Source organism: Acomys minous (genome assembly GCF_964271855.1).
Source record: "Acomys minous genome assembly, chromosome: 12".
Lineage (NCBI taxonomy): Eukaryota > Metazoa > Chordata > Mammalia > Rodentia > Muridae > Acomys > Acomys minous.
Genome location: NC_140493.1, coordinates 1,852,370 through 1,990,071, shown reverse-complemented (window position 1 = coordinate 1,990,071; position 137,702 = coordinate 1,852,370). Strand labels below are relative to the sequence as shown.

Sequence of the window (137,702 nt, the reverse complement as noted above, 5' to 3'; positions counted from 1 at the left end):
GTATGTTGGCAAACACATGACACAACCTATGTGTGGTCAGACGACAATTTTCAAGAGTTGGTTCTCTCCCTTGACTGTGGGACCCAGGGATCAAATTCAGGTCAGGTCATCAGCTTTGCACACCAGGTGCTTTTTACTCGCAGAGCCATGTTGTCGGCCCATCGCTCACCTTCTTGACTGCCTCGCACTCTGCATTAGGGCATGGATGCACAGGATGTTTGCAGTGTGCCTTGCCCTCTCTCTTCCCACAGCCCTGCCCCTACTGTGTGAGGTGTCTTTGGTCTCGCTGTCTGCTTGCTTTGTGCCGTGATTTTGAAGGGTGGGCGAGGGAGTGATGGTGAGGTGTTTACACTTCACACAGGATAAGGAAACAGATAAGAAACAGCTACCTTACAGGCAGGCGGATGCAGCCTGGTATGTGGGAAGCAGAGAGCCAGGCGCCGTGGTCTCTCTCGACAGGTGTCCTTTGGGAGGCCCATGGTGCCTGCCTGATGTTCTCACCTTCCTGGAATGGCAGCTTGGCATTCAGAGGGCTGGTCTCTGCCCTGGGAGCCATCTCTTACCTGGGGCTCTGACCAAGGGCTGGGCCTCTCTCCTTGTTTCCACAGGGAGCCTGTGAATCACAGCCCTCACCGGCATGGGCCAAGCAGGGCATAGGTGCTCACTCTGTGCCGGCATACCTAAGTCTCAGCTCGGTTGGCACACGCTTGCTTTTGCCCGCAGAAAGAATAAACATCTCTGTGTCATTGCTTCCCTATGTGTGACAATCTGTCTCCCAGAGGAAGGGACAGGCTGGCTTGTTTCCTGAGCACTTCGAGGAAACTGCAGACCCTTCTGTAGCTCAAAGGTTGCCTCGGGCAGCAGGGCCCTGGCGCCCAGCATGGGACCAGCCTGCAGGAGGGAATGCAAGCCGATGTCTTGGCACTTTCCCTCTGAGCTGCCTGTGGTTGGCATCTTCTGGGCCACTCTTCTTTCTCACTTGTTCTCCGGGTGCCCCGATTTGTGTTACCACAGCCTTCTTGTTTCCTACCCACGAACACCTCTTCTCTGAGGTAGCGGTCTCACTCACTCGCACTGGGGCCTGGACTGAGGCAGGTACATGTTGGACTTCTCTTCCCCCTCTCTCTCCTCTTCTGTGACTTTTCACCTGCGTGGAGACCTTTCCCTGAGCAGACGATGAGCAGCCGGCCTCCCCAACACACAGCTCACGATCCCCTTTTATTTGTGTTTGTTTTTATTTTTGTTGTGTTGGAGAGCTTGTGCATGCTAAGCTTGCCCCCTATAACATCTCAAAACATACTGACTCTTTTTGTAAAATAGTATTCTTATTTATTCCTTGAAATTTTCATTCACGTATGCAATGTGCTTTGGTCATTCCCGCCCCTTACGCCATAGCCCTCTCCTACCTGCTTTCTTTTGACTGGAGAACAGATTTTATTCTGAAAATAGATCTTAGTAACAACAAAATACCAAAAGATGGTCATTCTAAGAGAAGAAAAGTGTAACGGCAATTTGCTTCATGTTTCTGTCTGGAGCTTCTACCTACTCTTAACACTTTCCTCTTTGCTTTCTACCAAGGAAGTTCTTTTGGTAATTAATTAATTAATTTGTTATTTATCCATCTGCATGTGTGTAATGTGTATGCTTGCCCACAAATGTGTGTGCAAGTGCATGTGTGTATGTGCATGTGGAGGTCAGAGGTCAACCTTGGATGTTGTTCCTTGGGACCCACCCATCTTATTCTTTCAGATTTTTTCCCCACTAGGACATGGCACTACTGGTTAGGCTAGGCCACTGGCCAGCAAGCTCCAGGGTCCACTTGTCCCTACTTCCCCTGTGCTGGGATTTCAAACGGGAACATCTATTATCAGTCTTCCTTATGTGAGCTCTGGGGATTGAACTCAGGTCTTCAAACTTGTGTGACAACATACTGCATTATCTCCCAGGGCCCTGATATGACTTTCTAAGAGCTAACCTCTAAGAAGCCTCAGGTAAGCCAGGGGCAGGGGCGGGGGTGCCCCCCCCCCCGTGCTAACTCCTTTCTACCTGTCCCACAGAACACCTCCACTTTCTCCTGTGGGCCTTCTACACGCATGCCGCGGGACCCTGCGATTTACCTCATGCCTGCCCGTTTGTCTTAGGCAGATCCGCCATCATCCCCAGCAGAACCCAAGGCCCTTGGCGGAGTGCCAATCCATCAATAGTGGACTGGCAAAACAGCAATGCCTTAGGGAGAAGGACAGGAAGGCAAGGAGACAGGCCTCCCAAGGGTTGAGGAGGTGGGGTGTACCCGAGAGCTTTGGCTTTGGATCGGGCCAGGGCAGAGGAGAAACTTGAGCAGAGGGCCACTGAACAGAGGAGATGTCCTTCCGTGAGCAGGCCATTTCTGGGGCACCAGCGGACCCAAGCCACAGCCACCTATCGCCTCTCTCAGCAGCACCTATCGTGTGCTAACTGCCCACTGTTATAGTCATGGGAGGCAGAGCTTGGGGTAAAGTAGACAGAACCCCAAGATGCGGGAGCGTGGAGGGGTGGGGGCGGCGGGACGCTGCTGCTGACAGAGCCTCCCAGTGCGCATGCTCTGCGGGGCTGAGTCCGGAGAAAGTAACTCTGTTGAGGAGGCGCGATGGACATCCAGACTCGAAACATTTTCCATACCTCCTCAGTATTTGTTTTGTCTATTAGGCGACACCAGCCCACCTCTAAAGGGCTCAGACTTCATGCTTCGTCCCCTTTGCGCCCGCCTGAGCTCACCGGTGCTAAGTGCTCTCTCACTAGCTGTGTCGGTTGACCTCTGTGATCAGACGAAGCACAAGACTTGAGCCACGTGCCTATGCGTAGCGAACCCATTTATTGTCTGCTCCTTCCCACGGGCCTTTCATGAGGCTTGGGTGATGGGCAGGCAGAGCCCTCGAGATCCTCCCGGCAGTTTTAGTAGCAGAAGGGCGCACTCTTTCCATATGATTTTGCACTTTTAAGAAGCAAGACGCCCCTTCCTCTGTGAAAAAGCATCAGATGCACCCGGAGAAGGCTCCGACGGGAAGTTCTGCAGACACACGCACATCTTAACGTTCACACAACAACAATCTACACAGGAACATGTGGCTGATGTGTGGTACTTTGTGGGGTCCCGGTTCTTCCACCCTTCTCCACCCTTTCAGGCCCCTAACACTAGATATGAGAGAGAGAGAGAGAGAGAGAGAGAGAGAGAGAGAGAGAGAGAGAGAGAGAGAGAGAGAGAGAAAAGAGAGAGAGGAAGGGGAGTGATGTTATCCTTAAACTACCTCCTGCTGATGAGGGGAGTCGAGTTCCGTGGGCCCACAAAGATATCTATCTACGCTTTTCTTCTTTGCATGGCACAGTCACCTGCTGTGAAGAAGCCTTTATAGATCCTCACCTGCAACTGAAACGAAAACATATTCCCATTTCCCATGATCCGTGTTTTTAAAGAAGGCAAAATCCTCACTATAGCACCATGCTGGCCCCCACACACGCAGCAGCAAAGAGAGGTAAAACAAAGGCACAGAATTGGTCTTTTAGAGCGTGGAGAAGCTGTGCAGACGGGAGAAGCTATGCAGACAGGAGAAGCTGTGCAGATGGGAGAAGCTGTGCAGACAGGAGAAGCTGTGCAGATGGGAGAAGCTGTGCAGACAGGAGAAGCTGTGCAGACAGGAGAAGCTGTGCAGATGGGAGAAGCTGTGCAGACAGGAGAAGCTGTGCAGAAGGGAGAAGTTGTGCAAACGGGGAGTCTTGGGGTCCCAGAGGAGACAAACCTGTTGCTAATCGTCCAGCCACTCAGCAGCTAGGCTACTTCTTTTTTCTTTCTGCTGTCCCTCATAGGCCCAACCCTCCCTTAGGCTGCAGGTCACAGAGGAACAGAGTCTCTGTAGTCTGACACACAGTTAGATCCCTTCCGGGGAGCAGGTGTAGACGAGATTTGAGGTGCACCTTGGCCCTTCACCTCCAACCACTTCACTGGGTTCCCCCCCCCCCCCCAGAACAGGGCTGTCTCATCCGTTAAAGCCTCTCTGGCTCCTGTCAAGAGGCTGTGGGAAGGAAATGGTGGGGGGGGGGGAGTGAAACACAAGTGAGATGCTGCTCGTAGCTGGCCTTGAGGGTGGAAGCCCGGAAATCCTGTGAATGAGCAAGGTGTATGTTACCTAGAAACCGGCTGTGTTGAGCGCTGGCATGGAGACACAGCCTGTAGGCTCAGTCCAGGCAGGCTGGGTGATACCTCTGTATTGAGGGACGCTGTTGACACAATTTCATTGGCTTGCCACTGGTGTGAAGGCGGCTGGGCCTGGTGTGTGTGTGTGTGTGTGTGTGTGTGTGTGTGTGTGTGTGTGACAGCTGCGGAGGAAGATCTGAGAACAGTCACCCCATTGCCTGGCTGGGCTCTGTCAGGAACTTGTTGCTGATCGGATCCCGTTGCTTTCTCTGCTCCCCTGATCCCATCTCCTTTGCAGACACCTTCAGATCCTTCCAACACGCTGCGATGTTGTTCATTTAGTCTCTTAAGAAATAACGGAGGCCTGTGGAGTACTGAGTCCTGGGAGCAACGGGAAGCACAGTCATCCCAGACCACAGCCGTAGGACGTCACTTCAGGGTTAGGCCCAGGATGTGCAAGGGAGCTCTGAGATCCCTGGACCGGTGCTGTCTCTTGGAAGCCCCATGCTTTATGAGTGAAGAGTTGAGTCCCAATGCCCTGTAGGACAGTGAGAGTCAAACAGGACCCAGGACTGTTGTCTTCGGTCCCCCAGCATTGCACTTTTCCCTGCGTTGTTACACTGTGTGCCAGGATGGAAAGTTATTTTTTTCCCTCTGTGGTTCCCATTCTCTGTGGCTTACTGGGATACGAGGAAGACTGAAGGGCCACATAAAAACCAATAGTCACATGTGATGGTGTACATAGAAAATAACAGTCACATACAGTGCTGTTGACACAGTTAGACAGCATCATATTTAGGCAGTGACTATTTTGGCCGGTTTCTAAATGGGCCTTGAGGATGTCATGTGAGCCCCGCTCTCGCTGGTGGCTCCGCATGTCACATATTGGGCACATGCAAGAGAAAGACATGAATTGGTGTCTGAACGTAGGAGAAAATCTTAGGGGAGGCTCGGCTAGCTTAGACTAAACAAAGGTAGAACCACAGAGTTAACTGCTCAAGACCCTGAGGATGGGGCCGTGTCTATTGGCGGGATGTTTACCCACTCTCCCTTTCTGCGTCACGCCTGTGTGGATGGAGTATGGCCTACCTGAGTGGCTCTGGATGTGGCGCTGTGTTTCCCATGTTCTCCAGGAAAGCTGGGCTCACAAAACACTCAGAATTGTGCTGAGAATCACTGCCGCTTTGGATCGCCCGATACCCAGGGGAGCCGCCAGCACCAAACCGGGACTTGTTACCCTGAAGGCTGTGGGGACAATGGGCAACCTGAGAGCTGTTAAGCTGGGCACGCTTGACTGAAGGTGCCCGGGGGAGGGGAACCACTCTCTGCTCAGCTCTTAGAGGGTATGAACCCCAAAGCCTGGATGCAGAGGGACAGATTCGGCCCGGGACTCTCACTACAACAGAACTAGTGTCTTTGAAGAGGATTTCAGCTGAGAGCCTTTTTAGTCAGTCAGTTGGGGTGCAACTGATTGACATGCCACTGGGCCCAGAAGGGAGGGGAACACATCCACTGAGCAGAGCAGGCTACCTCTGGGCCACTTGGACACTGGTCTTCTCTGCCTTCACGGGAAAGGGTGACATGGCAGGTGGGCTATGGGCGAGGCTCCCGTGCTGTCTGTGTGACTGACTCCTGCCTGCGCATACTCTGGTGGTGCTCTCACGAGGCCCAGAGACAAATTCCTCTGGAAGGAAACAGTTGAGAGTGCCTCTCTTTCACCCCGGGCGAGCACCACCTTATTAAGCAAGAGTTGGGCAACCTCGAGTGAGCTCAGACTCCTGAGAGATGACAAGCGGGTTGGGAAACAGGCATGAGAGGAAGCTGGGAGGTCGTGCTGACAGAGCCCAGTGTGTTTCTTTGTTGTTGCTATGGCAACCAACCAGGGACTACCTTAAGGATGTGTTCCTTGAAGTATCAGAGGGTTTCTTCTGTGCTCTTGCACTGCACGGGGAAAAACTCTCTCCGGAGAAGCCGTAGAGACTTTCAGAACGACCGAGAGAGCGTGAGTCTGTTAAAGTCAGCGCACGCTCAGTGATGTGCTGACCTCTCTTTAAATTGTTCTCCGATGCCCGGAGAATTCACTGCCATTCATAGTTTGACCTACCTTGCTGTGCCACAGGCAGCCTTGAATTGTGCCTATGAGTGACTGCTGGGCTGATACGTACTCAAATATACAGAAAGCCAGATAATGAGATTTTTTTAAAAAAAATTATCTCTGGAGGCAAAGTAACACAGCAACAAGAGCTGGTGACAGACATGTTTTACTCCTCATCTCCAAAGAGCAAAGAAGGGTCAGAGCAGGGGGCCGTGGTTTGGGAGGCACAAAAGAACTCTTGGAAGATGACAGAAAAAAATAAAGCTTGGCTAGAGTCCAGAGCTGAGAGAAGAGAGAAAGCGCGCCAATCCGTCTTCCTCCCACTGCAGGCTGGGATTTACCAAGCTGTAGAGTGAGTGTTTCTTAGCCTTTGCCCTAGCTGTGTAGGTGTACTGCATGTCACCAGCTGATGTCATCACCCAGCACGGCCTTCTCAGATGAGGAGCCTGCTCCTTACTTCCTCCCTTAGCATCCTGGGGCAGCTGTATCTCCACCAGAGGGCAAGCAAGGCATGGAAGGCTGAAGAGGAAAGGGACTGGCCAGGCCCTCCACTGGTCAGAGCAGGAGGGGACAGAGCAGTGCGTGGCAGCGAGACCAAGCCTCCCCTGTAGAGAAAAATGCCAGCAAAGATTCCCTAGACCTCAGCTCTGGGGTCCTGTCTGCCAACTTGTCAGGGTCCTTATCTGAGGCTGGGTTTCCCTCCACCACCTCTGATCTTTAATTGAGTACAAGATCAAGGCACAGAAATATATATATATATATATATATATATATATATATATATATATACATATATATATATATACATACATACATACATACATACACACACATATATATATATGTATACAATGGACTACCTTGGAGGAAAAATGATGTGGAAAGAGCTGTTTGTGTGTTACTACACAGAAGCGATGCTGGCAAGCCTAGGGATGCACAACAGCGGTGGCAGGAAAAACTCCTGGAAAGCACCGTAAGCAAACAAGGACTTGAGGTGCCACTGTGTGAGGTCAGAGGGGTAACCGGAGCCGACAAGATGCAGGAGTGGCGTGGGGTTGGCAGATCACAGAACTGGTGCTCCGCCGAGACTTGGAGTGACCCCTTCTTATGTAGTAGAAGCTGTCGCCCAGCTCCCACTCCTGAGAATTAACCGCCGTTCATATTTTGACCTATTGGCTTTTGTCCTTTCTCTTTGCTTTGTGCTTTCACTTTGCTAGGAACTTTTAACAACCCACAAGTGGAGTAAACACAATGTACTTTAACACAACCCACAACTCAGTTACTACCAAAATGGGCCACCAGACCCAGCTGGTGCTGCTCTCTCCCTCCTGCAAGGTCAGGAGACATTGAGAAAGAAAGAGAGAGAGAGAGAGAGAGAGAGAGAGAGAGAGAGAGAGAGAGAGAGAGAGAGAGAGAGAGAATATTCGTGTATGTGTCTTGTGTGTGTGCATGTGTGTGTCTGTTTGTGTGTGTGTATGTGTGAGTATGCATGTATGTGCATTCGTGTGTGTGTGTGTGTGTGTGTGTGTGTGTGTGTGTGTGTGTGACCAGTGAGGGGTAGGGTTTCAGATATGATGGATGGTCTTGGTTGCCAGTTTGACTGGATTGGTAAAACACACCTGTTCTATGCTTGTGAGTGTATTTCTAGAAGAGTGTCATGTGACAGGGTGACAGGGAGAGAGAGACTCCGACTGAATGGAGGCAGCACCAAGGGGGAGAATATTGGAGGAAGACAACGCTTGCCAGGGACTTTGCAGCCGTCAGATACCAGTGTCTCCAGCTTTTCATTTCTTTTTTCCTTTTCTTTTTGAGACAGGTTTTCTCAAAACATGACAAGGTTTCTCTGTGTCACCCTGGCTGGCCTTGAACTCACAGCGGTCAGTCTTTCAGTGTGGCCCCAATAGTGGCAACTCTCTAGGGAACCTCCAGCTGTTCAGTGCGAGATTGGAACTGCTAAGGGTTTTTCATCTTGCATTTGGTGTTACCACATTTTCTGCCTCAGTGGTGTATAGGAAGCCATTGGTAAGCCACCCAGATCTTAAGGTGCAAACTGACCTAATACTCCCCCTTGTAATTTATGTACGTTTCTCACTGACTCTCTAGGAAACCCTGACTAACACAGCAGGAAAAGGTCTGAGGTTGCTCCTGACTGATTGTCTACCCTTTTGGTAGAAGCCCAGAGCAGCAGCCCAGCCTTGCCACCGCTGTCTGCAGGCCAGCACGCACAGGATGTGCCCTTCTAATGAACAGGCATGTTTTTAATATGATGATGTTGCATGCAACACTTGAGGCATAGTAAATGCTTCTGTTGTTTATCTAGAGTTCAAACTTAATTGGACATCCTCTCTTTTGCCTGACACCCCTTCTCGTAGGTGACAGAGGCGTTGAGACCTGTCCTAAGCATCGCCCACCATCATCATATGGTCAGTTGGATGAACACAGCTCAAAGCTGCTCCCTCGAGGCAAAGGTCTTTGGTAAGCACAGAGCTAAGATGCTCTGGCCTCTTCCCAATAGCTTCTGTTCTGCAAAGCCAGTGCCGGATTCCCTGAGGTGGGGAATCCCACGGGACGCCTCAGCACTACAGGGACCAAATCACTGAAATGTGAGGGTCAAAAAGAAAAAAAAAATAAACTGAACTGAACCTGTTTTTAGTATGTAGTTTCTGCCCAGAAATTACATTGAAGAAAAACTTTGAAGGCAGAGGGCCGAGCTAGCAGTGACCATATTCCTAGGGATCCCTGAAGCACTAAATGAACTTGTCTGGGAAGTTTAGGAAGAGCGTCGGGCCAGCAGAGGGCAGGGCCTGATTGTCCAAAGACAAAGGGCATGATCCACCAAACCTGGCTTCTTATAACTTTCTAATATATGCATTGCAAAACTTAAGAAAGGAGCCAGGCATTGTGGCTCACACAGCCCTCAGCAGGCAGAGGCTCTGCAAACTGGAAACCAGCCTGGTCTACACAGTGAGTTCCAGGACAATCAGGGCTATACAGTGAGACCTTGCCTCAAAAACTAACTCAGGAAAAAACACACACACACACACACACACACACACACACACACACACACACACACATATTAAAAAATGTTCCAGGTGAGGTGGCCTTACACTGGCTTGAGATAACTGGTATTTTAATGTGGGCCTTTGAAATCTGACTCTATTCCTTTTCATTTTGACTTCATTTGCCCCTTCCCTCCCTCCCTCCTTCCCTCCCTCCCTCCCTCCCTCCTTCCCTCCCTTCCTCCTTCCTCCATTCCCTTCCTTCATCCCCACCTCACTTTCTTGCACGGAAGTTGTGTAAGTCTGCTTACAAAATCAGCGGGTTAGTTTAAAAATACAGCTGGCACCCTGAGGTGGCATCTTATCTGAGGTGGCATCTTAGCTTGCTTTGGGATCGTTTTAGATACACAAAGATGTGGCGACAGCACAGAGAGATGCTACGTAGGGGAACCTAGCTACTGTTAACATCCTTCACACCGACAAGCTCACTCCTCGCCGTCAGGGAACAAATGTAAATACACCACACGGCTTCATTTCCCAACTTCTTGGTCCTTGTTGGATGCAGGACATCCTGGCACACTTTCATGACATTCCCTTAGTCTTCTCTTGACTGAGTTTGTCAGGACGCCACGCTTTGGTGGCCTTGAAAGTTTGGGGGGGCAGTGGCCCTGTGTTCTATCGAGTCTTTTAGTTGTTTTTCGACATTTTTTTTTCCCCCTGATGATTTCTTCCGCAGGGGTTTGGCTCTCTCTGATCACGTGACAGCTCAGTAGGTCAGGTCACTGTGGGTGGATCCTGGAATCACCTGGGTGAGGCAGCTCCCCAACGTCTGCGCTGAAGCGTGTACCCCTTCACCTCCCTCCCACACCTCACCTTTGGCTCACGCCCGGGGAGGAGCTGCACTCTGCCCCACTGATGCAGGAGTACTTACATAAACGGTTTGTAATCCCCTCTATGTAAAAGTTGCCTGTCTGTGTCTCTGATTTACTTCTTTGCTCTTTTCTTTGTAGCTGTGTAAGCTCACGGGCTTTGTACTTTGGGCCATAATCAATCTATTTATTTGACAAGTGGCTTAAATCATTCTAGCTCAGTCACTGGTGGGGGGGGGCAGTTCACTGTGGGTGGGTTTGTTTTAGGGCCTGGCTGGTGCTATCATACTAAATGACTAAAGAAATAAATTTCTGAGCACTTCCTTGCTTTCTCCTGGCCAGATGCTCTAGGGTCCTCCCTAAAGTCGGTCGTTTCTCTGAGAGGCCTTCCTTCCTGGTTGTTTCAGTCACCATTTGTCAGAAGGACAAGCCAGTAGGGCGTCTGTGCACAAAGATGTCACTTTAAAGAACTGACTTGCCTAATTACAGAGGAGCCCCCACCCCACCCCCCCAAAACCCCAAAGAACCAAAAATCCCTCAAGTCTACAGAACTGAAATGTCAGTTTGAGTCTGAAGGCTAGACACTTCTGCATAGCCAGGTAGACCTGGAATCCCAGTTTAAAGGCCACGGGTAAGCAAGCTCTCTCTCCCTCAGAGGCAGGTCGGCTTTTACTGTACCCCAGCTTTCTGCTGATGGGATGAAGGCCACTTACAGTGTGGGAGCAGTCAGCTTTACTCAGCCTACTTCTCCAAAGGTAAACCTCACCTTAAAACATCCTCTGAGAAATGTCCAGAATAATATTTGATCGAATACCTGTGCGCTCTGTGGCGCATTAACATTGTCAGTGAAACTCAAAGTGGCAGTAGGGCGCATGTAGCACCCAGAGCAAAGACCTAGATACTAGATGTGCTTGGTGCTATTAGAGTGTCACACCCTGTCAGGTAACAGAAGGGAAAGCCATATGAATGCACACCATAGACATACATATACTGCACTATATGCCATATGTACACATACGTGTTTATCCGTGCTGTTCATTTGTTTTCGCAGTGATGGAGATGGAAGCCAGGGCTTCCTGTGTGCTAAGCCAGCTCGCCATCACACGAGCTGCACCCACCACTCTGTATCTCGTGATCATTCTGGGCCTTTCCCTTGCTTAGGTGCAGAGGGTGATGAGACATGCCAGGTTGTCGGCTCCCCATTTGTTCACACCTGCTATTTCACAATCTACATTATAACGATTAATGTGACATGCCACCTTGAGTGAGGCACAGGTGCCCAGATGTACGGGCGTGCCCCAGAACCTGTGTGCCTTTGAGATTAACGTTGCAATGATACAGTGAAGCAAGCTGCCCTTAATAGCTCTCGTCAAATCAGTTAAAGGGATTAACAGAGCAAAGAGGCTGAGTCAGAAGGCATTCCCTGCGCCTGACTGTCACAGACCGGGCCATTGCTTTAGCCCATCAACGCAAACATTGCCTGTCCTGGGTCTCCATCTTGGTGGGTTGTAACTTGTCAGCCTCTAGAACTACACCAACCAAATATTTAATAATGAATTTACCCCTCTTTCCCCTCCCAGTCCTCCCCCCCCCCCCCCCGATAGGACAGATCAGCGTGTTTCTCTGTTGCATACTGACTGGTACACATGGACAGTGTGTTCAGTGTTCCTAAGCCCTGTCCTTGTGGGGTCAGTAGTACCCAGCAGAACACAGTCCTCACACAAAGCCTGTCAGGCGGCCCTTTGCCCTCCTTCCCCCTCATACACTGCAGTAAAAGTTGACTATTTCATCTCACCGCAGGGGCTCTGGATAGAGATAGATCAGTCAGGGAAGAGCTCTTTGTACATCCTTGATGGGCTTGAGTCTGGTCCCCAGCATCTGCGGACAAGCCAGGCCCTGCAGAACGAGCTTAAACCCAGACCTGAGGTAGGAGGCTCCCTAGAACTTTCCAGCAAGCCAGCCCAGCTGAATCAGTTAAGAGACTCTGATAAATACAGCTTTAATTCCATGATGCTCACAATGTATTTTGATCCCATTCACCCCCCCCCGCCCTCAACTCCTCCTCCAACAAGATCCCACCTCCTGACCGCACACAGCCTCTCTCTCCCCCTTCACTCCTCTCACCCACAAAATATAATCTGTGCTTCTTCCCATATACAGGTGGGCATCGGACCCTCCGTTGGAGTGTGACTGGCCTATCAGGGGTCATATCCTTAAAGAAAACTGACTCTCTATCTCAAACTTATAAATCATTGAGGGGAGGGGCTTCTGGGGAAACAGTACTTCTCACACAGGCACAAGGCTTCATGTTCAGGTCTCCGCACAGCTGTCAATGGCTCCTCAGCTGTAGACGGGGGGGGGGGGGGGGGGGGGGGGGGGGAGGGGGGGCCGTAATGCTAGTGAATTTCTCTTGCCTCAAGATGGGATGCTGCCTGCCTCGGTGTCCCACAGATCTTCTGCCAGCAGCCTCAGCTGCCGTGAGCTCACGAGTACAGCACTCCTGTCATGTCCAAGAAGATACCACTTTATTTTGTTTCTCCCTGAATACTGGCTCTTACAGTCTTCCTGCCCCCCCCCCATTCTGCAATGGCCCCCTGAGCCTTGGAGGGAGAGAGTGGCCCCTTTATGGTTGCACACGCCACAGGTACTTATACCCTACATTTGGATTAGTCTTGAGTCTTGTTGGACGTTCCAGCTTTAGTGAAACATAGATGCCCAGATATTCGGGTATGTCTGTTGATTGTGTTTCTTTGAGATTAACTCTGCAATGATAGTGATGCAAACTGCCCTCAATATATGTCCTTCTCCCTGGTGACATACTGTTCCCAGTAAGAACAAATGAGCAAACCAATACCACGTCCAGTTTGTGTTGTCTATACACTCACTACAGCGGGGTCAGACTCTTAGTGCCCTGCCCCTTAAGTTGAACTGAGTGATGTCACTCCTCCCCCAACCCCAGAAGACATCAATTGTGGAGAGCTGACTACAGCATCCTTACCACACTTTTTAAGAGTTTAAGAGTTCTGTTCAATGGCTTCCTGTTTGGCCTATGACTTTAGGGGGTACGTGGCGGGGCTCAGATAGGGACAGGGTTGTCACAGAAGCCTTCCATGTTCCTCTTTCCCCACTACGCATCTTCAGTCATTGACAACACTGCAAAAGTAGCATCATTACTCTTTACAGGCAGCAGGAGCACGAATCATGGACTTCCACACAGGCTCTGGTGACAGCACAGACCAAGAACGTGGCATCCAGCTGCAGTAGGACCTCAGATTGAGACACGGCCCTCAGCGGCAGCACGGGTCACTTGCGTCAGCCTGGTCTTCACCACTGTACCGTCTCCAGGTCCACCTCTCTCCACAGTGTGCACGCCCTGCTGTCTCCCTGTCTTTCCCATCCTCACCAGCACATATTTGTTCATGGTAGTGGCTCCTCCACTGGTTGGCCCTTGTGTTTTAGCCAGGCCAGTCTCTGCATTCCATTTTTTAAAAGTGGGTTATTTGTTTTCTTGATATCTAGTTTCTTGAGTTCCTTATATAGTTTGAATATTAGCCCTCTGTCAGATGTATAGTTGATAAAAACTTTTTTCTCATGTGGTGGGCTGCTGTGTCCTCTGCTGTGCAGAGGCTTCTTGGCTTTGCGGGGTTGCCTTCATAAACTGTTGGTCTTGGTGCCTGTGCTGATGGTGTCCGGCTTAGAAGGTCTTTTCCTGTGACAGTGAGTTCTTTTTTTTTTTTTTTAATTTTTTTTATTATTAATTTATTCTTGTTACATCTCAATGGTTATCCCCTCCCTTGTATCCTCCCATTCTTCCCTCCCTCCCATTTTCCCCTTACTCCCCTCCCCTATGACTGTTCCTGAGGGGGATTACCTCCCCCTCTATATGTTCATAGGGTATCAAGTCTCCTCTTGGTAACCTGCTGTCCTTCCTCTGAGTGCCATCAGGTCTCCCCCTCCAGGGGACATGGTCAAAGGTGAGGCACCAGAGTATGTGAGAAAGTAATATCCCACTCTCCACTCTACTGTGGAGAGTGTTCCGTCCATTGGCTAGATCTGGGTAGGGGTTTAAGGTTTACCGCCTGTATTGCTCAACCATGTTCATAGCAGCCTTATTCATAATAGCCAGAACATGGAAACAGCCGAAGTGTCCCTCAATAGAAGAATGGATAAAGAAACTGTGGTACATATACACTATGGAATACTATTCAGCTATTAAAAACAAGGACTTCCCGAAATTTGTGGATAAATGGATTGAGCTAGAAATGATCATAATGAGTGAGTTAACCCAGAAGCAGAAAGACTCAAATGGTATATACTCACTTATATCTGCATATTAGCCCAAGGGGCATGTCCCACGAAAGCCTTCACTTACCAGGAAACTGAGACAGAGGGGAGGACATTCTAGTGGGATTCTAGATGAGAGAAGCATGGGAGAAAGGCAAAGCAGAAGGACCCAGAGGGTCCTAGAAGCCTACAAGTAGAACATTATGATAGGCAGATTTGGGCCCAGGGGTCCCGCTCAAGCTAAGGCACCAGCCAAGGACAATACAGTGAGTTCAAGGCCATTCCTCACCTTCTCCTCTGCTGGCTTCAGTGTTTCTGGTTTTATGTTGAGGTCTTTGATCAGTTTGGAGTTGAATTTTTAGCAGGGTGAGAAGTATGGAGTTATTTGGATTCTTTTATACGCAACCATCCAGTTTGACCAGCACCATTTGTTGAAGGTGCTGACTTTTCCCGGCCCCCCACCCCCACCTCCGCCTCCAGTGTGTATTTCTGGCTTCCTTATAAAAATTCAGGCCAGTAGGTGTGCAGATAAAAGTCTATGTCTTCAATTCAATTCAGTTGACCAATGTGTCTGGCTTTGTGCCAATACTGTGCTTAAAAAAAAAAAAAAACCCAAATAGCTCTGTAGTCAATTTGAGGTCAGGGTTGTCGATACCTACAGCAGCTCTTTTATTTTTCAGGTTTGCTGTAGCTATTCCGGGTTTTCTGTGTTTCCATATGAATTTGAAAATTGTCCTTTTAAGATCTGTGAACAATTGCGTTGGGACTTTGATAGGGATTGCATTGAATCTGGGATTGTGTTTGGTAGGATGGCCATTTTTACTATATTAATCCTACTGATCCATGGGCATGGGAGATCCTTCCGTATTTTGATGCCTTCTTCAATTTCTTTCCTCAGCATCTGAAAAAAAATTTTTTTAATCATAGCAGTCTTTCTCCCCCCCCACCAATAAGGAGATATAGGAACTGTCTCTGGAAACACACGTGTGGGGGGGAGGGGGAGAGGGAGAGAGAGAGAGAGCAAGCGCGCTCGTGTGCACATGGAGGGTCTGTCCATTTATATGGCCCAGGGCAGGCCACACCCCCATGGCAGGTAAACAATGACATCATAGGTAGGCAGACTGTAGCAGAATCCTAACACTCTTATCTTTTCCTATATTTAAAAATGAGGAATGTTGCATTGTTTTTATATAAGGCAAGTTAAAGTATATAAATGTAGGTAACGGAGAAAAGAGATAGAAAAAAAAAGCAATAACAAAAAAAGTTCAAATTATACGGTGAAGAGGAAGGAAAAGTTCTGCCCTGAAAGTTCAAGGTAGAGGGCAGGCTATGTCAGCCATGTCCTACAGCAGCTAGGGACCGAGAAATGTTGGGGGAACCTAGAGGACACTATTTCAGCCTTTTGTAAAGGGATAAGGGGGGAAGTAATCATCTTAACTACTTCCTGCTGACAGTAGGGTGGTGATAGGGGATTTAAAAGGCTGAAATGTTGGCCAGGTTCCAGAAGAACAGGCTGTTACCTTTGCTGTCCAGGGTCTGAGAACATCTGTAGCTGGGAAGGACAATGCAGGTCCAGCTGACATGGTTTCTGAGGTTGGATGGGAGCACTTGTGATGTCCCAGATGTAGGAGGTCTGGCAGGATACAATTAGCCGGTATGTGAGGAGGCCAGAATTGGCATTCAGGAGTGACTCTGTAAGTGGGCCGGCAAGCGGGTCTGTGATGGAAAGAGAGGATTTTAGTGGTTTTTATTGGGTAATCTGGTAAGGATCACCCCTTCTCACCACCAGAAGTGCCTCCCTGATGTTGGGCGCCAAATGTAAAAAGCTGAGCGGTGGAGGTTAGAGGTAGCTGCGGAGCTGTTCAGAGGGACAAAAATCACACCACGTAACAGATCCACTCAAGAGGTTTAATAGGGAGATACAGGAACCATCTCTGGAGACACATGTGGAGGGGTAGAGAGGGAGAGAGAGAGAGAGAGAGAGAGAGAGAGAGAGAGAGAGAGAGAGAGAGAGAGAGAGAGAGAGAGAGAAAGAGAGAGAGAGAAGTAGTAAAAGGAACCGCCATAGCAGCCTTTCATTTGCTTGGTTAGAGTCACCCCAAGACAGTTTGTATCGTTGGAGGCTGTTGTGAAAGGTGGCCATTTCCCGGGCTTCTTTCTCAGTCGGTTTGTCATTCGTATATAGGAAGGATACTGACTTTTGCGAGTTAATCTTGATTCCAACTTCTTGCTGAAAGCGTTTATCAGCTGTGGGAGTTTCCAGGTGGACGTTTTAGTGTCGCTTACGTACACTGTCACACCATCTGCAGCTGAAGGCACTTTAACTTCCCCCTGCTGATCTCTTCAGATGTGCTGTTGCTCTAGCTAAGACTTCAAGTACTGTATCGAACAGAGGTGTGGAGAGAGCGGACAGCCTTGTCCTGGTCTTGTTTTAGGGGAAATGCCTTGAGGTTCTGTACATTTAAGTTGATGTTGGCTATGGGCTTACTGTAAATACTGCCTCTACTGTATTGAGGTATGTTCCCTGTGGTCATAATAGCTCCAGGACTTTTTTCTTGAAGGGGTGTTGGATTTCGTCAAAGGCCTCTCTCTCCTGCATCTAATGAGATGGCCGTGTGGTTTTTATCTTTCAGTTTGCTTGTATGGTAGATTATATTTATCAGTTTATGTATGTTGAACCATCCCTGCACCTCTGTGATGAAACCTACTTGATCCCGGTGGATGGTCTTTTCTGATGTGTTCTTGGATTTGGTTTGTAAGCGTTCTGTTGAGAAAACTTTGCACCTATGTTTATAAGGGAGATTGGTCTGTGATTCTGTCCTTTGTTGGCTTTTTATGTGGTTTGGGGCATCAGGGTTATTGTGGCCTTGTCGACAAGTTGGGCAAGGCTACTTCTGCTTCTGTTTTGTAGAATAATTTGAGGAGTATTGCTGTTAATTCTTTTTGAAATTCTGTTTTAATTTGGCTCAAAAGCCATCGTGGCCTGGGTTTTTTTTCCCACTGACGTTTAATGACTGTTTCTCTTTCACTGGGGTTTACAGACTGGTTAAATGGCTGGTAAGATCCTTTACATATATCCTTGGATTCTCTGGATTCTCATGGTGACTTTTATTTCTTCATGTCAGCCTTTTCACTGTTAATTTTGTTAATCTGAATATTCACTCTCTGTCTTTGGATTTAAAGAAGGTCTTGTTACTTGTATTGATTTTCTCAAAGAATCATTGAGATGTCATTGTTTCTATGTATTATCTGTTTGCTTTTATTTTATTGACTTCAGCTCTGAGTTTGCTTACTTCCTGACATCTCCTCCTTTTAAGTGTGACTTCTTTCTGTTGTTCCAGAGCGCTGAGGTATGGTCTTAAGCCACTGTTACTCTGAGATCTCTCCAGCTCTGCCATATATGCAGTCGGTGCTGTGAACTTGCCTTCCTTGTGCCCCGTAAGTTTGAGTATACTGTGTATTCTCTTTCATTAAATTCTAGAATGTTTCAAATTTCTTTCTTCACCATTTTTTTTTATTCAGTAGCGTTTACTCAGTTTAGTTTCCAGCGAGTTTGTAAGAGTTCTGTTCAGATTTGCTTTGGGTCTACTTTGGAGAAAGTTGTCTGAGTGCTTAGAGAATTATCTTTTGTGTTTGGGTGGGAAGTCTGTAGATTTCTGATGGTTTCACTTGGTTTATAACATCAGTCACGCCAAGCACTTTTCTGTTTGGGTTTTGTCTGGACGGCCTGTCTGCCAGTGAGAGTCAGGTAATGAGGTTTCCCTCTCTGTGTGGCAGTCTCAATATGTGGCTGAAGCTGTAATGGTGTCTTTGACTAACTTGCCTGCCCTCATGTTCAATGCACAGATGTTAAGTGTTTCAGTGGCCTTTTTGGTAGATTTTCCTTTGAAACCGCAGAATCTTAAATCAAACTGGCTCACGGCCCTGATAGAGTCTTTAGTTTTCCCTCTGAAACCTCACAAGCCGGGCCTCCATCTTCTGCACTACTCTCAACATTCTTAGCTTCCAAGTTCCCACATGACACCCCACTGAGGTCTCAGCCCTCACTGGCTTTTCTAGACCAAGGTTCCAAAGCCTTTCCACAACCCTCCCCGAAACAGGATCAGGTCTGTCACAGCAACACCCCACTACACTGGTGCCAACATATGTCTTGGTGAGAGTTTCTATGGCTGCAGTGAAACACCGTGGCCAGAAAGCAAGTTGGGAGGAAAGGGTTTATTTGGCTCACACTCCCATAGTGCTGTCCATCATTGAAGGAAGTCAGGGAAGGATCCTGGAGGGAGGAGCTGGTACATGGACGGGTGATGCTTATTGGCTTGCTCCCATTGGCTTGCGCAGCCTGCCTTCTTATAAAATCAAGGACTCCGAGCCCAGACCAGGAAACACACCACTCACAATGCATGGGCCCTCCTCCATTGGTCAGTAATTCAGAAAATGCCTTGCAGCTGGATCCCGTGGAGGCATTTCATAGGAAACATCATTCCCTCCCTTGCCCCGCCCCTGCCCCAATGACTGTGGCCTGTGTCAAGATGACATACAAAACCCGCCACTTCACCAGGACAGGAGGGCAGGACTGAAAGATCACTCCTGGCCAACTCTATGCAAACCCATATTCATTGAATATTCATGTGTGGGGCAGTGGGAGCTCTGTTTATGGTATAAAAAAGGAAAGAATAATTTCATAAAGTCTTTATATACCCCAAAATAAAAATAAGAACATCAGGTTTTGAGTACGTCTTGGCTTTGTTCCTTGGGCCAGCTTGAGTGACTCCAGTGTGCCCCAGTTATGGTGCCACTTGTGGTCCACACGGCCTCGTGTGAATACCCTGCTGTGGTTTTGCTGTTTCTTTAGGGGACATATTCAGAAGTGCAGTTTCAGGTCAGAAGGAAGCAGTGTTCACTGCTCTGCCCTGCCTGCCAGGCACCTTTCCTGGTCAGGAGGGCAACTGTAAATCTACAACAAATGCTTTGTTCCCTTGTCAAAAGCTCTTGCTAGGACATGCAAGTACATGATTCTTTACCCGAACCCTGTGAGAGAGCTCTGACCCGCTGGCGACCACACTGGAGGGACCTCAGCACTAACTCCTGCTCAGGGCTGCTAACACCAGGTATACACTGCCAGTTTGCAGGTTCTTGTCCTCACTGACAGGAAGTCATTCTAGTGAGTAGGAAGGGACATCTGTTAACAATCATTAAATAAACACAGTGAAACACTTAGGAAACAGGTACCTGAAAAAACATTTATATGAAAATGAAGGAAGCATAGGATTCCCAAAGATTTACCATTGTGAGAAGGCAGAATCAGGCAAGGGTTGGGAGTGCGGGAATCTGGGAGAGGGTGGAGGGAAAAGGATGAAGTCTATTTAAAATAAATCATAATGAATAAATAAAAAATTGAACATAAATGTAAACAACAGAATTCTAACAAATCCAGACATGCCCAGTGAGGGGAGAGAGGAATAGGAAGGCTCTAAAAGACCCTTGTCCAGCAAGGCCGCAGGGCCTCATGGGAAACAATTGGCAAGAAGAAAACACACATGGGCAAAGTCATTACGTTATAAACCTGCTTTATTTAGCAACTTGGAGGAAGCAGAGAGCAAAGAGGACATCGTCACCTGAGCACAGACTGTGCATCACAGGACAGGTGCTGTCACCGTGCCTGCCAGGGAGGCTCATGACAAGGCACTGTGGCATCTCTAAGGCCACTGCAGAGTAAAGGGGACTTCCTCAGTTCACTTCCTGAGTAGGACCTGGACAATGATGACCTGAAGGAAAGGGACAATGACACCCTTTCTGAGGCAGCCTAGGGACAGAGCTGGAGAGGCCGTAGCCTGGTGACTGCTTTATTTACTAGTTTAGGTTGGTGCCTTATACCCATGATCTCTCCAAGAGTTTTAACATGTATAGGTGTTGGATTTTGTGAAATGATTTTTGGGCATCTAAGGAAATGATTGTGTGTGTGTGTGTGTGTGTGTGTGTGTGTGTGTGTGTGTGTGTGTGTGTGTGTTTGTGTGTCTGTTCCTTCTATTTGTTTATATGGTGGGTTACATTGACGGATTTCTGCATATTGACCTAGCCCTGCCTGTCTTGCTTGAAGCCCACCTGTTCATGTTGGATGACATATTGGGGTGTTCTTGGGTTCGGCTTATGAGCATTTCCTTGAATGCTTTTGCGTCATTGTTCATCAGGGTCTTGGGGAAGCTGGCAACTCTCAGTAGGAGGTCTCTGTGGCTGAGGAGCCCCAGGGTGCTAACATCTAGGAGGAGGAAGCTGTAGCTGTTTACACACTGCTCACTCGCTCACACTTGGACTCACAGGAAAGCTTTGTCATCCCTTTAACATGGCCTATAAGATAACAGCTTTATCACTTTCCTATGGGTCCCAGGCCTGTGGTCCTCAACATGGCGGTACCCATGTCAACAATACACACGGACTCAGGGCTTCAATCACTCAGAGGTCCCTCTTCTCCCATCAAGACAAAATAAACCTTTTCCTTCCTGAGTTGCTTTTGAGTTAGGGAACGCAGGGAATTTTCCCACAGAAACCTTACTCACTTAGCTGATGTTCACTGAGTAGTTTTTTGGGAATTAATGAAACACAGAGTATATGCTTCACTGAATAAATGTTACACATTAGATATTAGCTATCACACAGACATATTATATATCAAGTACAGAACACAGATAGTGAGGTTAGCATTTTGTTTTGCTTTGTTTTGTTTGTTTTATTGAGACAGCATCTCTCTGTGTAGCCAAGCTATCCTGGACTCGATTTGTAGACCAGGCTGGCCTCAAACTCACAGTGATCCACCTGCCTCTGCCTCCTGAGTGCTGGGATTAAAGGCACGTATGCCACCATACCTGGCAAGGTTGGCGTGTCAGCCCTGCTCTGTTTCTAACCTGAAAACCTGAGCCATTGCTCTGTTGATCGGCCTCTTTGACAGCTCCCGGGCAATTTTATAGGCTTCCAGCCCTAGTGTCTCCAGCCTTTGCTAAATGTATGCGTCACTCCCTTTTCTGTTCCTCCTTTTTAATCCATATTGCAGTTCTTCACTGTGGGTCTTTATGTCATCATGAGATTTTCTTTGCTTGTCCCCTGACATTGCTGTCTTTCCTTCAGCTTGAGGAGGATTTTGAGGGACTCGCGGGTTTCCTGCGCAGACTGCCAGGTCTTATGAGATTAAACATCGCTGTAGTTTGCACTGATAACTATGTCTGCCTTTATACCTTTCTGTTAAATCCTGGTTGTTGTTAAACTTGCAGCACTCGGTTAGGAAGTGTGGAGAGATGGTCGCATCTGCTTTGTCCTCACCCAAGGGAGGAAGGACCCAGTCTCCCAAGTGTGATGAGGCTCTAGGCAGTGTGACATATTCTTTACCCAGCTGAGGACATTGTCTGGCATTTGTCCCCTATGGTGCCTTTTAAAGACGAGTGGGCACTGGGCTGATTTTACACTCTTTTCTCATGAATGATCTTCATTACTCATTTTTCATTTTGCTGTTCGCTATGGGGAAGGCACTGGTTATCCTGAATGTTGATCCAGCTTTCCCTGACTGCATTGATGTGATTTGTTTTTTGCAGTGTGATGGTTTATTTTATTAGTGATTTCTGGTTAAAATGCAAACAAGTGGATTTCACTTTGGTATTTTCATGCATGTAACACTGGATTCTATCCTTTCCAAATGACCCTACACTCCTCCTCCTCCTCCTCCTCCTCCTCCTTTATCTCTTATGTAAACAGCCCTCCCTTCTGCTGCCTGACACACTTACTCCAATATCCTCATGTCTCCTCTCCCTTTCCATGGTGGACCCTCTAACAGGGAGACAACGCCTTCAACAGGCTTCAGTGTTTACCAAACAGGAAGATCAGCGCCTGCTATGGGTTATTCTGTCATGTTGTGGTCGGTGGGATGCCATAGTCCCCTGACACACTGCAGGCTCTCGCCCTGCCTCTTGGCTAGAATCCAGACCTTGATAGTGAGACCATAAGGTGACACTGCATAGATTCATCAAACACTGCAGAATGAAGCTCATGTTGACCTGGAAATCCTGTCTCTACAGGATAGCTTCCATGGTGCTAGAATGCTCTATGACTCCAACAGGGGAAAAAGTCTTTACAATCTTACCCTGCTGTGCACCCTGTGGGCTACAGTAGTGACTGGGCTGGCACACTGGGGCAGGAGTGGCAGGAGAATTAGGGAAATAACCATCCACTTTGTGATGGCATGCAAGGCCCACTCCACAAGAGAGGACTCAGTCCTGGGACTTACACAGCTCACAAGTGACTGCCTCAGTCTTAGGCTCTAAGGCAGAAACAGATGCAATTCTTCTGCTAAACAGTTAGTAATAAGGAATCCATTACTTTCTTACCTTTATATCAACAGGTTACTGCATGTCGCAAACCTGCTCGGAGATGCTTCTGTTTATGGTAGATAACGATTAACACAGGCACCCAAAACTGCTCATCCTGCAGAGAAGGGGAGACTGAGAGATGCTGAGCTCTAAATGAGCATCCATATCACATGTCGTCCAATGCAGAGGGCTCAGGGACCACAGCAGAGCAGGGAGGGGGTTAGTCAGAGCCATAAGTTGTGGGTATCAGCATCGAAAAAGTATGTGCTGGGCTTGCCAAGCCTACTGCACACATGACACAACAGTGGCCAGACTGCATGCATGGGTGGATCCAGTAATAACCCAGCAGGGACTGGAGAAGAGTTCACGAAATCCTGTGCTAATGGGAAGTTTCTGGAAAATAAAGTCTACTAGGGGAAAGGGAGCAATCTTTGTTTGAGTATGTGGCCCCAGAAAGAGGACATGTTCCAGGAGATTGTCTTACACCCTACACTTAGAGGCGGCACAAAGTGGAATCATTGGGTTAAGAAAAAAAAGGGAAGAGCCAGCACATAATTCTGGAAGGAGCAATGGGCTGGGGCTAGAAGTAGGACAGAGGGGGCTTTTGACAAAGTCACACTCCATGCTCATATAAAAGTCCCAAAATGAAAAAAAGAAAGAAATGTCTGCATGCATGTATGAACGTGCAGTGCATGTGCATCTATGGCATTTGCACATGTATGAATGTGTGGTCATATGTCTTGTGGGTATGGGTGTATGAGTGTGTGTGTGTTTGTTTGTGTGTGTGTGTGTGTGTGTGTGTGTGTGTGTGTGTGTGTACATGGTGGTTGTTGCTTCTTCATCATTTTCCCTTTATTGATTGAGGCGGTTTCAGTCACTGAGCCCAGAGCACACATGTTGGGCTATTTTTTCTTGGCAACTTGACCCATATGTGCCCTGTCTCTACTTCTAGAGGCCTAAAATTACATGTGGCCACAACGCCCACCCATCTTTTCATGAGGTCTGCACCCTAACTGCCAGTGCTGATGCTCAGGCAGCTGATTTTCCCAGGGACCCTTCCCTATGCCGTCATTGTGGTATTCTTGTATCTCAGTTTTAGAGTCAGCGTACTTTATTATCAGAATTTATATTAAGTTATTTTTAAATGGTGTGGTTCTGGTGTTCTCTGATATTGTGCCTGTCAGTGATCCTCTTTTTTGTTGCCTCCTATATGTGCCTGTGTGTCGTGGTGGGGCTTGAAGTACAGACATTGGTCTTCATACGTCTTGCTGTGGAGTTCTCAGCCAAGTGGAGAGGAGCCATGGTGTTTGGAGAGCAGGGCACCTTGAAACTGATAAATGCTGCCATGCCCGGTGGGGAGAGTGCGGAAGAAGGAGGCTCTAAAAGGCCCTTGTCCAGCAAAGCCACAGGGACTCATGGGAAACAATTGGCAACAAGAAAACACACATGGGCAAAGTCAGTACATTATAAACCTGCTTTATTTAGCAACTTGGAGGAAGCAAAGAGCAAAGAGGACATCGTCACCTGAGCACAGACTGTGCATCACAGGACAGGTGCTGTCACCGTGCCTGCCAGGGAGGCTCATGACAAGGCACTGTGGCATCTCTAAGGCCACTGCAGAGTAAAGGGGACTTCCTCAGTTCACTTCCTGAGTAGAACCTGGACAATGATGACCTGAAGGAAAGGGACAATGACACCCTTTCTGAGGCAGCCTAGGGACAGAGCTGGAGAGGCCGCAGCCTGGTGACCTCCACACAGCCTGAAGCAGCAGATGTGAGTGAGTGTGGATGTGAAGCCAGAGGTGCAGAAGAGGAGGGGCAGTGGGGACCCCTGGGGAAGAGAGAGAGGAGCAAGAAGGCCTCAGCCTCCTCAGCCCCAGGCAGAGAGCAGAGGGGGGAGGTCAGCGAGGACAGCACCTGAGCACAGGGCTCTGCAGCCAGGGGCTCCAGGCTCAGGCACAGCTCTGGGGTCAGGGACTTCAGTGCCTGTAGCTCTTCCTGCTGGAGGAGGTGGTGGTGTATTTGATGGAGGAGGAGCTGCCACCAGAGGACACAATGCCACCTGCGATGCCTCTGCCGCTGCCAGCACTGAAGCCACCTCCAAGGCCTTGGCCACTGCTGTAGGAGTAGCTGCTGCCTCCTCCCAGGCCTAAGCTGCTGCTGGCACCTGCTGCACTGCCATAGCCGCTGGACACGGTGGACTGCACCACAGCTGGAAAGGACGGGAGAAGAGACACAGACATGTGAGCTCACGCTGTCAGGCTGAGGCAGCCCGAGGGCAGGGGAAGGGGAGGTGGGCACGCAGAGGACTTACAGATGTTGACTGGTCCAACGCCTTCACCATTCAACCTAGGAGAGAAACACAGAGGGTAAGAACTTGGGGGCCATTGCCTCAGTCCCCGTGAGACCCTCAGGCAGCTGACAGGTTACAGGCAATCCCCAGGCAAGGAGTCTCTGAAGGGAGCCACTGTGGCCACAGCTAGTGATCCCCGCCCCCAGTGCCTCCTGTGCTCAGTGCCTGGCAGCATGGGGGTGTCCTCCAGGATGGAGTCACCCACCTGCACTCCTCCCCTTCCAGCAGCGTCTTGTAGGTGGCGATCTCCACATCCAGGGCCAGCTTGACATTCATCAGCTCCTGGTATTCCCTCAGCAGCCTGGCCATGTCCTGCTTGGCCTTCTGCAGGGCATCCTCCAGACCCTCCAGCTTGCCCCTGGCATCCTTGAGGGCCATCTCCCCACGCTGCTCAGCCTCAGCGATGGCAGCCTGCAGGGTGGCAATCTGGGCAGACAGAGCAAGGGAAAAGCCTTGGTGTGTGGATCCCTCCAGAGCTGAGCTCCTTGTCCCCATGGTCCTTAGTGGTAGAGGACGGGAAACGATGCCTGTCATCCTCTGTGTCTCTGTCTGTCCTACCTGCTTCTTAACGTGGTCGATCTCTGATTTCAGCCTCTGGATCACGCGGTTCATCTCAGCGATCTCCTGCTTGGTGATGCGAAGGTCATCCCCGTGTCTGCCAGCTGTCGCCTGCAGTTCCTCGTACTGAAGGGCAACGGGAGAGACAACATGGATGTGAGTTTGTACAGACAGAAACAGAGCCACTTCTGAGTGCCATGCACTGTCATGGATGTGATGGCTTTACCTCCAGAGACGTTTGAGGAGAGCATAGGTTACATGGCTCTGACAGGAGCTGAAAATGGCCTCTATTATCTCATGAGGACCAGAGGAAATAGTTCAGCTCAAGCAAAGAGAGCACAGACTTCATTCATGGCAACTTTGCATCTACCTCTGGGTTCTTTTGCTCCTAGACTAGATCATAACTCTATAACGTGTTCTGTATATAGTGCTCTGTCTGCACGTGTGCCTGCACTCCAGGACACAAAGTCCCAATATCAATGGCTGAGAGGCACCATATGGGTGCTGGGAATTGATCTTGGAGAAGCAGCCAATACTCTTAACCATTCGGCCATGGCTCCATTAATCTCTCCTCGCATTGTTTCTATAGTACCAGTGCACAACACACTTGCTGTGAGAGCACCCCAAACATTTTTTGTCACCTCTAACCTCCAGTGAAATCAGACCCATGCAGTTCAGGGTGGGTCCCAGACATCTTCTTCCGGCTCCAAGTCAATACTCACTTTAGTCTGGTACCAGGACTCAGCCTCGGCCCGGCTTCTCTGAGCGATGTCCTCGTACTGAGCCTTGACCTCGGCGATGATGCTGTCCAGGTCCAGGCTGCGGTTGTTGTCCATGGAGAGGACCACAGATGTGTCTGAGATGTGTGTCTGCATCTGAGACAGCTCCTAAGGAGCAGAGAGGGCCGAGCTCATTTTTGGTTGTGTGCATGGCAGACAGTCCCAGCACTTTGCATGGGAGAAAATCAAGGGAATTTGGGATGCGGAAGCAAGAAGGAGAGAGTGGAGCTTACTGCCTCGTAGAAAGCTCTCAGGAAGTTGATCTCATCTGCCAGACTGTGTGCCTTGGCTTGCAGCTCAGCCCTGTTCATGTAGGCAGCATCAACATCCTGGGGAAACCATCAACATGGAGTCACGGTCACTCTCTTGCCCAGACCATTCTCCTCTGTCACCCTGACCACCATGGCCTGCAGCAGACATGCAAGGCCACGTCTCCATGAGCAGAGAACCCATCTCTGTGATTAGCAGCTCACCTTCTTCAGGGTCACAAATTTATTCTCTGCTGATGTGCGCTTGTTGATTTCATCTTCGTATCTGCAAGAGGAACGGCATGACACCTTGGAGCTGTGGCTGGGTGGGTGGTAGCCCAGGCAGCCTGTGGCCCAACCCTAAGTGCTATAGATGCCATTGGGCCAAATCAGGCTCAAAGGGGATATTTGTTCTGTTAAATAATTCATCCCTTTCCTGTCCTCTCACTTCCTTTAACCCTCCTTGGCCCTGGCCTTCTGCTCTGAGCTAAGTCATGACATGTTCATCCTCATGAGTAAAGTGTCTTAACTCATGGCCGTCCATGTCTCTAGGTGGGCTTCCATGTTTATGAAATAGGCACCTGGGTTTTTCGTTCGTCACAACTCACTTGTTCTTGTAGTCATCCACTGTGTCCTGCATGTTCCTCAGCTCGGCGTCCATGCGGCCCCTCTCCCCGAGTATAGCGTCCTGCTGCCTGCGCAGGTTGTTGATGTACTGCTCAAACAGTGGCTCCAGGTTCTGCCTCACAGTCTTGGTCCCCTGCTCCTGCAGCAGGGTCCACTTGGTGTCCAGGACCTTGTTCTGCTGCTCCAGGAACCGCACCTGGAGGGGCCGAGCGTGAGAAGCAATTTGAGATTCTCTCTTCGGTGCCTCCTTCCGGAGTTTGCCTTTCCTCTCAGGCTGTCCACCCCAACCCATTCTGTGTCCTCGGCCTGGGTCTGAGAGCGACAAGCCATCTAAGCTCCCCACATCATCCCACAGGGAGGGCTGAGCGCTCATGCAGGGCACAGCCAGTCAACAGTGGCTTGCTCTAGTGTGGTGCAGTGTAGCATGGCTGCCATAGCCCCCCATGGGCACTGTAGAGTCTTTTGCCTCAGGACCATCCTGTGACTTGAGCCCTGAGCTCATCTCTAATCACTGGGTTCAGACATCACCTCACGGGGAAGGGACTCTGACCCTGATTTCCTGCTGCCAGTCTAATTAAAGAAGGGCACACAGGGAGCTGGAGAGATGGCTCAGAGGTTAAGAGCACTGACTGCTCTTCCAAAGGCCATGAGTTCAACTCCCAGCAACTACATGGTAGCTCACAACCATCTCTTCTGGCCTGCAGGCAGAATGCTGTATACATAATAAATAAATAAATCTTAAAAAAAGAAAAAAGAAATAAAAAGAGGGACACGCAGACTCGACTGAATCTACTAGGAAGATGGCAACACTTGCACAAAGCCTGAAGCCTTTCCCTCCTCCTGTGTCTGGCACTGGCACAGACACACAGAAAGAACAGGGCTCACCTTGTCGATGAAGGAGGCGAACTTGTTGTTGAGGGTCTTGATCTGCTCCCGCTCCTCAGTCCTCACCCGCTGGATGGTGGGGTCGATTTGCAGGTTCAGAGGGGTGAGGAGGTTCTGATTGACGGTGACCTCTTGGATGCCTCCAGGGGGGCACACGGGGAAGCCGGCTCCCCCATAACCACCACCAAAGCCAGCTCCAGCACCAAAGCCAAAACCACTGCTGGCTCCTCCTCCAAAGCGAAAGCTTCCTCCAACTTGGCTGCCATAGCCTCCCCCAGTGCCACAGCTGCCACCTCCGATGGAGATCCTCTTGGAGCTCCCCACACCATAGAGGCTCCTGCTGCCAAAGCCTGCTCCTCCACACAGGGCACCAGAGCCACCGCTGCCCCGGGAGTGGCACACAGACACGCTGCTGAAGCCAGAGCGGTTGAGCCCGGGGATCTTGGCTGAGCTGGCACTGAAGCCACGGTGGCTGGTTTGACTCCGGATGGTGGTTTTGGTAGACATGGTTCCTGCGGATGAGAAGGCTGGAAAGCTGAGAGACTGCAGGGCAAAGCTGAGCAGATGATGTGGCGAGCTTTGGGCAGTGGCTTATATAGGGTACAGATGGGCTGGGCTTGGTCCTGAAGGTGAGTGGGAAGGGCAGAGCTTTACAGACAGTGAGCTAACACCTAGATTAATCAAAAATGTTGCAAAATCCTGAGGTTGCAGTTTTGGCTTCCTTTAGTCATGGAAACGGTCCTGCCTCTACTTTTTCTTAATCTGACTACAGTAAGTAGTTTGCTTATTCACTGTATCTCAGATTAGTCACTGACTCTGACAAAGGTTTGGCTTGTCCCTCTGAGTGTGCTGAGATGCCTCTGTTCCCTGCCTTCCCTTCTGTCCTGTGGAGAGAGTGGAGGCCAACTGTCATCCTATGCCACAGGAAGGTCCTTTCTGACCTTCCTTGATTAGATGTGGAATATAGCCTGATGTCCTTAGACCCCTCTCTCCCCGGTAGAAGAGTTTCTCCTATTTGCAGCACACCTGTGTGACCAGCTGTAAGACAAGGCTCTTTGCTTTCATGTTGCCGACAAGTCACTCAGCAACAGCATCATATCTGACAGCACATCTCACTGGACAGCTGTATTCTCCAGTACATAATTTAATCTCACACGTTAAAACAGGCAGCTTTATACACATGCAGAAAGTGACCTTATGTGGTAAGGTGGGCACAAGCGAGCGCGCGCGCGCACACACACACACACACACACACACACACACACACACACACACACCTGTTTGCATTAAGGACAGTGCTCAGTGACACATGTTGTTCTCGCCGATGACTTGAGTGTAGCTCTCAGCACCCATGTGCTGGGTCACAGGCATCCATGACTCCAGTTCCACAGAATCTCATGTCTTCTTCTGGCTTCTGAGGGCATCAGGCACACATGTGGTGCACACCCTTACCACAGTGAAAATACTCCTGTACATAAAATAGGAACAACTAAATGTAGCAGAAATGATGCGCTTCCCAATATCCTACTTAGCATTATTTATTTTAACATTTTGATTGTTTGAATCTGTAAATACATTTCATCCTGTTTTGTTTGAGTCATAGACCCTAAACATTTTAGTGTAATTTTTAATTCTCCTGTAGTATTTTTTTCTCCTAGTTCCTTAAAAAATGTGTGTGTGAATGTGTCTGCATGAACAACATGACCCACTGTGTGGCTGGTTCCCTTGGGGGCTGAAGAGTGAGTCACATGCCCAGGAGCCCGGGTTACTAGAAAGTGTGAGCGTTGAGGCAGCAGGAGGGTGCTGGGAATTGAGCCCCAGTCCTTCAGGAGAGCAGACAGTGCTCTTAGCCACCGAACCATCTCTCTGGCCTGTTTTCTACTCTAATAACTCATGTGTTAAGGAATCCAGATCAACTGTTCTTCTTAATGCTTCAGCTGCTGTTTTCCCAGTGGATGGCGGCCAGTGACTCCATGTGGGGTCAGTATGTGGACCAAGTCTTCTGTAACCAGGAAGTATTTGCAGTATCAATCTTACTGAGCCATGCCCAAGACTTGCAAGGATGGTCACAGCTTAGAGCTCCAGCAGTACTTTTATTACTTAAGATAGTTATGGATTTCCTGATCTCTCTCTCTGTCTCTGTTTCTCTGTCTCTCTCTGTCGCTCTGTCTCTGTCTCTCTGTGTCTCTGTCTCTGTTTGGGTCTCTTTCTCTATCTCTCTCTGTCTCTCTGTCTCTGTTTCTGTCTTTCTGTCTCTGTTTCTCTCTCTCTCTCTCTCTCTCTCTCTCTCTCTCCATAATTTAATCCTCCTTGAAGTCTTCATCTATAACGCCTGGTTACACAGTGAATCCTTGGAAGTCCATCCACTCCTTACCCAGAGCATCCTTCTGTCCCTGAGGACAAAGAGTATAAACTCCAGGAGCTGTGTTGTACACTGAGGTTCTGGAGACAGAGTAAGATCCTTAGCTGTGGCCAAGTCCTGGGCGGCTCTTCCCGCAGCAATGCATCGATTCTGCAAGACTTAGCTGAGGGTTTCCTCTCTGCGGGTTATTTCCTGGCTTACAGGAGGTATGATGCTTGTACTTGTGGGGCATCAGTCTAGGTACCCTATTTCACTCCCTAAGAAATTGCCTTGGATATCTCTCTTGGAGCTGCACTTATAGGTCCAGTGGCAACGCTTGGCACATCTCCTGCAAACCTATGGGAACATAGGCTGTATTTCTGCCTGAGATTTAGGAAAACCATGTCCCTGTTAGATGCCTTGTTCAGAATTTTATTGCAAATGACCATATTCTCCACAGTTAAATCACAGGGAAGTATAAGATCTGAGACTTTTAGTGGTTTGGTCAGTCTCTGGTAATAACCGTACCGCCTGCAATTGCAGCACCATGCATTCAGATAGCGGAGACCTGTAGCTATAGCATGGCTGGCTGTCCAGCATGGCGCATGTGAGAACCAGTATCAGTCACATCCCTTTTCCATTCATGCTTTTAGTGGTTTAATAACTTTTTCATATTTGGTATCCGTGTTTTTGCATGCCAAGGTCTCTACCAACACCTGTCTTGCATCGCAGTCTGATAACAGCTTTGTTCACCATCAGCAGGCATGGCTGTAGGACTATTACAAGGCTGATGGTGATGCTGTGGCCCCGGGATGCCCCTCCCTCTCTGCTGCTGCAGTTGGTTCAAGATTCACCCTTCCTTTCAACATGGGCTGACTCAGCTTTTTCAGCCATCCTCAGGCCCCACCGCCCTCTGGCACAGTTTCTTTCTCTCTCTCCCACTGAAGGAATGAGGTGCTTGCCCGCTCAGTCACAAGGATGAGCCCTTTGCCCCCCTGTCCAGTGTGGCTTGCCTTCCAACAGTTCCATCTCCGCCCGAAGCCCCTGCAACTGCACTGACCACTCTGCAACCTTTTCAGAAAGAGAGAGGACAGGGAAGCCTGGTGTTTTCCCCTTTAGCAGTGTTTGTTTCTTCGGTGCCTCCATTTCCACCCACAATCTTGTCAACCTCTGAGCCATTGTCCCAGAATACACACAGAAGAAAAAGGGAAAGCCAGAAAATCTCCTCTGGGAACAACATGGAATGTGTCACAGCTGTAGTAAACACAGTGATTTTCTGCTGGCATCTTGAAAACAAAAATGCATTTCTTCATCCTCTGCCATTTCCTCCGTGCCACTTGAAATCGAATTTCAGTTTTGGGGGACACTGAGCTGTCTATAGGCTGCACCTTGGCAGGGGGCCTAGGTCTCTGTATGCCTGGTCCTTGGTTGGTACATCAGTTTCTGCAGGCCCTCAGAGGCACAGATTTTTTTGTCTCCATTTTGCTTCCTGTGCTCATGACCCCTCGGGGATCCCTCACTCCTCCATCAGCTCCCTGCACTGTGCTGACAGTTTGGCTGTGAGTCCTGCATCTGATTTGACGCCCTGCTGGGCAGAGTCTTTCAGAGGGCAAGTATGTGAGGCTCCCGTCCTGTTCCCTCTCTTCAGCGTTTTCCTGTGTCTGTTCATTTTGCCCTCCTGAATGGGAATTAAACATCCTTCCCAGGATCCTCCTTGTCACTTGACTTCTTAGGTCTATGTAGTGTAGTGTGGCCATCCTGTATTATGTGGCTGACAGTGCTCTTGGAGTGAGTCTATGCCATGGGCATCTTTCCGGGTCTTGGTTATCTCACTCAGGATGATCTTTTCCAGATCCCCACATTTGCTGCCCAATTTCATGATGTCCTTCTTTTTAACAGCAGAATGGTAGTTTATTCTGTATATGTTCCACAGTTTCCTTTTCCATTCTTCAGTGCAGGGACATCTTGGTTATCCCCTGTTTCTGGCTGAATAAAGCTGCTATGAACACATTTGAGCAAATGTCCTTGCTGTATGGTGGAGCATCTTTCCGGCTAAATATATACACGCCCGGGAGGAGCATAGCTGGGTCTTGAGGTAGAGCTGTTCCGAATTTCCTGAGAAAGTACCAGATTGCTATCCAAAGTGGTTGTACAAGTTTGCACTCCCACCAGCAATGGAAGAATGTCCCCTTTCCCCACATCCTCGCCAGCATGTGCTGTCACTTGAGTTTTTGATCTTAGTCATTCTGATAGGTGTAAGATGGAATCTCAGAATCATTTGGATTTGCATTTCCCTGATGACTGAGGACATTTTGTTTTTCTCCAAGTGCTTCTTTGCCATTCGAGATTCCTCTGTTGAGAATTCTCTGTTTGATTCTTTAGCCCATTTTAAAGTTGGATTATTTGATTTGTTGGTGTTTAATTCCCTGAGTTCTCTATATATTTTGTATATCAGCCCCCTGTTGGATGCAGGGTAGGTGAGACCTTTTCCCAGGCTGTAGGCGATTGTTTCGTTCTTTTGCGTGTCCTTTGCTTTACAGAATCTTTTCACTTTCATGAGATCCCAGGTATTAGTGTTGATCTTAGAGCCTGGGCTGTGGGTGTTCTGTTCAGGAAGTTGTTTCCTGTGCTGATGAGTTCAAGGCTCTTCCCTACTTTTTCTTCGTCTAGATTTGCTGTGTCTGGTTGTATTTGATGTCTTTGACCCCATGGATGTTGGTTTTGTGCAAGGTGATAAATACGGATCTATTTGCACTGTTGTGCATGCAGACATGCAGTTAGACCAGCACCATTTGTTGCAGATGCTCTCTTTTTTTCATTGTGTGGTTTTGGCTCCTTTGTCAACATCAAGTATCCAGAGTTGTATGGGTTTATTTCTGGGTCTTTGATTCATTCGCTATCATGGACCCACCTGTCTGTGTCTGTGTCAGTACCACACAGTTTTTATTACTGTTGTTCTACAGTACAGCTAGAGATGAGTCCTGGTGATAATGCTAGAAGGCCTTTTATTGTACAGGATTGTTTTTAGCTAGTCTGTGTTGTTTTGTTTTGTTTTCCCCTATGAAGTTGAGAATTGTCCTTTGAAGGTCTGTAGAGAATTTTGTTTGTATTTTGACCATAATTACATTGAATTTTTAGATGGCTTTTGGTTAGATGGCCATTTTTAAAAAATATTTATTTATTATGTATATAATATTCCTCCTGATTGTACACCTGTGTGCCAGAAGAGGGCACCATATCTCATAGTTGGTTGTGAGCCACCACGTGGTTGCTGGGAACTGAACTCAGGACTTCTGGAAGAGCAGTCGGTGTTCTTAACCTCTGAGCCATCTCTCAAGCCCCCAAGATGGCCATTTTTACCTTGTTAATCTTACTGATCTATGAGCATGGGAGATGTTTCCATGTTCTGAAACCTTCAATTTCTGTCTTTAGGGACTTGATTTTTTTTTTTTCATAAAGGTTTTTCTCTAGCTTGGTTAGAGTTACACCAGGATACTTTATGGTTTTTGTAGCTACTCTGAAGCATGTTGTTTCCCTAATTTCCCTCTCAGCCCATTTGTCTTTTGTATACAGGAGGGCTACTGTTTATTTTTTTAAAGTTAATTTAGAACGCAGCCACTTTGCTAAAGGTGCTTGTCAGCTGTAGGAGTTCCCTGGTAGAAATTTTGGGGTCACCTCTATATACTATCATATCTTTGATGAATAGTGATAGTTTGATATTTTTCCTTTCCAATTTGTATCTCCTCGACCTCCTTCCGTTTTCTCATTGCCCTACCTGGGGCTTCAGGTGCTGTGTTGAAGAAACACAGAGAGAGTGAGCATCCTTGTGTAGCCCTGATTTCAGTCGGATCCTTTACGGTCATCTCCACTTGGACTGATACAGGCTTCAGCCTGGCTGTATATTGCCTTTACAAGTTTAGGTTGGTGCCTTATACCCATGATCTCTCCAAGACTATTATTAACATGTATAGGTGTTGGATTTTGTGAAATGAATTTTGGGCATCTAAGGAAATGATTGTGTGTGTGTGTGTGTGTGTGTGTGTGTGTGTGTGTGTGTGTGTGTGTGTGTGTTCCTTCTATTTGTTTATATGGTGGGTTACATTGATGGATTTCTGCATATTGACCTAGCCCTGCGTGTCTCGCTTGAAGCCCTCCTGTTCATGTTGGATGACATATTGGTGTGTTCTTGGGTTCGGATTATGAGCATTTCCTTGAATGCTTTTGCGTCAATGTTCATCAGGGTCTTGGGGAAGCTGGCGACTCTCAGTAGGAGGTCTGTGTGGCTGAGGAGCCCCAGGGTGCTAATATCTGGGAGGAGGAAGCTGTAGCTGTTTACACACTGCTCACTCCCTCACACTTGGACTCACAGGAAAACTCTGCCATCCCTCTGACCAAGCCTATATGGTAAACAGCTTTATCACTTTCCTATGGGTCCCAGGCCTGTGGTCCTCAACATGGCGGTACCCATGTCAACAATACACAATGACTCAGGGGTTCAGTCACTCAGAGGTCCCTCCTCTCCCATCAAGACAAAATAAACCTTTTCCTTCCTGAGTTGTTTTTGAGTTAGGGAACGCAGGGAATTTTCCCACAGAAACCTTACTCACTTAGCTGATATTCACTGAGTAGTTTTTTGGGAATTAATGAAACACAGAGTATATGCTTCACTGAATAAATGTTACACATTAGATATTAGCTATCACACAGACATATTATATATCAAAGTACAGAACACAGATAGTGAGGTTAGCATTTTGTTTTGCTTTGTTTTGTTTGTTTTATTGAGACAGCATCTCTCTGTGTAGCCTTGGCTATCCTGGACTCGATTTGTAGACCAGGCTGGCCTCAAACTCACAGTGATCCACCATCCTCTGCCTCCTGAGTGCTGGGATTAAAGGCACGTATGCCACCATACCTGGCAAGGTTGGCATCTCAGCCCTGCTCTGTTTCTAACCTGAAAACCTGAGCCATTGCACTATTGATAGGCCTCTTTGACAGCTCCCGGGCAATTTTATAGGCTTCCAGCCCCAGTGTCTCCAGCTTTTGCTAAATGTATGCGTCACTCCCTTTTCTGTTCCTCCTTTTTAATCCATATTGCAGTTCTCCACTGTGGGTCTTTAGGTCATCATGAGATTTTCTTTGCTTGTCCCCTGACATTGCTGTCTTTCCTTCAGCTTGAGGAGGATTTTGAGGGACTCGCAGGGTTTCCTGCAGAGACTGCCATGTCTTATGAGATTAAATATCGCTGTAGTTTGCACTGATAACTTTGTCTGCCTTTATACCTTTCTGTGAAATCCTGGTTGTTGTTAAACTTGCAGCACACGGTTAGGAAATGTGGAGAGATGGTCGCATCTGCTTTGTCCTCACCCAAGGGAGGAAGGACCCAGTCTCCCAAGTGTGATGAGGCTCTAGGCAGTGTGACATATTCTTTACCCAGCTGAGCACATTGTCTGGCATTTATCCCCTACGGTGCCTTTTAAAGACGAGTGTGCACTGGGCTGATTTTACACCCTTTTCTCATGAATGATCTTCATTACTCATTTTCCCTTTTGCTGTTCGCTATGGAAAAGGCACTGGTTATCCTGAATGTCGATCCAGCTTTCCCTGACTGCATTGATGTGATTTGCTTTTTGCAGTGCGATGGTTTATCTTATTAGTGATTTCTGGTTAAAATGCAAAGAAGTGAATTTCACTTTGGTATTTTCATGCATGTAACACTGGATTCTATCCTTTCCAAATGACCCTACACTCCTCCTCCTCCTCCTTTATCTCTTATGTAAACAGCCCTCCCTTCTGCTGCCTGACACACTTACTCCAATATCCTCATGTCCCCTCTCCCTTTCCATGGTGGACCCTCTAACAGGGAGACAACGCCTTCAACAGGCTTCAGTGTTTACGAAACAGGAAGATCAGTGCCAGCTATAGGTTATTCTGTCATGTTGTGGTCGGTGGGATGCCATAGTCCCCTGACATGCTGTAGGCTCTCGCCCTGCCTCTTGGCTAGCATCCAGACCTTGATAGTGAGACCGTAAGGAGACACTGCCTAGAGTCATCAAACACTGCAGAACCAGGCTCATGTGGACCTGGAAATCCTGTCTCTACAGGATAGCTTCCATGGTGCTAGAGTGCGCTACTGACTCCAGCAGGGGAAAAACTCTTTACAATCTTACCCTGCTGTGGACCCTGTGGGCTACAGTAGTGACTGGGCAGGAGTGGCAGGAGAGTTAAGGAAATAACCATCCACTTTGTGATGGCATGCAAGGCCCACTCCACAAGAGAGGACTCAGTCCTGGGACTTAGAAGTGACTGCCTCAGTCTTAGGCCCTAAGGCAGAAACAGATGCAATTCTTCTGCAAAACAGTTAGTAATAAGGAATCCGTTACTTTCTTACCTTTATATCAACAGGTTACTGCATGTCGCAAGCCTGCTCAGAGATGCTTCTGTTTATGGTAGATAACGATTAACACAGGCACCCGAAGCTGCTCATCCTGCAGAGAAGAAAAGACTGAGAGATGCTGAGCTCTAAATGAGCATCCATATCACATGTCGTCCAATGCAGAGGGCTCAGGGACCACAGCAGAGCAAGGAGGGGGTTAGTCAGAGCCATAAGTTGTGGATATCAGCATCGAAAAAGTATGTGCTGGGCTTGCCAAGCCTACTGCACACATGACACAACAGTGGCAAGACTGCATGCATGGGACTTGCACAGGATGGAGCCAGTCAGAACCCAGCAGGGACTGGAGAGGAGTTCAGGAAATCCAGTGCTAATGGGAAGTTTCTGGAAAATGAAGGCTACTAGGGGAAAGGGAGCAATCTTTGGTTGAGTATGTGGCCCCAGAAAGAGGCCATGTTCCAGGAGATTGTCTTCCCCCCTACACTTAGAGGAGGCACAAAGTGGAATCATTGGGTTACAAAAAAAAAAAAAAAAAAAAAAGGAAGAGCCAGCACATAATTCTGGAAGGGGCAATGGACTGGGGCTAGAAGTAGGACAGAGGTGAAGGGAGTGAGGGGGCATTTGACAAAGTCACACTCCATGCTCATATAAAAGTCCCAAATTAAAAAAAAAATAAAAGAAATGTCTGCATGCGTGTATGAACGTGCAGTCCATGTGCATCTATGGCATTTCCACATGTATGAATATGTGGTCATATGTCTTGTGGGTATGGGTGTATGAGTGTGTGTGTGTGTGTGTGTGTGTGTGTGTGTGTGTGTGTGTGTGTGTACATGGTGCTTGTTGCTTCTTCATCATTTTCCCTTTATTGATTGAGGCGGTTTCAGTCACTGAGCCCAGAGCACACATGTTGGGCTATTTTTTCTTGGCAACTTGACCCATATGTGCCCTGTCTCTACTTCTAGAGGCCTGGAATTACATGTGGCCACCACGCCCACACATCTTTTCATGAGGTCTGCACCCTAAATGCCAGTGCTGATGCTCAGGCAGCTGATTTTCCCAGGGACCCATCCCTATGCCCTCATTGTGGTATTCCTGTATCTCAGTTTTAGAGTCAGCGTACTTTATTATCGGAATGTATATTAAGTTATTTTTAAATGGTGTGGTTCTGGTGTTCTCTGATATTGTGCCTGTCAGTGATCCTCTTTTCTGTTGCCTCCTATATGTGCCTGTGTGTCGTGGTGGGGCTTGAACTACAGACATCGGTCTTCATACGTCTTGCTGCGGAGTTCTCAGCCAAGAGGAGAGGAGCCATGGTGTTTGGAGAGCAGGACACCTTGAAACTGACAAATGCAGCCATGCCCAGTGGGGAGAGTGAGGAAGAAGGAGGCTCTAAAAGGCCCTTGTCCAGCAAAGCCGCAGGGCCTCATGGGAAACAATTGGCAACAAGAAAACACACATGGGCAAAGTCATTACGTTATAAACCTGCTTTATTTAGCAACTTGGCCGGAGCAAAGAGCAAAGAGGACATTGTCACCTCAGCACAGACTGTGCATCACAGGACAGGTGCTGTCACCGTGCCTGCCAGAGAGGCTCACGACAAGGCACTGTCGCATCTCTAAGGCCACTGCAGAGTAAAGGGGACTTCCTCAGTTCACTTTCTGAGTAGAACCTGGACAACGATGACCTTAAGGAAAGGGACAATGACAGCCTTTCTGAGGCAGCCTAGGGACAGAGCTGGAGAGGCCGCAGCCTGGTGACCTCCACACAGCCTGAAGCAGCAGATGTGAGTGAGTGTGGATGTGAAGCCAGAGGTGCAGAAGAGGAGGGGCAGTGGGGACCCCTGGGGAAGAGAGAGAGGAGCAAGAAGGCCTCAGCCTCCTCAGCCCCAGGCAGAGAGCAGAGGGGGGAGGCCAGCGAGGACAGCACCTGAGCACAGGGCTCTGCAGCCAGGGGCTCCAGGCTCAGGCACAGCTCTGGGGTCAGGGACTTCAGTGCCTGTAGCTCTTCCTGCTGGAGGAGGTGGTGGTGTATTTGATGGAGGAGGAGCTGCCACCAGAGGACACAATGCCACCTGCGATGCCTCTGCCGCTGCCAGCACTGAAGCCACCTCCAAGGCCTTGGCCACTGCTGTAGGAGTAGCTGCTGCCTCCTCCCAGGCCTAAGCTGCTGCTGGCACCTCCTGCACTGCCATAGCCGCTGGACACGGTGGACTGCACCACAGCTGGAAAGGACGGGAGAAGAGACACAGACATGTGAGCTCACGCTGTCAGGCTGAGGCAGCCCGAGGGCAGGGGAAGGGGAGGTGGGCACGCAGAGGACTTACAGATGTTGACTGGTCCAACACCTTCACCATTCAACCTAGGAGAGAAACAAAGAAGGTAAGAACTTGGGGGCCATTGCCTCAGTCGCTGTGAGACCTTCAATCACCTGACAGGTCACAGGCAATCCCCAGGCAATGAGGCTCTGAAGGGAGCCACTGTGGCCTTAGCTACTGCCCCACCCCCATCTTGTGGTCAATGCCTGACACCATGGGGGTGTCCTCCAGGATGGAGTCACCCACCTGCACTCCTCTCCTTCCAGCAGCGTCCTGTAGGTGGCGATCTCCACATCCAGGGCCAGCTTGACATTCATGAGCTCCTGGTATTCCCTCAGCAGCCTGGCCATGTCCTGCTTGGCCTTCTGCAGGGCATCCTCCAGACCCTCCAGCTTGCCCCTGGCATCCTTGAGGGCCAGCTCCCCACGCTGCTCAGCCTCAGCGATGGCAGCCTGCAGGTTGGCAATCTGGGCAGACAGAGCAAGGGAAAAGCCTTGGTGTGTGGATCTGTCGAGACCTGAGCCCCTTGTCCTTAGTGGTAGAGGACGGGAAACGTTGCCTGTCATCCTCTGTGTCTCTGTCTGTCCTACCTGCTTCTTAACGTGGTCGATCTCTGATCTCAGCCTCTGGATCACGCGGTTCATCTCAGCGATCTCCTGCTTGGTGATTCGAAGGTCATCCCCGTGTCTGCCAGCTGTCACCTGCAGTTCCTCGTACTGAAGGCCAACGGGAGAGACGACATGGATGTGAGTTTGTACAGACAGAAACAGAGCCACTTCTGAGTGCCATGCACTGTCATGGATGTGATGGCTTTACCTCCAGAGACGTTTGAGGAGAGCATAGGTTCCATGGCTCTGACAGGAGCTGAAAATGGCCTCTATTATCTCATGAGGACCAGAGGAAATAGTTCAGCTCAAGCAAAGAGAGCACAGACTTCATTCATGGCAACTTTGCATCTACCTCTGGGTTCTTTTGCTCCTAGACTAGATCATAACTCTATAATGTGTTCTGTATATAGTGCTCTGTCTGCAAGTGTGCCTGCACTCCAGGACACAAAGTCCCAATATCAATGGCTGAGAGGCACCTTATGGGTGCTGGGAATTGATCTTGGAAAAGCAGCCAATACTCTTAACCATTCAGCCATGGCTCCATTAAACCCTCCTCCCCTTGTTTCTATAGTACCAGTGCACAACACACTTGCTGTGAGAGCACCCCAAATCTCTTTTGTCACCTCTAACCTCCAGTGAAATGAGACACGTGCAGTTCAGGGTGGGTCCCAGACATCTCCTTCCGGCTCCAAGTCAATACTCACTTTAGTCTGGTACCAGGACTCAGCCTCGGCCCGGCTTCTCTGAGCGATGTCCTCGTACTGAGCCTTGACCTCGTCGATAATGCTGTTCAGGTCCAGGCTGCGGTTGTTGTCCATGGAGAGGACCACAGATGTGTCTGAGATGTGTGTCTGCATCTGAGACAGCTCCTAAGGAGCAGAGAGAGCCAAGTTCATCTTTGGTTGTGTGCATTGCAGACAGTCCCAGCACTTTGCACAGGAGAAAATCAAGGGATTTTGAGATCAGGAGGCAAGAAGGAGAGAGAGGGGGCTTACCGCCTCGTAGAAAGCTCTCAGGAAGTTGATCTCATCTGCCAGACTGTCTGCCTTGGCTTGCAGCTCAGCCTTGTTCATGTAGGCAGCATCAACATCCTGGGGAAACCATCAACATGGAGTCACGGTTACTCTCTTGCCCAGACCATTCTCCTCTGTCACCCTGACCACCATGGCCTGCACAGACATGCAAGGCCACGTCTCCATGAGCAGAGAACCCATCTCTGTGATTAGCAGCTCACCTTCTTCAGGGTCACAAATTCATTCTCTGCTGATGTGCGCTTGTTGATTTCATCTTCGTATCTGCAAGAGCAACAGAGAGACACCTTGGAGCTGTGGCTGGGTGGGTGGCATCCCAGGCAGCCTGTGGCCCAGCCCTAAGTGCTATAGATGCCATAGGGCCAAATCAGGCTCAAAGGGGATATTTGTTCTGTTAAATAATTCATCCCTTTCCTGTCCTCTCACTTCCTTTAACCCTCCTTGGCCCTGGCCTTCTGCTCTGAGCTTAAGTCATGACATGTTCATCCTCATGACTAAAGTGTCTTAACTCATGGCCGTCCATGTCTCTAGGTGGGCTTCCATGTTTATGAATTAGGCACCTGGGTTCTTCCTTCGTCACAACTCACTTGTTCTTGTAGTCATCCACTGTGTCCTGCATGTTCCTCAGCTCGGCGTCCATGCGGCCCCTCTCCCCGAGTATAGCGTCCAGCTGCCTGCGCAGGTTGTTGATGTACTGCTCGAACATTGGCTCCAGGTTCTGCCTCACGGTCTTGGTCCCCTGCTCCTGCAGCAGGGTCCACTTGGTGTCCAGGACCTTGTTCTGCTGCTCCAGGAACCGCACCTGGAGGGGCCGAGCGTGAGAAGCAATTTGAGTTTCTCTCTTTGGTGCCCCCTTCCGGAGTTTGCCTTTCCTCTCAGGCTGTCCACCCCAACCCATTCTGTGTCCTTGGCCTGGGTCTGAGAGCGACAAGCCATCTAAGCTCCCCACATCATCCCACAGGGAGGGCTGAGCGCTCATGCAGGGCACAGCCAGCCAACAATTGCTTGCTGGAGTGTGGTGTAGTGTAGCATGGCTGCCATAGCCCCCCATGGGCACTGTAGAGTCTTTTGCCTCAGGACCATCCTGTGACTTGTGCCCTGAGTTCATCTCCACCTACTGGGATCAGACATCACCTCACAGGGAAAGAACTCTGACCCAGATTTCCTGCTGCCAGTCTAACTAAAGAAGGGCACACAGGGAGCTGGAGAGATGGCTCAGAGGTTAAGAGCACTGACTGCTCTTCCAAAGGCCATGAGTTCAATTCCCAGCAACTACATGGTGGCTCACAACCATCTCTTCTGGCCTGCAGACAGAATGCTGTATATATAATAAATAAATAAATCTTAAGAAAAAGAAAAAAAGAAAAAAAAAAGAGGGACAGGCCGACTGGACTGGGAATCTACTAGGAAGATGGCAACACTTGCACAAAGCTTGAAGCCTTTCCCTCCTCCTGTGTCTGGCACTGGCACAGACACACAGAAAGGAGCAGGGCTCACCTTGTCGATGAAGGAGGCGAACTTGTTGTTGAGGGTCTTGATCTGCTCCCGCTCCTCAGTCCTCACCCGCTGGATGGTGGGGTCGATTCGCAGGTTCAGAGGGGTGAGGAGGTTCTGATTGACGGTGACCTCTTGGATGCCTCCAGGGGGGCACACGGGGAAGCCGGCTCCCCCATAACCACCACCAAAGCCAGCTCCAGCACCAAAGCCAAAACCACTGCTGGCTCCTCCTCCAAAGCGAAAGCTTCCTCCAACTTGGCTGCCATAGCCTCCCCCAATGCCACAGCTGCCGGCTCCCATGGAGATCTTCTTGGAGCTCCCCACACCATAGAGGCTCCTGCTGCCAAAGCCTGCTCCTCCACACAGGGCACCAGAGCCACCGCTGCCCCGGGAGCGGCACACAGACATGCTGCTGAAGCCAGAGCGGTTGAGCCCGGGGATCTTGGCTGAGCTGGCACTGAAGCCACGGTGGCTGGTTTGACTCCGGATGGTGGTTTTGGTGGACATGGTTCCTGCGGATGAGAAGGCTGGAAAGCTGAGAGACTGCAGGGCAAAGCTGAGCAGATGATGTGCCGAGCTTTAGGGAGCGGCTTATATAGGGTACAGATGGGCTGGGCTTGGTCCTGAAGGTGAGTGGGAAGGCAGAGCTTTACAGACAGTGAGCTAACACCTAGATTAATCAAAAATGTTGCAAAATCCTGAGGTTGCAGTTTTGGCTTCCTTTAGTCAAGGAAACGGTCCTGCCTCTACTTTTTCTTAATCTGACTACAGTAAGTAGTTTGCTTATTCACTGTATCTCAGAGTTACTCTGACTCTGACAAAGGTTTAGCTTGTCCCTCTGAGTGTGCTGAGAGGCCTCTGTTCCCTGCCTGCCCTTCTGTCCTGTGGAGAGAGTGGAGGCCAACTGTCATCCTATGCCACAGGAAGGTCCTTTCTGACCTTCCTTGATTAGATGTGGAATATAGCCTGATGTCCTTAGACCCCTCTCTCCCCGGTAGAAGAGTCTCTCCTATTTGCAGCACACCTGTGTGACCAGCTGTAAGACAAGGCTCTTTGCTTTCATGTTGCCGACAAGTCACTCAGCAACAGCATCATATCTGACAGCACATCATACTGGACAGCTGTTTTCCCCAGTACATAATTTAATCTCACACGTAAAAACAGGCAGCTTTATACACATCCAGAAAGTGAACTTATGTGGTAACGTGTGCATGCGCACGCACGGGCACTCGCTCTTGCGCGCACACACAAACACACACACACACACACACACACACACACACACACACACACACTCGAGCGCACATTACGCACATGCACACACACACACACATGCACACACACACACACACGCCCGCGCGTGCACATGCACACTTGCGTGCGCACATACACACACACACACACCTGTTTGCATTAAGGACAGTGCTCAGTGACACATGTTGTTCTCGCCGATGATTTGAGTGTAGCTCTCAGCACCCACGTGCTGGGTCACAGACATCCATGTCTCCAGTTCCACAGAATCTCACGTCTTCTTCTGGATTCTGAGGGAACCAGGCACACATGTGGTGCACACCATTACCATAGTGAAAACACTCCTGTACATAAAATAGGAACAACTAAATGTAGCAGAAATAATGCGCTTCCCAATATCCTACTTAGCATTATTTATTTTAACGTTTTGATTGTTTGAATCTGTAAATACATTTCATCCTGTTTTGTTTGAGTCATAGACCCTAAACATTTTAGTGTAATTTTTAATTCTCCTGTAGTATTTTTTTCTCCTAGTTCCTTAAAAAGTGTGTGTGAATGTGTCTGCATGAACAACATGACCCACTGTGTGGCTGGTTCCCTTGGGGGCTGAAGAGTGAGTCACATGCCCAGGAGCCGGGGTTACTAGAAAGTGTGAGCACTGAGGCTACAGCAGGATGCTGGGGATTGAGCCCCAGTCTTTTAGGAGAGCAGACAGTGCTCTTAGCCACCGAACCATCTCTCTGTCCTTTTTTCTACTCTAATAACTCATGTGTTAAGGAATCCAGATCAACTGTTCTTCTTAATGCTTCAGCTGCTGTTTTCCCAGTGGATGGAGGCCAGTGACTCCATGTGGGGTCAGTGTGTGGACCAAGTCTTCTGTAACCAGGAAGTGTTTGCAGTATCAATCTTACTGAGCCATGCCCAAGACTTGCAGGGATGGTCACAGCTTAGAGCGCCAGCAGTACTTTTATTACTTAAGATAGTTATAGCTTTCCTGTTCTCTCTCTGTGTCTCTGTGTCTCTGTCTCTGTCTCTCTATCTCTCTGTCTTGTTCCTCTCTCTCTGTCTCTCTGTCTCTCTCTCTCCATAATTTAATTCCTCCTTGAAGTCTTCATCTATAACGCCTGGATACACAGTGAATCCTTGGACGTCCATCCACTCCTTACCCAGAGCATCCTTCTGTCCCTGAGGACAAAGAGTATAAACTCCCGGAGCTGTGTTGTACACTAGGTTTTGGAGACAGAGTAAGATCCTTAGCTGTGGCCAAGTCCTGGGCGGCTCTTCCCGCAGCAATGCATCGATTCTGCAAGACTTAGCTGAGGTCTCCTCTCTGCGGATTATTTCCTGGCTTACAGGAGGTATGATGCTTGTACTTGTGGGGCGTCAGTCTAGGTACCCCATTTCACTCCCTAAGAAATTGCCTTGGATATCTCTCTGGGAGCTGCACTTATAGGTTCAGTGGCAACGCTTGGCACATCTCCTGCAAACCCATGGGGACCTAGGCTGTATTTCTGCTTGAGATTTAGGAAAACCATGTCCCTGTTAGATGCCTTGTTCAGAATTTTATTGCAAATGACCATATTCTCCACAGTTAAATCACAGGGCAGTATAAGATCTGAGACTTTTAGTGGTTTGCTCAGTCTCTAGTAATAACCGTACCTGCTGCAATTGCAGCACCATGCGTTTTGATACCGGAGACCTGTAGCTATAGCATGGCTGACTGCCCAGCATGGCACATGTGAGAGCCAGTATCAGTCACATCCCTTGTCCATTCATGCTTTTAATGGTTTAATAACCTTTTTATACTTCATACCCGTGTTTTCACCAGTCAAGGTCTCTACCCACACCTGTCTTGCATCGCAGTCTGATAACAGCTTTGTTCACCATCAGCAGGCATGGCTGTAGGACTATTACAAGGCTGATGGTGATGCTGTGGCCCCGGGATGCCCCTCCCTCTCTGCTGCTGCAGTTGGTTCAAGATTCACCCTTCCTTTCAACATGGGCTGACTCAGCTTTTTCAGCCATCCTCAGGCCCCACCGCCCTCTGGCAAAGTTCCTTCCTCTCTCCCCCACTGCAGGAATGTGGCACTGTCCTGCTCAGTCACAAGGATGAGCCCTTTTGTCTCCCTGTCCAGTGTGGCTTGCCTTCCAACAGTTCCATCTCAGCCCGAAGCCCCTGCAACTGCACTGACCACTCTGCAACCTTTTCAGAAAGAGAGAGGACAGGGAAGCCTGGTGTTTCCCCGTTTTAGCAATGTCTGTTCCTTGTGCCTACATTTCCACACACAATCTTGTCAACCTCTGAGCCATCGTCCCAGAATCTACATAGAAGAAAAAGGGAAAGCCAGAAAATCTCCTCTGGGCACAACATGGAAGGTGTCCCAGCTGTAGTAAACAGAGTAAGTTTTTGCTGGCATCTTGAAAACAAAAGTGCATTCCTTCATCCTCTGCCATTTCCTCTGTGCCACTTGAAATCAAATTTCAGTTTTGGGGGACACTGAGCTGTCTATAGGCTGCACCTTGGCAGGGGGCCTAGGTCCTCTTTATGCCTGGTCCTTGGTTGGTGCATCAGTTTCTGCAGGCCCTAACAGGCACAGATTTTTTTGTCTCCATTTTGCTTCCTGTGCTCATGACTCCTCGGGGATCCCCTCACTCCTCCATCAGCTCCCTGCACTGTGCTGACAGTTTGGCTGTGAGTCCTGCATCTGATTGGACGCCCTGCTGGGCAGAGTCTTTCAGAGGGCAAGTATGTTAGGCTCCCGTCCTGTTCCCTCTCTTCAGCGTTTTCCTGTGTCTGTTCATTTTGCCCTCCTGAATGGGAATTAAACATCCTTCCCAGGATCTTCCTTGTCACTTGGCTTCTTAGGTCTAATTATTGTAGAGTGGCCATCCTGTATTATGTGGCTGACAGTGCTCCTGGAGTGGGTCTATGCCATGGGCATCTTTCCGGGTCTTGGTTATGTCACTCAGGATGATCTTTTCCAGATCCACACATTTGCTGCCCAATTTCATGATGTCCTTCTTTTTTTTTTAACAGCAGAATGGTAGTTTATTGTGTATATGTTCCACAGTTTTTTTTTTCCATTCTTCAGTGCAGGGACATCTTGGTTATCCCCAGTTTCTGGCTGAATGAAGCTGCTATGAACACAGTTGAGCAAATGTCTTTGTTGTATGGTGGAGCATCTTTCCGGTTATTTATATGCCCTGGAGGAGCAAAGCTGGGTCTTGAGGTAGAGCTGTTCCGAATTTCCTGAGAAAGTACCAGATTGCTGTCCAAAGTGGTTGTACAAGTTTGCACTCCCACCAGCAATGGAAGAGTGTCCCCTTTCCCCACATCCTCGCCAGCACGTGCTGTCACTTGAGTTTTTTATCTTAGTCATTCTGATGGGTGTAAGATGGGATGTCAGACACATTTGGATTAGCATTTTCCTGATGACTAAGGACATTTTGTTTTTCTCTAAGTGCTTCTCTGCCATTCGAGATTCCTCTGTTGAGAATTCTCTGTTTGGTTCTGTAGCCCATTTTAAAATTGGATTATTTGATTTGTTGGTGTTTAATTCCGCGAGTACTCTATATATTTTGTATATTAGCCCCCTGTTGGATGCAGGGTAGGTGAGACCTTTTCCCAGGCTGTAGGCGATTGTTTCGTTCTTTTGCGTGTCCTTTGCTTTACAGAATCTTTTCTGTTTCATGAGATCCCAGGTATTAGTGTTCATCCTAGAGCCTGGGCTGTGGGTGTTCTGTTCAGGAAGTTGTTTCCTGTGCTGATGAGTTCAAGGCTCTTCCCTACTTTTTCTTCATCTAGATTTGCTGTGTCTGGTTGTATTTGATGTCTTTGACCCCATGGATGTTAGTTTTGTGCAAGGTGAAAAATATGAATCTATTTGCACTGTTGTGCATGCAGACATGCAGTTAGACCAGCACCATTTGTTGCAGATGCTCTCTTTTTTTCATTGTGTGGTTTTGTCTCCTTTGTCAACATCAAGTATCCAGAGTTGTGTGGGTTTATTTCTGGGTCTTTCATTCATTCGCTATCATGGACCCACCTGCCTGTGTCTGTGTCAGTACCACACAGTTTTTATTACTGTTGCTCTACAGTATAGCTTGAGATGAGTCCTGGTGATAACGCTAGAAGGCCTTTTATTGTACAGGATTGTTTTTAGCTCGTCTGTGGTTCCCCGACCCCCCACCCATGAAAATGAGAATTGTTCGTTGAAGGTCTGTAAAGAATTTTGTTTGTATTTTGATCGTAATTACATTGAGTCTTTAGATGTAGCCATTTTTTAAAAAATATTTATTATGTATAGAATATTCCTCCTGAATGTACATCTGTGTGCCAGAAGAGGGCACCATATCTCATAGATGGTTGTGAGTCACCATGTGGATGCTGGGAATTGAACTCAGGACCTCTGGAAGAATAGTCAGTGTTCTTAACCTCCGAGCCATCTCTCAAGCCCCCAAGATGGCCATTTTTACTTTGTTAATCTTACCGATCCATGAGCATGGGAGATGTTTCCATGTTCTGAAACCTTCAATTTCTGTCTTTAGGGACTTGATTTTTTTTTTCATAAAGGTATTTCTCTTTCTTGGTTATAGTTACACCAGGATACTTTATGGTTTTTGTAGCTACTCTGAAGGATGTTGTTTCCCTAATTTCCTTCTCAGCCCATTTATCTTTTGTATACAGGAGGGCTACTGTTTATTTTTTTAAAGTTAATTTAGAACGCAGCCACTTTGCTAAAGGTGCTTGTCAGCTGTAGGAGTTCCCTGGTAGAAATTTTGGGGTCACCTCTATATACTATCATATCTTTGATGAATAGTGATAGTTTGATATTTTTCCTTTCCAATTTGTATCTCCTCGACCTCCTTCCGTTTTCTCATTGCCCTACCTGGGGCTTCAGGTGCTGTGTTGAAGAAACACAGAGAGAGTGAGCATCCTTGTGTAGCCCTGATTTCAGTCAGATCCTTTACGGTCATTTCCACTTGGACTGATACAGGCTGCAGCCTGGCTGTATATTGCCTTTACTAGTTTAGGTTGGTGCCTTATACCCATGATCTCTCCAAGAGTTTTAACATGTATAGGTGTTGGATTTTGTGAAATGATTTTTGGGCATCTAAGGAAATGATTGTGTGTGTGTGTGTGTGTGTGTGTGTGTGTGTGTGTGTGTGTGTGTGTGTGTGTTCCTTCTATTTGTTTATATGGTGGGTTACATTGACGGATTTCTGCATATTGACCTAGCCCTGCCTGTCTTGCTTGAAGCCCACCTGTTCATGTTGGATGACATATTGGTGTGTTCTTGGGTTCAGTTTATGAGCATTTCCTTGAATGCTTTTGCATCAATGTTCATCAGGGTCTTGGGGAAGCTGGCGACTCTCAGTAGGAGGTCTGTGTGGCTGAGGAGCCCCAGGGTGCTAACATCTGGGAGGAGGAAGCTGTAGCTGTTTACACACTGTTCACTTGCTCACACTTGGACTCACAGGAAAGCTTTGTCATCCCTTTAACCTGGCCTATATGGTAAACAGTTTTATCACTTTTCCATGGATCCCAGGCCTGTGGTCCTCAACATGGCGGTACCCATGTCAACAATACACACAGACTCAGGGCTTCCGTCACTCAGAGGTCCCTCTTCTCCCATCAAGACAAAATAAACCTTTTCCTTCCTGAGTTGCTTTTGAGTTAGGGAATGCAGGGAATTTTTCCACAGAAACCTTACTCACTTAGCTGATGTTCACTGAGTAGTTTTTGGGAATTATTGAAACACAGAGTATATGCTTCACTGAATAAATGTTACACATTAGATATTAGCTATCACACAGACATATTATATATCAAGTACAGAACACAGAGAGTGAGGTTAGCATTTTGTTTTGCTTTGCTTTGTTTGTTTTATTGAGACAGCATCTCTCTGTGTAGCCAAGCTATCCTGGACTCAATTTGTAGACCAGGCTGGCCTCAAACTCACAGTGATCCACCTGCCTCTGCCTCCTGAGTGCTGGGATTGAAGGCACGTATGCCACCATACCTGGCAAGGTTGGCGTGTCAGTCCTGCTCTGTTTCTAACCTGAAAACCTGAGCCATTGCTCTGTTGATCGGCCTCTTTGACAGCTCCCAGGGAATTTTATAGGCTTCCAGCCCTAGTGTCTCCAGCTTTAGCTAAATGTATGCGTCACTCCCTTTTCTGTTCCTCCTTTTTAATCCATATTGCAGTTCTCCACTGTGAGTCTTTAGGTCATCATGAGATTTTCTTTGCTTGTCCCCTGACATTATTGTCTTCCCTTCGGCTTGAGGAGGATTTTCAGGGACTTGCGGGGTTTCCTGCGCAGACTGCCAGGTCTTATGAGATTAAACATTGTTTAGTTTGCACTGATAACTATGTCTGCCTTTATACCTTTCTGTTAAATCCTGGTTGTTGTTAAACTTGCAACACATGGTTAGGAAATGTGGAGAGATGGTCGCATGTGCTTTGTCCTCACCCAAGGGAGGAAGGACTCAGTCTCCCAAGTGTGATGAGGCTCTAGGCAGTGTGACATATTCTTTACCCAGCTGAGGACATTGTCTGGCATTTGTCCCCTACGGTGCCTTTTAAAAACAAGTGGGCACTGGGCTGATTTTACACCTTTTTCTCATGAATTATCTTTTTTTCTTTCTTTCTTTTCTTTTCTTTTTTTTTTTTTTTTTTTTTTTTTTTTTGGTTTTTCAAGAGAGGGTTTCTCTGTGTAGCCTTGGCCATCCTAGACTCCCTTTGTAGACCACGCTGGCCTCGAACTCACAGCGATCCACCTGCCTCTGTCTCCTGAGTGCTGGGATTAAAGGCGTGCCCCACCACACCCAATGTCTCATGAATTATCTTCATTACCCGTTTTTTCCTTTTGCTGTTCGCTATGGAAAAGGCACTGGTTATCCTGAATGTCGATCCAGCTTTCCCTGACTGCATTGATGTGATTTGCTTTTTGCAGTGCAATGGTTTATCTTATTAGTGATTTCTGGTTAAAATGCAAAGAAGTGAATTTCACTTTGGTATTTTCATGCATGTAACACTGGATTCTATCCTCTCCAAATGACCCTACACTCCTCCTCCTCCTCCTCCTCCTCCTCCTCCTCCTTTATCTCTTAGGTAAACAGCCCTCCCTTCTGCTGCCTGACACACTTACTCCAATATCCTCATGTCCCCTCTCCCTTTCCATGGTGGACCTTCTAACAGGGAGACAACGCCTTCAACAGGCTTCAGTGTTTACCAAACAGGAAGATCAGCGCTAGCTATGGGTTATTCTGTCATGTTGTGGTTGGTGGGATGCCATAGTCCCCTGACACATTGCAGGTTCTCGCCCTGCCTCTTGGCTAGCATCCAGACCTTGATAGTGAGACCATAAGAAGACACTGCATAGAGTCATCAAACACTGCAGAACCAGGCTCATGTGGACCTGGAAATCCTGTCTCTACAGGATAGCTTCCATGGTGCTATAGTACGCTACTGACTCCAGCAGGGGAAAAACTCTTTACAATCTTACCCTGCTGTGGACCCTGTGGGCTACAGTAGTGACTGGGCAGGAGTGGCAGGAGAGTTAAGGAAAAAACCATCCACTTTGTGATGGCATGCAAGGCCCACTCCACAAGAGAGGACTCAGTCCTGGGACTTACACAGCTCACAAGTGACTGCCTCAGTCTTAGGCCCTAAGGCAGAAACAGATGCAATTCTGCTAAACAGTTTGTAATATGAAATCCATTACTTTCTTACCATTATACCAACAGGTTACTGCATGTCCCAAGCCTGCTCAGAGATGCTTCTGTTTATGGTAGATAACGATTAACACAGATACCCGAAACTGCTCATCCTGCAGAGAAGGAGAGACTGAGAGATGCTGAGCTCTAAATGAGCATCCATATAACATGTCGTCCAATGCAGAGGGCTCAGGGACCACAGCAGAGCAGAGAGGGGGTTAGTCAGAGCCATAAGTTGTGGGTATCAGCATCGAAAAAGTATGTGCTGGGCTTGCCAAGCCTACTGCACACATCACACAACAGTGGCCAGTCTGCATGCGTGGGAATTGCACAGGATGGAGCCAGTCAGAACCCAGCAGGGACTGGAGAGGAGTTCAGGAAATCCTGTGCTAATGGGAAGTTTCTGGAAAATGAAGGCTACTAGGGGAAAGGGAGCAATCTTTGTTTGAGTATGTGGCCCCAGAAAGAGGCCATGTTCCAGGAGATTGTCTTCCCCCCTACACTTAGAGGAGGCACAAAGGGGAATCATTGGGTTACAAAAAAAAAAAAAAAAGGAAGAGCCAGCACATAATTCTGGAAGGGGCAATGGGCTGGGGCTAGAAGTAGGACAGAGGTGAAGGGAGTGAGGGGGCATTTGACAAAGTCACACTCCATGCTCATATAAAAGTCCCAAATTAAAAAAAAGAAAGAAATGTCTGCATGCATGTATGATCGTGCAGTGCATGTGCATGTACGGCATTTCCACATGTATGAATATGTGGTCATATGTCTTGTGGGTATGGGTTTATGAGTGTGTGTGTGTGTGTGTGTGTGTGTGTGTGTGTGTGTGTGTGTGTGTGTTTGTGTGTGTGTGTGTGTGTGTGTGTGTGTGTGTGTGTGTGTGTGTGTGTGTGTACATGGTGGTTGTTGCTTCTTCATCATTTTCCCTTTATTGATTGAGGCGGTTTCAGTCACTGAGCCCAGAGCACACATGTTGGGCTATTTTTTTCTTGGCAACTTGACCCATATGTGCCCTGTCTCTCCTTCTAGAGGCCTGGAATTACATGTGGCCACCACGCCCACACATCTTTTCATGAGGTCTGCACCCTAAATGCCAGTGCTGATGCTCAGGCAGGTAATTTTCCCAGGGACCCTTCCCTATGCCCTCATTGTGGTATTCCTGTATCTCAGTTTTAGAGTCAGCATACTTTATTATCAGAATTTATATTAAGTTATTTTTAAATGGTGTGGTTCTGATGTTCTCTGATATTGTGCCTGTCAGTGATCCTCTTTTCTGTTGCCTCCTATATGTGCCTGTGTGTCGTGGTGGGGCTTGAACTACAGACATCGGTCTTCATACGTCTTGCGGCAGAGTTCTCAGCCAAGAGGAGAGGAGCCATGGTGTTTGGAGAGCAGGGCACCTTGAAACTGACAAATGCAGCCATGCCCAGTGGGGAGAGTGAGGAAGAAGGAGGCTCTAAAAGGCCCTTGTCCAGCAAAGCCGCAGGGCCTCATGGGAAACAATTGGCAACAAGAAAACACACATGGGCAAAGTCAGTACATTATAAACCTGCCTTATTTAGCAACTTGGAGGAAGCAGAGAGCAAAGAGGATATCGTCACCTGAGCACAGACTGTGCATCACAGGACAGGTGCTGTCACTGTGCCTGCCAGGGAGGCTCAGGACAAGGCACTGTGGCATCTCTAAGGCCACTGCAGAGTAAAGGGGACTTCCTCAGTTCACTTCCTGAGTAGAACCTGGACAACGATGGCCTGAAGGAAAGGGACCATGACAGCCTTTCTGAGGCAGCCTAGGGACAGAGCTGGAGAGGCCGCAGCCTGGTGACATCCACACAGCCTGAAGCAGCAGATGTGAGTGAGTGTGGATGTGAAGCCAGAGGTGCAGAAGAGGAGGGGCAGTGGGGACCCCTGGGGAAGAGAGAGAGGAGCAAGAAGGCCTCAGCCTCCTCAGCCCCAGGCAGAGAGCAGAGGGGGGAGGTCAGCGAGGACAGCACCTGAGCACAGGGCTCTGCAGCCAGGGGCTCCAGGCTCAGGCACAGCTCTGGGGTCAGGGACTTCAGTGCCTGTAGCTCTTCCTGCTGGAGGAGGTGGTGGTGTATTTGATGGAGGAGGAGCTGCCACCAGAGGACACAACGCCACCTGCGATGCCTCTGCCGCTGCCAGCACTGAAGCCACCTCCAAGGCCATGGCCACTGCTGTAGGAGTAGCTGCTGCCTCCTCCCAGGCCTAAGCTGCTGCTGGCACCTGCTGCACTGCCATAGCCGCTGGACACGGTGGACTGCACCACAGCTGGAAAGGACGGGAGAAGAGACACAGACATGTGAGCTCACGCTGTCAGGCTGAGGCAGCCCGAGGGCAGGGGAAGGGGAGGTGGGCACGCAGAGGACTTACAGATGTTGACTGGTCCAACGCCTTCACCATTCAACCTAGGAGAGAAACACAGAGGGTAAGAACTTGGGGGCCATTGCCTCAGTCCCCGTGAGACCCTCAGGCAGCTGACAGGTTACAGGCAATCCCCAGGCAAGGAGTCTCTGAAGGGAGCCACTGTGGCCACAGCTAGTGATCCCCCCACCCAGTGCCTCCTGTGCTCAGTGCCTGGCAGCATGGGGGTGTCCTCCAGGATGGAGTCACCCACCTGCACTCCTCTCCTTCCAGCAGCTTCCTGTAGGTGGCGATCTCCACATCCAGGGCCAGCTTGACATTCATGAGCTCCTGGTATTCCTTCAGCAGCCTGGCCATGTCCTGCTTGGCCTTCTGCAGGGCGTCCTCCAGACCCTCCAGCTTGCCCCTGGCATCCTTGAGGGCCATCTCCCCACGCTGCTCAGCCTCAGCGATGGCAGCCTGCAGGTTGGCAATCTGGGCAGACAGAGCAAGGGAAAAGCCTTGGTGTGTGGATCTGTCGAGACCTGAGCCCCTTGTCCCCGTGGTCCTTAGTGGTAGAGGACGGGAAACGTTGCCTGTCATCCTCTGTGTCTCTGTCTGTCCTACCTGCTTCTTAACGTGGTCGATCTCTGATCTCAGCCTCTGGATCACGTGGTTCATCTCAGCAATCTCTTGCTTGGTGATGCGAAGGTCATCCCCGTGTCTGCCAGCTGTCACCTGCAGTTCCTCGTACTGAAGGCCAACGGGAGAGAGGACATGGATGTGAGTTTGTACAGACAGAAACAGAGCCACTTCTGAGTGCCATGCACTGTCATGGATGTGATGGCTTTACCTCCAGAGACGTTTGAGGAGAGCATAGGTTACATGGCTCCGACAGGAACTGAAAATAGCCTCTATTATCTCATGAGGACCAGAGGAAATAGTTCAGCTCAAGCAAAGAGAGCACAGACTTCATTCATGGCAACTTTGCATCTACCTCTGGGTTCTTTTGCTCCTAGGCTAGACCATAACTCTATAACGTGTTCTGTATAGAGTGCTCTGTCTGCACGTGTGCCTGCACTCCAGGACACAAAGTCCCAATATCAATGGCTGAGAGGCACCATATGGGTGCTGGGAATTGATCTTGGAAAAGCAGCCAATACTCTTAACCGTTCAGCCATGGCTCCGTTAAACCCTCCTCCCCTTGTTTCTATAGTACCAGTGCACAACACACTTGCTGTGAGAGCACCCCAAATCTCTTTTGTCACCTTTAACCTCCAGTGAAATCAGACCCCTGCAGTTCAGGGTGGGTCCCAGATATCTTCTTCCGGCTCCAAGTCAATACTCACTTTAGTCTGGTACCAGGACTCAGCCTCGGCCCGGCTTCTCTGAGCGATGTCCTCGTACTGAGCCTTGACCTCGGCGATGATGCTGTCCAGGTCCAGGCTGCGGTTGTTGTCCATGGAGAGGACCACAGATGTGTCTGAGATGTGTGTCTGCATCTGAGACAGCTCCTAAGGAACAGAGAAAGCCAAGTTCATCTTTGGTTGTGTGCATTGCAGACAGTCCCAGCACTTTGACGGGAGAAAATCAAGGGAATGTGGGATGGAGAAGCAAGAAGGAGAGAGAGGGGGCTTACCGCCTCGTAGAAAGCTCTCAGGAAGTTGATCTCATCTGCCAGACTGTCTGCCTTGGCTTGCAGCTCAGCCTTGTTCATGTAGGCAGCATCAACATCCTGGGGAAACCATCAACATAGAGTCACGGTTACTCTCTTGCCCAGACCATTCTCCTCTGTCACCCTGACCACCATGGCCTGCACAGACATGCAAGGCCACGTCTCCATGAGCAGAGAACCCATCTCTGTGATTAGCAGCTCACCTTCTTCAGGGTCACAAATTCATTCTCTGCAGATGTGCGCTTGTTGATTTCATCTTCGTATCTGCAAGAGGAACAGTGAGACACCTTGGAGCTGTGGCTGGGTGGGTGGCATCCCAGGCAGCCTGTGGCCCAGCCCTAAGTGCTATAGATGCCATAGGGCCAAATCAGGCTCAAAGGGGATATTTGTTCTGTTAAATAATTCATCCCTTTCCTGTCCTCTCACTTCCTTTAACCCTCCTTGGCCCTGGCCTTCTGCTCTGAGCTAAGTCATGACATGTTCATCCTCATGAGTAAAGTGTCTTAACTCATGGCCGTCCATGTCTCTATGTGGGCTTCCATGTTTATGAATTAGGCACCTGGGTTTTTCGTTCGTCACAACTCACTTGTTCTTGTAGTCATCCACTGTGTCCTGCATGTTCCTCAGCTCGGCGTCCATGCGGCCCCTCTCCCCGAGTATAGCGTCCAGCTGCCTGCGCAGGTTGTTGATGTACTGCTCGAACATTGGCTCCAGGTTCTGCCTCACGGTCTTGGTCCCCTGCTCCTGCAGCAGGGTCCACTTGGTGTCCAGGACCTTGTTCTGCTGCTCCAGGAACCGCACCTGGAGGGGCCGAGCGTGAGAAGCAATTTGAGATTCTCTCTTCGGTGCCCCCTTCCGGAGTTTGCCTTTCCTCTCAAGCTGTCCACCCCAACCCGTTCTGTGTCCTCGACCTGGGTCTGAGAGCAACAAGCCATCTAAGCTCCCCACATCATCCCACAGGGAGGGCTGAGCGCTCATGCAGGGCACAGCCAGCCAACAGTGGCTTGCTGGAGTGTGGTGTAGTGTAGCATGGCTGCCATAGCCCCCCATGGGCACTGTAGAGTCTTTTGCCTCAGGACCATCCTGTGACTTGTGCCCTGAGCTCATCTCTAATCACTGGGTTCAGACATCACCTCACGGGGAAGGGACTCTGACCCTGATTTCCTGCTGCCAGTCTAATTAAAGAAGGGCACACAAGGAGCTGGAGAGATGGCTCAGAGGTTAAGAGCTCTGACTGCTCTTCCAAAGGCCATGAGTTCAATTCCCAGCAACTACATGGTAGCTCAAAACCATCTCTTCTGGCCTGCAGGCAGAATGCTGTATACATAATAAATAAATAAATCTTAAAAAAAGAAAAAAGAAAAAAAAGAGGGACAGGCTGACTGGACTGGGAATCTACTAGAAAGATGGCAACACTTGCACAAAGCCTGAAGCCTTTCCCTCCTCCTGTGTCTGGCACTGGCACAGACACACAGAAAGAACAGGGCTCACCTTGTCGATGAAGGAGGCGAACTTGTTGTTGAGGGTCTTGATCTGCTCCCGCTCCTCAGTCCTCACCCGCTGGATGGTGGGGTCGATTTGCAGGTTCAGAGGGGTGAGGAGGTTCTGATTGACGGTGACCTCTTGGATGCCTCCAGGGGGGCACACGGGGAAGCCGGCTCCCCCATAACCACCACCAAAGCCAGCTCCAGCACCAAAGCCAAAACCACTGCTGGCTCCTCCTCCAAAGCGAAAGCTTCCTCCAACTTGGCTGCCATAGCCTCCCCCAATGCCACAGCTGCCAGCTCCGATGGAGATCCTCTTGGAGCTCCCCACACCATAGAGGCTCCTGCTGCCAAAGCCTGCTCCTCCACACAGGGCACCAGAGCCACCGCTGCCCCGGGAGCGGCACACAGACACGCTGCTGAAGCCAGAGCGGTTGAGCCCGGGGATCTTGGCTGAGCTGGCACTGAAGCCACGGTGGCTGGTTTGACTCCAGATGGGGGTTTTGGTGGACATGGTTCCTGCGGATGAGAAGGCTGGAAAGCTGAGAGACTGCAGGGCAAAGCTGAGCAGATGATGTGGCGAGCTTTGGGGAGCAGCTTATATAGGGTACAGATGGGCTGGGCTTGGTCCTGAAGGTGAGTGGGAAGGGCAGAGCTTTACAGACAGTGAGCTAACACCTAGATTAATCAAAAATGTTGCAAAATCCTGAGGTTGCAGTTTTGGCTTCCTTTAGTCAAGGAAACGGTCCTGCCTCTACTTTTTCTTAATCTGACTACAGTAAGTAGTTTGCTTATTCACTGTATCTCAGAGTTAGTCACTGACTCTGACAAAGGTTTGGCTTGTCCCTCTGAGTGTGCTGAGAGGCCTCTGTTCCCTGCCTGCCCTTCTGTCCTGTGGAGAGAGTGGAGGCCAACTGTCATCCTATGCCACAGGAAGGTCCATTCTGACCTTCCTTGATTAGATGTGGAATATAGCCTGATGTCCTTAGACCCCTCTCTCCCAGGTAGAAGAGTCTCTCCTATTTGTAGCACACCTGTGTGACCAGCTGTAAGACAAGCCTCTTTGCTTTCATGATGCCGAAAAGTCACTCAGCAACAGCATCATATCTGACAGCACATCTCACTGGACAGCTGTATTCTCCAGTACATAATTTAATCTCACATGTAAAAACAGGCAGCTTTATACACATGCAGAAAGTGACCTTATGTGGTAAGGTGGGCATGCCTGCGCGCGTGCGCGCACACACACACACACACACACACACACACACACACACCTGTTTGCATTAAGGACAGTGCTCAGTGACACATGTTGTTCTTGCCGATGACATGAGTGTAGCTCTCAGCACCCACGTGCTGGGTCACAGGCATCCATGACTCCAGTTCCACAGAATCTCATGTCTTCTTCTGGCTTCTGAGGGTACCAGGCACACATGTGGTGCACACCCTTACCATAGTGAAAACACTCCTGTACATAAAATAGGAACAACTAAATGTAGCAGAAATGATGCGCTTCCCAATATCCTACTTAGCATTATTTATTTTAACGTTTTGATTGTTTGAATCTGTAAATACATTTCATCCTGTTTTGTTTGAGTCATAGACCCTAAACATTTTAGTGTAATTTTTAATTCTCCTGTAGTATTTTTTTCTCCTAGTTTCTTAAAAAGTGTGTGTGAATGTGTCTGCATGAACAACATGACCCACTGTGTGGCTGGTTCCCTTGGGGGCTGAAGAGTGAGTCACATGCCCAGGAGCTGGGGCTACTAGAAGGTGTGAGCGCTGAGGCAGCAGGAGGATGCTGGGAATTGAGCCCCAGTCCTTCAGGAGAGCAGACAGTGCTCTTAGCCACCGAACCATCTCTCTGGCATGTTTTCTGCTCTAATAACTCATGTGTTAAGGAATCCAGATCAACTGTTCTTCTTAATGCTTCAGCTGCTGTTTTCCCAATGGATGGCGGCCAGTGACTCCATGTGGGATCAGTGTGTGGACCAAGTCTTCTGTAACCAGGAAGTGTTTGCAGTATCAATCTTACTGAGCCATGCCCAAGTCTTGCAGGGATGGTCACAGCTTAGAACGCCAGCAGTACTTTTATTACTTAAGATAGTTATGGCTTTCCTGTTCTCTCTCTGTGTCTCTGTTTCTCTGTCTCTCTTTGTTGCTCTGTCTCTGTCTCTCTGTGTCTCTGTCTCTGTTTGGGTCTCTGTCTCTATCTCTCTCTGTCTCTGTTTCTGTCTCTCTCTGTCTCTGTTTCTCTCTCTCTCTCTCTCTCTCTCTCTCTCTCTCTCTCTCTCTCTCTCTCTCTCTCTCTCTCTCCATAATTTAATCCTTCTTGAAGTCTTCATCTATAACGCCTGGATACACAGTGAATCCTTGGACATCCATCCACTCCTTACCCAGAGCATCCTTCTGTCCCTGAGGACAAAGAGTATAAACTCCAGGAGCTGTGTTGTACACTGAGGTTCTGGAGACAGAGTAAGATCCTTAGCTGTGGCCAAGTCCTGGGCGGCTCTTCCCGCAGCAATGCATCGATTCTGCAAGACTTAGCTGGGGTCCTCCTCTCTGTGGGTTATTTCCTGGCTTACAGGAGGTATGATGCTTGTACTTGTGGGGAGTCAGGCTAGGTACCCCACTTCACTCCCTAAGAAATTGCCTTGGATATCTCTCTGGGAGCTGCACTTATAGGTCCAGTGGCAACGCTTGGCACATCTGCAAACCCATGGGGACCTAGGCTGTATTTCTGCCTGAGATTTAGGAAAACCATGTCCCTGTTAGATGCCTTGTTCAGAATTTTATTGCAAATGACCATATTCTCCACAGTTAAATCACAGGGCAGTATAAGATCTGAGACTTTTAGTGGTTTGGTCAGTCTCTGGTAATAACCGTACCTGCTGCAATTGCAGAACCATGTGTTTTGATACCGGAGACCTTGATACCGGAGACCTGTAGCTATAGCATGGCTGACTGCCCAGCATGGCGCATGTGAGAACCAGTATCAGTCACATCCCTTGTCCATTTATGCTTTTAATGGTTTAATAACTTTTTTATACTTCATATCCGTGTTTTCACCAGTCAAGGTCTCTACCAACACCTGTCTTGCATCGCAGTCTGATAACAGGTTTTTTCACCATCAGTAGGCATGGGCTGTAGACTATTATAAGGCTGATGGTGATGCTGTGGCCCCGGGATGCCCCTCCCTCTCTGCTGCTGCAGTTGGTTCAAGATTCACCCTTCCTTTCAACATGGGCTGACTCAGCTTTTTCAGCCATCCTCAGGCCCCACCGCCCTCTGGCACAGTTGCTTCCTCTCTCTCCCACTGCAGGAATGTGGCACTGTCCTGCTCAGTCACAACGATGAGCCCTTTTGTCTCCCTGTCCAGTGTGGCTTGCCTTCCAACAGTTCCATCTCCGCCCGAAGCCCCTGCAACTGCACTGACCACTCTGCAACCTTTTCAGAAAGAGAGAGGACAGGGAAGCCTGGTGTTTCCCCGTTTTAGCAATGTTTGTTCCTTGTGCCTACATTTCCACACACAATCTTGTCAACCTCTGAGCCATCGTCCCAGAATCTACATAGAAGAAAAAGGGAAAGCCAGAAAATCTCCTCTGGGAACAACATGGAAGGTGTCCCAGCTGTAGTAAACAGAGTAAGTTTTTGCTGGCATCTTGAAAACAAAAGTGCATTCCTTCATCCTCTGCCATTTCCTCTGTGCCACTTGAAATCAAATTTCAGTTTTGGGGGACACTGAGCTGTCTATAGGCTGCACCTTGGCAGGGGGCCTAGGTCCTCTTTATGCCTGGTCCTTGGTTGGTGCATCAGTTTCTGCAGGCCCTAACAGGCACAGATTTTTTTGTCTCCATTTTGCTTCCTGTGCTCATGACCCCTCGGGGATCCCCCACTCCTCCATCAGCTCCCTGCACTGTGCTGACAGTTTGGCTGTGAGTCCTGCATCTGATTGGACGCCCTGCTGGGCAGAGTCTTTCAGAGGGCAAGTATGTTAGGCTCCCGTCCTGTTCTCTCTCTTCAGCGTTTTCCTGTGTCTGTTCATTTTGCCCTCCTGAATGGGAATTAAACATCCTTCCCAGGATCTTCCTTGTCACTTGGCTTCTTAGGTCTAATTATTGTAGAGTGGCCATCCTGTATTATGTGGCTGACAGTGCTCCTGGAGTGGGTCTATGCCATGGGCATCTTTCCGGGTCTTGGTTATGTCACTCAGGATGATCTTTTCCAGATCCACACATTTGCTGCCCAATTTCATGATGTCCTTCTTTTTAACAGCAGAATGGTAGTTTATTGCGTATATGTTCCACAGTTTCCTTTTCCATTTTTCAGTGCAGAGACATCTTGGTTATCCCCAGTTTCTGGCTGAATGAAGCTGCTATGAACACAGTTGAGCAAATGTCCTTGCTGTATGGTGGAGCATCTTTCCGGTTAAATATATACACGCCCGGGAGGAGCATAGCTGGGTCTTGAAGTGGAGCTGTTCCGAATTTCCTGAGAAAGTACCAGATGGCTTTGCAAAGTGGTTGTACAAGTTTGCACTCCCACCAGCAATGGAAGAATGTCCCCTTTCCCCACATCCTCGCCAGCACGTGCTGTCACTTGAGTTTTTGATCTTAGTCATTCTGATAGGTGTAAGATGGAATCTCAGAGTCATTTGGATTTGCATTTCCCTGATGACTGAGGACATTTTGTTTTTCTCTAAGTGCTTCTCTGCCGTTCGAGATTCCTCTGTTGAGAATTCTCTGTTTGATTCTTTAGCCCATTTTAAAGTTGGATTATTTGATTTGTTGGTGTTTAATTCCCTGAGTTCTCTATATATTTTGTATATCAGCCCCCTGTTGGATGCAGGGTAGGTGAGACCTTTTCCCAGGCTGTAGGCGATTGTTTCGTTCTTTTGCGTGTCCTTTGCTTTACAGAATCTTTTCACTTTCATGAGATCCCAGGTATTAGTGTTGATCTTAGAGCCTGGGCTGTGGGTGTTCTGTTCAGGAAGTTGTTTCCTGTGCTGATGCGTTCAAGGCTCTTCCCTACTTTTTCTTCGTCTAGATTTGCTGTGTCTGGTTGTATTTGATGTCTTTGACCCCATGGATGTTAGTTTTGTGCAAGGTGATAAATATGGATCTATTTGCACTGTTGTGCATGCAGACATGCAGTTAGACCAGCACCATTTGTTGCAGATGCTCTCTTTTTTTCATTGTGTGGTTTTGGCTCCTTTGTCAACATCAAGTATCCAGAGTTGTGTGGGTTTATTTCTGGGTCTTTGATTCATTCGCTATCAAGGACCCACCTGCCTGTGTCTGTGTCAGTACCACACAGTTTTTATTACTGTTGCTCTACAGTACAGCTTGAGATGAGTCCTGGTGATAACGCTAGAAGGCCTTTTATTGTACAGGATTGTTTTTAGCTCGTCTGTGGTTCCCCGACCCCCCACCCATGAAAATGAGAATTGTTCGTTGAAGGTCTGTAAAGAATTTTGTTTGTATTTTGATCGTAATTACATTGAGTCTTTAGATGTAGCCATTTTTTAAAAAATATTTATTATGTATAGAATATTCCTCCTGAATGTACATCTGTGTGCCAGAAGAGGGCACCATATCTCATAGATGGTTGTGAGTCACCATGTGGATGCTGGGAATTGAACTCAGGACCTCTGGAAGAATAGTCAGTGTTCTTAACCTCCGAGCCATCTCTCAAGCCCCCAAGATGGCCATTTTTACTTTGTTAATCTTACCGATCCATGAGCATGGGAGATGTTTCCATGTTCTGAAACCTTCAATTTCTGTCTTTAGGGACTTGATTTTTTTTTTCATAAAGGTATTTCTCTTTCTTGGTTATAGTTACACCAGGATACTTTATGGTTTTTGTAGCTACTCTGAAGGATGTTGTTTCCCTAATTTCCTTCTCAGCCCATTTATCTTTTGTATACAGGAGGGCTACTGATATTTTTTTAAGCTAATTTAGAAAGCAGCCACTTTGCTAAAGGTGCTTGTCAGCTGTAGGAGTTCCCTGGTAGAAATTTTGGGGTCACCTCTATATACTATCATATCTTTGATGAATAGTGATAGTTTGATATTTTTCCTTTCCAATTTGTATCTCCTCGACCTCCTTCCGTTTTCTCATTGCCCTACCTGGGGCTTCAGGTGCTGTGTTGAAGAAACAGAGAGAGTGAGTATCCTAGTGTAGCCCTGATTTCAGTCAGATCCTTTACGGTCATTTCCACTTGGACTGATACAGGCTGCAGCCTGGCTGTATATTGCCTTTACTAGTTTAGGTTGGTGCCTTATACCCATGATCTCTCCAAGAGTTTTAACATGTATAGGTGTTGGATTCTGTGAAATGATTTTTGGGCATCTAAGGAAATGATTGTGTGTGTGTGTGTGTGTGTGTGTGTGTGTGTGTGTGTGTGTGTGTGTGTTCCTTCTATTTGTTTATATGGTGGGTTACATTGACTGATTTCTGCATATTGACCTAGCCCTGCGTGTGTTGCTTGAAGCCCACCTGTTCATGTTGGATGACATATTGGTGTGTTCTTGGGTTCGGCTTATGAGCATTTCCTTGAATCCTTTTGCGTCAATGTTCATCAGGGTCTTGGGGAAGCTGGCAACTCTCAGAAGGAGGTCTGTGTGGCTGAGGAGCCCCAGGGTGCTAACATCTGGGAGGAGGAAGCTGTAGCTGTTTACACACTGCTCACTTGCTCACACTTGGACTCACAGGAAAGCTTTGTCATCCCTCTGACCTGGCCTATATGGTAAACAGCTTTATCACTTTCCCATGGGTCCCAGGCCTGTGGTCCTCAACATAGCAGTACCCATGTCAACAATGCACACAGACTCAGGGGTTCAGTCACTCAGAGGTCCCTCTTCTCCCATCAAGACAAAATAAACCTTTTCCTTCCTGAGTTGCTTTTGAGTTAGGGAATGCAGGGAATTTTCCCACAGAAACCTTACTCACTTAGTTGATGTTCACTGAGTAGTTTTTTGGGAATTATTGAAACACAGAGTATATGTTTCACTGAATAAATGTTACACATTAGATATTAGCTATCACACAGACATATTATATATCAAAGTACAGAACACAGATAGTGAGGTTAGCATTTTGTTTTGCTTTGTTTTGTTTGTTTTATTGAGACAGCATCTCTCTGTGTAGCCAAGCTATCCTGGACTCGCTTTGTAGACCAGGTTGGCCTCAAACTCACAGTGATCCCCCTGCCTCTGCCTCCTGAGTGCTGGGATTAAAGGCATGTATGCCACCATACCTGGCAAGGTTGGCGTGTCAGCCCTGCTCTGTTTCTAACCTGAAAACCTGAGCCATTGCTCTGTTGATCGGCCTCTTTGACAGCTCCCGGACAATTTTATAGGCTTCCAGCCCTAGTGTCTCCAGCCTTTGCTAAATGTATGCGTCACTCCCTTTTCTGTTCCTCCTTTTTAATCCATATTGCAGTTCTCCACTGTGGGTCTTTAGGTCATCATGAGATTTTCTTTGCTTGTCCCCTGACATTGCTGTCTTTCCTTCAGCTTGAGGAGGATTTTGAGGGACTTGCGGGGTTTCCTGCGCAGACTGCCATGTCTTATGAGATTAAACATTGCTGTAGTTTGCACTGATAACTATGTCTGCCTTTATACCTTTCTGTTAAATCCTGGTTGTTTTTAAACTTGCAGCACACGGTTAGGAAATGTGGAGAGATGGTCGCATGTACTTTGTCCTCACCCAAGGGAGGAAGGACCCAGTCTCCCAAGTGTGATGAGGCTCTAGGCAGTGTGACATATTCTTTACCCAGCTGAGCACGTTGTCTGGCATTTGTCTCCTACGGTGCCTTTTAAAGACGAGTGGGCACTGGGCTGATTTTACACTCTTTTCTCATGAATGATCTTCATTACTCATTTTTCCTTTTGCTGTTCGCTATGGGGAAGGCACTGGTTATCCTGAATGTTGATCCAGCTTTCCCTGACTGCATTGATGTGATTTGCTTTTTGCAGTGCGATGGTTTATCTTATTAGTGATTTCTGGTTAAAATGCAAAGAAGTGGATTTCACTTTGGTGTTTTCATGCATGTACCACTGGATTCTATCCTTTCCAAATGACCCTACACTCCTCCTCCTCCTCCTCCTCCTTTATCTCTTATGTAAACAGCCCTCCCTTCTGCTGCCTGACACACTTACTCCAATATCCTCATGTCCCCTCTCCCTTTCCATGGTGGACCCTCTAACAGGGAGACAACGCCTTCAACAGGCTTCAGTGTTTACGAAACAGGAAGATCAGTGCCAGCTATAGGTTATTCTGTCATGTTGTGGTCGGTGGGATGCCATAGTCCCCTGACATGCTGTAGGCTCTCGCCCTGCCTCTTGGCTAGCATCCAGACCTTGATAGTGAGACCGTAAGGAGACACTGCCTAGAGTCATCAAACACTGCAGAACCAGGCTCATGTGGACCTGGAAATCCTGTCTCTACAGGATAGCTTCCATGGTGCTAGAGTGCGCTACTGACTCCAGCAGGGGAAAAACTCTTTACAATCTTACCCTGCTGTGGACCCTGTGGGCTACAGTAGTGACTGGGCAGGAGTGGCAGGAGAGTTAAGGAAATAACCATCCACTTTGTGATGGCATGCAAGGCCCACTCCACAAGAGAGGACTCAGTCCTGGGACTTACACAGCTCACAAGTGACTGCCTCAGTCTTAGGCCCTAAGGCAGAAACAGATGCAATTCTTCTGCTAAACAGTTTGTAATACGGAATCCGTTACTTTCTTACCTTTATACCAACAGGTTACTGCATGTCGCAAGCCTGCTCAGAGATGCTTCTGTTTATGGTAGATAACGATTAACACAGGCACCCGAAACTGCTCATCCTGCAGAGAAGGAGAGACTGAGAGATGCTGAGCTCTAAATGAGCATCCATGTCACATGTTGTCCAATGCAGAGGGCTCAGGGACCACAGCAGAGCAGGGAGGGGGTTAGTCAGAGCCATAAGTTGTGGGTATCAGCATCGAAAAAGTATGTGCTGGGCTGCCAAGCCTACTGCACACATGACACAGCAGTGGCCAGACTGCATGCATGGGAATTGCACAGGATGGAGCCAGTCAGAATCCAGCAGGGACTGGAGAGGAGTTCAGGAAATCCTGTGCTAATGGGAAGTTTCTGGAAAATGAAGGCTACTAGGGGAAAGGGAGCAATCTTTGTTTGAGTATGTGGCCCCAGAAAGAGGCCATGTTCCAGGAGATTGTCTTCCCCCCTACACTTAGAGGCGGCACAAAGTGGAATCATTGGGTTAAGAAAAAAAAAGGAAGAGCCAGCACATAATTCTGGAAGGGGCAATGGGCTGGGGCTAGAAGTAGGACAGAGGTGAAGGGAGTGAGGGGGCATTTGACAAAGTCACACTCCATGCTCATATAAAAGTCCCAAATTAAAAAAAAAAAACAAAAGAAATGTCTGCATGCATGTATGAACGTGCAGTGCATGTGCATCTATGGCATTTCCACATGTATGAATATGTGGTCATATGTCTTGTGGGTATGGGTGTATGAGTGTGTGCGTGTGTGTGTGTGTGTGTGTGTGTGTGTGTGTGTGTGTGTGTGTGTGTACATGGTGGTTGTTGCTTCTTCATCATTTTCCCTTTATTGATTGAGGCGGTTTCAGTCACTGAGCCCAGAGCACACATGTTGGACTACTTTTTCTTGGCAACTTGACCCATATGTGCCCTGTCTCTACTTCTAGAGGCCTGGAATTACATGTGGCCACCACGCCCACCCATCTTTTCATGAGGTCTGCACCCTAAATGCCAGTGCTGATGCTCAGGCAGCTGATTTTCCCAGGGACCCATCCCTATGCCCTCATTGTGGTATTCCTGTATCTCAGTTTTAGAGTCAGCGTACTTTATTATCAGAATTTATATTAAGTTATTTTTTTTTTTTTTTTTTTTTTGGTTTTTCGAGACAGGGTCTCTCTGTGTAGCATTGGCTGTCCTGGACTCACTTTGTAGACCAGGCTGGCCTCGAACTCACAGTGATCCACCTGCCTCTGCCTCCCGCGTGCTGGGATTAAAGACGTGCGCCACCACGCCCGGCTTTAAGTTATTTTTAAATGGTGTGGTTCTGGTGTTCTCTGATATTGTGCCTGTCAGTGATCCTCTTTTCTGTTGCCTCCTATATGTGCCTGTGTGTTGTGGTGGGGCTTGAACTACAGACATCGGTCTTCATACGTCTTGCTGCGGAGTTCTCAGCCAAGAAAAGAGGAGCCATGGTGTTTGGAGAGCAGGACACCTTGAAACTGACAAATGCAGCCATGCCCAGTGGGGAGAGTGAGGAAGAAGGAGGCTCTAAAAGGCCCTTGTCCAGCAAAGCCGCAGGGCCTCATGGGAACCAATTGGCAACAAGAAAACACACATGGGCAAAGTCATTACGTTATAAACCTGCTTTATTTAGCAACTTGGAGGAAGCAGAGAGCAAAGAGGACATCGTCACCTGAGCACAGACTGTGCATCACAGGACAGGTGCTGTCACCGTGCCTGCCAGGGAGGCTCAGGACAAGGCACTGTGGCATCTCTAAGGCCACTGCAGAGTAAAGGGGACTTCCTCAGTTCACTTCCTGAGTAGAACATGGACAACGATGACCTGAAGGAAAGGGACCATGACAGCCTTTCTGAGGCAGCCTAGAGACAGAGCTGGAGAGGCCGCAGCCTGGTGACCTCCACACAGCCTGAAGCAGCAGATGTGAGTGAGTGTGGATGTGAAGCCAGAGGTGCAGAAGAGGAGGGGCAGTGGGGACCCCTGGGGAAGAGAGAGAGGAGCAAGAAGGCCTCAGCCTCCTCAGCCCCAGGCAGAGAGCAGAGGGTGGAGGTCAGCGAGGACAGCACCTGAGCACAGGGCTCTGCAGCCAGGGGCTCCAGGCTCAGGCACAGCTCTGGGGTCAGGGACTTCAGTGCCTGTAGCTCTTCCTGCTGGAGGAGGTGGTGGTGTATTTGATGGAGGAGGAGCTGCCACCAGAGGACACAATGCCACCTGCGATGCCTCTGCCGCTGCCAGCGCTGAAGCCACCTCCAAGGCCATGGCCACTGCTGTAGGAGTAGCTGCTGCCTCCTCCCAGGCCTAAGCTGCTGCTGGCACCTGCTGCACTGCCATAGCCACTGGACACGGTGGACTGCACCACAGCTGGGAAGGACGGGAGAAGAGACACAGACATGTGAGCTCACGCTGTCAGGCTGAGGCAGCCCGAGGGCAGGGGAAGGGGAGGTGGGCACGCAGAGGACTTACAGATGTTGACTGGTCCAACGCCTTCACCATTCAACCTAGGAGAGAAACACAGAGGGTAAGAACTTGGGGGCCATTGCCTCAGTCCCCGTGAGACCCTCAGGCAGCTGACAGGTTACAGGCAATCCCCAGGCAAGGAGTCTCTGAAGGGAGCCACTGTGGCCACAGCTAGTGATCCCCCCACCCAGTGCCTCCTGTGCTCAGTGCCTGGCAGCATGGGGGTGTCCTCCAGGATGGAGTCACCCACCTGCACTCCTCTCCTTCCAGCAGCTTCCTGTAGGTGGCGATCTCCACATCCAGGGCCAGCTTGACATTCATGAGCTCCTGGTATTCCTTCAGCAGCCTGGCCATGTCCTGCTTGGCCTTCTGCAGGGCGTCCTCCAGACCCTCCAGCTTGCCCCTGGCATCCTTGAGGGCCATCTCCCCACGCTGCTCAGCCTCAGCGATGGCAGCCTGCAGGTTGGCAATCTGGGCAGACAGAGCAAGGGAAAAGCCTTGGTGTGTGGATCTGTCGAGACCTGAGCCCCTTGTCCCCGTGGTCCTTAGTGGTAGAGGATGGGAAACGATGCCTGTCATCCTCTGTGTCTCTGTCTGTCCTACCTGCTTCTTAACCTGGTCGATCTCTGATTTTAGCCTCTGGATCACGCGGTTCATCTCAGCGATCTCCTGCTTGGTGATTCGAAGGTCATCCCCGTGTCTGCCAGCTGTCACCTGCAGTTCCTCGTACTGAAGGCCAACGGGAGAGACGACATGGATGTGAGTTTGTACAGACAGAAACAGAGTCACTTCTGAGTGCCATGCACTGTCATGGATGTGATGGCTTTACCTCCAGAGTCGTTTGAGGAAAGCATAGGTTCCATGGCTCTGACAGGAACTGAAAATGGCCTCTATTGTCTCATGAGGACCACAGGAAATAGTTCAGCTCAAGCAAAGAGAGCACAGACTTCATTCATGGCAACTTTGCATCTACCTCTGGGTTCTTTTGCTCCTAGACTAGATCATAACTCTATAACGTGTTCTGTATATAGTGCTCTGTCTGCACGTGTGCCTGCATTCCAGGACACAAAGTCCCAATATCAATGGCTGAGAAGCACCATATGGGTGCTGGGAATTGATCTTGGAAAAGCAGCCAATACTCTTAACCATTCGGCCATGGCTCCGTTAAACCCTCCTCCCATTGTTTCTATAGTACCAGTGCACAACACACTTGCTGTGAGAGCACCCCAAATCTCTTTTGTCACCTCTAACCTCCAGTGAATTGAGACACGTGCAGTTCAGGGTGGGTCTCAGACATCTTCTTCCGGCTCCAAGTCAATACTCACTTTAGTCTGGTACCAGGACTCAGCCTCGGCCCGGCTTCTCTGAGCGATGTCCTCGTACTGAGCCTTGACCTCGGCGATGATGCTGTCCAGGTCCAGGCTGCGGTTGTTGTCCATGGAGAGGACCACAGATGTGTCTGAGATGTGTGTCTGCATCTGAGACAGCTCCTAAGGAGCAGAGAGAGCCGAGCTCATCTTTGGTTGTGTGCATTGCAGACAGTCCCAGCACTTTGCACGGGAGAAAATCAAGGGAATGTGGGATGGAGAAGCAAGAAGGAGAGAGAGGGGGCTTACCGCCTCGTAGAAAGCTCTCAGGAAGTTGATCTCATCTGCCAGACTGTCTGCCTTGGCTTGCAGCTCAGCCTTGGTCATGTAGGCAGCATCAACATCCTGGGGAAACCATCAACATGGAGTCACGGTCACTCTCTTGCCCCGACCATTCGCCTCTGTCACCCTGACCACCATGGGCTGCAGCAGACATGCAAGGCCACGTCTCCATGAGCAGAGAACCCATGTCTGTGATTAGCAGCTCACCTTCTTCAGGGTCACAAATTCATTCTCTGCTGATGTGCGCTTGTTGATTTCATCTTCGTATCTGCAAGAGGAACAGCGTGACACCTTGTCGCCATGGCTGGGTGGGTGGCATCCCAGGCAGCCTGTGGCCCAACCCTAAGTGCTGTAGATGCCATAGGGCCAAATCAGGCTCAAAGGGGATATTTGTTCTGTTAAATAATTCATCCCTTTCCTGTCCTCTCACTTCCTTTAACCCTCCTTGGCCCTGCCCTTCTGCTCTGAGCTATGTCATGACATGTTCAGCCTCATGACTAAAGTGTCTTAACTCATGGCCGTCCATGTCTCTATGTGGGCTTCCATGTTTATTAATTAGGCACCTGGGTTCTTCCTTCGTCACAACTCACTTGTTCTTGTAGACATCCACTGTGTCCTGCATGTTCCTCAGCTCGGCGTCCATGCGGCCCCTCTCCCCGAGTATAGCGTCCTGCTTCCTGCGCAGGTTGTTGATGTACTGCTCAAACAGTGACTCCAGGCCCTGCCTCACGGTCTTGGTCCCCTGCTCCTGCAACAGGGTCCACTTGGTGTCCAGGACCTTGTTCTGCTGCTCCAGGAACCGCACCTGGAGGGGCCGAGCGTGAGAAGCAATTTGAGTTTCTCTCTTTGGTGCCCCCTTCCGGAATTTGCCTTTCCTCTCAGGCTGTCCACCCCAACCCATTCTGTGTCCTTGGCCTGGGTCTGAGAGCGACAAGCCATCTAAGCTCCCCACATCATCCCACAGGGAGGGCTGAGCGCTCATGCAGGGCACAGCCAGCCAACAATTGCTTGCTGTAGTGTGGTGTAGTGTAGCATGGCTGCCATAGCCCCCCATGGGCACTGTAGAGTCTTTTGCCTCAGGACCATCCTGTGACTTGTGCCCTGAGTTCATCTCCACCTACTGGGATCAGACATCACCTCCCGGGGAAAGGACTCTGACCCAGATTTCCTGTTGCCAGTCTAACTAAAGAAGGGCACACAGGGAGCTGGAGAGATGGCTCAGGGGTTAAGAGCATTGACTGCTCTTCCAAAGGCCGTGAGTTCAATTCCCAGCAACTACATGGTGGCTCACAACCATCTCTTCTGGCCTGCAGGCAGAATGCTGTATACATAATAAATAAATAAATCTGAAGAAAAGGAAAAAAAGAAAAAAAAGAGGGACAGGCTGACTGGACTGGGAATCTACTAGGAAGATGGCAACACTTGCACAAAGCCTGAAGCCTTTCTCTCCTCTTGTGTGTGGCACTGGCACAGACACACAGAAAGAACAGGGCTCACCTTGTCGATGAAGGAGGCGAACTTGTTGTTGAGGGTCTTGATCTGCTCCCTCTCCTCAGTCCTCACCCGCTGGATGGTGGGGTCGATTTGCAGGTTCAGAGGGGTGAGGAGGTTCTGATTGACGGTGACCTCTTGGATGCCTCCAGGGGGGCACACGGGGAAGCCGGCTCCCCCATAACCACCACCAAAGCCAGCTCCAGCACCAAAGCAAAAACCACTGCTGGCTCCTCCTCCAAAGCGAAAGCCTCCTCGAACTTGGCTGCCATAGCCTCCCCCAGTGCCACAGCTGCCAGCTCCGATGGGGATCCTCTTGGAGCTCCCCACACCATAGAGGCTCCTGCTGCCAAAGCCTGCTCCTCCACACAGGGCACCAGAGCCACCGCTGCCCCGGGAGCGGCACACAGACACGCTGCTGAAGCCGGAGCGGTTGAGCCCGGGGACCTTGGCTGAGCTGGCACTGAAGCCACTGTGGCTGGTTTGACTCCGGATGGTGGTTTTGGTGGACATGGTTCCTGCGGATGAGAAGGCTGGAAAGCTGAGAGACTGCAGGGCAAAGCTGAGCAGATGATGTGCCGAGCTTTGGGGAGCAGCTTATATAGGGTACAGATGGGCTGGGCTTGGTCCTGAAGGTGAGTGGGAAGGGCAGAGCTTTACAGACAGTGAGCTAACACCTAGATTAATCAAAAATGTTGCAAAATCCTGAGGTTGCAGTTTTGGCTTCCTTTAGTCAAGGAAACGGTCCTGCCTCTACTTTTTCTTAATCTGACTACAGTAAGTAGTTTGCTTATTCACTGTATCTCAGAGTTAGTCACTGACTCTGACAAAGGTTTAGCTTGTCCCTCTGAGTGTGCTGAGATGCCTCTGTTCCCTGCCTGCCCTTCTGTCCTGTGGAGAGAGTGGAGGCCAACTGTCATCCTATGCCACAGGAAGGTCCATTCTGACCTTCCTTGATTAGATGTGGAATATAGCCTGATGTCCTTAGACCCCTCTCTCCCAGGTAGAAGAGTCTCTCCTATTTGTAGCACACCTGTGTGACCAGCTGTAAGACAAGCCTCTTTGCTTTCATGATGCCGAAAAGTCACTCAGCAACAGCATCATATCTGACAGCACATCTCACTGGACAGCTGTATTCTCCAGTACATAATTTAATCTCACATGTAAAAACAGGCAGCTTTATACACATGCAGAAAGTGACCTTATGTGGTAAGGTGGGCATGCCTGCGCGTGCGCGCGCGCACACACACACACACACACACACACACATACACACACCTGTTTGCATTAAGGACAGTGCTCAGTGACACATGTTGTTCTTGCCGATGACATGAGTGTAGCTCTCAGCACCCACGTGCTAGGTCACAGGCATCCATGACTCCAGTTCCACAGTATCTCATGTCTTCTTCTGGCTTCTGAGGGTACCAGGCACACATGTGGTGCACACCCTTACCATAGTGAAAACACTCCTGTACATAAAATAGGAACAACTAAATGTAGCAGAAATAATGCGCTTCCCAATATCCTACTTAGCATTATTTATTTTAACGTTTTGATTGTTTGAATCTGTAAATACATTTCATCCTGTTTTGTTTGAGTCATAGACCCTAAACATTTTAGTGTAATTTTTAATTCTCCTGTAGTATTTTTTTCTCCTAGTTTCTTAAAAAGTGTGTGTGAATGTGTCTGCATGAACAACATGACCCACTGTGTGGCTGGTTCCCTTGGGGGCTGAAGAGTGAGTCACATGCCCAGGAGCTGGGGCTACTAGAAGGTGTGAGCGCTGAGGCAGCAGGAGGATGCTGGGACTTGAGCCCCAGTCCTTCAGGAGAGCAGACAGTGCTCTTAGCCACCGAACCATCTCTCTGGCCTGTTTTCTGCTCCAATAACTCATGTGTTAAGGAATCCAGATCAACTGTTCTTCTTAATGCTTCAGCTGCTGTTTTCCTAATGGATGGCGGCCAGTGACTCCATGTGGGATCAGTGTGTGGACCAAGTCTTCTGTAACCAGGAAGTGTTTGCAGTATCAATCTTACTGAGCCATGCCCAAGTCTTGCAGGGATGGTCACAGCTTAGAACGCCAGCAGTACTTTTATTACTTAAGATAGTTATGGCTTTCCTGTTCTCTCTCTGTGTCTCTGTTTCTCTGTCTCTCTTTGTTGCTCTGTCTCTGTCTCTCTGTGTCTCTGTCTCTGTTTGGGTCTCTGTCTCTATCTCTCTCTGTCTCTGTTTCTGTCTCTCTCTGTCTCTGTTTCTCTCTCTCTCTCTCTCTCTCTCTCTCTCTCTCTCTCTCTCTCTCTCTCTCTCTCTTTCCATAATTTAATCCTTCTTGAAGTCTTCATCTATATCGCCTGGATACACAGTGAATCCTTGGACATCCATCCACTCCTTACCCAGAGCATCCTTCTGTCCCTGAGGACAAAGAGTATAAACTCCAGGAGCTGTGTTGTACACTGAGGTTCTGGAGACAGAGTAAGATCCTTAGCTGTGGCCAAGTCCTGGGCGGCTCTTCCCGCAGCAATGCATCGATTCTGCAAGACTTAGCTGGGGTCCTCCTCTCTGTGGGTTATTTCCTGGCTTACAGGAGGTATGATGCTTGTACTTGTGGGGAGTCAGGCTAGGTACCCCACTTCACTCCCTAAGAAATTGCCTTGGATATCTCTCTGGGAGCTGCACTTATAGGTCCAGTGGCAACGCTTGGCACATCTGCAAACCCATGGGGACCTAGGCTGTATTTCTGCCTGAGATTTAGGAAAACCATGTCCCTGTTAGATGCCTTGTTCAGAATTTTATTGCAAATGACCATATTCTCCACAGTTAAATCACAGGGCAGTATAAGATCTGAGACTTTTAGTGGTTTGGTCAGTCTCTGGTAATAACCGTACCTGCTGCAATTGCAGAACCATGTGTTTTGATACCAGAGACCTTGATACCGGAGACCTGTAGCTATAGCATGGCTGACTGCCCAGCATGGCGCATGTGAGAACCAGTATCAGTCACATCCCTTGTCCATTTATGCTTTTAATGGTTTAATAACTTTTTTATACTTCATATCCGTGTTTTCACCAGTCAAGGTCTCTACCAACACCTGTCTTGCATCGCAGTCTGATAACAGGTTTGTTCACCATCAGCAGGCATGGGCTGTAGACTATTATAAGGCTGATGGTGATGCTGTGGCCCCGGGATGCCCCTCCCTCTCTGCTGCTGCAGTTGGTTCAAGATTCACCCTTCCTTTCAACATGGGCTGACTCAGCTTTTTCAGCCATCCTCAGGCCCCACCGCCCTCTGGCACAGTTGCTTCCTCTCTCTCCCACTGCAGGAATGTGGCACTGTCCTGCTCAGTCACAAGGATGAGCCCTTTTGTCTCCCTGTCCAGTGTGGCTTGCCTTCCAACAGTTCCATCTCCGCCCGAAGCCCCTGCAACTGCACTGACCACTCTGCAACCTTTTCAGAAAGAGAGAGGACAGGGAAGCCTGGTGTTTCCCCGTTTTAGCAATGTTTGTTCCTTGTGCCTACATTTCCACACACAATCTTGTCAACCTCTGAGCCATCGTCCCAGAATCTACATAGAAGAAAAAGGGAAAGCCAGAAAATCTCCTCTGGGAACAACATGGAAGGTGTCCCAGCTGTAGTAAACAGAGTAAGTTTTTGCTGGCATCTTGAAAACAAAAGTGCATTCCTTCATCCTCTGCCATTTCCTCTGTGCCACTTGAAATCAAATTTCAGTTTTGGGGGACACTGAGCTGTCTATAGGCTGCACCTTGGCAGGGGGCCTAGGTCCTCTTTATGCCTGGTCCTTGGTTGGTGCATCAGTTTCTGCAGGCCCTAACAGGCACAGATTTTTTTGTCTCCATTTTGCTTCCTGTGCTCATGACCCCTCGGGGATCCCCCACTCCTCCATCAGCTCCCTGCACTGTGCTGACAGTTTGGCTGTGAGTCCTGCATCTGATTGGACGCCCTGCTGGGCAGAGTCTTTCAGAGGGCAAGTATGTTAGGCTCCCGTCCTGTTCTCTCTCTTCAACGTTTTCCTGTGTCTGTTCATTTTGCCCTCCTGAATGGGAATTAAACATCCTTCCCAGGATCTTCCTTGTCACTTGACTTCTTAGGTCTAATTATTGTAGAGTGGCCATCCTGTATTATGTGGCTGACAGTGCTCCTGGAGTGGGTCTATGCCATGGGCATCTTTCTGGATCTGGATTATCTCACTCAGGATGATCTTTTCCAGATCCACACATTTGCTGCCCAATTTCATGATGTCCTTCTTTTTAACAGCAGAATGGTAGTTTATTGCGTATATGTTCCACAGTTTCCTTTTCCATTTTTCAGTGCAGGGACATCTTGGTTATCCCCAGTTTCTGGCTGAATGAAGCTGCTATGAACACAGTTGAGCAAATGTCCTTGCTGTATGGTGGAGCATCTTTCCGGTTAAATATATACACGCCCGGGAGGGGCATAGCTGGGTCTTGAAGTGGAGCTGTTCCGAATTTCCTGAGAAAGTACCAGATGGCTTTGCAAAGTGGTTGTACAAGTTTGCACTCCCACCAGCAATGGAAGAATGTCCCCTTTCCCCACATCCTCGCCAGCACGTGCTGTCACTTGAGTTTTTGATCTTAGTCATTCTGATAGGTGTAAGATGGAATCTCAGAGTCATTTGGATTTGCATTTCCCTGATGACTGAGGACATTTTGTTTTTCTCTAAGTGCTTCTTTGCCGTTCGAGATTCCTCTGTTGAGAATTCTCTGTTTGATTCTTTAGCCCATTTTAAAGTTGGATTATTTGATTTGTTGGTGTTTAATTCCCTGAGTTCTCTATATATTTTGTATATCAGCCCCCTGTTGGATGCAGGGTAGGTGAGACCTTTTCCCAGGCTGTAGGCGATTGTTTCGTTCTTTTGCGTGTCCTTTGCTTTACAGAATCTTTTCACTTTCATGAGATCCCAGGTATTAGTGTTGATCTTAGAGCCTGGGCTGTGGGTGTTCTGTTCAGGAAGTTGTTTCCTGTGCTGATGAGTTCAAGGCTCTTCCCTACTTTTTCTTCATCTAGATTTGCTGTGTCTGGTTGTATTTGATGTCTTTGACCCCATGGATGTTAGTTTTGTGCAAGGTGATAAATATGGATCTATTTGCACTCTTGTGCATGCAGACATGCAGTTAGACCAGCACCATTTGTTGCAGATGCTCTCTTTTTTTCATTGTGTGGTTTTGTCTCCTTTGTCAACATCAAGTATCCAGAGTTGTGTGGGTTTATTTCTGGGTCTTTCATTCATTCGCTATCATGGACCCACCTGCCTGTGTCTGTGTCAGTACCACACAGTTTTTATTACTGTTGCTCTACAGTACAGCTTGAGATGAGTCCTGGTGATAACGCTAGAAGGCCTTTTATTGTACAGGATTGTTTTTAGCTCGTCTGTGGTTCCCCGACCCCCCACCCATGAAAATGAGAATTGTTCGTTGAAGGTCTGTAAAGAATTTTGTTTGTATTTTGATCGTAATTACATTGAGTCTTTAGATGGCTTTTGGTAAGATGGCCATTTTTTAAAAAATATTTATTATGTATAGAATATTCCTCCTGAATGTACATCTGTGTGCCAGAAGAGGGCACCATATCTCATAGATGGTTGTGAGTCACCATGTGGATGCTGGGAATTGAACTCAGGACCTCTGGAAGAATAGTCAGTGTTCTTAACCTCCGAGCCATCTCTCAAGCCCCCAAGATGGCCATTTTTACTTTGTTAATCTTACCGATCCATGAGCATGGGAGATGTTTCCATGTTCTGAAACCTTCAATTTCTGTCTTTAGGGACTTGATTTTTTTTTTTCATAAAGGTATTTCTCTTTCTTGGTTATAGTTACACCAGGATACTTTATGGTTTTTGTAGCTACTCTGAAGGATGTTGTTTCCCTAATTTCCTTCTCAGCCCATTTATCTTTTGTATACAGGAGGGCTACTGATATTTTTTAAGCTAATTTAGAAAGCAGCCACTTTGCTAAAGGTGCTTGTCAGCTGTAGGAGTTCCCTGGTAGAAATTTTGGGGTCACCTCTATATACTATCATATCTTTGATGAATAGTGATAGTTTGATATTTTTCCTTTCCAATTTGTATCTCCTCGACCTCCTTCCGTTTTCTCATTGCCCTACCTGGGGCTTCAGGTGCTGTGTTGAAGAAACAGAGAGAGTGAGTATCCTAGTGTAGCCCTGATTTCAGTCAGATCCTTTACGGTCATTTCCACTTGGACTGATACAGGCTGCATCCTGGCTGTATATTGCCTTTACTAGTTTAGGTTGGTGCCTTATACCCATGATCTCTCCAAGAGTTTTAACATGTATAGGTGTTGGATTCTGTGAAATGATTTTTGGGCATCTAAGGAAATGATTGTGTGTGTGTGTGTGTGTGTGTGTGTGTGTGTGTGTGTGTGTGTGTGTGTGTTCCTTCTATTTGTTTATATGGTGGGTTACATTGACGGATTTCTGCATATTGACCGAGCCCTGCCTGTCTTGCTTGAAGCCCACCTGTTCATGTTGGATGACATATTGGTGTGTTCTTGGGTTCGGCTTATGAGCATTTCCTTGAATGCTTTTGCGTCAATGTTCATCAGGGTCTTGAGGAAGCTGGCAACTCTCAGAAGGAGGTCTGTGTGGCTGAGGAGCCCCAGGGTGCTAACATCTGGGAGGAGGAAGCTGTAGCTGTTTACACACTGCTCACTTGCTCACACTTGGACTCACAGGAAAGCTTTGTCATCCCTCTGACCTGGCCTATATGGTAAACAGCTTTATCACTTTCCTATGGGTCCCAGGCCTGTGGTCCTCAACATAGCAGTACCCATGTCAACAATGCACACAGACTCAGGGGTTCAGTCACTCAGAGGTCCCTCTTCTCCCATCAAGACAAAATAAACCTTTTCTTTCCTGAGTTGCTTTTGAGTTAGGGAATGCAGGGAATTTTCCCACAGAAACCTTACTCACTTAGTTGATGTTCACTGAGTAGTTTTTTGGGAATTATTAAAACACAGAGTATATGTTTCACTGAATAAATGTTACACATTAGATATTAGCTATCACACAGACATATTATATATCAAAGTACAGAACACAGATAGTGAGGTTAGCATTTTGTTTTGCTTTGTTTTGTTTGTTTTATTGAGACAGCATCTCTCTGTGTAGCCAAGCTATCCTGGACTCGCTTTGTAGACCAGGCTGGCCTCAAACTCACAGTGATCCCCCTGCCTCTGCCTCCTGAGTGCTGGGATTAAAGGCACGTATGCCACCATACCTGGCAAGGTTGGCGTGTCAGTCCTGCTCTGTTTCTAACCTGAAAACCTGAGCCATTGCACTGTTGATAGGCCTCTTTGACAGCTCCCCGGGGAATTTTATAGGCTTCCAGCCCTAGTGTCTCCAGCTTTTGCTAAATGTATGCGTCACTCCCTTTTCTGTTCCTCCTTTTTAATCCATATTGCGGTTCTTCACTGTGGGTCTTTAGGTCATCATGAGATTTTCTTTGCTTGTCCCCTGACATTATTGTCTTCCCTTCAGCTTGAGGAGGATTTTGAGGGACTTGCGGGGTTTCCTGCGCAGACTGCCATGTCTTATGAGATTAAACATCGCTGTAGTTTGCACTGATAACTATGTCTGCCTTTCTATCTTTCTGTTAAATCCTGGTTGTTGTTAAACTTGCAGCACTCGGTTAGGAAATGTGGAGAGATGGTCGCATGTACTTTGTCCTCACCCAAGGGAGGAAGGACCCAGTCTCCCAAGTGTGATGAGGCTCTAGGCAGTGTGACATATTCTTTACCCAGCTGAGCACATTGTCTGGCATTTGTCTCCTACAGTGCCTTTTAAAGACGAGTGGGCACTGGGCTGATTTTACACTCTTTTCTCATGAATGATCTTCATTACTCATTTTTCCTTTTGCTGTTCGCTATGGGGAAGGCACTGGTCATCCTGAATGTCGATCCAGCTTTCCCTGACTGCATTGATGTGATTTGTTTTTTGCAGTGCGATGGTTTATCTTATTAGTGATTTCTGGTTAAAATGCAAAGAAGTGGATTTCACTTTGGTATTTTCATGCACGTACCACTGGATTCTATCCTTTCCAAATGACCCTACACTCCTCCTCCTCCTCCTCCTCCTCCTCCTCCTTTATCTCTTATGTAAACAGCCCTCCCTTCTGCTGCCTGACACACTTACTCCAATATCCTCATGTCCCCTCTCTTTTTCCATGGTGAACCCTGTAACAGGGAGACAATGCCTTCAACAGGCTTCAGTGTTTACCAAACAGGAAGATCAGCGCCTGCTATGGGTTATTCTGTCATGTTGTGGTCGGTGGGATGCCATAGTCCCCTGACACATTGCAGGTTCTCGCCCTGCCTCTTGGCTAGCATCCAGACCTTGATAGTGAGACCGTAAGGAGACACTGCCTAGAGTCATCAAACACTGCAGAACCAGGCTCATGTGGACCTGGAAATCCTGTCTCTACAGGATAGCTTCCATGGTGCTAGAGTGCGCTACTGACTCCAGCAGGGGAAAAACTCTTTACAATCTTACCCTGCTGTGGACCCTGTGGGCTACAGTAGTGACTGGGCAGGAGTGGCAGGAGAGTTAAGGAAAAAACCATCCACTTTGTGATGGCATCCAAGGCCCACTCCACAAGAGAGGACTCAGTCCTGGGACTTACACAGCTCACAAGTGACTGCCTCAGTCTTAGGCCCTAAGGCAGAAACAGATGCAATTCTTCTGCTAAACAGTTTGTAATACGGAATCCGTTACTTTCTTACCTTTATACCAACAGGTTACTGCATGTCCCAAGCCTGCTCAGAGATGCTTCTGTTTATGGTAGATAACGATTAACACAGGCACCCGAAACTGCTCATCCTGCAGAGAAGGAGAGACTGAGAGATGCTGAGCTCTAAATGAGCATCCATATCACATGTTGTCCAAAGCAGAGGGCTCAGGGACCACAGCAGAGCAGGGAGGGGGTTAGTCAGAGCCATAAGTTGTGGGTATCAGCATCGAAAATGTATGTGCTGGGCTTGCCAAGCCTACTGCACACATGACACAGCAGTGGCCAGACTGCATGCATGGGAATTGCACAGGATGGAGCCAGTCAGAACCCAGCAGGGACTGGAGAGGAGTTCAGGAAATCCTGTGCTAATGGGAAGTTTCTGGAAAATGAAGGCTACTAGGGGAAAGGGAGCAATCTTTGTTTGAGTATGTGGCCCCAGAAAGAGGCCATGTTCCAGGAGATTGTCTTCCCCCTACACTTAGAGGCGGTACAAAGTTGAATCATTGGGTTAAGAAAAAAAAAAGGAAGAGCCAGCACATAATTCTGGAAGGGGCAATGGACTGGGGCTAGAAGTAGGACAGAGGTGAAGGGAGTGAGGGGGCATTTGACAAAGTCACACTCCATGCTCATATAAAATTCCCAAATTAAAAAAAAGAAAGAAATGTCTGCATGCGTGTATGAACGTGCAGTCCATGTGCATCTATGGCATTTCCACATGTATGAATATGTGGTCATATGTCTTGTGGGTATGGGTGTATGAGTGTGTGTGTGTGTGTGTGTGTGTGTGTGTGTGTGTGTGTGTACATGGTAGTTGTTGCTTCTTCATCATTTTCCCTTTATTGATTGAGGCGGTTTCAGTCACTGAGCCCAGAGCACACATGTTGGGCTATTTTTTCTTGGCAACTTGACCCATATGTGCCCTGTCTCTACTTCTAGAGGCCTGGAATTACATGTGGCCACCACGCCCACACATCTTTTCATGAGGTCTGCACCCTAAATGCCAGTGCTGATGCTCAGGCAGCTGATTTTCCCAGGGACCCATCCCTATGCCCTCATTGTGGTATTCCTGTATCTCAGTTTTAGAGTCAGCGTACTTTATTATCAGAATTTATATTAAGTTATTTTTAAATGGTGTGGTTCTGGTGTTCTCTGATATTGTGCCTGTCAGTGATCCTCTTTTCTGTTGCCTCCTATATGTGCCTGTGTGTCGTGGTGGGGCTTGAACTACAGACATCGGTCTTCATACGTCTTGCGGCGGAGTTCTCAGCCAAGAGGAGAGGAGCCATGGTGTTTGGAGAGCAGGGCACCTTGAAACTGACAAATGCAGCCATGCCCAGTGGGGAGAGTGAGGAAGAAGGAGGCTCTAAAAGGCCCTTGTCCAGCAAAGCCGCAGGGCCTCATGGGAAACAATTGGCAACAAGAAAACACACATGGGCAAAGTCAGTACATTATAAACCTGCTTTATTTAGCAACTTGGAGGAAGCAGAGAGCAAAGAGGATATCGTCACCTGAGCACAGACTGTGCATCACAAGACAGGTGCTGTCACCGTGCCTGCCAGGGAGGCTCAGGACAAGGCACTGTGGCATCTCTAAGGCCACTGCAGAGTAAAGGGGACTTCCTCAGTTCACTTCCTGAGTAGAACCTGGACAACGATGGCCTGAAGGAAAGGGACCATGACAGCCTTTCTGAGGCAGCCTAGGGACAGAGCTGGAGAGGCTGCAGCCTGGTGACCTCCACACAGCCTGAAGCAGCAGATGTGAGTGAGTGTGGATGTGAAGCCAGAGGTGCAGAAGAGGAGGGGCAGTGGGGACCCCTGGGGAAGAGAGAGAGGAGCAAGAAGGCCTCAGCCTCCTCAGCCCCAGGCAGAGAGCAGAGGGGGGAGGTCAGCGAGGACAGCACCTGAGCACAGGGCCCTGCAGCCAGGGGCTCCAGGCTCAGGCACAGCTCTGGGGTCAGGGACTTCAGTGCCTGTAGCTCTTCCTGCTGGAGGAGGTGGTGGTGTATTTGATGGAGGAGGAGCTGCCACCAGAGGACACAATGCCACCTGCGATGCCTCTGCCGCTGCCAGCACTGAAGCCACCTCCAAGGCCATGGCCACTGCTGTAGGAGTTGCTGCTGCCTCCTCCCAGGCCTAAGCTGCTGCTGGCACCTCCTGCACTGCCATAGCCGCTGGACACGGTGGACTGCACCACAGCTGGAAAGGACGGGAGAAGAGACACAGACATGTGAGCTCACGCTGTCAGGCTGAGGCAGCCCGAGGGCAGGGGAAGGGGAGGTGGGCACGCAGAGGACTTACAGATGTTGACTGGTCCAACGCCTTCACCATTCAACCTAGGAGAGAAACACAGAGGGTAAGAACTTGGGGGCCATCGCCTCAGTTCCCGAGAGACCCTCAGTCAGCTGACAGGACACAGGCAATCCCCAGGCAATGAGGCTCTGAAGGGAGCCACTGTGGCCTTAGCTACTGCCCCACCCCCATCTTGTGGTCAATGCTTGGCAGCATGGGGGTGTCCTCCAGGAAGGAGTCACCCACCTGCACTCCTCTCCTTCCAGCAGCGTCCTGTAGGTGGCGATCTCCACGTCCAGGGCCAGCTTGACATTCATGAGCTCCTGGTATTCCTTCAGCAGCCTGACCATGTCCTGCTTGGCCTTCTGCAGGGCATTCTCCAGACCCTCCAGCTTGCCCCTGGCATCCTTGAGGGCCATCTCCCCACGCTGCTCAGCCTCAGCGATGGCAGCCTGCAGGTTGGCAATCTGGGCAGACAGAGCAAGGGAAAAGCTTTGGTGTGTGGATCCCTCCAGAGCTGAGCCCCTTGTCCCCGTGGTCCTTAGTGGTAGAGGACGGGAAACGTTGCCTGTCATCCTCTGTGTCTCTGTCTGTCCTACCTGCTTCTTAACGTGGTCGATCTCTGATCTCAGCCTCTGGATCACGCGGTTCATCTCAGCGATCTCCTGCTTGGTGATTCGAAGGTCATCCCCGTGTCTGCCAGCTGTCACCTGCAGTTCCTCGTACTGAAGGGCAACGGGAGAGATGACATGGATGTGAGTTTGTACAGACAGAAACAGAGTCACTTCTGAGTGCCATGACGGTCATGGATGTGATGGCTTTACCTCCAGAGTCGTTTGAGGAAAGCATAGGTTCCATGGCTCTGACAGGAGCTGAAAATGGCCTCTATTGTCTCATGAGGACCACAGGAAATAGTTCAGCTCAAGCAAAGAGAGCACAGACTTCGTTCATGGCAACTTTGCATCTACCTCTGGGTTCTTTTGCTCCTAGACTAGATCATAACTCTATAACGTGTTCTGTATATAGTGCTCTGTCTGCACGTGTGCCTGCATTCCAGGACACAAAGTCCCAATATCAATGGCTGAGAAGCACCATATGGGTGCTGGGAATTGATCTTGGAAAAGCAGCCAATACTCTTAACCATTCGGCCATGGCTCCATTAATCTCTCCTCGCATTGTTTCTATAGTACCAGTGCACAACACACTTGCTGTGAGAGCACCCCAAATCTCTTTTGTCACCTTTAACCTCCAGTGAAATCAGACCCGTGCAGTTCAGGGTGGGTCCCAGATATCTACTTCCGGCTCCAAGTCAATACTCACTTTAGTCTGGTACCAGGACTCAGCCTCGGCCCGGCTTCTCTGAGCGATGTCCTCGTACTGAGCCTTGACCTCGGCGATGATGCTGTCCAGGTCCAGGCTGCGGTTGTTGTCCATGGAGAGGACCACAGATGTGTCTGAGATGTGTGTCTGCATCTGAGACAGCTCCTAAGGAGCAGAGAGAGCCGAGCTCATCTTTAGTTGTGTGCATTGCAGACAGTCCCAGCACTTTGCACAGGAGAAAATCAAGGGATTTTGAGATCAGGAAGCAAGAAGGAGAGAGAGGGGGCTTACCGCCTTGTAGAAAGCTCTCAGGAAGTTGATCTCATCTGCCAGACTGTCTGCCTTGGCTTGCAGCTCAGCCTTGTTCATGTAGGCAGCATCAACATCCTGGGGAAACCATCAACATGGAGTCATGGTCACTCTCTTGCCCCGACCATTCGCCTCTGTCACCCTGACCACCATGGCCTGCACAGACATGCAAGGCCACATCTCCATGAGCAGAGAACCCATGTCTGTGATTAGCAGCTCACCTTCTTCAGGGTCACAAATTCATTCTCTGCTGATGTGCGCTTGTTGATTTCATCTTCGTATCTGCAAGAGGAACAGCGTGACACCTTGGCGCCATGGCTGGGTGGGTGGCATCCCAGGCAGCCTGTGGCCCAACACTAAGTGCTGTAGATGCCATAGGGCCAAATCAGGCTCAAAGGGGATATTTGTTCTGTTAAATAATTCATCCCTTTCCTGTCCTCTCACTTCCTTTAACCCTCCTTGGCCCTGGCCTTCTGCTCTGAGCTAAGTCATGACATGTTCATCCTCATGAGTAAAGTGTCTTAACTCATGGCCGTCCATGTCTCTATGTGGGCTTCCATGTTTATTAATTAGGCACCTGGGTTCTTCCTTCGTCACAACTCACTTGTTCTTGTAGACATCCACTGTGTCCTGCATGTTCCTCAGCTCGGCGTCCATGCGGCCCCTCTCCCCGAGTATAGCGTCCTGCTTCCTGCGCAGGTTGTTGATGTACTGCTCAAACAGTGACTCCAGGCCCTGCCTCACGGTCTTGGTCCCCTGCTCCTGCAGCAGGGTCCACTTGGTGTCCAGGACCTTGTTCTGCTGCTCCAGGAACCGCACCTGGAGGGGCCGAGCGTGAGAAGCAATTTGAGTTTCTCTCTTTGGTGCCCCCTTCCGGAGTTTGCCTTTCCTCTCAGGCTGTCCACCCCAACCCATTCTGTGTCCTCGGCCTGGGTCTGAGAGCGACAAACCATCTAAGCTCCCTACATCATCTCACATGGAGGGCTGAGCACTCATGCAGGGCACAGCCAGCCAACAGTGGCTTGCTGGAGTGTGGTGCACTGTAGCATGGCTGCCATAGCCCCCATGGGCACTGTAGAGTCTTTTGCCTCAGCACCATCCTGTGACTTGTGCCCTGAGTTCATCTCCACCTACTGGGATCAGACATCACCTCCCGGGGAAAGGACTCTGACCCAGATTTCCTGTTGCCAGTCTAACTAAAGAAGGGCACACAGGGAGCTGGAGAGATGGCTCAGGGGTTAAGAGCATTGACTGCTCTTCCAAAGGCCGTGAGTTCAATTCCCAGCAACTACATGGTGGCTCAAAACCATCTCTTCTGGCCTGCAGGCAGAATGTTGTATATATAATAAGTAAATAAATCTGAAGAAAAGGAAAAAAAGAAAAAAAAGAGGGACAGGCTGACTGGACTGGGAATCTACTAGAAAGATGGCAACACTTGCACAAAGCCTGAAGCCTTTCCCTCCTCCTGTGTCTGGCACTGGCACAGACACACAGAAAGAACAGGGCTCACCTTGTCGATGAAGGAGGCGAACTTGTTGTTGAGGGTCTTGATCTGCTCCCTCTCCTCAGTCCTCACCCGCTGGATGGTGGGGTCGATTTGCAGGTTCAGAGGGGTGAGGAGGTTCTGATTGACGGTGACCTCTTGGATGCCTCCAGGGGGGCACACGGGGAAGCCGGCTCCCCCATAACCACCACCAAAGCCAGCTCCAGCACCAAAGCCAAAACCACTGCTGGCTCCTCCTCCAAAGCGAAAGCCTCCTCCAACTTGGCTGCCATAGCCTCCCCCAATGCCACAGCTGCCGGCTCCCATGGAGATCTTCTTGGAGCTCCCCACACCATAGAGGCTCCTGCTGCCAAAGCCTGCTCCTCCACACAGGGCACCAGAGCCACCGCTGCCCCGGGAGCGGCACACAGACACGCTGCTGAAGCCAGAGCGGTTGAGCCCGGGGACCTTGGCTGAGCTGGCACTGAAGCCACGGTGGCTGGTTTGACTCCGGATGGTGGTTTTGGTGGACATGGTTCCTGAGGATGAGAAGGCTGGAAAGCTGAGAGACTGCAGGGCAAGGCTGAGCAGATGATGTGGCGAGCTTTGGGGCGTGGCTTATATAGGGTACAGATGGGCTGGGCTTGGTCCTGAAGGTGAGTGGGAAGGGCAGAGCTTTACAGACAGTGAGCTAACACCTAGATTAATCAAAAATGTTGCAAGATCCTGAGGTTGCAGTTTTGGCTTCATTTAGTCAATGAAAAGGTCCTGCCTCTACTTTTTCATAATCTGACTGCAGTAAGTAGTTTGCTTATTCACTGTATCTCAGAGTTAGTCACTGACTCTGACAAAGGTTTGGCTTGTCCCTCTGAGTGTGCTGAGAGGCCTCTGTTCCCTGCCTGCCCTTCTGTCCTGTGGAGAGAGTGGAAGCCAACTGTCATCCTATGCCACAGGAAGGTCCTTTCTGACCTTCCTTGATCAGATGTGGAATATAGCCTGATGTCCTTAGACCCCTCTCTCCCAGGTAGAAGAGTCTCTCCTATTTGCAGCACACTTGTGTGACCAGCTGTAAGACAAGCCTCTTTGCTTTCATGTTGCCCACAAGTCACTCAGCAACAGCATCATATCTGACAGCACATCTCACTGGACAGCTGTTTTCTCCAGTACATAATTTAATCTCACATGTAAAAACAGGCAGCTTTATACACATGCAGAAAGTGACCTTATGTGGTAAGATGGGCATGCCTTTGCACGCACACACACAGACACACACACACACACACACACACACACACACACACACACACACACACACACACACCTGTTTGCATTAAGGACAGTGCTCAGTGACACATGTTGTTCTCGCCGATGACTTGAGTGTAGCTCTCAGCACCCACGTGCTGGGTCACAGGCATCCATGACTCCAGTTCCACAGAATCTCACATCATCTTCTGGCTTCTGAGGGCACCAGGCACACATGTGGTGCACACCCTTACCATAGTGAAAACACTCCTGTACATAAAATAGGAACAACTAAATGTAGCAGAAATGATGCGCTTCCCAATATCCTACTTAGCATTATTTATTTTAACGTTTTGATTGTTTGAATCTGTAAATACATTTCATCCTGTTTTGTTTGAGTCATAGACCCTAAACATTTTAGTGTAATTTTTAATTCTCCTGTAGTATTTTTTTCTCCTAGTTCCTTAAAAAGTGTGTGTGAATGTGTCTGCATGAACAACATGACCCACTGTGTGGCTGGTTCCCTTGGGGGCTGAAGAGTGAGTCACATGCCCAGGAGCTGGGGCTACTAGAAGGTGTGAGCGCTGAGGCAACAGGAGGGTGCTGGGAATTGAGCCCCATTCCTTCAGGAGAGCAGACAGTGCTCTTAGCCACCGAACCATCTCTCTGGCCTGTTTTCTACTCTAATAACTCATGTGTTAAGGAATCCAGATCAACTGTTCTTCTTAATGCTTCAGCTGCTGTTTTCGCAGTGGATGGCGGCCAGTGACTCCATGTAGGATCAGTGTGTGGACCAAGTCTTCTGTAACCAGGAAGTGTTTGCAGTATCAATCTTACTGAGCCATGCCCAAGTCTTGCAGGGATGGTCACAGCTTAGAGCGCCAGCAGTACTTTTATTACTTAAGATAGTTATGGCTTTCCTGTTCTCTCTCTGTGCCTCTGTTTCTCTGTCTCTGTCTCTCTGTGTCTCTGTCTCTGTTTGGGTCTCTGTCTCTGTCTCTCTCTGTCTCTGTTTCTGTCTCTCTCTGTCTCTGTTTCTCTCTCTCTCTCTCTCTCTCTCTCTCTCTCTCTCTCTCTCTCTCTCTCTCTCTTTCCATAATTTAATCCTCCTTGAAGTCTTCGTCTATAACGCCTGGATACACAGTGAATCCTTGGACGTCCATCCACTCCTTACCCAGAGCATCCTTCTGTCCCTGAGGACAAAGAGTATAAACTCCAGGAGCTGTGTTGTACACTGAGGTTCTGGAGACAGAGTAAGATCCTTAGCTGTGGCCAAGTCCTGGGTGGCTCTTCCCGCAGCAATGCATCGACTCTGTAAGACTTAGCTGAGCTTCTCCTCTCTGTGGGTTATTTCCTGGCTTACAGGAGGTATGATGCTTGTACTTGTGGGGAGTCAGGCTAGGTACCCTATTTCACTCCCTAAGAAATTGCCTTGGATATCTCTCTGGGAGCTGCACTTATAGGTCCAGTGGCAACGCTTGGCACATCTCCTGCAAACCCATGGGGACCTAGGCTGTATTTCTGCTTGAGATTTAGGAAAACCATGTCCCTGTTAGATGCCTTGTTCAGAATTTTATTGCAAATGACCATATTCTCCACAGTTAAATCACAGGGCAGTATAAGATCTGAGACTTTTAGTGGTTTGCTCAGTCTCTGGTAATAACCGTACCGCCTGCAATTGCAGCACCATGCGTTTTGATACCGGAGACCTGTAGCTATAGCATGGCTGACTGCCCAGCATGGCGCATGTGAGAACCAGTATCACCACATCCCTTGTCCATTTATGCTTTTAATGGTTTAATAACTTTTTATATTTCATATCCGTGTTTTCACCAGTCAAGGTCTCTACCCACACCTGTCTTGCATCGCAGTCTGATAACAGCTTTGTTCACCATCAGCAGGCATGGCTGTAGGACTATTACAAGGCTGATGGTGATGCTGTGGCCCCGGGATGCCCCTCCCTCTCTGCTGCTGCAGTTGGTTCAAAACTCACCCTTCCTTTCAACATGGGCTGACTCAGCTTTTTCAGCCATCCTCAGGCCCCACCGCCCTCTGGCACAGTTGCTTCCTCTCTCTCCCACTGCAGGAATGTGGCGCTGTCCTGCTCAGTCACAGGAATGAGCCCTTTTGTCTCCCTGTCCAGTGTGGCTTGCCTTCCAACAGTTCCGTCTCCGCCCGAAGCCCCTGCAACTGCACTGACCACTCTGCAACCTTTTCAGAAAGAGAGAGGACAGGGAAGCCTGGTGTTTCCCCGTTTTAGCAATGTTTGTTTCTTGGGTGCCTACATTTCCACACACAATCTTGTCAACCTCTGAGCCATCGTCCCAGAATCTACATAGAAGAAAAAGGGAAAGCCAGAAAATCTCCTCTGGGAACAACATGGAAGGTGTCCCAGCTGTAGTAAACAGAGTAAGTTTTTGCTGGCATCTTGAAAACAAAAATGCATTACCTCATCCTCTGCCATTTCCTCCGTGCCACTTGAAATCGAATTTCAGTTTTGAGGGGACACTGAGCTGTCTATAGGCTACACCTTGGCAGGGGGCCTAGGTCTCTGTAAGCCTGGTCCTTGGTTGGTGCATCAGTTTCTGCAGGCCCTAACAGGCACAGATTTTTTTGTCTCCATTTTGCTTCCTGTGCTCATGACCCCTCGGGGATCCCCCACTCCTCCATCAGCTCCCTGCACTGTGCTGACAGTTTGGCTGTGAGTCCTGCATCTGATTGGACGCCCTGCTGGGCAGAGTCTTTCAGTGGGCAAGTATGTTAGGCTCCCGTCCTGTTCTCTCTCTTCAGCGTTTTCCTGTGTCTGTTCATTTTGCCCTCCTGAATGGGAATTAAACATCCTTCCCAGGATCTTCCTTGTCACTTGGCTTCTTAGGTCTAATTATTGTAGAGTGGCCATCCTGTATTATGTGGCTGACAGTGCTCCTGGAGTGGGTCTATGCCATGGGCATCTTTCCGGGTCTTGGTTATGTCACTCAGGATGATCTTTTCCAGATCCACACATTTGCTGCCCAATTTCATGATGTCCTTCTTTTTTTTAACAGCAGAATGGTAGTTTATTGTGTATATGTTCCACAGTTTCCTTTTCCATTCTTCAGTGCAGGGACATCTTGGTTATCCCCAGTTTCTGGCTGAATGAAGCTGCTATGAACACAGTTGAGCAAATGTCTTTGTTGTATGGTGGAGCATCTTTCCGGTTATTTATATGCCCTGGAGGAGCAAAGCTGGGTCTTGAGGTAGAGCTGTTCCGAATTTCCTGAGAAAGTACCAGATTACTGTCCAAAGTGGTTGTACAAGTTTGCACTCCCACCAGCAATGGAAGAGTGTCCCCTTTCCCCACATCCTCGCCAGCACGTGCTGTCACTTGAGTTTTTTATCTTAGTCATTCTGATGGGTGTAAGATGGGATGTCAGACACATTTGGATTAGCATTTTCCTGATGACTAAGGACATTTTGTTTTTCTCTAAGTGCTTCTCTGCCATTCGAGATTCCTCTGTTGAGAATTCTCTGTTTGGTTCTGTAGCCCATTTTAAAATTGGTTTATTTGATTTGTTGGTGTTTAATTCCGCGAGTACTCTATATATTTTGTATATTAGCCCCCTGTTGGATGCAGGGTAGGTGAGACCTTTTCCCAGGCTGTAGGCGATTGTTTCGTTCTTTTGCGTGTCCTTTGCTTTACAGAATCTTTTCTGTTTCATGAGATCCCAGGTATTAGTGTTCATCCTAGAGCCTGGGCTGTGGGTGTTCTGTTCAGGAAGTTGTTTCCTGTGCTGATGAGTTCAAGGCTCTTCCCTACTTTTTCTTCATCTAGATTTGCTGTGTCTGGTTGTATTTGATGTCTTTGACCCCATGGATGTTAGTTTTGTGCAAGGTGAAAAATATGAATCTATTTGCACTGTTGTGCATGCAGACATGCAGTTAGACCAGCACCATTTGTTGCAGATGCTCTCTTTTTTTCATTGTGTGGTTTTGTCTCCTTTGTCAACATCAAGTATCCAGAGTTGTGTGGGTTTATTTCTGGGTCTTTCATTCATTCGCTATCATGGACCCACCTGCCTGTGTCTGTGTCAGTACCACACAGTTTTTATTACTGTTGCTCTACAGTATAGCTTGAGATGAGTCCTGGTGATAACGCTAGAAGGCCTTTTATTGTACAGGATTGTTTTTAGCTCGTCTGTGGTTCCCCGACCCCCCACCCATGAAAATGAGAATTGTTCGTTGAAGGTCTGTAAAGAATTTTGTTTGTATTTTGATCGTAATTACATTGAGTCTTTAGATGGCTTTTGGTAAGATGGCCATTTTAAAAAAAATATTTACTATGTATAGGATATTCCTCCTGAATGTACATCTGTGTGCCAGAAGAGGGCACCATATCTCATAGATGGTTGTGAGTCACCATGTGGATGCTGGGAATTGAACTCAGGACCTCTGGAAGAATAGTCAGTGTTCTTAACCTCCGAGCCATCTCTCAAGCCCCCAAGATGGCCATTTTTACTTTGTTAATCTTACCGATCCATGAGCATGGGAGATGTTTCCATGTTCTGAAACCTTCAATTTCTGTCTTTAGGGACTTGATTTTTTTTTTCATAAAGGTATTTCTCTTTCTTGGTTATAGTTACACCAGGATACTTTATGGTTTTTGTAGCTACTCTGAAGGATGTTGTTTCCCTAATTTCCCTCTCAGCCCATTTGTCTTTTGTATACAGGAGGGCTACTGTTTATTTTTTTAAAGTTAATTTAGAACGCAGCCACTTTGCTAAAGGTGCTTGTCAGCTGTAGGAGTTCCCTGGTAGAAATTTTGGGGTCACCTCTATATACTATCATATCTTTGATGAATAGTGATAGTTTGATATTTTTCCTTTCCAATTTGTATCTCCTCGACCTCCTTCCGTTTTCTCATTGCCCTACCTGGGGCTTCAGGTGCTGTGTTGAAGAAACACAGAGAGAGTGAGCATCCTTGTGTAGCCCTGATTTCAGTCAGATCCTTTACGGTCATTTCCACTTGGACTGATACAGGCTGCAGCCTGGCTGTATATTGCCTTTACAAGTTTAGGTTGGTGCCTTATACCCATGATCTCTCCAAGAGTTTTAACATGTATAGGTGTTGGATTTTGTGAAATGATTTTTGGGCATCTAAGGAAATGATTGTGTGTGTGTGTGTGTGTGTGTGTGTGTTCCTTCTATTTGTTTATATGGTGGGTTACATTGACGGATTTCTGCATATTGACCTAGCCCTGCCTGTCTTGCTTGAAGCCCACCTGTTCATGTTGGATGACATATTGGTGTGTTCTTGGGTTCAGTTTATGAGCATTTCCTTGAATGCTTTTGCATCAATGTTCATCAGGGTCTTGGGGAAGCTGGCGACTCTCAGTAGGAGGTCTGTGTGGCTGAGGAGCCCCAGGGTGCTAACATCTGGGAGGAGGAAGCTGTAGCTGTTTACACACTGTTCACTTGCTCACACTTGGACTCACAGGAAAGCTTTGTCATCCCTTTAACCTGGCCTATATGGTAAACAGTTTTATCACTTTTCCATGGATCCCAGGCCTGTGGTCCTCAACATGGCGGTACCCATGTCAACAATACACACAGACTCAGGGCTTCAGTCACTCAGAGGTCCCTCTTCTCCCATCAAGACAAAATAAACCTTTTCCTTCCTGAGTTGCTTTTGAGTTAGGGAATGCAGGGAATTTTTCCACAGAAACCTTACTCACTTAGCTGATGTTCACTGAGTAGTTTTTGGGAATTATTGAAACACAGAGTATATGCTTCACTGAATAAATGTTACACATTAGATATTAGCTATCACACAGACATATTATATATCAAGTACAGAACACAGAGAGTGAGGTTAGCATTTTGTTTTGCTTTGCTTTGTTTGTTTTATTGAGACAGCATCTCTCTGTGTAGCCAAGCTATCCTGGACTCAATTTGTAGACCAGGCTGGCCTCAAATTCACAGTGATCCACCTGCCTCTGCCTCCTGAGTGCTGGGATTGAAGGCACGTATGCCACCATACCTGGCAAGGTTGGCGTGTCAGTCCTGCTCTGTTTCTAACCTGAAAACCTGAGCCATTGCTCTGTTGATCGGCCTCTTTGACAGCTCCCAGGGAATTTTATAGGCTTCCAGCCCTAGTGTCTCCAGCTTTAGCTAAATGTATGCGTCACTCCCTTTTCTGTTCCTCCTTTTTCATCCATATTGCAGTTCTCCACTGTGAGTCTTTAGGTCATCATGAGATTTTCTTTGCTTGTCCCCTGACATTATTGTCTTCCCTTCGGCTTGAGGAGGATTTTCAGGGACTTGCGGGGTTTCCTGCGCAGACTGCCAGGTCTTATGAGATTAAACATTGTTTAGTTTGCACTGATAACTATGTCTGCCTTTATACCTTTCTGTTAAATCCTGGTTGTTGTTAAACTTGCAACACATGGTTAGGAAATGTGGAGAGATGGTCGCATGTGCTTTGTCCTCACCCAAGGGAGGAAGGACTCAGTCTCCCAAGTGTGATGAGGCTCTAGGCAGTGTGACATATTCTTTACCCAGCTGAGGACATTGTCTGGCATTTGTCCCCTACGGTGCCTTTTAAAAACAAGTGGGCACTGGGCTGATTTTACACCTTTTTCTCATGAATTATCTTTTTTTCTTTCTTTCTTTTCTTTTCTTTTCTTTTTTTTTTTTTTTTTTTTTTTTTTTTTTTTTTTTTTTTTGGTTTTTCAAGACAGGGTTTCTCTGTGTAGCCTTGGCCATCCTAGACTCCCATTGTAGACCACGCTGGCCTCGAACTCACAGCGATCCACCTGCCTCTGTCTCCTGAGTGCTGGGATTAAAGGCGTGCCCCACCACACCCAATGTCTCATGAATTATCTTCATTACCCGTTTTTTCCTTTTGCTGTTCGCTATGGAAAAGGCACTGGTTATCCTGAATGTCGATCCAGCTTTCCCTGACTGCATTGATGTGATTTGCTTTTTGCAGTGCAATGGTTTATCTTATTAGTGATTTCTGGTTAAAATGCAAAGAAGTGAATTTCACTTTGGTATTTTCATGCATGTAACACTGGATTCTATCCTCTCCAAATGACCCTACACTCCTCCTCCTCCTCCTCCTCCTCCTCCTCCTCCTTTATCTCTTAGGTAAACAGCCCTCCCTTCTGCTGCCTGACACACTTACTCCAATATCCTCATGTCCCCTCTCCCTTTCCATGGTGGACCTTCTAACAGGGAGACAACGCCTTCAACAGGCTTCAGTGTTTACCAAACAGGAAGATCAGCGCCTGCTATGGGTTATTCTGTCATGTTGTGGTTGGTGGGATGCCATAGTCCCCTGACACATTGCAGGTTCTCGCCCTGCCTCTTGGCTAGCATCCAGACCTTGATAGTGAGACCATAAGAAGACACTGCATAGAGTCATCAAACACTGCAGAACCAGGCTCATGTGGACCTGGAAATCCTGTCTCTACAGGATAGCTTCCATGGTGCTAGAGTGCGCTACTGACTCCAGCAGGGGAAAAACTCTTTACAATCTTACCCTGCTGTGGACCCTGTGGGCTACAGTAGTGACTGGGCAGGAGTGGCAGGAGAGTTAAGGAAATAACCATCCACTTTGTGATGGCATGCAAGGCCCACTCCACAAGAGAGGACTCAGTCCTGGGACTTACACAGCTCACAAGTGACTGCCTCAGTCTTAGGCCCTAAGGCAGAAACAGATGCAATTCTGCTAAACAGTTTGTAATATGAAATCCATTACTTTCTTACCATTATACCAACAGGTTACTGCATGTCCCAAGCCTGCTCAGAGATGCTTCTGTTTATGGTAGATAACGATTAACACAGGCACCCGAAACTGCTCATCCTGCAGAGAAGGAGAGACTGAGAGATGCTGAGCTCTAAATGAGCATCCATATCACATGTCGTCCAATGCAGAGGGCTCAGGGACCACAGCAGAGCAGAGAGGGGGTTAGTCAGAGCCATAAGTTGTGGGTATCTGCATCGAAAAAGTATGTGCTGGGCTTGCCAAGCCTACTGCACACATCACACAACAGTGGCCAGACTGCATGCGTGGGAATTGCACAGGATGGAGTCAGTCAGAACCCAGCAGGGACTGGAGAGGAGTTCAGGAAATCCTGTGCTAATGGGAAGTTTCTGGAAAATGAAGGCTACTAGGGGAAAGGGAGCAATCTTTGTTTGAGTATGTGGCCCCAGAAAGAGGCCATGTTCCAGGAGATTGTCTTACACCCTACACTTAGAGGAGGCACAAAGTGGAATCATTGGGTTACAAAAAAAAAAAAAAAAAAAAAAAAAAAAAAAAAAAAAGGAAGAGCCAGCACATAATTCTGGAAGGGGCAATGGGCTGGGGCTAGAAGTAGGACAGAGGTGAAGGGAGTGAGGGGGCATTTGACAAAGTCACACTCCATGCTCATATAAAAGTCCCAAATTAAAAAAAGAAAGAAATGTCTGCATGCATGTATGAACGTGCAGTGCATGTGCATCTATGGCATTTCCACATGTATGAATATGTGGTCATATGTCTTGTGGGTATGGGTTTATGAGTGTGTGTGTTTGTGTGTGTGTGTGTGTGTGTGTGTGTGTGTGTGTTTGTGTGTGTGTGTGTGTGTGTGTGTGTGTGTGTACATGGTGGTTGTTGCTTCTTCATCATTTTCCCTTTATTGATTGAGGCGGTTTCAGTCACTGAGCCCAGAGCACACATGTTGGGCTATTTTTTCTTGGCAACTTGACCCATATGTGCCCTGTCTCTACTTCTAGAGGCCTGGAATTACATGTGGTCACCACGCCCACACATCTTTTCATGAGGTCTGCACCCTAAATGCCAGTGCTGATGCTCAGGCAGGTAATTTTCCCAGGGACCCTTCCCTATGCCCTCATTGTGGTATTCCTGTATCTCAGTTTTAGAGTCAGCATACTTTATTATCAGAATTTATATTAAGTTATTTTTAAATGGTGTGGTTCTGATGTTCTCTGATATTGTGCCTGTCAGTGATCCTCTTTTCTGTTGCCTCCTATATGTGCCTGTGTGTCGTGGTGGGGCTTGAACTACAGACATCGGTCTTCATACGTCTTGCGGCGGAGTTCTCAGCCAAGAGGAGAGGAGCCATGGTGTTTGGAGAGCAGGGCACCTTGAAACTGACAAATGCAGCCATGCCCAGTGGGGAGAGTGCGGAAGAAGGAGGCTCTAAAAGGCCCTTGTCCAGCAAAGCCGCAGGGCCTCATGGGAAACAATTGGCAACAAGAAAACACACATGGGCAAAGTCAGTACATTATAAACCTGCTTTATTTAGCAACTTGGAGGAAGCAGAGAGCAAAGAGGACATCGTCACCTGAGCACAGAATGTGCATCACAAGACAGGTGCTGTCACCGTGCCTGCCAGGGAGGCTCAGGACAAGGCACTGTGGCATCTCTAAGGCCACTGCAGAGTAAAGGGGACTTCCTCAGTTCACTTCCTGAGTAGAACCTGGACAACGATGGCCTGAAGGAAAGGGACCATGACAGCCTTTCTGAGGCAGCCTAGGGACAGAGCTGGAGAGGCCGCAGCCTGGTGACCTCCACACAGCCTGAAGCAGCAGATGTGAGTGAGTGTGGATGTGAAGCCAGAGGTGCAGAAGAGGAGGGGCAGTGGGGACCCCTGGGGAAGAGAGAGAGGAGCAAGAAGGCCTCAGCCTCCTCAGCCCCAGGCAGAGAGCAGAGGGGGGAGGTCAGCGAGGACAGCACCTGAGCACAGGGCTCTGCAGCCAGGGGCTCCAGGCTCAGGCACAGCTCTGGGGTCAGGGACTTCAGTGCCTGTAGCTCTTCCTGCTGGAGGAGGTGGTGGTGTATTTGATGGAGGAGGAGCTGCCACCAGAGGACACAATGCCACCTGCGATGCCTCTGCCGCTGCCAGCACTGAAGCCACCTCCAAGGCCATGGCCACTGCTGTAGGAGTAGCTGCTGCCTCCTCCCAGGCCTAAGCTGCTGCTGGCACCTCCTGCACTGCCATAGCCGCTGGACACGGTGGACTGCACCACAGCTGGAAAGGACGGGAGAAGAGACACAGACATGTGAGCTCACGCTGTCAGGCTGAGGCAGCCCGAGGGCAGGGGAAGGGGAGGTGGGCACGCAGAGGACTTACAGATGTTGACTGGTCCAACGCCTTCACCATTCAACCTAGGAGAGAAACACAGAGGGTAAGAACTTGGGGGCCATTGCCTCAGTCCCCGTGAGACCCTCAGGCAGCTGACAGGACACAGGCAATCCCCAGGCAATAAGGCTCTGAAGGGAGCCACTGTGGCCACAGCTAGTGACCCCCCCCCCCAGTGCCTCCTGTGCTCAGTGCCTGGCACCATGGGGGTGTCCTCCAGGATGGAGTCACCCACCTGCACTCCTCTCCTTCCAGCAGCGTCCTGTAGGTGGCGATCTCCACATCCAGGGCCAGCTTGACATTCATGAGCTCCTGGTATTCCTTCAGCAGCCTGGCCATGTCCTGCTTGGCCTTCTGCAGGGCATCCTCCAGACCCTCCAGCTTGCCCCTGGCATCCTTGAGGGCCAGCTCCCCACGCTGCTCAGCCTCAGCGATGGCAGCCTGCAGGTTGGCAATCTGGGCAGACAGAGCAAGGGAAAAGCCTTGGTGTGTGGATCTGTCGAGACCTGAGCCCCTTGTCCCCGTGGTCCTTAGTGGTAGAGGACGGGAAACGTTGCCTGTCATCCTCTGTGTCTCTGTCTGTCCTACCTGCTTCTTAACGTGGTCGATCTCTGATTTCAGCCTCTGGATCACGCGGTTCATCTCAGCGATCTCCTGCTTGGTGATTCGAAGGTCATCCCCGTGTCTGCCAGCTGTCACCTGCAGTTCCTCGTACTGAAGGCCAACGGGAGTGATGACATGGATGTGAGTTTGTACAGACAGAAACAGAGCCACTTCTGAGTGCCATGCACTGTCATGGATGTGATGGCTTTACCTCCAGAGACGTTTGAGGAGAGCATAGGTTACATGGATCCGACAGGAACTGAAAATGGCCTCTATTATCTCATGAGGACCAGAGGAAATAGTTCAGCTCAAGCAAAGAGAGCACAGACTTCATTCATGGCAACTTTGCATCTACCTCTGGGTTCTTTTGCTCTTAGACTAGATCATAACTCTGTAAAGTGTTCTGTATATAGTGCTCTGTCTGCACGTGTGCCTGCACTCCAGGACACAAAGTCCCAATATCAATGGCTGAGAGGCACCATATGGGTGCTGGGAATTGATCTTGGAAAAGCAGCCAATACTCTTAACCATTCAGCCATGGCTCCATTAAACCCTCCTCCCATTGTTTCTATAGTACCAGTGCACAACACACTTGCTGTGAGAGCACCCCAAATCTTTTTTGTCACCTCTAACCTCCAGTGAAATCAGACCCGTGCAGTTCAGGGAGGGTCTCAGACATCTTCTTCCGGCTCCAAGTCAATACTCACTTTAGTCTGGTACCAGGACTCAGCCTCGGCCCGGCTTCTCTGAGCGATGTCCTCGTACTGAGCCTTGACCTCAGCGATGATGCTGTCCAGGTCCAGGCTGCGGTTGTTGTCCATGGAGAGGACCACAGATGTGTCTGAGATGTGTGTCTGCATCTGAGACAGCTCCTAAGGAACAGAGAGAGCCAAGTTCATCTTTGGTTGTGTGCATTGCAGACAGTCCCAGCACTTTGCACAGGAGAAAATCAAGGGAATGTGGGATGGAGAAGCAAGAAGGAGAGAGAGGGGGCTTACTGCCTCGTAGAAAGCTCTCAGGAAGTTGATCTCATCTGCCAGACTGTCTGCCTTGGCTTGCAGCTCAGCCTTGTTCATGTAGGCAGCATCAACATCCTGGGGAAACCATCAACATGGAGTCACGGTTACTCTCTTGCCCAGACCATTCTCCTCTGTCACCCTGACCACCATGGCCTGCACAGAAATGCAAGGCCACGACTCTATGAGCAGAGAACCCATCTCTGTGATTAGCAGCTCACCTTCTTCAGGGTCACAAATTCATTCTCTGCAGATGTGCGCTTGTTGATTTCATCTTCGTATCTGCAAGAGGAACAGCGTGACACCTTGGAGCCGGGGCAGGGTGGGTGGCATCCCAGGCAGCCTGTGGCCCAGCCCTAAGTGCTATAGATGCCATAGGGCCAAATCAGGCTCAAAGGGGATATTTGTTCTGTTAAATAATTCATCCCTTTCCTGTCCTCTCACTTCCTTTAACCCTCCTTGGCCCTGGCCTTCTGCTCTGAGCTTAAGTCATGACATGTTCATCCTCATGAGTAAAGTGTCTTAACTCATGGCCGTCCATGTCTCTATGTGGGCTTCTATGTTTATGAATTAGGCACCTGGGTTTTTCCTTCGTCACAACTCACTTGTTCTTGTAGTCATCCACTGTGTCCTGCATGTTCCTCAGCTCGGCGTCCATGCGGCCCCTCTCCCCGAGTATAGCGTCCAGCTGCCTGCGCAGGTTGTTGATGTACTGCTCGAACATTGGCTCCAGGTTCTGCCTCACGGTCTTGGTCCCCTGCTCCTGCAGCAGGGTCCACTTGGTGTCCAGGACCTTGTTCTGCTGCTCCAGGAACCGCACCTGGAGGGGCCGAGCGTGAGAAGCAATTTGAGATTCTCTCTTCGGTGCCCCCTTCCAGAGTTTGCCTTTCCTCTCAAGCTGTCCACCCCAACCTGTTCTGTGTCCTCGACCTGGGTCTGAGAGCAACAAGCCATCTAAGCTCCCCACATCATCCCACAGGGAGGGCTGAGCGCTCATGCAGGGCACAGCCAGCCAACAGTGGCTTGCTGTAGTGTGGTGTAGTGTAGCATGGCTGCCATAGCCCCCCATGGGCACTGTAGAGTCTTTTGCCTCAGGACCATCCTGTGACTTGAGCCCTGAGCTCATCTCTAATCACTGGGTTCAGACATCACCTCACGGGGAAGGGACTCTAACCATGATTTCCTGCTGCCAGTCTAACTAAAGAAGGGCACACAAGGAGCTGGAGAGATGGCTCAGAGGTTAAGAGCTCTGACTGCTCTTCCAAAGGCCATGAGTTCAATTCCCAGCAACTACATGGTAGCTCAAAACCATCTCTTCTGGCCTGCAGGCAGAATGCTGTATACATAATAAATAAATAAATCTTAAAAAAAAAGAAAAAAAAAAGAGGGACAGGCTGACTGGACTGGGAATCTACTAGAAAGATGGCAACACTTGCACAAAGCCTGAAGCCTTTCCCTCCTCTTGTGTGTGGCACTGGCACAGACACACAGAAAGAACAGGGCTCACCTTGTCGATGAAGGAGGCAAACTTGTTGTTGAGGGTCTTGATCTGCTCCCGCTCCTCAGTCCTCACCCGCTGGATGGTGGGGTCGATTTGTAGGTTCAGAGGGGTGAGGAGGTTCTGATTGACGGTGACCTCTTGGATGCCTCCAGGGGGGCACACGGGGAAGCCGGCTCCCCCATAACCACCACCAAAGCCAGCTCCAGCACTAAAGCCAAAACCACTGCTGGCTCCTCCTCCAAAGCGAAAGCTTCCTCCAACTTGGCTGCCATAGCCTCCCCCAATGCCACAGCTGCCACCTCCGATGGAGATCCTCTTGGAGCTCCCCACACCATAGAGGCTCCTGCTGCCAAAGCCTGCTCCTCCACACAGGGCACCAGAGCCACCGCTGCCCCGGGACCGGCACACAGACACGCTGCTGAAGCCAGAGCGGTTGAGCCCGGGGATCTTGGCTGAGCTGGCACTGAAGCCACGGTGGCTGGTTTGACTCCGGATGGTGGTTTTGGTAGACATGGTTCCTGCGGATGAGAAGGCTGGAAAGCTGAGAGACTGCAGGGCAAAGCTGAGCAGATGATGTGGCGAGCTTTGGGCAGTGGCTTATATAGGGTACAGATGGGCTGGGCTTGGTCCTGAAGGTGAGTGGGAAGGGCAGAGCTTTACAGACAGTGAGCTAACACCTAGATTAATCAAAAATGTTGCAAAATCCTGAGGTTGCAGTTTTGGCTTCCTTTAGTCATGGAAACGGTCCTGCCTCTACTTTTTCTTAATCTGACTACAGTAAGTAGTTTGCTTATTCACTTATCTCAGAGTTAGTCACTGACTCTGACAAAGGTTTGGCTTGTCCCTCTGAGTGTGCTGAGAGGCCTCTGTTCCCTGCCTGCCCTTCTGTCCTGTGGAGAGAGTGGAGGCCAACTGTCATCCTATGCCACAGGAAGGTCCTTTCTGACCTTCCTTGATTAGATGTGGAATATAGCCTGATGTCCTTAGACCCCTCTCTCCCCGGTAGAAGAGTCTCTCCTATTTGCAGCACACCTGTGTGACCAGCTGTAAGACAAGCCTCTTTGCTTTCATGTTGCCGACAAGTCACTCAGCAACAGCATCATATCTGACAGCACATCTCACTGGACAGCTGTATTCTCCAGTACATAATTTAATCTCACACGTTAAAACAGGCAGCTTTATACACATGCAGAAAGTGACCTTATGTGGTAAGGTGGGCACGCGCGCACACACACACACCTGTTTGCCTTAAGGACAGTGCTCAGTGACACATGTTGTTCTCGCCGATGACTTGAGTGTAGCTCTCAGCACCTACGTGCTGGGTCACAGGCATCCATGACTCCAGTTCCACAGAATCTCACGTCTTCTTCTGGCTTCTGAGGGCATCAGGCACACATGTGGTGCACACCCTTACCACAGTGAAAATACTCCTGTACACAAAATAGGAACAACTAAATGTAGCAGAAATGATGCGCTTCCCAATATCCTACTTAGCATTATTTATTTTAACATTTTGATTGTTCGAATCTGTAAGTACATTTCATCCTGTTTTGTTTGAGTCATAGACCCTAAACATTTTAGTGTAATTTTTAATTCTCCTGTAGTATTTTTTTCTCCTAGTTCCTTAAAAAATGTGTGTGTGAATGTGTCTGCATGAACAACATGACCCACTGTGTGGCTGGTTCCCTTGGGGGCTGAAGAGTGAGTCACATGCCCAGGAGCCCGGGTTACTAGAAAGTGTGAGGGCTGAGGCAGCAGGAGGGTACTGGGAATTGAGCCCCAGTCCTTCAGGAGAGCAGACAGTGCTCTTAGCCACCGAACCATCTCTCTGGCCTGTTTTCTACTCTAATAACTCATGTGTTAAGGAATCCAGATCAACTGTTCTTCTTAATGCTTCAGCTGCTGTTTTCCCAGTGGATGGCGGCCAGTGACTCCATGTGGGGTCAGTATGTGGACCAAGTCTTCTGTAACCAGGAAGTATTTGCACTATCAATCTTACTGAGCCATGCCCAAGACTTGCAAGCATGGTCACAGCTTAGAGCGCCAGCAGTACTTTTATTACTTAAGATAGTTATGGCTTTCCTGTTCTCTCTGTGTCTCTGTGTCTCTGTCTCTGTCTCTCTATCTCTCTGTCTTGTTCCTCTCTCTCTCTCTCTCTCTCTCTCTCTCTCTCTCTCTCTCTCTCTCTCTCTCCATAATTTAATCCTCCTTGAAGTCTTCATCTATAACGCCTGGATACACAGTGAATCCTTGGAAGTCCATCCACTCCTTACCCAGAGCATCCTTCTGTCCCTGAGGACAAAGAGTATAAACTCCAGGAGCTGTGTTGTACACTGAGGTTCTGGAGACAGAGTAAGATCCTTAGCTGTGGCCAAGTCCTGGGCGGCTCTTCCTGCAGCAATGCATCGGGTCTGCAAGACTTAGCTGAGGGTTTCCTCTCTGCGGGTTATTTCCTGGCTTACAGGAGGTATGATGCTTGTACTTGTGGGGCATCAGTCTAGGTACCCTATTTCACTCCCTAAGAAATTGCCTTGGATATCTCTCTTGGAGCTGCACTTATAGGTCCAGTGGCAACGCTTGGCACATCTCCTGCAAACCTATGGGAACATAGGCTGTATTTCTGCCTGAGATTTAGGAAAACCATGTCCCTGTTAGATGCCTTGTTCAGAATTTTATTGCAAATGACCATATTCTCCACAGTTAAATCACAGGGCAGTATAAGATCTGAGACTTTTAGTGGTTTGGTCAGTCTCTGGTAATAACCGTACCGCCTGCAATTGCAGCACCATGCATTCAGATAGCGGAGACCTGTAGCTATAGCATGGATGACTGTCCAGCATGGCGCATGTGAGAACCAGTATCAGTCACATCCCTTTTCCATTCATGCTTTTAGTGGTTTAGTAACTTTTTCATATTTGGTATCCGTGTTTTTGCATGCCAAGGTCTCTACCAACACCTGTCTTGCATCGCAGTCTGATAACAGCTTTGTTCACCATCAGCAGGCATGGCTGTAGGACTATTACAAGGCTGATGGTGATGCTGTGGCCCCGGGATGCCCCTCCCTCTCTGCTTCTGCAGTTGGTTCAAGATTCACCCTTCCTTTCAACATGGGCTGACTCAGCTTTTTCAGCCATCCTCAGGCCCCACCGCCCTCTGGCACAGTTTCTTTCTCTCTCTCCCACTGAAGGAATGAGGTGCTTGCCCGCTCAGTCACAAGGATGAGCCCTTTGCCCCCCTGTCCAGTGTGGCTTGCCTTCCAACAGTTCCGTCTCCGCCCGAAGCCCCTGCAACTGCACTGACCACTCTGCAACCTTTTCAGAAAGAGAGAGGACAGGGAAGCCTGGTGTTTCCCCGTTTTAGCAATGTTTGTTTCTTGGGTGCCTCCATTTCCACCCACAATCTTGTCAACCTCTGAGCCATCGTCCCAGAATACACACAGAAGAAAAAGGGAAAGCCAGAAAATCTCCTCTGGGAACAACATGGAAGGTGTCACAGCTGTAGTAAACACAGTGATTTTCTGCTGGCATCTTGAAAACATAAATGCATTCCTTCATCCTCTGCCATTTCCTCCGTGCCACTTGAAATCGAATTTCAGTTTTGAGGGGACACTGAGCTGTCTATAGGCTACACCTTGGCAGGGGGCCTAGGTCTCTGTAAGCCTGGTCCTTGGTTGGTGCATCAGTTTCTGCAGGCCCTCAGAGGCACAGATTTTTTTGTCTCCATTTTGCTTCTTGTGCTCATGACTCCTCGGGGATCCCCCACTCCTCCATCAGCTCCCTGCACTGTGCTGACAGTTTGGCTGTGAGTCCTGCATCTGATTTGACGCCCTGCTGGGCAGAGTCTTTCAGTGGGCAAGTATGTTAGGCTCCCGTCCTGTTCCCTCTCTTCAACGTTTTCCTGTGTCTGTTCATTTTGCCCTCCTGAATGGGAATTAAACATCCTTCCCAGGATCCTCCTTGTCACTTGGCTTCTTAGGTCTAATTATTGTAGAGTGGCCATCCTGTATTATGTGGCTGACAGTGCTCCTGGAGTGGGTCTATGCCATGGGCATCTTTCTGGATCTGGATTATCTCACTCAGGATGATCTTTTCCAGATCCACACATTTGCTGCCCAATTTCATGATGTCCTTCTTTTTAACAGCAGAATGGTAGTTTATTGTGTATATGTTCCACAGTTTCCTTTTCCATTCTTCAGGGCAGGGACATCTTGGTTATCCCCAGTTTCTGGCTGAATGAAGCTGCTATGAACACAGTTGAGCAAATGTCTTTGTTGTATGGTGGAGCATCTTTCCGGTTAAATATATACACGCCCGGGAGGGGCATAGCTGGGTCTTGAAGTGGAGCTGTTCCGAATTTCCTGAGAAAGTACCAGATGGCTTTGCAAAGTAGTTGTACAAGTTTGCACTCCCACCAGCAATGGAAGAATGTCCCCTTTCCCCACATCCTCGCCAGCACGTGCTGTCACTTGAGTTTTTGATCTTAGTCATTCTGATAGGTGTAAGATGGAATCTCAGAGTCATTTGGATTTGCATTTCCCTGATGACTGAGGACATTTTGTTTTTCTCTAAGTGCTTCTCTGCCGTTCGAGATTCCTCTGTTGAGAATTCTCTGTTTGATTCTTTAGCCCATTTTAAAGTTGGATTATTTGATTTGTTGGTGTTTAATTCCCTGAGTTCTCTATATATTTTGTATATCAGCCCCCTGTTGGATGCAGGGTAGGTGAGACCTTTTCCCAGGCTGTAGGCGATTGTTTCGTTCTTTTGCGTGTCCTTTGCTTTACAGAATCTTTTCACTTTCATGAGATCCCAGGTATTAGTGTTGATCTTAGAGCCTGGGCTGTGGGTGTTCTGTTCAGGAAGTTGTTTCCTGTGCTGATGCGTTCAAGGCTCTTCCCTACTTTTTCTTCGTCTAGATTTGCTGTGTCTGGTTGTATTTGATGTCTTTGACCCCATGGATGTTAGTTTTGTGCAAGGTGATAAATATGGATCTATTTGCACTCTTGTGCATGCAGACATGCAGTTAGACCAGCACCATTTGTTGCAGATGCTCTCTTTTTTTCATTGTGTGGTTTTGTCTCCTTTGTCAACATCAAGTATCCAGAGTTGTGTGGGTTTATTTCTGGGTCTTTCATTCATTCGCTATCATGGACCCACCTGCCTGTGTCTGTGTCAGTACCACACAGTTTTTATTACTGTTGCTCTACAGTACAGCTTGAGATGAGTCCTGGTGATAACGCTAGAAGGCCTTTTATTGTACAGGATTGTTTTTAGCTCGTCTGTGGTTCCCCGACCCCCCACCCATGAAAATGAGAATTGTTCGTTGAAGGTCTGTAAAGAATTTTGTTTGTATTTTGATCGTAATTACATTGAGTCTTTAGATGGCTTTTGGTAAGATGGCCATTTTTTAAAAAATATTTATTATGTATAGAATATTTCTCCTGAATGTACATCTGTGTGCCAGAAGAGGGCACCATATCTCATAGATGGTTGTGAGTCACCATGTGGATGCTGGGAATTGAAGTCAGGACCTCTGGAAGAATAGTCAGTGTTCTTAACCTCCGAGCCATCTCTCCAGCCCCCAAGATGGCCATTTTTACTTTGTTAATCTTACCGATCCATGAGCATGGGAGATGTTTCCATGTTCTGAAACCTTCAATTTCTGTCTTTAGGGACTTGATTTTTTTTTTCATAAAGGCTTTTCTCTTTCTTGGTTATAGTTACACCAGGATACTTTATGGTTTTTGTAGCTACTCTGAAGGATGTTGTTTCCCTAATTTCCTTCTCAGCCCATTTATCTTTTGTATACAGGAGGGCTACTGATATTTTTTTAAGCTAATTTAGAATGCAGCCACTTTGCTAAAGGTGCTTGTCAGCTGTAGGAGTTTCCTGGTAGAAATTTTGGGGTCACCTCTATGTACTATCATATCTTTGATGAATAGTGATAGTTTGATATTTTTCCTTTCCAATTTGTACCTCCTTGACCTCCTTCCGTTTTCTCATTGCCCTACCTGGGGCTTCAGGTGCTGTGTTGAAGAAACACAGAGAGAGTGAGCATCCTTGTGTAGCCCTGATTTCAGTCGGATCCTTTACGGTCATCTCCACCTGGACTGATACAGGCTGCAGCCTGGCTGTATATTGCCTTTACAAGTTTAGGTTGGTGCCTTATACCCATGATCTCTCCAAGACTATTATTAACATGTATAGGTGTTGGATTTTGTGAAATGAATTTTGGGCATCTAAGGAAATGATTGTGTGTGTGTGTGTGTGTGTGTGTGTGTGTGTGTGTGTGTGTGTGTGTGTGTGTGTGTTCCTTCTATTTGTTTATATGGTGGCTTACATTGATGGATTTCTGCATATTGACCTAGCCCTGCGTGTGTTGCTTGAAGCCCTCCTGTTCATGTTAGATGACATATTGGTGTGTTCTTGGGTTCGGATTATGAGCATTTCCTTGAATGCTTTTGCGTCAATGTTCATCAGGGTTTGAGGAAGCTGGCGACTCTCAGTAGGAGGTCTGTGTGGCTGAGGAGCCCCAGGGTGCTAATATCTGGGAGGAGGAAGCTGTAGCTGTTTACACACTGCTCACTCGCTCACACTTGGACTCACAGGAAAACTCTGCCATCCCTCTGACCAAGCCTATATGGTAAACAGCTTTATCACTTTCCTATGGGTCCCAGGCCTGTGGTCCTCAACATGGCGGTACCCATGTCAACAATACACACAGACTCAGGGCTTCAGTCACTCAGAGGTCCCTCTTCTCCCATCAAGACAAAATAAACCTTTTCCTTCCTGAGTTGTTTTTGAGTTAGGGAACGCAGGGAATTTTTCCACAGAAACCTTACTCACTTAGCTGATATTCACTGAGTAGTTTTTTGGGAATTAATGAAACACAGAGTATATGCTTCACTGAATAAATGTTACACATTAGATATTAGCTATCACACAGACATATTATATATCAAAGTACAGAACACAGATAGTGAGGTTAGCATTTTGTTTTGCTTTGTTTTGTTTGTTTTATTGAGACAGCATCTCTCTGTGTAGCCTTGGCTATCCTGGACTCGATTTGTAGACCAGGCTGGCCTCAAACTCACAGTGATCCACCTGCCTCTGCCTCCTGAGTGCTGGGATTAAAGGCACGTATGCCACCATACCTGGCAAGGTTGGCATCTCAGCCCTGCTCTGTTTCTAACCTGAAAACCTGAGCCATTGCACTGTTGATCGGCCTCTTTGACAGCTCCCGGACAATTTTATAGGCTTCCAGCCCTAGTGTCTCCAGCCTTTGCTAAATGTATGCGTCACTCCCTTTTCTGTTCCTCCTTTTTAATCCATATTGCAGTTCTCCACTGTGGGTCTTTAGGTCATCATGAGATTTTCTTTGCTTGTCCCCTGACATTGCTGTCTTTCCTTCAGCTTGAGGAGGATTTTGAGGGACTCGCAGGGTTTCCTGCAGAGACTGCCATGTCTTATGAGATTAAACATCGCTGTAGTTTGCACTGATAACTATGTCTGCCTTTCTATCTTTCTGTTAAATCCTGGTTGTTGTTAAACTTGCAGCACTCGGTTAGGAAATGTGGAGAGATGGTCGCATGTGCTTTGTCCTCACCCAAGGGAGGAAGGACCCAGTCTCCCAAGTGTGATGAGGCTCTAGGCAGTGTGACATATTCTTTACCTAGCTGAGGACATTGTCTGGCATTTGTCCCCTACGGTGCCTTTTAAAGACGAGTGGGCACTGGGCTGATTTTACACCCTTTTCTCATGAATGATCTTCATTACTCATTTTCCCTTTTGCTGTTCGCTATGGAAAAGGCACTGGTTATCCTGAATGTCGATCCAGCTTTCCCTGACTGCATTGATGTGATTTGCTTTTTGCAGTGCGATGGTTTATCTTATTAGTGATTTCTGGTTAAAATGCAAAGAAGTGGATTTCACTTTGGTATTTTCATGCATGTACCACTGGATTCTATCCTTTCCAAATGACCCTACACTCCTCCTCCTCCTCCTCCTTTATCTCTTATGTAAACAGCCCTCCCTTCTGCTGCCTGACACACTTACTCCAATATCCTCATGTGTCCTCTCCCTTTCCATGGTGAACCCTGTAACAGGGAGACAACGCCTTCAACAGGCTTCAGTGTTTACCAAACAGGAAGATCAGCCCCTGCTATAGGTTATTCTGTCATGTTGTGGTCGGTGGGATGCCATAGTCCCCTGACACATTGCAGGCTCTCGCCCTGCCTCTTGGCTAGAATCCAGACCTTGATAGTGAGACCGTAAGGAGACACTGCCTAGAGTCATCAAACACTGCAGAACTAGGCTCATGTGGACCTGGAAATCCTGTCTCTACAGGATAGCTTCCATGGTGCTAGAGTGCGCTACTGACTCCAGCAGGGGAAAAACTCTTTACAATCTTACCCTGCTGTGGACCCTGTGGGCTACAGTAGTGACTGGGCAGGAGTGGCAGGAGAGTTAAGGAAATAACCATCCACTTTGTGATGGCATGCAAGGCCCACTCCACAAGAGAGGACTCAGTCCTGGGACTTACACAGCTCACAAGTGACTGCCTCAGTCTTAGGCCCTAAGGCAGATACAGATGCAATTCTTCTGCAAAACAGTTAGTAATAAGGAATCCGTTACTTTCTTACCTTTATATCAACAGGTTACTGCATGTCGCAAGCCTGCTCAGAGATGCTTCTGTTTATGGTAGATAACGATTAACACAGACACCCGAAGCTGCTCATCCTGCAGAGAAGGAGAGACTGAGAGATGCTGAGCTCTAAATGAGCATCCATATCACATGTCGTCCAATGCAGAGGGCTTAGGGACCACAGCAGAGCAGGGAGGGGGTTAGTCAGAGCCATAAGTTGTGGGTATCAGCATCGAAAAAGTATGTGCTGGGCTTCCCAAGCCTACTGCACACATGACACAACAGTGGCCAGACTGCATGCATGGGACCTGCACAGGATGGAGCCAGTCAGAACCCAGCAGGGACTGGAGAGGAGTTCAGGAAATCCTGTGCTAATGGGAAGTTTCTGGAAAATGAAGGCTACCAGGGGAAAGGGAGCAATATTTGTTTGAGTATGTGGCCCCAGAAAGAGGCCATGTTCCAGGAGATTGTCTTACACCCTACACTTAGAGGAGGCACAAAGTGGAATCATTGGGTTAAGAAAAAAAAAGGAAGAGCGAGCACATAATTCTGGAAGGGGCAATGGGCTGGGGCTAGAAGTAGGACAGAGGTGAAGGGAGTGAGGGGGCATTTGACAAAGTCACACTCCATGCTCATATAAAAGTCCCAAATTAAAAAAAGAAAGAAATGTCTGCATGCATGTATGAACGTGCAGTGCATGTGCATCTATGGCATTTGCACATGTATGAATATGTGGTCATATGTCTTGTGGGTATGGGTGTTTGAGTGTGTGTGTGTGTGTGTGTGTGTGTGTGTGTGTGTGTGTGTGTGTGTACATGGTGCTTGTTGCTTCTTCATCATTTTCCCTTTATTGATTGAGGCGGTTTCAGTCACTGAGCCCAGAGCACATATGTTGGGCTATTTTTTTTTGGCAACTTGACCCATATGTGCCCTGTCTCTACTTCTAGAGGCCTGGAATTACATGTGGCCACCACGCCCACCCATCTTTTCATGAGGTCTGCACCCTAACTGCCAGTGCTGATGCTCAGGCAGCTGATTTTCCCAGGGACCCATCCCTATGCCCTCATTGTGGTATTCCTGTATCTCAGTTTTAGAGTCAGCGTACTTTATTATCTGAATGTATATTAAGTTATTTTTAAATGGTGTGGTTCTGATGTTCTCTGATATTGTGCCTGTCAGTGATCCTCTTTTCTGTTGCCTCCTATATGTGCCTGTGTGTCGTGGTGGGGCTTGAACTACAGACATCGGTCTTCATACGTCTTGCTGCAGTTCTCAGCCAAGAGGAGAGGAGCCATGGTGTTTGGAGAGCAGGGCACCTTGAAACTGACAAACGCAGCCATGCCCAGTGGGGAGAGTGAGGAAGAAGGAGGCTCTAAAAGGCCCTTGTCCAGCAAAGCCACAGGGCCTCATGGGAAACAATTGGCAACAAGAAAACACACATGGGCAAAATCAGTACATTATAAACCTGCTTTATTTAGCAACTTGGAGGGAGCAGAGAGCAAAGAGGACATCGTCACCTGAGCACAGACTGTGCATCACAGGACAGGTGCTGTCACCGTGCCTGCCAGGGAGGCTCAGGACAAGGCACTGTGGCATCTCTAAGGCCACTGCAGAGTAAAGGGGACTTCCTCAGTTCACTTCCTGAGTAGAACCTGGACAATGATGACCTGAAGGAAAGGGACCATGACAGCCTTTCTGAGGCAGCCTAGGGACAGAGCTGGAGAGGCCGGGAGCCTGGTGACCTCCACACAGCCTGAAGCAGCAGATGTGAGTGAGTGTGGATGTGAAGCCAGAGGTGCAGAAGAGGAGGGGCAGTGGGGACCCCTGGGGAAGAGAGAGAGGAGCAAGAAGGCCTCAGCCTCCTCAGCCCCAGGCAGAGAGCAGAGGGGGGAGGTCAGCGAGGACAGCACCTGAGCACAGGGCTCTGCAGCCAGGGGCTCCAGGCTCAGGCACAGCTCTGGGGTCAGGGACTTCAGTGCCTGTAGCTCTTCCTGCTGGAGGAGGTGGTGGTGTATTTGATGGAGGAGGAGCTGCCACCAGAGGACACAATGCCACCTGCGATGCCTCTGCCGCTGCCAGCACTGAAGCCACCTCCAAGGCCATGGCCACTGCTGTAGGAGTAGCTGCTGCCTCCTCCCAGGCCTAAGCTGCTGCTGGCACCTCCTGCACTGCCATAGCCGCTGGACACGGTGGACTGCACCACAGCTGGAAAGGACGGGAGAACAGACATATGAGCTCACGCTGTCAGGCTGAGGCAGCCCGAGGGCAGGGGAAGGGGAGGTGGGCACGCAGAGGACTTACAGATGTTGACTGGTCCAACGCCTTCACCATTCAACCTAGGAGAGAAACACAGAGGGTAAGAACTTGGGGGCCATTGCCTCAGTCCCCGTGAGACCCTAAGGCAGCTGACAGGTTACAGGCAATCCCCAGGCAAGGAGTCTCTGAAGGGAGCCACTGTGGCCACAGCTAGTGATCCCCGCCCCCAGTGCCTCCTGTGCTCAGTGCCTGGCAGCATAGGGGTGTCCTCCAGGATGGAGTCACCCACCTGCACTCCTCTCCTTCCAGCAGCTTCCTGTAGGTGGCGATCTCCACATCCAGGGCCAGCTTGACATTCATCAGCTCCTGGTATTCCTTCAGCAGCCTGGCCATGTCCTGCTTGGCCTTCTGCAGTGCATCCTCCAGACCCTCCAGCTTGCCCCTGGCATCCTTGAGGGCCATCTCCCCACGCTGCTCAGCCTCAGCGATGGCAGCCTGCAGGTTGGCAATCTGGGCAGACAGAGCAAGGGAAAAGCCTTGGTGTGTGCTTCCCTCCAGAGCTGAGCCCCTTGTCCCCGTGGTCCTTAGTGGTAGAGGACTGGTTGAAACGTTGCCTGTCATCCTCTGTGTCTCTGTCTGTCCTACCTGCTTCTTAACGTGGTCGATCTCTGATCTCAGCCTCTGGATCACGCGGTTCATCTCAGCAATCTCTTGCTTGGTGATGCGAAGGTCATCCCCGTGTCTGCCAGCTGTCACCTGCAGTTCCTCGTACTGAAGGTCAACGGGAGAGACGACATGGATGTGAGTTTGTACAGACAGAAACAGAGCCACTTCTGAGTGCCATGCACTGTCATGGATGTGATGGCTTTACCTCCAGAGACGTTTGAGGAGAGCATAGGTTACATGGCTCCGACAGGAACTGAAAATAGCCTCTATTATCTCATGAGGACCAGAGGAAATAGTTCAGCTCAAGCAAAGAGAGCACAGACTTCATTCATGGCAACTTTGCATCTACCTCTGGGTTCTTTTGCTCCTAGGCTAGACCATAACTCTATAACGTGTTCTGTATATAGTGCTCTGTCTGCACGTGTGCCTGCACTCCAGGACACAAAGTCCCAATATCAATGGCTGAGAAGCACCATATGGGTGCTGGGAATTGATCTTGGAAAAGCAGCCAATACTCTTAACCATTCAGCCATGGCTCCGTTAAATCTCCTCCCCTTGTTTCTATAGTACCAGTGCACAACACACTTGCTGTGAGAGCACCCCAAACATTTTTTGTCACCTTTAACCTCCAGTGAAATCAGACCCGTGCAGTTCAGGGTGGGTCCCAGACATCTTCTTCCGGCTCCAAGTCAATACTCACTTTAGTCTGGTACCAGGACTCAGCCTCGGCCCGGCTTCTCTGAGCGATGTCCTCGTACTGAGCCTTGACCTCGGCGATGATGCTGTCCAGGTCCAGGCTGCGGTTGTTGTCCATGGAGAGGACCACAGATGTGTCTGAGATGTGTGTCTGCATCTGAGACAGCTCCTAAGGAACAGAGAAAGCCAAGTTCATCTTTGGTTGTGTGCATTGCAGACAGTCCCAGCACTTTGACGGGAGAAAATCAAGGGAATGTGGGATGGAGAAGCAAGAAGGAGAGAGAGGGGGCTTACCGCCTCGTAGAAAGCTCTCAGGAAGTTGATCTCATCTGCCAGACTGTCTGCCTTGGCTTGCAGCTCAGCCTTGTTCATGTAGGCAGCATCAACATCCTGGGGAAACCATCAACATGGAGTCACGGTTACTCTCTTGCCCAGACCATTCTCCTCTGTCACCCCGACCACCATGGCCTGCACAGACATGCAAGGCCACGACTCCATGAGCAGAGAACCCATCTCTGTGATTAGCAGCTCACCTTCTTCAGGGTCACAAATTCATTCTCTGCAGATGTGCGCTTGTTGATTTCATCTTCGTATCTGCAAGAGGAACAGCGAGACACCTTGGAGCTGTGGCTGGGTGGGTGGCATCCCAGGCAGCCTGTGGCCCAGCCCTAAGTGCTATAGATGCCATAGGGCCAAATCAGGCTCAAAGGGGATATTTGTTCGGTTAAATAATTCATCCCTTTCCTGTCCTCTCACTTCCTTTAACCCTCCTTGGCCCTGGCCTTCTGCTCTGAGCTAAGTCATGACATGTTCATCCTCATGAGTAAAGTGTCTTAACTCATGGCCGTCCATGTCTCTATGTGGGCTTCCATGTTTATGAATTAGGCACCTGGGTTTTTCCTTCGTCACAACTCACTTGTTCTTGTAGTCATCCACTGTGTCCTGCATGTTCCTCAGCTCGGCGTCCATGCGGCCCCTCTCCCCGAGTATAGCGTCCAGCTGCCTGCGCAGGTTGTTGATGTACTGCTCGAACATTGGCTCCAGGTTCTGCCTCACGGTCTTGGTCCCCTGCTCCTGCAGCAGGGTCCACTTGGTGTCCAGGACCTTGTTCTGCTGCTCCAGGAACCGCACCTGGAGGGGCCGAGCGTGAGAAGCAATTTGAGATTCTCTCTTCGGTGCCCCCTTCCGGAGTTTGCCTTTCCTCTCAAGCTGTCCACCCCAACCCGTTCTGTGTCCTCGACCTGGGTCTGAGAGCAACAAGCCATCTAAGCTCCCCACATCATCCCACAGGGAGGGCTGAGCGCTCATGCAGGGCACAGCCAGCCAACAGTGGCTTGCTGTAGTGTGGTGTAGTGTAGCATGGCTGCCATAGCCCCCCATGGGCACTGTAGAGTCTTTTGCCTCAGGACCATCCTGTGACTTGAGCCCTGAGCTCATCTCTAATCACTGGGTTCAGACATCACCTCACGGGGAAGGGACTCTAACCATGATTTCCTGCTGCCAGTCTAACTAAAGAAGGGCACACAAGGAGCTGGAGAGATGGCTCAGAGGTTAAGAGCTCTGACTGCTCTTCCAAAGGCCATGAGTTCAATTCCCAGCAACTACATGGTAGCTCAAAACCATCTCTTCTGGCCTGCAGGCAGAATGCTGTATACATAATAAATAAATAAATCTTAAAAAAAGAAAAAAGAAAAAAAAAGAGGGACAGGAAGACTGGACTGGGAATCTACTAGGAAGATGGCAACACTTGCACAAAGCCTGAAGCCTTTCCCTCCTCCTGTGTGTGGCACTGGCACAGACACACAGAAAGAACAGGGCTCACCTTGTCGATGAAGGAGGCAAACTTGTTGTTGAGGGTCTTGATCTGCTCCCGCTCCTCAGTCCTCACCCGCTGGATGGTGGGGTCGATTTGTAGGTTCAGAGGGGTGAGGAGGTTCTGATTGACGGTGACCTCTTGGATGCCTCCAGGGGGGCACACGGGGAAGCCGGCTCCCCCATAACCACCACCAAAGCCAGCTCCAGCACTAAAGCCAAAACCACTGCTGGCTCCTCCTCCAAAGCGAAAGCTTCCTCCAACTTGGCTGCCATAGCCTCCCCCAATGCCACAGCTGCCACCTCCGATGGAGATCCTCTTGGAGCTCCCCACACCATAGAGGCTCCTGCTGCCAAAGCCTGCTCCTCCACACAGGGCACCAGAGCCACCGCTGCCCCGGGAGCGGCACACAGACACGCTGCTGAAGCCAGAGCGGTTGAGCCCGGGGAACTTGGCTGAGCTGGCACTGAAGCCACGGTGGCTGGTTTGACTCCGGATGGTGGTTTTGGTAGACATGGTTCCTGCGGATGAGAAGGCTGGAAAGCTGAGAGACTGCAGGGCAAAGCTGAGCAGATGATGTGGCGAGCTTTGGGCAGTGGCTTATATAGGGTACAGATGGGCTGGGCTTGGTCCCGAAGGTGAGGCTGCCGAGTGGGAAGGGCAGAGCTTTACAAATAATGAGATCACCCCCAAGTTCTAGAAAGGTATGATACAGGAAGATTGCTTTTGGCTTTTTTTAGTCATGGGGCCAATTCTCCTGCCTTCCAGCCTTGACTTGATCCGAACACAATGCGCCTGGAAGTAAATTCTCTGAAGTCATGAATTAGTCATCTCAAACAAAAGAGACAAGGAGCTGATCTTGTCCCTTGCTTGTGCTTATTCAGACACTCCCTGGGTGCCCCCTTACCACACAGGTTTTCCCTCCCACCTGCACCTCCCTCTCCAGCTCACTGAGTCGCTCTCTGAAGTTGTAAAAGCTCTTGCCCAACATCCCAGTCTAGAAATTGACAGGGACATGGAATTCCCTCTTTCCCAGCTCCCTGCTGCCCTCCAGGCAGTCTGAGGATTGACAGGAGAGGCTCTGTTTTTCTAGAACCCTCCCCTCTAAGGCCTGAGGGTTGAGCAGTCGATTCCTCTACTATTACACTGTCTGTGTGCTGCATGCGAAGGTCCATTTGACTTTTCCCTGAGGACAGACGTGGAGAGCACCTGACCTGTGCCACTGCTCCCCCTGCCCACGTCGGACGCCTCCCTGGGAACTGTTTGTTTTTCCCATCAATCTGCTTCCTGGGTCTTCCCAGCAGTCTGTTCACATTCCCAGGTGCTGTTCTCTGTGCTGTGTTGGGGTTTATTTCAGAGCTTAAACACTAGAACCCTGTATGAGAAGGACCACAGTCTCTCAGGCAATCTCAGAATTCTTTTATTTTAACCATCAATTCGGGCATTTCTTAGGGTTCGTGAATCAGAAATGGTAGCAGGGAGTGTACAGAAAGTCGAGGGGGCATCCCGAGGCCGACAATGAGTCCCTGAAATGTGCCCTTACAAGCGAGGTGGTTTCACAAGCCAGTTTATTTTTCTAGTCTTGCTTCTTGAAAAGCCAAATTTCAAAGGAAAGCTGTGCTTGCCTTCCGGGGGAGTGAGGTTCACTTTTTCCAGTCCATGCATTGGGAACCATGCGTGAGGAAGTCAGAACAGCTCCAGGCGTGTTGCTTTCTCACAGCGTGGAGCGAGAGAAGCCGCCGTGGGAGGAAAGGCCCACTCCCACGCTGAGCAGAACCTGTTCAAGGTCCTGTTACTGCTGGTCTGGGTCGCACTAGGCAACCCGCACCCAGGAAGGACGGAGGCTCCCTGCCCCTCAAAGGTGCTAACTCAGCGTCTGCCAGGGGGGAGATGCCTTCCCCACACAACGGAAGCAGCTGCCCTCCCTCCACCCTGTTGCACAATTCTTCCCCAACGACGTGCTTCCACCCAGTTCTGGGAAACAAGTGCCTCTCATGGTTTGGTGATCCTCTAGGGGCACTGGGCGTGGTTGGTCCACAAGGCAGAGAATCGCTCGATGCAACGCGTGTCTCCCCAGCTCCCCGGTCGATGTCTATTTCAATGTCTGTAGCTGCTTCGCCGCCATGACAACCAAAGTCTGTGATTTGCAAAGCTGGAAGAACCCACCATGCAATCCTTCAAGGAGACCCTTTGCTGGCCCACTGGTGTGGAGCGTGAGCCCTGGGCTCAGACAGAGCAGCTTCCCGTGTGCTCAGACGCAAACCACTGGACCCGTCCGGCTTACTTTTAAACCCATAAGTAAGGTGAAAAATGCACCTGCCTCACAGTGTTGTGAAGCTGAGGTTAAAAAAAAAATCCCACGAAGGTCCTGGTGTAGGTAGTATCTGACATGAACGCTGTCAGTGAGGGTAAGCCCGTATCATTATCAGAAGGAGGCGTAAAGACGGTTGATGGGTAGAGACTCATGGGAACCTTCAGGGACTGGAACACTGGTACAACACCCATGTATATGGAAGGAGGGGGTTTGGAGGACAGTGGGAGAAACAAAGCCATTATTGCAAGTGTGTGTCATGTTTAGCAAGGACCTGGTGGCCGTGTTTAGGAGGTTGTCCTTACCCCCGCCCGAGCCGGAGCCGGCCGGACAGCAACAGCGTAGAGGGAGTGATTTGCAGACTGAGCCTACCCTACTGCTTGCAGGAGCTGTGTTGTGTGGTCAGGGAACATGGGTTTGGTCCAAGCCCAGTAGGCTACATCCTTCCTTTGGATCCAGGCTACCTGCTCATCCTCTGCTGGGCCCCTACCTGACCCTGGATGTGCAGGGACACACTGCCATTGGCCAGCATGGGCAACCGCATCACTTTCCATATTTTGAGGGTGGCACCCTCAAATAAAGTGTGCCCTTCAGTTGCGTCAGGGACCTTACTTCAGTCATTGAGCCATTGGAGCTTGGTTTAGCATTAGCCTTCGATCTGATCCGAGGCTTGGCATATGCTCCAAATGGCACCGCAAGTATAAAGAACCATTTGAGTTCCAGACACAGCTTTCCTTGGTCGGTTGATAAGGCATATTGTAATGGAAAAAAATCCCCTTGGTGGGGCAAGAATTTGAGTGGTTTCCCTTAAACTAGCTGTATGATGTCTTTATTTGTGAGCTAATTAGAACAAAGTAATTTTATTTTAAAAATTTAAATCAAACCTTATGGGTCAACTGTTAGGGAGCTCTCTGAGGACCAGCTCCAGTGACTTCATCTGGGAGGGCTCATGGGTGATGTGTGAGGGCTGTAAGGCTGTAGAAGAGCTTTCGGGGGGCGGGGGGGAGAGACACACAGGTACACACAGACACACACAGACACACATATAGACACACACACAGACTTACACAGACATACACACACATACACATACACACACAGACATACACACACAGACATACACACATACACACACAGACATACACACACATACACATACACACACAGACATACACACATACACACACAGACATACACACACAGACACACACAGACACATACACAGACACATGCACATACACACACCCACACAGACAGACAGACAGACAGGCACACACACCACAGCTCCATTTCCAGCCCCTCTAGCCTTCAAGGATTAGCACATACTTGGTTATTTTGTCCTTGATGCTGTCCCTGTCTGTTTCCTAGCATGTTTCAGGCCTGGGCTGTGCCTCTCTCTCTTTCTAGCCTTCACCCCTTCCTAAAAACAAAACAAGCAAACAAACAAACAAGCTAAAATCAGGAGCTCACTGTGTAGCCTTGGCTGATTGAGCTAGAGCTGGCCTTGAACTCACAGCACTGGGACTAAAGGCGGGTGCCAACACACTTGCCTTCACCCCCACCCCCACCCTGTTTTAGTATCCATGGAAGTTCTAGGCAGCAGGGACCCCTGCATGGTAGAGGCTTGCCTGAGCCTCCCTGGTGGCTCTGAGTCATGCCTCACAGTGTCACCCCAAGCAGTTCTGTTTCCCAGAGGAGCCAGGTGAGAAAGAGCCACCTTTCATAATAAGTCGAGAACAAAGGGTGATAGTTTAGGCAAATATGTGGGGGAAGAAGCTAGTGTCATGAGTAACTCAGCGGCAGCTAGCCTCCTCCCTGGCGAGCTGCTGAAGCCAGCCTCTTTTCTGTGCTGGAAGAGCCCTATTCAGTCCAGCCCGCAGCTGCCTCTGACGGGCCCTGGAATGCAGAATGCCCTGTTCTTGGCCAGAGGGTAGCCTGCGCTGCTCGCTTTGTTCCCAGCAGAAGGTGGGTACCAGGGAGGTGTTGAGCCCAGGCTCCTCCAGGAAAGTCGCCTCGAGATGGTTTTGCCTCCTCGTCTTTCAGCCTCCCTGGGTGGAGCCCGTGGAAAGCTTAGGGCTAAGCACATAATCCCGCAAAGCACAGGCAGGACGATGCTGTGTTCCCAGGGAATTCCACAGCGGGAGCCTTCCAAGGGAAATACGCATGCAGCTGCACGCAAGTGCGAGCGCAGATTCAGCAGCTCCCTCCCGGGGGCAGAATGAGCAGGCTGTCTCGGTAGAGCAAAGTGCATCCACCTGATGTGACTAAACTTCATTCTCCTCGCAGTCAGTCGAAGTCGCACCTGCCCCTCCCCTTTCTTTGCAGAGAAAACCAAGCCAGGTTGCACATCAGAAAAGCTGAGTAGCATTCCTTCGCTACAACTAAAGAAGTCTCTGGAGGCCACTTTTCTGCGGGACGGGGCTCGGCATCGGGTCAGATGTGACTACAGGACATTTTCCACAGTGCTTCGCAAGATCTTGCTTGGTCCCAAACACTGAGCAGCAGCCCCTGAACTGTGGCCCCTAATCCCCAGATGTTACCTGCTGGGATTTTTGAAGCTGGGGTGTGTTCTGGACCCCTCCTTGACTCCCATTCTCACCACCCAGAGGGGTCTGGGATGTACTGAGGACAACTGTGTACCTTCGGGACCCATAACTGCCCTGTGCCCCCCCCCCCCCGGGAGGACCACACGCGCATGCGCAGTCACGGGACTATGTCAGCTCTCTTATCCGTTGGTTTTGGCATCCGGCCTTATGACAGGAGAAACACAGTGTTCGGGTTCTTTTTTTTCATCCACACTGCCCCTATGATACTGAACGTTTAGGGCGCCGAGAAGTGCAGGGTTGGGCTTGAAACTGAGAACATATTTGCAAGGAAGAGACACAGCTTGTGGCTTTTCTGGTCCGCGTGGACAAACCAGTTAGAGGGACACTGCATCTCGATCTGAGGTAAGAAGAGATGCTGAAGATTTCAGAGAGGCTGGGAAGGTGGAAGGGGGCAGCTGAGTCACAGGGCCAATCCAGCGAATGCCTGGATGGGCGGGGCAGGGGTCCGCGAGGGGAGGTGCCCATCAGCGGCTTCTCCCCGCAGAGGTCCAAGGCTAAAATGCTGGGGCTCAGAGAGAACAGGATGATCTCTAAGCGGGATGCTTCTCTCTCCTCCCCCTCTCCTCTCTACCCCTCTCCTCTCTTCCCCTCTCCTCTCTTCCCCTCTCCTCTCTCCCTTCCCTCTCTCCCTCTCCCTCCCCCTCCCTCCCCTCCCCCTCCCCCGCAACCCCACACAGTTGTGCTCCTGCTTTTTCATCACCACTACGGGACCGCCCATACTAGCAGTGTGACTTTCAAAAGTGTGGTGGGCAGGGGAGTGGGGTGAGGGCTCTAGCGACTTGTCGATGAAATAGAAAAGGTATCTGGCTCGCATAACGGAAGTAGCTAGGTGAGCCTGTCTTAAGGAATCACAACTTAATAATACACGTGTCTCCTGGGTAACCTGGAGAAAATACGGCCTTTTGACTGTTCTGGATAACTTCTCCGCTTTGGGACAACTTTCGGTGATCTTACCTGCGAAGGCTCGCACATAACAAAGCCTTCCGTCTCATGGAGTACGGGTAGCCTCGACAGCAAAGCTCTCCTGGCATTCAGCGGCTCCTTGTGCCTTTATGACCTCACCTGAAGCCTGGGGTTGGGATTAATGACAGATCATTGATAACTCTGGCACAAGTCTGTCACACTTATGTTGAAACTTAAGCCTCTGAGGGATCCGCCTTCTCCTTCTCCTCAGTCCTTGCCATCCCTCAGCAACTGGAAAGAAACAGCCTGGATCTTTCTAACCTACAGGACCACGACGTGGTTAGGGGAGTGTGTCCGCTTAGCTGACTGGTGAATCTGGAGTCTGTCCCAGCACACCTCTCTCCGTCCGTCTGCACTTCAGAAGTGGGAAATGGCAACTATTTTCTCTTTCTCTTAAAACGACGTTTTGTTGAGGTGGTGTGATTTCCATATAAGGAAATCGCACAGATCTTAAGTGTGTGGAACTCAAATTATCCTGACAAATGCATACATCTCTACGCCAGCGAAACATAGGGTATGTATTCCCATTACTCCAGAAAATTCCTTCAGGCCCCTTCCTTGTGAATTCCACTGCTCCAGGAAAACATTCGCTTTTTCTACCAAATATCCACAGAGTATTCATATTTATATTATGTCATATATAAATTTATTATATTAGTAGATTCGCTGTGTGCCTGGGCTTTCCCACTCAGCACAATGTTTTTGAGATCGTTGTGTGTAGCTGAGTGATGTATGAGCGTGTCATGGTCTGGTTAACACATTCCCATTCACAAATTCCTGGGATGTGTCCAGCCAGGGGTTCCCTTGAAAAAGTGTGTGTCGGGGGGGGGGGGGTGAACACACTAGTGTTTCTATGAACATAAATATTCACCTCACTTAAATGGACACCTTAAACTGCAACTCATGCATCGACAGCAAATGTGTATTTGTTTTTCAAAAGCTGTTGTACCAGTTTTGAAAGTAGACTTCCCTTTAAAAAAAAAAAACAATTTCTGGTTCATAACAAGATTGAGCAGTGAGCGCCCTCTGCCCTGGCCAACTCATCTTCCAGCCGATGGTATGACGGTGGCAGTCAATGGCCAGACCTGCCTGATGCGATACTATTATCTAAAGTGCACAGCTGTTTCAGGGCCATTCCAGCTGTTGCCTTATCTGTGAACCCTGGAGAATATCAAATGATGAAATTTCATTAATCCAGGAAAATCCTACGATTAAAACCTAAAGCTCAGGATTCACGTATCTACCTGTTCAGCTCCCTGTCATTGTGGGCCACGGGCCTTTTGGTCTTCCTAGTCCCCTTTCAGAAAGACATAGGTAGACAGACAGACAGACAGACAGACAGATGATAGATGGACGGATGTTTTACAATACGGTGTTTTCAGATCAATTGTTTATATTTAGTATTGTATATTTAAGTTGTCTTCATGTATTCTCATAGATTGATAGATTTTTTTTAAAAAATCCTGAATAACATTCATTTTCTTGACATACCACAGTTTGCCTTTGACCTCCTGAAGGACACCAGGTTTTCTTCCGTGGTTTGGCCTTTAGGAACACTGTGGCTTTAAAATCCCAGGTGGAAGTTCTCGTAGTTAGCATGCACTTTCAACTCCTCTGAGCAAACGCCTGGGAATATGATTGCTACGTTTCTGGTATATTAAAAATTAAAAATTAAAAAGACATTTGATTTTGTAAGAAACTGCCACACTCTATTCCAGAGTGACCAGACCACTTCGTATCCCCATCAGCTTCGACTGCGCAGGGTGGTGTGTGTGGAAGGGGGGGACTCTGGGTTCCCCAACTGCGCGGGGTGGTGTGTGTGGAAGGGGGGGACTCTGGGTTCCCCAACTGCGCAGGGTGGTGTGTGTGGAAGGGGGGAGACTCTGGGTTCCCCAACTGCACGGGGTGGTGTGTGTGGAAGGGGGGGACTCTGGGTTCCCCATCAGCTTCTACAGTGACTTGCGGGGTGGTGTCAGGGTGGCCCTGGGTTTGGGCAGCGTCGTGCCATTCCACTAGACACAAAGTGATGTGATACTGAACAGCTCCCCTACTGACAATCTAAACAAAATATCTGTCTGGGAGTTCAAGAGAATTGTCCCGAATCTATAAAGCAAGTTTGGGGAGGGGCTCACAGAGCCTTGCTGAGACACAGGAGAACACCACCATATCTGCCCTCACATCTCCTCTCAAAGGACACCTCCTCAGCTCAGGGCCAAGGCAGGTTCTTTGCAAAAACCATGTAATAGCATCTCCTCCTTCCCGCCGTCCGTGTCCCCGCCGTCTGCGTCCCCGCTGTCAGGGTCTCACTCATACACTACAGACACACTGAAGACGCTGTTGTGGTTATAATTTTGAGCGTTGTTTCCTTCAATATTGACCATCTCGCTCCATGCTCTTCCTGTCTCACGTTGAAGGAGTTTCTGGAAGAAGATGTGTGTGTGGTTATTGTCAATACTTCTTGACAGAACGCCTCGGTACAATCGCCTTGCATATGATGCTTAAATTGTGTGTTGTCTTCTTTTATTTATTATTTGGTTGCTGACATTAATTTTAGGAAGTGATCAGTCATCTCTGACTCAGGTTTTTTTCCCTTCCATTTCTGGAGTCATCTGTGTTGGTATTTCTATCCCACATTTGTCACACCTGTGTTCTGGCACTCACTTCCATCCCACCTGTGTCACACCTGTGCTCTGCCACTCATTTCCATCCCACCTGTGTCACACCTGTGCTCTGGCACTCACTTCCATCCCACCTGTGTCACACCTGTGCTCTGGCACTCATTTCCATCCCACCTGTGTCACACCTGTGTTCTGGCACTCATTTCCATCCCACCTGTGTCACACCTGTGCTCTGGCACTCATTTCCATCCCACCTGTGTCACACCTGTGCTCTGCCACTCATTTCCATTTCACCTGTGTCACACCTGTGCTCTGGCACTCACTTCCATCCCACCTGTGTCACACCTGTGCTCTGGCACTCACTTCCATGCCACCTGTGTCACACCTGTGCTCTGGCACTCACTTCCATCCCACCTGTGTCACACCTGTGCTCTGGCACTCACTTCCATCCCACCTGTGTCACACCTGTGCTCTGGCACTCACTTCCATCCCACCTGTGTCACACCTGTGCTCTGGCACTCACTTCCATCCCACCTGTGTCACACCTGTGCTCTGGCACTCACTTCCATGCCACCTGTGTCACACCTGTGCTCTGGCACTCACTTCCATCCCACCTGTGTCACACCTGTGCTCTGGCACTCATTTCCATCCCACCTGTGTCACACCTGTGTTCTGGCACTCATTTCCATCCCACCTGTGTCACACCTGTGCTCTGGCACTCACTTCCATCCCACCTGTGTCACACCTGTGCTCTGGCACTCACTTCCATCCCATGTATTACACCTTCTATAGCTGCTCATTCTCACAACCAGAGTCCTAGCATATTCTGTGCTGGGTTTCGGTTTTGGTTTTGGTTTTGGTTTGATTGTGTTTGTTCGCCTCTTTGCATTTTGTCGGGTGCTATCGCTGCTACAGCTCATTTCAGAGAGCACTAACCATGCCCTGCCTCTGTGGTGTCCCTGCTGGAGAACTAGGCTGTGCCTGAACCATTTGCACTCCCCCTGCTGGAGACATGAGGGGGGATCTCCTCCATGAGGGCTTGGTGGAGCCCCTAGAGGCAAGTCTCACTCCTGCTTCCCTCAGCCTGAGTCGCCCCATCACAGGGAGCCACCCTGCAGCCTGTCCAATGCTGATCTTCCCCCTCAGCAAACTGTGGCTCTCCATCATTGTCTGTCTGTCTGTCTGTGTCTGTCTGTCTGTCTCTCCCGTTTGAGAGGCACAGATTCGCTCTGAGGGCTCAGTTCTCTGCTGTGTGAGGAGGAGGGATTGTTGCCTTTTGTGTGTTTAGCTTTGAGTAAATTCCCACAGACGTCACAGTCGGGCAAGGGTCTCCCTGCTTGGGACAGTATTGGGACCGAAGAGGTGATTTTCCCTCCCTCCACCATCACTCCCCTGCTTTGCCAACGACGCCTTCTGTCTCTTGCTGTGCCCTGCAGTCTGACTCTGAGTCCACTTGCAGCATGTACTTCAAGATGCTGTGGGGCCTTGGGAGGCTGGAGCCGAGTGCTGTGTATGGCACGCGCACACTCAGATCTGTTGCTCTGGGTTGTGTTTGTAAGTTCCACTTTATAGATCTCAGGATCTGAATCATAATTGCCACTTAAGAGCAGAAGTGTAGGGTTGGGTCTCTCGTTAAAATATACTTGGGTGCTGTGTCTCAGTCCAGAACTATCTACATGCCCCATATTAAGGCCTGTTTGCTGGTTCTACTGCATGCCAAGACTGATGCCAAGCTCGGCCGTGGCTTTCTGTTGTGTGTCTCAGGCTGGTGCGACCCTCATTTTATGGAGCATGCAAGAAAGGGACTGATAAACCCTGCAGTAAAGGGTCCCATTGGGTGGTGGCTTAGATGGAGGAAGAGTGATGGCCGTGTGACATTATAGGGCTCCAATAGGCCCTATAAAATCCACTGGCTGCCACTACTGTGTCCCAGGCCTCTGTGGAGAATAAAAGAAATGTTTCCTCTGGGCTATAGGGGCAAACCCAGGGATTACAGTTATATCTGTGGGAGCAGCCCCTCACCCTGGCACTAATGATATGAGAAAGGGGCACAGGAACAAGAAGACTCCAGGAGAGAGAGGGAGGGGGAGTGTCTGGAGCTTAGGGTAGAGAAAGGAGTTGGAAGGGGGGGGGCGAGGAAGGGGAGTTGGAACTGGAAAAAACAGAGTAAGGAAACAGGACCCGTACCACAATTTGGTATCAGTAGAAATCCCAGTCACTATAACAGAATTTATACAGAGAAAAAAATCAAAAGGCTTGGCCTGCTGGCTCTGGGCCCTTACCACACAGGTTATAAACTACATTCACATGGGCAGCTCCAGATGTCAGACCTTTGTGGCTTTGGTCCATGCTGTAGCTCTGATTACATTCAGACATGATGGTCCTAGACAGGCCACGGTAAAGCCTTGGGGGGTTGTAGCAACTGAGTCCCAAGGAGAACCAGCCTGCCTCCTCTTACTCTTCAGTGCTACCGCCTCCTAAGTGCACCACAGCCGTGCCATCCTTTGAAGTGCACAGACACCGACAACCTGCCTTGAGCTCCATGGGCCTTCCTCTCCAAGTTAAAACAGCGGCCCAGGATAGATTGAAGCTGATGCACTGGAGGTCGGCCTCCTGGGAATTACTTGGGGAAGAGACGGCTCCTCCTGTTCCACACACCACAGCTGGGCCTCTGTTCACACTTGGAAAGAATGAATTGTTCTGCACAGCAGAGTTCCACAGCCTTCGGGCCATAGCAACCAAGGACCTGCTGCAAACGTTGCTGAAAGTGCCGGCTCATCCAGTCCGCACCTCTCGTGAAGTTGGCTCGTTAATACCTTGTGCCTATTTTAACAACCTTCACCTCGGAAAGGTCACAACATGGCTTCCCAGACATCCTTATAAAGAGGTCCATTTTACACAGACACTCGCGCGTGAACACAAGGGAGCTAGCATGAAGAGGGAGTGCCCACGTCCCACACAGAGGTCCTGCCATCTTGGGTAAATCATTATGTTACTTGAACCATGAGGCGCTAGATCCTGGCACTGACAAGAAATGCCTGTTGATGTCTCCGTGGTCATGATATTAGGACAGATGCCAGCATCTTTTAGGCCTATTGGAGTTCTAAGCTTCTTACCCACCGGCTTGCCTTAAGTAGGCTCACTCTTCAGCAGAGGCCTTCAAGATCTACCCAAGTGCAACTCAGAGGACATTCCTCTTCATGCCCTGCAGACTGCCTTGCTGTCCAAGCCGTGCAGCCCCCCTTCCCTGCCTCTGGGAGCCTGTGGCCTGTGGCTGGGCCCCCTTTCAGCACCCCTCCCCCATCCGCCCAGAGAGTCATCAAAGAAGCCAAACACTCCTGGACAGGCCCCCCACCTTGCCATGTCCCTAGGGTGATTGTAAGCCGGCAGAGACCATTCTACTCAGAGGCTTATGTTATAAAAGCGTTTTTATTGGACACACTCTGGAGGAAGTCCGAACCGGGACAGGATTAAGGTGGGTGTCGCGTAGGTTTCTGCTTTGGTAGCTTGCATTCTGGGACACTTTGGATGTTTGGGTCATCGAGGGCCGTCTATAGGTACTGACTTGCAACAAAATGCACAAGTGTGGCCTAAGGCCAGAGGTTGGGATTCACTCCCTCCCAGGAACCGAAGCATGTGGTTCTGCGGTAGGCTTGGTCCAGATCACTCTCCAGAAAAGAGAAAACGTGGCTTGGGGGGACTGCCTAGAAGAAGCAGTCTCCGTGGGCTGGGGCTTCCCGTGAGGGCCAGGGTCTTGCAGCAGGCTCTTCTTAGCTCTTAAAACTCCTTCGGGAGGAGGAGGTGGTGGAGACAAACTTGACGCTGGAGCTGCTGCCCCCACCGCTGCCAAAGCCTATGCCTCGACCACTGCTCGCACTAAAGCCAGAGCCCCCCACACTTAGCCCACCACCCAGACCAACACCCCCACCACTGCCAGAGTAGTAGCTTCCACCGCCACCTCCGCCGAGACCGCTGCCGAGGCCGCCGCCGAAGCCAAGGCTGCCTCCTCCGTAGCCAGAGGAGACGCTGTTTGTGACGACGGCTGTGGAGAAAGGAAGGGTGAGTGAGATGGGCCCGTCAGGCTGACCCCACACAGCTGGCGTGTTTGATCCTACCTGGGCTATAGTCTATACCTGGCCTTTTACACAAAGTAGCCAGAATGGGCCAGAGGAACTAAACTATTCAGTTGGGGGTTTCCCCACAGAAAACTGACGACACGAGAGACAAGGCATGGAGTTGGTCGGCTACTTGGTAGAGGTGAGGTTAAGGACAAGGCCTAATGGATCCTGTAGAAGATCGAGGAGGGAGCTACGCCGCCTGTGTTCTGCCCCCCCCCCCACACACACCCCTACTTGCTTCTCACCATCTGCTATTCATTTACTGGGAAGGGAAATTCCTAGAGTCTACAAACAGCAGGATTTTGAGTTGCCACTCTCAGTTACTTACAGATGTTAACTGGCCCAACTCCTTCTCCGCTCAGCCTGAAAGACAAAAAGTTAGGGTAAGACTGAAGAAAAAAAAACAAACCCTGCTCCTCAAAAATAGCAAGACTGTCATCCTCATGGTTAGGGTCACACCCAAAACCAGGCCATCTGCTTATCTCTAAACTCCTGACAGGAAGGAGCTTGCTCTCTGGAAGGACTGTCCAATGACGAGGACGTGGCCCACAGCTAGCCTGTCAAAGAAGCATCCTAACTTTCCTCCTTCCCCTCCTCCACCCATGAGAAAGCAGCAGTGGCAGTACGAACACGCCCAGAGCAGGCTTTCCCTCACAGGGCCCTGCATTCTGTGTGAGACTTCAAGCCAGAAGGGAGTTCCTCACAGTTAGCTACGCCTGGGCCAGAAGAGTGAAGCGCACACAGCAGTCTGAGAACCCAGAGGCAGTGAGTTTAGGTCAGTCGGAGCAGCCAATAAAAGGTAGCTGGGGCGGTGGTGGCGCACACCTTTAATCCCAGCACTCGGGAGGCAGAGGCAGGCAGATCGCTGTGAGTTTGAGGCCAGCCTGGTCTACAAAGCGAGTCCAGGACAGCCAAGGCTACACAGAGAAACCCTGTCTTGAAAAACAAACAAACAAACAAACAAACAAAGCTTCCCACAGGAAGAGGACTAGGAGAATAAAGGAAGAACACAAAGGGGTAAAAATGGGTGTGGGGTGGATACCGAGGTGTAGAGAAGAACACGAGAAAAAGCAAAAGGGGGGACACTGTACAGGACGCATCTTAGCCAACTGAGGAGGACGGGGCCCAATGGGGGAGTCAGCTAGGTCAAGGCCTGTGGTATGCCCGCGGGTCAGACTGGAATTGGAGGGTGTTCAGGTGTGTGTGTGTGTGTGTGTGTGTACATGTGCGTGTGTGTCATTTTTCATCAGACTCTGTGCTCTCTAGGCCACCTCAGGCAGGCCTGCACTCTGCCCACCTGCACTCCTCTCCTTCCAGCAGCTTCCTGTAGGTGGCGATCTCCACGTCCAGTGCCAGCTTGGTGTTCATGAGCTCCTGGTACTCGCGCAGCAGCCTGGCCATGTCCTGCTTGGCCTTCTGCAGGGCATCCTCCAGCTCAGCCAGCTTGTTCCTGGCATCCTTGAGGGCCAGCTCCCCACGCTGCTCAGCCTCGGCGATGGCATTCTGTAGGTTGGCACACTGCAGAGAGAAAAACGGGGGGGGGGGGGAGGGGAGCATTGGGGACACTTCAGTGGCTGAGCCGGCCCAAACTGCCCGTTTCTGAGAGTCTAAGTCAGGCACACCAAACCTGGAGGCACAGAAAGAGCTCGGAGCACCCTAGCCATTAGGAGCGGTGCAACACACATGGCAAGAAGAGGTCCTCCTGCTTTGAGTCCGTGGCCCCGCCTTGGTCTTCTTCCAGCTCCTTCTTACCTGCTTCTTGACGTTGTCGATCTCAGATCTCAGCCTCTGGATCATCCGGTTCATCTCCGAGATCTCGTGCTTGGTGTTGCGGAGGTCGTCGCCATGCCTGCCTGCTGTCTGCTGCAGCTCCTCATACTGACGCCATCAAAGAAGAGAGAGAGGACACAGAGGACACAGCTAAGGCGGATGGAAGGCACGTCCCTGTGTTCACAGGCAGAGGCTGCCGGGGGTGGGGGGGAGGGGAAGTGGGGGGAAGGTGGGGGGGAGGTGGGGGGTTGGGTTAGGGTTAGTGGGGAGTCCTCTAGTGTTTGGAGCTGATTTTGGCCTTTTCAAGATGGAGCTACTCTTGAGTAAGTTCTTGAGTCTTTGTTCTCATAAAGGAACTGACATGAAATGTCCTCCAATCCCTGGGCTTCTGTGGCAAACAGGCAGCTGGCTGTGACCTCAGGAGTCCCGTCCTTAGCACTGTTATGGTTTGGAGCCCTCGACACCTCTAGGCAGGCACACCCTCTCTTCTGGGGATGGTCACTCAAGCACTCACCTTGGTCTGGTACCAGGACTCAGCCTCTGTCCGGCTGCGGTTGGCGATGTCCTCGTACTGGGCCTTGACCTCGGCGATGATGCTGTCCAGGTCCAGGCTGCGGTTGTTGTCCATGGAGAGGACCACAGACGTGTCTGAGACGTGCGTCTGCATCTGGGACAGCTCCTACGGGGACGCTGGGAGTTAGTCATCTAATCCTTTTATTTAATGTGAGTTTCATTCAAGCCTCCCCACTTACTGTGCCCTGATTTAAAAAAAAACGCGCACAGGAAGCACTTGGGCTAACCGCTCACCGCATCGAAGAACATCTTCATGAAGTTGATCTCGTCCATCAGGGCGTCCACCTTGGCCTCCAGCTCCACCTTGTTCATGTAGGCGGCGTCCACATCCTGAGGAGACAGGGCTGGTTGGCATCAAACAACATTCACTGGCCTTAAGTGGCTTGGCAGGCCCCGACCCCCACCCCCACCCCCCACCTCCCTACTCCCCTGCCCCCCCACTTCCAGGAGCAGCAGGTTCTCTTGGCCACACCCACCTTCTTCAGCATCACAAACTCGTTCTCAGCAGTGGTCCGCTTGTTGATCTCATCCTCATACCTGGTGGTCAAAGGGACAGGAAGTGTGTCAGAGGCCACTGCCAGCAAGGTCACAGTGCCGCCTTCCCTGAAGCTGCCTGCCAAAAAACTTTGCTCACTTGCTTCAGCCACAATCCTTCCTGTAGGGGTGTGGGGGGGTGTGGCTTGGTGGTGGAGCACTTGCTCAGCATGCACATGGCCCTGCATTTAATCTCCAGCACCACAAAAACAAAACAAAACAACAACAAAAACAAAAACAACCCACAAACAAAACCCCAGCAGCCCACTGAACCGGTAGCTGACTTGTGTGGCTAAGGGAATTCTAGGAGCCACCGAGCTGGGTTCTGTCATCAATTCCTGCTTGGAGCAGAAACCTTCCAAGGCCGTGCTATGTACTTTCAGGGCATTGGGAAGAGAGCCCTGGAGTGTGAGGGTTCCAGGCGGTGCTAGGGGCACAGGCTGCTGCTGCTCAGGCAGGTGGGTAAATGTGCTGTAGGGGGGGGGGGCGTGGAGAAGGGATGAGCCTAGCACTGGAACTTTCTGAGCAGAGGCTTATAGCTTTTTCTCAGGGGTATGATGTGCGTGCTTCTAACCCGTGGGGAAGGAAGAAGCCGCAGTCTGGCTGTGGAGAGTTTCTGGTACAAAGAAGACCCTGGTGCCCCTCTCTCCGCCACGTCACAACTCACTTGTTCTTGAAGTCCTCCACCAGATCCTGCATGTTCCTCAGCTCAGAGTCCAGGCGGCCCCTCTCCCCCAGGACCCCGTCCAGCTGCCTGCGCAGGTTGTTGATGTACTGTTCAAACAGTGGCTCCAGGTTCTGCCTCACGGTCTTGGTCCCCTGCTCCTGAAGCAGGGTCCACTTGGTGTCCAGGACCTTGTTCTGCTGCTCCAGGAACCGCACCTGGAGGGGCCGAGCGTGAGAGGGGTAAGTTTGGGTTTCAGGCTTTTGTGCCATTTTCACCAGTGTGCCACCTGTCACATGCTGTCCCACTAAAACTTGTGTTTGGTGCCTGGCCTGTGACCTGTGAGGGACAATCGCCAGTGATGCTCCCAGAGTCATCCCTCTAGGGAAGATAGACTCCCTCGTTCAGGGCACAGTCAGCTGGACAGAGCATGGTCCAAGTCACTGAGCCTGAAAAGGCTCTGAGACTGCCCCCCATAGACACTTAGGCCTGAGTACAGTCCTGTGACCTGAGCCCTGAGCTCATCTCCACCCACTGGGATCAGACATCACCTCTGGAGGAAGGAACTCTATCCCAGATTTCCTACTGCCAGTCTAACTAGAGAGGGGCACACAGCCTGGACTGGGAATCTACTAGGAAGATGGCAACACTTGCACAAAGCCTGAAGCCTTTCCCTCCTCCTGTGTGTGGCACTGGCACAGACACACAGAAAGAACAGGTCTCACCTTGTCGATGAAGGAGGCGAACTTGTTGTTGAGGGTCTTGATCTGCTCCCGCTCCTCAGTCCTCACCCGCTGGATGGTGGGGTCGATTTGCAGGTTCAGAGGGGTGAGGAGGTTCTGATTGACGGTGACCTCTTGGATGCCTCCAGGGGGGCACACGGGGAAGCCGGCTCCCCCGTAGCCACCGCCAAAGCCAGCTCCACCACCGAAGCCAAAGCCACTACCAGCTCCGCCACCAAAACCAAATCCACTGCCGGCTCCTGCTCCCACGCCAAAGGCGCCTCCGTAACGGTTCCTGAAGCTGCTTCTGCCAGCACCCAGGGATATCCTTTTGGAGTCCCCAACATTGTATAGGCTCCGGCTGCCATAGCCGCCCGCTCCATAAGCACCCCCAAGGCTGACCCTGCCACCACCGCCACCACCACTGCGGGACACCGAGCTGAAGCTGGTGCGGGAGACAGACGGAGTGATGGCGGAGGCCGCGCTGAAAGAGCGGCTGCCCCCACTTCGGAAGGACACACTTGACTGGCGAGACATGACCGTTGGTTCCTGGAGGAGCGGGAGCACGGGGCGCTGGCGGTTGGGAGGTGCTGGTGAGGTCGGCAGGGCGCTGTGGGTGGCTCTGTAACATTAGGCGCTTCAAGGCCCCTTTTATCCCCCCCTAGAAGTGGGTTGGGCAGGAGAGCTGTCGTGCAGTGAGTGATTAGTGGGCAGGGCATGCCTGGGGGGCAGCTGTGAGCTCACCCAGCACACCTGCACAGTGGTGGCGGGGGTGCAGACGCCGCTTCCAGCAGGTCCCGCTCAGTTAGAGGTGACCCTTTCTGGCAGTGTGTTGAAGGGGGGAGGGGGCGCTGCTGCCAACTGTCTCTTGTCACCGCAGCATCTGGGTGCTGTGTGTGTAACCTAGAAGGATGCCGGGAAGTAAGGGGCATTTTCCCACAGCCACTGTCCTAGCGGTCCTTAGAGTGTCAGTGACATGACAACGTGTTCATGCGGCCTTGTCAGCTTAGGGGATCCTGGCCATCCAGGCGGGGGTGGGGGGGTAAGAGTGGGTCCCCCCACTTGGCAAGGATGTGCTCTTCTTGTACTTGGTTGTGTGGTGGGTGCTGCAGAGACCTGAGCTCTTGGCAAGGCAACTCATGGCCTCATGTCTTGGGTATGTTCCAGAGAGGGAAGTGGGGTTCAATCCTTCACTGCTCTGTGTGTTGGCTAAGAGAAGTCCATTAACCCAAGATACCACCGGACAGATTCCCTTGCGAGATTCAGAGCGGAAAGGCTCCCTCAAGCCCCAGGCTTAAAAACCTCCAGGAGGCAGGTCCCCTCACCCAGGCTGTCCACCACTCAGCTCTCTTTAAGGCCACACACACCCCTCCGGCTTTCTTCCCTAATTCAGATTTCTGTGTTGCTTTTGATGTTCTTTGTCCTCGGCAGGCCCATGTAGGGGCTTAGTAAGCCAAGGACCCCACTTAATCCTTTAAAATAAAATAAAATAAATCTTGACTCTGCACTGGCAGCCACGTCTTTGTGGGGAGCTGTACTACGCTCTTCCCCAGTACCCCCCAAGCTGTGTTCCAGCAAGTTCTCAGTTATTCCAGCAGGGAAGGTGTGAGTCATCGCATCTGTTGATACAAGCTGAAGGCTGCCGCAAACACATACCTGCAGGAGCTTCTAATCTCATCGGGAACATGTTGAGAATCGGCCGGCCTGTTATAACGGGGAACCACCCTGTTCCAAGCAGCGAGAGCTGCCTTTTTTCCTCTACCTCTAGCCCAAAGCCTCCTTCAGGGCCAGAGGCATGGAAAATGGAATTTTAAGTCTGTGGGTTGACTGCCAGAGAAACTAGACAGAGCAAGTTGGGGGGGGGGGGGGGACCAGGCATCTGGCACAACAGCCTGCCCGTTGCTCTGAGGAGAGCACCCGGAAGATTCCCCTGCACAGCGAGCTGGTATCACCTGTAGCACCTTACAAATGAAAGAGGATTCCAATTACATTTTAGCAAATGTTATCCCAAGCCATGCCCTGCCGTTCAGACTCTCTCCCCTTCCCAGAGGACAGAGAGCAGGGCTCTCGGACCCAGTTTGGCTAAGGCAGGAGGAGGAGCGATGTGGGAACTGCTGAGGGGTCATGTTCCCAAGAGAACAGGCTTAGACAAAGGAGTCTCTGCGCAGAGCCTAAGGTTGCCACAAGGAAGCCAAGGCTAAGGCTCTGCTGAGATGGCTCACCAGAGGCTGGGCCAGACGAGACGCCTGCCAGGTAATCCACTCACTGGCCAAGCTGGCCTGGCAGGTCTTGGGCAACAGGCTTCAGTGTCTGTCTGTCTGGAGGGTCTCTCCTCAGAGACTGTGCCAGTGTTACCTTTGTCACCTTTTAGAGCCCAGGTGAGAATACCAAGAGACACGCTGGAGACACTCAGCCCTAAGAAGAACAGATTTATGATTGAGGCAGCTGTCTGGGGTATCCTAATATGATACACACACACACACACACACACACACACACACACACACACACACACACACGGCATTGTCCCCACTGCCCTGGGGAAGCCCCACCCTCCAGGAGCATCAGGACATTATCTGCGGGTATGCTGTGAATCAGGGCTTGGATGGACAGGAGTGAGCTGTAGCCACACTCAGATCCAGGGGCCAGCGACCAGAGACTGGCGGGTGGCACGTAACTACAGCAGGATGTGTTGAGTGCCCCACAGGAGAATCAGAGCTCTGCCCGAGCTCTGTGGGACCCTCCCACTTCACGAGAGAAACCTGTGGAGAGCCAGGCACCGCTACTCTGCTGAGAGGGAGTCCCACCCCAGCTTGGAATCCCTGTGGCAGGAAACGCAGGACGCACCGAGGCCCTCTGGGCTCTCCTGCAGGACATGGCTGGGCACGTCGGTCACTTAGCTCCTACTTCCATTGGCAAAACCCATGCAGGGCTACAGGGTCCCCGGCAGCTGCCCCCCCCCCCCCCCCCCGCTGTCAGAGTAGCAAGTCACAAGGCAGCTCCTCTCACCTCCACACTGGAGAACATACAGCGCAGGCCTGTGGTATGAAGAGACTCATGGGTGAGAAGAGGGTAAATCCACAACAACTTCCCAGAGTCCTCTCCTCAGAGCCCACACTGCAACCCGTGTGCCTTTGAGCAAACTTCCTTAACACAAGGTAGTAAATAAAAATACAATGGTTTTGCACATGTCTGCCAGGGAACGCCGAGGGTATCAGGGCCCTCTCAGCAGCTTCTCTGTGAGCACTGTAACCCTTTCCTGGGTTAGCTTGACAGACACAGGGTCCTCTCTCTCAGGTCCTTCCTCGGGCCTCTGTGAGAACCCTCTTCAGCCTTGTTCTGAGTCCCGGAGCCTGCCCAGCTAGTTCCGAGTCTAGGCCCATGTCCCTAGGGCAAGTCGCAGCCCTCTCCTCCATCCATCCCAGCCTGGATGGTATCCTGGAGCTCTTGTGACCCCCACATCCTGCCCAGCCCCAGGGAAGAAGGCAAGAGGGGGGCCTTCGTCTTCGCACTTCTCCCCCTTCACAATTCTGCACAGAACGTGGGGAGGATGGCTGAGGCGTGAGTCACGTATTCATCGGGCTGAGCTTGGCAGTCCCATCCAGAAGCCTGGAGCCAGTTCACAGGATGGGGAAGGGCAGATGGAGCGGGAAGCCAGCCCCAGACAACTCTCCACAAAGCCTAGCCGCAGGGAGGAACTGAGGGAAGAACAATTTTCCTGCCTCCGCCCAAAGCTATGGTGTCCTACCTCTACACCTCTGGGGCCCAGTGTGGGACTCAGTGAATTCTCAGAATTACATGGAAAGTGTGTGTGTGTGTGTGTGTGAGAGAGAGAGAGAGAGAGGGAATGGGTATATGTGTGCTTGTGCACTTGTGTGCATGTGTGTGTGTGTTTGTGTGAAAGTACATGAGAGACAGACAGAGAGAGAGACAGAGAGAGACAGAGAGAGAGAGAGATGGAGACAGAGAGAGAGAGAGAGAGAGAGAGAGAGAGAGAGAGAGAGAGAGAGAGAGACGGAGACAGAGACACACACACACACAGAGAAAGAGAGAGAGACAGAGAGAGAGAGAGAGAGACGGAGACAGAGACACACACACACACAGAGAAAGAGAGAGAGACAGAGAGAGAGAGAGAGAGAGAGATGGAGACGGAGACAGAGAGAGAGAGAGACAGAGACGGAGACAGAGACACAGAGAGAGAGAGACTAGCCATGCTGAGAAGTAAGGAAGTTGGATACACAACCCCCCGGAATACGAGGTTGCCCGGGGGAACCTAGGAACCATGCCAGCTTATCAGGGACTCTCAGACTCCAGTCTCAGAAGAAACTGGGTAGAAAAATGCAAACATCCAGGAATAAATCATTGGCTCAGGTGGAGCTTGGGAGCCTGGATGTCATTACTGCAGTCAGAGACACAGGTGAGCCTTGACTTAGTGTTGAATTGTCTTATCAAACACCTTACCCTAATCTCGGCCTCACCTTGGGCCATAGCTTGCCCATAATATAACCCTTGAAACTTTCTAGCACTCTGAACACACCGCCCAGCCTCTTGTGCCATGGTTCCCTCCGCAGACTCGGGAGGGAACGGAGGTGGGCTTGCTGGAAGGGGCTGTGCCTGCGGCTGAGGTTTTAATGCTGAGCTGGCTGGGGCAAGCAGGAAGGGTGGGGTAGCACACTGCGGGGCTGTGGGGAGCAGTCTTGGCCCTGTCTCTCGGATTCAGCGGGCGATTGGCATTTGCAGTCCAGAGCTGCAGATCGGAGCCCTGAGCATCTCTCCAACAGGCCCCTGCAAGCCCCAGGTCCTCCCTGGCTTCATGCTTCATGGGGTTTTGCCAGAGGCGTGCATACCAAGTCTTTGAAAAATCCCCCTTGCTTGGTTGAAACTGTGGGCTGGAAATCAACAAATACTTTAATTAGTCAGAGGTGGCTAAAACATGAATTATACCAGTCCAGCAAGAACCTTCGGGCTTTGCTTTCTCATAATGGGAGGATTCTCATTTTTAGACAAATAGAGAGGAATTTCCGGGTCTGGCACGCCTCGCGCACATTTGTGCGTCTAGAAATAATGTGCTGTGCCATGGGGTTTTTTTTTTTTATGGTTGTTTTAGGTGTTTTGTTTATCATTTTTCTGCATGTTTTCTCCGGTTCTCACAAGTGGACAGGGGCATGTGTACCTTGCAGGAGTCGGGGAATTAACATCCTTCCTGTACAGCGGAGAGGAGGCACGGCCACACTGCCCGTGTGCAGCCAGCCTGCATCCCTGTTCGTCAGAGGCAACCAGAGGAGCCCTTCACGTTGCAGGCCTGAACACATCCCTTTTTCCCTCTGCCCCTTTCTACTCCTCCCACAGGAAGACCACTAGAGAGGTGCACACGGGCTGCCTTCTAGGGGCGTCCACCTGACTTGCCCCGAGAGTCTAGGTGCCGAGACCCAGCCCCCGGGTGAGGTCAGGCCTTTGTCCCCATCTTACCTGGCCTTGACTTTGAGCGAGTTCCAGTTACAGGGCTTGATTCAGCACAGGAGTGCTCCCTGTCCCCAGCTGCCCTCACACTGGGTGTCAGGCAGTCTTCAAGGTTTACGGACACCTTGCTGTCCCGAGTCCACACACCCTCAGTTTCTGTCTCCACATTCCATTTCTGACCTTGCTTTCCCAGCTGCTCTGGCCAGGCCTCCTTCCTAACGCTGTGACCCTTTAACGCAGCTCCTCATGTCGTGGTGACCCCCAGCCATAAAACTATTTGGGTTGCTACCTCATAACCATAATCTTGCTACCGTTGTGAATGGTGATGTAATTGTCTGATATGCAGCCGGTCTTAGGTAGCCCCTGCAAAAAGGTTGTTCAAACCTCCAAAATTGTTGCGACCCTCAGGCTGAGAACGGCTGGGCTAAGGCTAAGGGCTAAGGCAGCCTGCAGCACACACTGGCCCCGTGTGGTTCTGAGCCATTGTGGAGTGCCAGGCAGTGGGTACTGCTAGACTCAGTTGTGCATCTCTGAGATTCCCCAATTTCTCTCTCAGATGCTGTGGAAACACAGGGATGAGCTACCACTTTGGGTCTTCTTCTCTGGCTCAGGCAAGGAGATGGTTAATTCATCATCTTCCTTGATGAGAAACATCCAGAGAAACCAGTCAAGCGTAGCTGCATGTGTCTGTGATGCTGTTTCCAGAGAGAAGTAGCATTTGGGTCAGGGGACTAGCCAGGGAAGTCTCGCCCTAAAAGTGGGGGGCACACCACCACATAGGTTTTGGTCTCAGTCAGGGTTTCTATTGCTGCGATGAAACAACAGGCCCAAAAAAAAGCAAGTTGGGGAGGAAAAGATTTATTTGGCTCACATTCCACATTGCTGTTCATCACGGAAGGAAGTTGGGGCCGGAACTCAAGCAGGGCAGGATCCTACAGAGGCCATGGAGGGGTGCTGCTCACTGGCTTGCTCCCTATCACTTGTTCAGCCTATTTTTTTTAATAGAACCCAGGACCACCAGCCCAGGGATGGCCCCAGGCACAGCGGGCAGCGCCTGCCCCCATTGGTCACTAACTGAACAAAATGCCCTTCAGCTGGATCTCATGGAGGCTTTTCCTCAACTGTGACTCCTTCCTAGCAGATGTGGAAGCCTGTGTCAAGCTGACACAAAACCAGCCAGTGCAACCGACCCCTTGCCAGCTTGACACACAAACACATCGCCAGTAAGCCACAATCCTTCATTTCTTATTTAACTCCAAGATACCACATAAACAACTTTAAAAGTCTATAACAGCCTTGGAAAATCCAAACACATTAAAACTTCATTCCCTTTAAAATAACTAGTCTCTTTTAA

General features: G+C 49.5%; 8 protein-coding genes and 2 long non-coding RNA genes across 10 annotated transcripts; 2 read left to right on the top strand and 8 right to left on the bottom strand.

The window, feature by feature from the left end:
• Positions 1–6,050: 6,050 nt before the first annotated feature.
• On the top strand, positions 6,051–10,182 carry LOC311579297. Its single transcript, XR_014773110.1, has 3 exons — positions 6,051–6,170; positions 8,636–8,738; positions 10,002–10,182. It is a non-coding gene; the product is annotated as an uncharacterized lncRNA (long non-coding RNA).
• Positions 10,183–24,235: 14,053 nt separating this feature from the next.
• LOC311579252 (keratin, type II cytoskeletal 6A-like) lies at positions 24,236–28,803 on the bottom strand. Its single transcript, XM_084749623.1, has 9 exons — positions 28,219–28,803; positions 27,315–27,529; positions 26,932–26,992; positions 26,692–26,787; positions 26,402–26,566; positions 25,680–25,805; positions 25,327–25,547; positions 25,083–25,117; positions 24,236–24,980 (listed from the first exon to the last, which is right to left on the bottom strand). Exons 1-9 carry the CDS (start codon positions 28,723–28,725, stop codon positions 24,748–24,750), a joined length of 1,659 nt encoding a protein of 552 aa, XP_084605749.1. The 5' UTR covers positions 28,726–28,803; the 3' UTR covers positions 24,236–24,747.
• Positions 28,804–38,631: 9,828 nt separating this feature from the next.
• On the bottom strand, positions 38,632–42,962 carry LOC311579247 (keratin, type II cytoskeletal 6A-like). Its single transcript, XM_084749613.1, has 9 exons — positions 42,404–42,962; positions 41,494–41,708; positions 41,110–41,170; positions 40,871–40,966; positions 40,580–40,744; positions 39,858–39,983; positions 39,514–39,734; positions 39,277–39,311; positions 38,632–39,174 (listed from the first exon to the last, which is right to left on the bottom strand). The coding sequence occupies exons 1-9, from the start codon at positions 42,908–42,910 to the stop codon at positions 38,942–38,944; spliced, it is 1,659 nt and encodes a 552-aa protein (XP_084605739.1). The 5' UTR covers positions 42,911–42,962; the 3' UTR covers positions 38,632–38,941.
• A 10,006-nt stretch (positions 42,963–52,968) lies between these two features.
• On the bottom strand, positions 52,969–57,450 carry LOC311579249 (keratin, type II cytoskeletal 6A-like). Its single transcript, XM_084749620.1, has 9 exons — positions 56,901–57,450; positions 55,996–56,210; positions 55,613–55,673; positions 55,374–55,469; positions 55,084–55,248; positions 54,362–54,487; positions 54,009–54,229; positions 53,765–53,799; positions 52,969–53,662 (listed from the first exon to the last, which is right to left on the bottom strand). The coding sequence occupies exons 1-9, from the start codon at positions 57,405–57,407 to the stop codon at positions 53,430–53,432; spliced, it is 1,659 nt and encodes a 552-aa protein (XP_084605746.1). The 5' UTR covers positions 57,408–57,450; the 3' UTR covers positions 52,969–53,429.
• Positions 57,451–67,285: 9,835 nt separating this feature from the next.
• Positions 67,286–71,821, bottom strand: LOC311579250 (keratin, type II cytoskeletal 6A-like). The gene is made up of 9 exons (XM_084749621.1): positions 71,280–71,821; positions 70,373–70,587; positions 69,990–70,050; positions 69,750–69,845; positions 69,459–69,623; positions 68,737–68,862; positions 68,384–68,604; positions 68,140–68,174; positions 67,286–68,037 (listed from the first exon to the last, which is right to left on the bottom strand). The coding sequence occupies exons 1-9, from the start codon at positions 71,784–71,786 to the stop codon at positions 67,805–67,807; spliced, it is 1,659 nt and encodes a 552-aa protein (XP_084605747.1). The 5' UTR covers positions 71,787–71,821; the 3' UTR covers positions 67,286–67,804.
• A 9,707-nt stretch (positions 71,822–81,528) lies between these two features.
• LOC311579253 (keratin, type II cytoskeletal 6A-like) lies at positions 81,529–86,036 on the bottom strand. Its single transcript, XM_084749624.1, has 9 exons — positions 85,480–86,036; positions 84,574–84,788; positions 84,191–84,251; positions 83,952–84,047; positions 83,661–83,825; positions 82,940–83,065; positions 82,587–82,807; positions 82,350–82,384; positions 81,529–82,247 (listed from the first exon to the last, which is right to left on the bottom strand). The coding sequence occupies exons 1-9, from the start codon at positions 85,984–85,986 to the stop codon at positions 82,015–82,017; spliced, it is 1,659 nt and encodes a 552-aa protein (XP_084605750.1). The 5' UTR covers positions 85,987–86,036; the 3' UTR covers positions 81,529–82,014.
• A 9,919-nt stretch (positions 86,037–95,955) lies between these two features.
• On the bottom strand, positions 95,956–100,529 carry LOC311579251 (keratin, type II cytoskeletal 6A-like). Its single transcript, XM_084749622.1, has 9 exons — positions 99,945–100,529; positions 99,043–99,257; positions 98,659–98,719; positions 98,420–98,515; positions 98,129–98,293; positions 97,407–97,532; positions 97,054–97,274; positions 96,810–96,844; positions 95,956–96,707 (listed from the first exon to the last, which is right to left on the bottom strand). Exons 1-9 carry the CDS (start codon positions 100,449–100,451, stop codon positions 96,475–96,477), a joined length of 1,659 nt encoding a protein of 552 aa, XP_084605748.1. The 5' UTR covers positions 100,452–100,529; the 3' UTR covers positions 95,956–96,474.
• A 9,502-nt stretch (positions 100,530–110,031) lies between these two features.
• On the bottom strand, positions 110,032–114,589 carry LOC311579246 (keratin, type II cytoskeletal 6A). The gene is made up of 9 exons (XM_084749612.1): positions 114,019–114,589; positions 113,113–113,327; positions 112,730–112,790; positions 112,491–112,586; positions 112,201–112,365; positions 111,480–111,605; positions 111,124–111,344; positions 110,880–110,914; positions 110,032–110,783 (listed from the first exon to the last, which is right to left on the bottom strand). Exons 1-9 carry the CDS (start codon positions 114,523–114,525, stop codon positions 110,551–110,553), a joined length of 1,659 nt encoding a protein of 552 aa, XP_084605738.1. The 5' UTR covers positions 114,526–114,589; the 3' UTR covers positions 110,032–110,550.
• A 3,518-nt stretch (positions 114,590–118,107) lies between these two features.
• On the top strand, positions 118,108–126,121 carry LOC311579294. The gene is made up of 2 exons (XR_014773107.1): positions 118,108–120,403; positions 124,973–126,121. It is a non-coding gene; the product is annotated as an uncharacterized lncRNA (long non-coding RNA).
• Positions 125,918–131,530, bottom strand: KRT5 (keratin 5). The gene is made up of 9 exons (XM_084749610.1): positions 130,892–131,530; positions 130,170–130,384; positions 129,445–129,505; positions 129,203–129,298; positions 128,910–129,074; positions 128,378–128,503; positions 127,923–128,143; positions 126,954–126,988; positions 125,918–126,549 (listed from the first exon to the last, which is right to left on the bottom strand). Exons 1-9 carry the CDS (start codon positions 131,423–131,425, stop codon positions 126,278–126,280), a joined length of 1,725 nt encoding a protein of 574 aa, XP_084605736.1. The 5' UTR covers positions 131,426–131,530; the 3' UTR covers positions 125,918–126,277.
• Between the last annotated feature and the right edge of the window lie 6,172 nt (positions 131,531–137,702).

Excerpts from the sequence above, each read along its gene's own strand:
- LOC311579252 (XM_084749623.1), bottom strand. The coding sequence starts at position 28,725 with ATGTCTACCAAAACCACCATCCGGAGTCAAACCAGCCACCGTGGCTTC. Across the intron at positions 27,530-28,218 it reads TCGCCTCCTTCATCGACAAG|GTGCGGTTCCTGGAGCAGCA; the intron begins GTGAGCCCTGTT and ends CGGCCCCTCCAG. Across the intron at positions 26,567-26,691 it reads TGAGAGCTTTCTACGAGGCA|GAGCTGTCTCAGATGCAGAC; the intron begins GTAAGCTCCACT and ends TCTGCTCCTTAG.
- LOC311579247 (XM_084749613.1), bottom strand. The coding sequence starts at position 42,910 with ATGTCCACCAAAACCACCATCCGGAGTCAAACCAGCCACCGTGGCTTC. Across the intron at positions 40,967-41,109 it reads AATTTGTGACCCTGAAGAAG|GATGTTGATGCTGCCTACAT; the intron begins GTGAGCTGCTAA and ends TGGTTTCCCCAG. Across the intron at positions 39,175-39,276 it reads TGTTGGACCAGTCAACATCT|CTGTGGTGCAGTCCACCGTG; the intron begins GTAAGTCCTCTG and ends CGTCCTTTCCAG.
- LOC311579249 (XM_084749620.1), bottom strand. The coding sequence starts at position 57,407 with ATGTCCACCAAAACCCCCATCTGGAGTCAAACCAGCCACCGTGGCTTC. Across the intron at positions 55,470-55,612 it reads AATTTGTGACCCTGAAGAAG|GATGTTGATGCTGCCTACAT; the intron begins GTGAGCTGCTAA and ends TGGTTTCCCCAG. Across the intron at positions 54,488-55,083 it reads AGTCCTGGTACCAGACTAAA|TACGAGGAACTGCAGGTGAC; the intron begins GTGAGTATTGAC and ends GTTGGCCTTCAG.
- LOC311579250 (XM_084749621.1), bottom strand. The coding sequence starts at position 71,786 with ATGTCCACCAAAACCACCATCCGGAGTCAAACCAGCCACAGTGGCTTC. Across the intron at positions 69,624-69,749 it reads TGAGAGCTTTCTACGAGGCG|GAGCTGTCTCAGATGCAGAC; the intron begins GTAAGCCCCCTC and ends TCTGCTCCTTAG. Across the intron at positions 68,605-68,736 it reads TCGACCAGGTTAAGAAGCAG|ATTGCCAACCTGCAGGCTGC; the intron begins GTAGGACAGACA and ends CTGTCTGCCCAG.
- LOC311579253 (XM_084749624.1), bottom strand. The coding sequence starts at position 85,986 with ATGTCCACCAAAACCACCATCCGGAGTCAAACCAGCCACCGTGGCTTC. Across the intron at positions 84,048-84,190 it reads AATTTGTGACCCTGAAGAAG|GATGTTGATGCTGCCTACAT; the intron begins GTGAGCTGCTAA and ends TGGTTTCCCCAG. Across the intron at positions 82,808-82,939 it reads TCGACCACGTTAAGAAGCAG|ATTGCCAACCTGCAGGCTGC; the intron begins GTAGGACAGACA and ends CTGTCTGCCCAG.
- LOC311579251 (XM_084749622.1), bottom strand. The coding sequence starts at position 100,451 with ATGTCTACCAAAACCACCATCCGGAGTCAAACCAGCCACCGTGGCTTC. Across the intron at positions 99,258-99,944 it reads TTGCCTCCTTCATCGACAAG|GTGCGGTTCCTGGAGCAGCA; the intron begins GTGAGCCCTGTT and ends CGGCCCCTCCAG. Across the intron at positions 96,845-97,053 it reads CTGGAAGGAGAGGAGTGCAG|GTTGAATGGTGAAGGCGTTG; the intron begins GTGGGTGACTCC and ends TTTCTCTCCTAG.
- LOC311579246 (XM_084749612.1), bottom strand. The coding sequence starts at position 114,525 with ATGTCTACCAAAACCACCATCCGGAGTCAAACCAGCCACCGTGGCTTC. Across the intron at positions 113,328-114,018 it reads TTGCCTCCTTCATCGACAAG|GTGCGGTTCCTGGAGCAGCA; the intron begins GTGAGCCCTGTT and ends CGGCCCCTCCAG. Across the intron at positions 112,791-113,112 it reads GTGGATGACTACAAGAACAA|ATACGAAGATGAAATCAACA; the intron begins GTGAGTTGTGAC and ends TTCCTCTTGCAG.
- KRT5 (XM_084749610.1), bottom strand. The coding sequence starts at position 131,425 with ATGTCTCGCCAGTCAAGTGTGTCCTTCCGAAGTGGGGGCAGCCGCTCT. Across the intron at positions 129,506-130,169 it reads GTGGAGGACTTCAAGAACAA|GTATGAGGATGAGATCAACA; the intron begins GTGAGTTGTGAC and ends TTTGACCACCAG. Across the intron at positions 128,144-128,377 it reads TCGACAACGTCAAGAAGCAG|TGTGCCAACCTACAGAATGC; the intron begins GTAAGAAGGAGC and ends TTCTCTCTGCAG.